This window comes from Ruditapes philippinarum, unplaced genomic scaffold, assembly GCF_026571515.1.
Source record: "Ruditapes philippinarum isolate M1 unplaced genomic scaffold, ASM2657151v2 ctg883_1_1_1_1, whole genome shotgun sequence".
Lineage (NCBI taxonomy): Eukaryota > Metazoa > Mollusca > Bivalvia > Venerida > Veneridae > Ruditapes > Ruditapes philippinarum.
Genome location: NW_026856024.1, coordinates 54,997 through 199,175, shown reverse-complemented (window position 1 = coordinate 199,175; position 144,179 = coordinate 54,997). Strand labels below are relative to the sequence as shown.

General features: G+C 31.8%; 1 protein-coding gene across 4 annotated transcripts; it reads right to left on the bottom strand.

Moving 5' to 3' along the window:
* Nucleotides 1–28,024: 28,024 nt before the first annotated feature.
* Nucleotides 28,025–109,884, bottom strand: LOC132745153 (fibroblast growth factor receptor 2-like). Of its 4 annotated transcripts, none has more exons than XM_060733975.1 (21): nt 109,774–109,884; nt 56,093–56,170; nt 54,635–54,715; nt 53,176–53,247; nt 52,966–53,037; nt 49,819–49,890; nt 48,951–49,022; nt 47,904–47,972; nt 46,324–46,392; nt 40,376–40,444; nt 38,845–38,919; nt 38,270–38,436; nt 37,300–37,427; nt 35,905–36,024; nt 35,368–35,524; nt 32,699–32,809; nt 31,646–31,845; nt 31,256–31,378; nt 30,726–30,934; nt 29,715–29,820; nt 28,025–29,462 (listed from the first exon to the last, which is right to left on the bottom strand). In XM_060733975.1, exons 2-21 carry the CDS (start codon nt 56,167–56,169, stop codon nt 29,388–29,390), a joined length of 2,124 nt encoding a protein of 707 aa, XP_060589958.1. In that variant the 5' UTR covers nt 56,170; nt 109,774–109,884; the 3' UTR covers nt 28,025–29,387. The 4 variants fall into 4 exon arrangements, with proteins under 4 accessions (XP_060589958.1, XP_060589955.1, XP_060589954.1 ...); XM_060733972.1 differs by lacking the exon at nt 109,774–109,884 and adding an exon at nt 96,349–96,487; XM_060733971.1 differs by lacking the exon at nt 109,774–109,884 and adding an exon at nt 78,492–78,609.
* Nucleotides 109,885–144,179: the final 34,295 nt, after the last annotated feature.

Here is a 144,179-nt window from a genome sequence, read left to right as displayed (position 1 = left end):
TGTATTGAATAAAAGAGAAATTCTTTGTTAGAAGTCTTTCGATAATCGACCACATTATGGAACTAATATAATTTTACTGTTGATTAATATTATGAAAATATTTCATTAGATATAACTTTATACCAAATGTCTATTTGTAATGTAAAATAAAGGAGTCCCTACATCAACAATTTAGAAAAAAAATGAATATTGACAAAGTTGGTGATCAAGTATTATGTTTAATTGTCATTTTTGACTTAACATGTATAGTTATCATCAATTTTGATAACAAATCCAAACATTATAAAACGTGAATTGTCGCTGTAATTGATGACATAAAAGATATTAAACATATATTTTATATAACAGAATATATTATTCAGTATAACAGACGACCAACTTCTTTATTTATCATGATCTATATAAAACGAACAGAAAAAACACCTCACGATTTAAATTTCAGAATAATATAAAGAAAATGTTTGTCTGAAAAATTAATTACTTTATCACTGATGAAGATTTAAAACTAGGCCATATAATGTAAAAACATATATCTAAATATATTCGACTTTGTTCACTCTAAATTAGTCACGCCCTACACTAGATCTCAATCTAGGTTGTTATATATTCAAATTTGGAAGGGAAGGTATATTGTATCATAGACAGAAAGTACTTTGCTACTTCAATAAAAATACATATGAAGTACTCAAGTACTTGAAAAGCATATATGAATATTCTTGTCCGTGATAAATCATCCGAATACTGCATTATCTTTCCGTTTACACCATCATGTACTTAAGTAAATCGTATGATATATCAAACGATCTGAAACACATTTTATCTTGTTAATCTTATTTGTTATGAAGAAATTTCTGACATTAAATATAATGGTTATTGCAGGGCAACTCTCTGAGTTCATTGAAGAAAACGTATGAATGTAACATTTTAATTCAATTGGCTTCATCAATCAAACCGAGAATATAATTAAACTAATGAAGCTTTTAACAAACTCTCTCACTACTTTATAAAATATCAGACCTTGCTTACTGGAGAAATACTATGTTCAAATGGAGATGTTAGGTTTCTTGTACGAATTAGAAATAATTGTTTTTCTTTAAGCGTTTTTAAATTGTGTGTTAAAAAATCTCGTTCCAAAGCCATTTTTTACAAGTTTTCGTCTAATTGAGTTAGTTGCAAAGAAAAACAGATTTAAACAAATTACTAGAGCAAAATCGAAAAAAAAAAAAAAAAAAAAAAAAAAAAACGAAATCCCCAACGAATGATCAAAACGCCAACATTGAATTTTTTCAGGCTTGAGTTGAGTGGGCTATTTCATGGCTGTCCACGCCCGCTAGCACAGGCTTGAACAAAGTTCAAATTTAAACATTAAAATGTAGAAACATTCAAAGATGTGTTTACATCATTGCATGATCAAATAATTAAAAGATACATTATAATATTTATTATACTATACCGTAAATAAGTTTTTCAAGAATATATATTGTTATAATTGTTCTGTTTGGTATTGCAAAATTGCAACATTATTGCCCAGAAAGATCACAAAAAGATGAATAAGGTGAACATAATTGTAACCATAGACTTAATAACAGAAAGGAAAGAACTCTACACGTGAAAAAAAGGAAGAGTTTTTGTGTAATATAGAAAAATGTATAGTTCGTTTCTGTCCGTGTTATCAAGCACACAATGTCATCTACTGGTAATTTCAATACTGTTTTTTTAATGTTTCTTACAGGCATACTCTAGTTCATAGCATGTATAATTCAATTAAATAACTTTTTACTAGTCTGTTAGAGTGATAAGCAGTTATCAATTGGATATTGAAAGGAACTCCTGCAGTCCTTAATTTCCTGGCTAGATGATTATGTCTAGTTCAGAGACATGTTCTACTGAATGCTTGTGTGGTATATGAACTTTGTTAAATTTGATGATTTTCTTTTTTAAAGTTCATCCAAGAAACTTATAAGATAAAACAAAATTTGAATTATAGTAACAATATGTTACCGTCCACAAATTGAATTTGAACGTAGTTTCAGTAAAGGTGTTTATTTCATAGCCAGCTGGAGGTAACAGGTTCTACCAATGCTACCAGAGCAGACCAAGATCAGACACCGTCTCATCAAGATCGGCACTGTCCGCTTTTTCCGTCCGTACATATTTGGAAATTTCCACTAAAATTCAAGACATTTAAGCAGGGCAAGGCAAAATTTAAAACAAACGATGAACTTAACCCTTGTCTAAAAATAGAGCATCGCCTTAGTTTATTATCGTTATGACGTGATTGAAGTAACCGAAGTTGCAAATGCCATACAAGATATTTCTTGATCGAGTTTAAAAATATTTTCACGGATTTTGTATAGGTGACAAAGTATTTTATAATGATGAAAATCAGTCATTAGTAAATATCATTGTATGCAAAACACGTCAATTAGATAATAAACTAAACTCATTTTATCAAATCTATTGTATGCTATTTGAATATGAACACAAACTGATTTTATCTTGTCTATATAATTAATTTCTGACATTATATAAAACACCGCCTTCTAAAATGATAAGAATACGATACCTTAAATCAAGGAAAATGTAAAATATATATTCCAAAGGAAAGATAATTAAAATCAAGACGTAACATAAATCTTAGATCAGGACTCATTTAATGTTCTTTACAATCTTATTCAACGACTTATTATACTTTCACTGTAACAAAACAATTAAACATATAATTATACACTATCTTGTCTTAAGGAAAACAACTCATACCTTAATTGGTCTTTCCATTGACTCTCCTTTTAGTTAAAAAAAGCATAGAGCACGTTGTTATGACCACCGGAATGAGACCAAATGTAGCCTGATCTATGAAAAGCTGAAATTATAAGAATAATACAGAGAGGATATTCAAGTTCTTTCTATAAATTCATGATTTATTTTCATCGAGTGGGATGAAAATAATTTTTTAATGATTGGCTGTAGTCACGAGTGAAATATGGTAATTTTCATGCCATTAGATGAAAATAAATCATGTATTTATAGAAAAAACTTGAATTTTCTGTTTATTATATACATTTTTCTCTTTTTTGACATTAAAATTTGAAAGACTTTCCTTTCAATTTTGTGTACTGGCAGAATTTAAAAGAAAGCAGTCCGGCAAGACACCAGTGAAAATACGGAAAATATGTTTCCCTGCAGTGAAAAATAAATTTTTACAGTGAAAATACGGAAAATGAAAATACGCATTTTATTTCATCAATGTTTCTCAATATTTCATTTATAAGTATATAATAAATGAGTATACTTGAATGTTAATGATTATCTGTATACTTTTGAATTTATATACTACGGATATACATAAGTATATCTAATAGGCTCATCTTATCGACAAAGCGTTCTTACGGTGACATAAACAGATATCCTTTGAAAAACACCAAAGTCTTTTTGAGAAAAAGCTAATTTCAGCTAGCCGTTTCTCTGGCGTCTCGACATGTTTTGAGAAGGTAACCTGCCATTACTTTAGCGTCCCTATGGCTTTCAAGCCTCGGACGCCCTGAAAAACACCAAGCCTCGGAGGTTCAAAATTGTCGCTGGGCTCCAAGTCCTTATGCGTTGATTGTGTCCTCAATGCCACCTGAAGCGTTCCAAACAGAAGCTATGGGAGACATTGTAAGTCATGGTATAATCATAGCGTCATTGGTCGCTCTTAGAACGTCTATAGACGTCAGTCCGGTCTGAAGATAATATATCTAGATAATAGATTACTATCTTTGTTATTATGAGAAAGTTCATAAAACGTGTGCACTTATTGCGGCAACTATTTAAGAAGAGAGTAGAACATCTTTGTATTATTTTAAACAACACAAAAAAGTGTTACATCTTTTATTTCAATTAAAAGTAAATACAGGCCCCCTGTTCACAAAGAAAGCATTATGTTGACCCTGACTTTTTTCCATTGCTTTATGAAACTTAAATTGATGTCATAAGTCTAGAATTATATGGTACAAGTACAAAATATAAAATATCGGCGTTTTGTTTAAGGACAGACTTACTTGATTTAAAACTTAGGAATGAATATATAAAGTAACAAAATTTCCTGGATCAAACGGGAAGCAAATTTGAGATCAATATTTTGATAAACTTTTGAACGAGCAAATATTTTAAAGTAATTAGATCCCCCACCCCAAATCTTTTAAGAAAATTCTTCCAGTAGTTGCTATTATGAAAACTAGCTCCAGACATGTCATTAACCTCGTCCCAAATTCACTTTATAACGCTTTACTGGAACCGCTTGATTTTAAGTCTAAATGAAATGGGAATTTATTGAGGTGCCCATGTATATTGGAGAAAAGTCGTGCCTTTTTGGTATAAGGAAAGTTCTTTATTTTGTATTATATGTTAATAAATAAGTGATTTGATATTGGCCCTGTTATTTGTCCGAGAGCAATCGTTGTCTGAATTATTGCTATTGAGTTTAAAGTTAAATGAAGAAAAGAAATGAATGTAAAGTGGAAATGTGTTATAAAATTTTTAATGAATGTTACCACAAATCGCTTTTAATATTCTAATGAAAAGAAGTTCTTTTTTTATGTTTTTTTTTAATGCTGAATGATACAAGTTTATAAGAAACATTCCCACTGGAAGCGTTTACTGATGTGCCTGAAAATAAAATGGCTAATTTTTATTGATGAACAGTGTAAGTTTTGTTTCAAATTATTTTAAAAAAAAAGGAAGTATTTCAAACTATCTTTATCTGTTGAAGAACATCACGACGTACAGATGTACACAACAACTTAACCATAATTAAAGCTACTTCACAGCTAAGGCTTTTAGATGATTAAAGATTTATCATTTGATAATTAAAATAAACGAAGCTATCAGAGCATTTGGTTTCATCTAGAATACAGGAAGCGGATCATCAGAATTTTGTGCTGTTATAAACCATATCAATTACTTAAAATATAGACGAGTATGTGCTTTAAATTGTCAGCTACTTATAGGGAGTTGTTGCATTTTTAAAACAATTGTAAATAATCACCTTTGTGTCAATGCAATGCTTGCTTTTCTAAATTAACGATTGTTTATATAAGATTATTTTTACACCACTCATTTATGTCCATTCTTATTTTTTTATCATCGACATTTCTACTAAATCTCTGTGATAGTCTGAACTGTTATTATAGTATCCAGTTTTCGGACAGTAACAATTCGCAGAATGTTGGAAGATTGAATCCTGACTATCAATGCAACATTTTTGAGCTTCCAAAAAGTGGAAATATAGAAAACGTTTATCAGAAGAAACGACATAGATTTTTCTTTGACGGTGTGTGAAAATGGATGTTAGGGTGTACAGCTATATTCTTATATAATCTATGAGCAGTACAGTTATTTTGTTTCCATAATATTATGGTAAATTGTTGAAAGAGATATTTTAACATACATTAAAATGATAAGCAAACATAATATGATGAATGGGGGGATCTATAGGCAATTTATTTACATAATGAGGTAATAATGATCAAATTTGACAATAGACAATTACAACCATAAAGGATTAGGGACCACATAAATATGGTCTAAAGAATGATACCATAAAGGATTAACTATTTTGGTCAAACTATACAATGGAAAAATATAATAAAATTATTGGTTCAAGTTCTGAATAAAAAAGTAGTAAAAAAAAAAAAAAAAAAAGATAGCCACGGTCAATATGTCATCAGCCGGTGAATATCACAACATATTCAATGGCACACTAGTCAATAATTGTATAATATCTGGTATTTTTTCTAAATTTTTTCTTTTTGTAAATACAGAAGCAGATACATAGCTTGATACACTTAAAGTATTGATACCGGGCAGTAAATTTAATGCTATTAAGACAATGCCATTATCAGTTTTTAGCAGAAGTAATGTAAACTTCTTATCCGCCTTTTAAAGCATTTCCGCCTTTTAAATGCTGTTGCTTGCATTTTAAGTGCCGTCGCCCGAAATGATCCGATTCCTTTTTTTCTAAATTAAGACGAAATGCTCTCATGTGTTATATTGAAAGAACACTGATTTTAAAAACAAATATTAAGTGAAAGTAAATATAAATGGCCTCTTATGAGCAAAGAAGAACTTTGTTTCAATTCTTTATCATCTTTATATTCTTCAGTTCAAGACGGTTTCAGACAATTTGACTTTGATGTAAAAAAGGAAGAGATACATATAAATCCTATCTCATCTTGTACTTACAAATCTTGCAGGTTATGTAATTACAGAACTTTCTATTGGACGCTCCTTAAAGTGTTATTTCTTATATATCTGTGGAAAACAATCAGCAAGTATGTTAGCAATAATTCATAAAACCTATAAATCATTAATGTAACTCATTAAAAATAAATCATATCACCCATTAAAATAATATAATTCATTACGAATAATTCATATATACCAACATATAGAAAATCAATTTCATAAAGTTAAGAAATAAGAAATGATTAATGTAACCCATTAATAATTAATACAATCCAAAAAAAAGTAAAAAACTTAATATTGTTAATTATACAGGGCTTAAATCTAGATTTATGCACATGGCTCAAACGTAGTCCCTAGCCTATTTTTTCTCTTCAAAGTGAATCTGACTGTTTTAAATTTAAAAGCTCTGTTGAAAAACAAATTTCTCACATACGAAAACGTTTCACTTATCAAAAATACTTTCGAATTTCTGACACATATATATTTACTAACTTATCAAAGATCATAAATATGTGTGCAATAGGTATTGTTCAATTGTCGTATCCCGTATTTCAACGACCTCAAACCTCATATTAACATTCAGCTAATTGCTTGTTTGACAAAATAATACAACTTGAAGAATATTGAAGACGCATTGGTGCATCTTCTCAATCATCCAAAACAAGTTTCTGCAACACTTCAACGCCTCAAATTAAAAGGAAAACAATAAAAACTAGATCAAGACACCATATAAACAATGCACCCTGAGTTTAACAGTAAGTCTTTTTTTTAATATTGTCTCATATACTGAAAAATGAAGCCCAATAGCATGTTCATGTATACTGCAAATCATAACACGCCACCTGGCGTCAACAACGGACATCCAATGCCAAACCTCTTAGTTAGTGCCAATTGTAGAAGCTTTGCATTTACCCTTAAACACTACTGGCACCTATACTTTTTGCCTATCCTAGAGTTCCTCAGAAATTGTTAATAAGGGATTATATACCTTTAAATATAATCTGCAAATGCACCCCCTATAAAAGAAGGGTGATAAGCAAAACCTAGCTAATTACAGTCCAATTTTTCTGTCATGCACATGTGTACCTTACAAACCTCTATTAACCGTGTCACATCACGGCTGTAATTAAAGCCGTGGTCACATTGATTCCTGACGCATTTTACAAACTTAATAAACGCATTCTATTACATCTCCGACATGGTTTTCGTGAAAAAGATCATTATTTTGTTACACAACATACAATGCTAGTAAACGATTTCCTTGTATAAATCAAGACATAAGCAGATCTTATCTGCTTGATAAATTTAGTAACGCTTTGGTCATAATCTACACTGGCGAATGCTTTTTACAGAAACGATGGGTACATAACAGCGACGACGAATCATAAGTCGCAGAAGCGCTAGATAAATATGGTTACCAATTCTTCACTGTCATTTGTAAGTAATGCTGGAAGCATTTGGTGTGACAGAAGTCCACCTTTGTACTTTTTCAACTTTTTACAAGTACACAGTGTAACACTTTTTTTAACAAACGGCTGAAATGTCTTAAAAATGGAATATGGATTGGTACAAGGTGTACAACTCATCTAAATGTTAAGTCATTCAAGGTCAAAGAGCACGGAATTTAATTATTATTAAAGTCCGTGCACAGAGGGATCATCCTATTCCAAAGGATTACTCTCTTCAGAAGCTATAGCATCCAACGTCTCATAAGACGAGCAAAAGAAGCTAGGTCTACTAAAAAGGCAAACTAATATTATGGTCTTCTTCACCGACATATTAAGGCCAACCTTTTAGATTATATTTTTAGACAAATAAAGCTTTGGACACAAAACTTAAGCGCAGAATAACTCTAGCTTAGACAAACTGATACAAGTTATTTTTCTTCCGAAGAACAATCTAGAGCTGTTACTGTTTACCCTTTTATAGGATCATATTGCCAACTCTTGACCAAATTAATATGGCTGATAGCCATATTGACCACAATTCACCGTAACCTATGTATATTAAACAGCTTGTAATTCTTACAACAGTATATGTTTCCAATATTTTTAAACGTTTTCTTCTCTCTTCAACTCATTTAATGGGATTGATGCACCAACTGTCTACTCTGATAGAAACTGTGAAAATCAATGTGACATGACGTAAAGCTTCTCCATATCCACGGAAATTATATCTAATATAATGTCTCTGTTTTATCTGTTTTAATTTGCATTAAAGTTACGAAATGACAGGTAATCAAATTTATGATGTGTTAATTGTTGTTATATATTAAATTGAAAATTAAGTCTCATATTTTATTTAAACATCTTTTTTATCTATGAGTAATTAAAATGTCAGCCAAATACGTTATTATGATCTTATTTGTTTTCCTCTATGAACAAGTGAAAATAAAATATCGTACGTTATTGTAATTGTAAATTTCCAACAGTACGTTTTTATATACCCCGTGTAAACCATTTCTCATGTATTTATGTTTTTGTTATTGCTATAAAATTCTAAAGTTTAAAGTGGAATAAAGTGTAATGTATTGTATTATCTTAAACCTTTTCTTTGCCGGAAATTTCTTAAATGTGTTTTAATGTAGCCAAAGTGTGCTTATATTGGTCAATATGCGGCTCTTCTACTAACCTTCTGTATTGCAAATTTTATAAACAGAACCACCAATGAGAGAAGTTGAATAAAGTTTTATGAAATTTAGATATTACCCGTTTTTATAATATACTGTAAACATAAATTTGCTGTTAACTAATCTAAGACTTCAATGATATATACCATAACATTCTGGCCAGTTTTTTCATGTCAAAAGTTAATCGTTTATGTCTAATTTTGAACATTTAAAGTTGTAAAATAATTTTCTTTTGATTTTATGATTTCAAAAACCGCATTGCACGCGATCGCTCCCAAAGGTGACTCACCCAAGTGTCCAACCTCTGTGTCAGGTGTTCACAGGGAAACATTGTTCTCCTTGACTTTATGTTGTTAAGGAATATTATATGAATTCGTAAAAAAAGAAAAAAAGAATCAAATCAAAGTTTGTTTCTTTTGATGACTGTTTACGGCAAATTGAATTTTTGAAATATTATAATCAATATTTGCCAATTAAGGAATGAATTGGCTAAATTATAATTTCTTTGAGAGGAAAAGGCGTTTTCCCAAAGTAATTATAACTTGCAATAACATGTCAAGGTGAGTGTTTGCTATAACTAACCATCAGTGTATGAAACACAAATAGGCAATAGTTCTGCGATGTTCATTTTAATTATACATTATCTTTCTTTCTTTCTTTCTTTCTTTCTTTCTTTCTTTCTTTATGGTTAGCGCGGAGGAAGGTAGTCTAGTACTGGTGTAAATCTTCAGGAACGATGGTTAGGAAACAACCCGCCTATATGACTGAAATACTGTTGGGAAAAGGCGTAAAATGAAACAAACAAACAAACAAACAAACAAACAAACAACTTATGGTTAAGTTGTTGTGTACATCTGTACGTCGTGATATTCTTCAACAGATAAAGACAGTTTGAAATACTTCCTTTTTTTAAATAATTTGAAACAAAACTGACATTGTTCATCAATCAAAATTAGCCATTTTATTTTCAGGCACATCAGTAAACGCTTCCGGTGGGATTGTTTCTTATAAACTTGTATCATTTAGCATGTAAGAACAACATGTGGTAACATTCATTTAGAAATTTATAACACATTTCCACTTAACATTCATTTCTATTCTTCTTTTAACTTTAAACTCAATAGCAATAAGTCAGGCAACGATTGCTCTCGCACAAATAACAGGGCCAATATCAAATCACTTATTTATTAACATATAATACAAAATAAAGAACTTTCCTTATACCAAAGGCACGACTTTTCTCCAATATACATGGGCACCTCAATCAATTCTCATCTCATTTAGACTTAATATCAAGCGGTTCCAGTAAAGCGTTATAAAGTGAATTTGGGACGAGGTTAATGACATGTCTGGAGCAAGTTTTCATAATAGCAACTACTGGAAGAATCTTTTTGTTGCATGATATTAAAGAGCTGGGAAAAAAAACGCTGTAAAAATGAAAATTACCCTTTGAGGAACCATTTTCAAACTAAACTCACGTGATAAAAATACGTTAAGGTTACAATTTTACATTAAAACAATGTTGTTTGTCAACTGAATCCATGTGATGGCTGTTTTAATTTTAAACAAAAAAATTTATGTTTTCCACAAACTTAAAATTAAGCTTCAGTGTAACTTACATCTGGCCTCGCTTTCATATAGATTTAATACTATTCAGTATAAAATGAAAAGTGGATTTGATATTGCATTTGTTCATGAAAATCTAATTACTTTAAAAGATTTGCTCGTTCTAAAGTTTATCAAAATATTGATCTCAAATTTGCTTCCCGTTTGATCCAGGAATTTTTGTTACTTTATATTTTCATTCCTAAGCTTTAAGTCTGTCCTTAAACAAATCGCCGATATGTTATATTTTGTACTTGTACCATATTATTATAGACTTTATCATCAATTTAAGTTTCATAAAGCAATGAAAATAAAATCAAGGTCAACCTGATCTTTTCTTTGTGAAGACGGTGCCTGAATTTACTTTTAATTAAAATAAAATATGTCAAACTTAGAAGTTTTGTTCAAAATAATACAAAGATGTTCTACTCTTTTCTTATATAGTAGCTGCAGTAAGTGCACACGTTGCATGAACTTTCTTAGAATAGCAAAGAAAGCAATCTATTATCTTGATGTACTATCTTTAGACCGGACTGACGTCTATAGACGATCCTATACTTAAGGACAATGAAAACGCACGCCCGCTCTATATGCATTTTATTACATGAAAACAAAACACTAACGACTCCATTTGATATATATCATATCTTCAATACAAAACGCAAACTTAACAACTGAAAATAATTCAAAATGTTTGAAATCAATTGTACACCAGTAAATCGAAGAACCTAAGGTGAAAATCCCAAAATCACACTTTTTCATCACAGAAATGCAGACTTAACAAAGGTAAAAAACAAAATGAAAGTCCAAAACAAAGTCACTCATAAATGTCTATTCGTAATGTCACCGTCGGGATCTTTAGAAACGACAATGTCCTCCATCAGCGTCTTTTACAGATGTACATCGTCGCCTCATATACCTTACGGTGCCTATAGTCTGTGGAATCTGACGACATTCGGTCTGTAGTGTAGTGCGAAAACGCTGGTGAAGTCGAGAAAATGTAGACCGTTGGACACTAAAACGGTTGGCGCTTTGTAAGACAGACAAGACTGAATCTGTCCTAAATCTACCCAGCGGTTATTTCTTTGAACCATTGCATAAAATTTGCTAGCAAGTCTTCAGTAGTGTATGAAATTGAGCACCTTTTATAGAGGAAAAGTGTGTATATGCATTTTCCATGTGAGCTTTTACGATTTCTAAAACTGACCATTGGCATAGTTTAATATTCATTTTCATAAAAAATTGTATTGCTTATTGTGATAAACATTTCTAGAAAGGTGTAAAAAAAGTTAATAATTAACAGTTTAAATAATAAATAATTCCATTTCATTAAGTAACAATAAATTGGTTTAATCTGTTTTTCTGTTATGATCTTAACACAATTAGCCAAAAGCGTTACTATTTATTTTTCGGGTAGTGTCTTTATTATGCAATAACTTCATTAAAATACAATCATTTTTCATAACTTTGGTATCTAAATGACCGAAATGCATTCGGTTTTATGAAACTGTGAAAAAATATTTAAAAGAAATATATTTTCCTTGTTAAAATGCAATTATCCCGACCGTGCGTTTTCATTGTCCTTAAGTATAGTTACACCATGACTCTCAATGTCTCCAACAGCGTCAGATTAGCACGCCTCATGTGGCAGTGAGGAAACAATCAACTCATAAGGACTTGGAGCATAGTGACAATTTTGAACCGCCGAGGCTTGGTGTATTTAGGGCGTCCGAGGCTTGAAAGCCATAAGGACGCGAAAGCATTGGCAGGTAACCTTCCCAAAACATGTCAAGACGCCAGAGAAACGGCTAGCTGAAATTAGCTTTTTGTCAAAAAAGACGTCAGACTTCCTATTACGGCTTTGGCGTTTTTCAAAGGATACCTGTTTAGGTCACCGTAAGAACGTTTTGTCGATAAGACGAGCCTATTAGATATACTCGTACATATTGTTTATCCGTAGTCAATTAAATTCAAAAGTATAGAGATAATATAACCATTAACATTCAAGTATACTCATTTATTATATACTTATAAATGAAATATTAAGAAATATTTGATGAAATAAAATGCAAAAATTAAAAAAAATTCAAAATGTAAAAATTTATTTTTCACTGCAGGGAAACATATTTTCCGTATTTTCACTGGTGTCTTGCCGGACTACTTTCTTTTAAATTCTGCCAGTACACAAAATTGAAGGGAAAGTCTTTCAAATTTTAATGTCAAAAAAGAGAAAAATGTATATAATAAACAGAAAATTCAAGTTTTTTCTATAAATACATGATTTATTTTCATCTTATGGCATGAAAATTACCATATTTCACTCGTGGCTACCGCCACTCATGAAATATTTATTTTCATACCACTCGATGAAAATAAATCATGTATTTATAGAAAAAAAACTTGAATATCATCTATGTATTCGTTTACTAGTAAATTGAATTAATATGTTTAAGATTAAAAAAAATATTCGAGCAAAATCGAAAAAAAAAACAAAAAAAAAAACGAAAACCCCAACGAATAATCAAAACGCCAACATAATTTTTGTTCAGGGTTGGGTTGAGTGGGGCATTTCATGGCTGTCCACGCCCGCTTGCACCGGGTTGAACAAAATTCAATATTTTAACATAAAAATGGTGAAAATTTTGAATTTAGAAATATTGCAAGATATGTTAACCTCATTGCATGATCAAATAATTAAAATATACATTATAATAATTATTATCACTTTACGGTAAATAGCTTTTTCAATGACCGAATATATATTGTTATAATTGTTCTGTTTGATATTGCATTATTACAACATTATTGCCCAGAAGATCACAGAAAGATGGATAAGGTGAACCAAATTGTAACCATAGACTTAATAACAGAAAGGAAAGGACTCTAGAGATACGGGGAAAGATTGTGTATAGAAATGAAGAGTTTTTTGTGATATATAGAAATATGAATCGTCGGCTTCTATCCGTGTCATCTACAAGTAATTTCAATATTGCTTTTATTTATTTTTTTTGTAAAATATGTCTTACAGGCATACTTTAGTTCATATCATATTTATTTGAATTAAATAACCTTTTACTAGTGTGTAATAGCGATAAGCAGTTATGAACTGGATATTGAAAGGAACTCCTGCAGTAAAGATAATAATATCTAGTTCAGAAACATATTCTACTGAATGTCTGTGTTGTATATGAACTCTGTTACATTTGATGATTTTCTTTATTAAAGTTCATCCAAATAATTAACAAGGTAAAACAAATTTTGAATTAAAGTAACAAGATGATACCGTTTACAAACTGAATATAAACGTATTTTCAGTAAAGGTGTTTAAGTCATAGTTAGCTACCAATGCAACCAGAGCAGACATTAGCCAGACACCGTCATGGGGTTTCCATAGCGTCCTTGGTCGCTCTAGGAACTTCAAAAGTCTGAGTAGGTCTGAAGATTGTATACTAGTATCAAAGAAAACATATTGCTATCTTTGCTATTCTAAGAAAGTTCATGCAACGTGTGCACTTACTGTGGCTACTACATAAGAAGAGAGTAGAACATTTTTGTATTAGTTTGAAAGAACAATTCTAAGTTTTACATCTTTTATTTCAATTTAAAGTAAATGCAGGCCCCGCGTTTACAAAGAAAAGATCAAGATGGCCCTGCTTTTATTTCCGTTGCTTTATGAAACTTTCATAGATAATATTAGTCTAGAATAATATGGTTCAAGTACAGAATATAAAATATTGGAGATTTGTTTAAGAACAAACTTACTTAAGTTTAAACTAAGAACTTTCTTTTAATAAGAAGCATTACTTTTGAACTCGGATCTTTTTTAGTCGGATAACTAAATGGGTGTAGTATATCCCTTTTTTACGATTCGTAAAACAATGTTATTACACTTTATATATCTAAAAGCTATCATTCTCGCGAATTGTTTCCGCAAAATGACGATACTCAACGTTCATAGAGAAACTAATTCACAAATATTGAAAAAATGACAAAAATATCAAAATTAACCTTTCAAATAAATAAATAAATAAACAAATAAATAGAAATAAACAAATGATATCAATAAATAGATGAATGAATGAATAATGAAGAGAAGTTAAGAAATAAGGGATACAAAATCTACCTGTGCTAACCAGTTCTGTGCATTTGCAATCAAGTTCGCTTACATCGAATAAGCTCATGTTGACGTTCTGGGGAGTGTCACAGAAAATATTCTCTTTTATATTACCCATCATTAGCGAAGATATAAGCCACCCTATCTTGCAACCATAATGCCTTGATTTATTTCCAGCTGTTCTAAAAGTTATAATGATTCGCGAATAACTCGCAATTCTATTCAAAAGAAGGGAACTCGTGTTTAAATAAAACATTTATATGCGATTGTCTTTATGTTTAAATACTAGTACTTCTTTTATGCATGCTACATCTTGTGAATTTCACGAGGAGATATTTTGAAAACCATTGTTTAGCTCATCGCCGTATCATGTACTTGGATTGGGCGATTATTCGTAATCTACTAAAAAGTATTATTTTTATGCTTATTGTAAGAGTATTATAATTTTCTTACTGTAAAAGTGTTATATCTAATATGATTTAACAAGTTATGTATTGAAAAGTTAACTGAGCTATCGCCCTTGAGTTTAAATTTTAAAGATGAATAGAAATGAATGCTAAGTGGAAATATGTAATAAGGTAAATGAATGTAACCACAAATCGCTTTATAATCGCAAATATTTAAATGAAAAGAAATTCTTTTTTTATGTTTTTCTTACATGCTGAATGCTACAATTTTATATTATAAGAGACAATCGCACTGGAAGCGTTGTTAAATTGTCTTCACTGATGTGCCTGAAAATGAAATGGCTAATTTTGATTGATAAACAAAATAAGTGTTGTAAAAAAGTAATTCAACCTGTCTATTTCTGTTCATGAATATCACGATGTACAAATGTACACTGCAGTTTTACTATGATAGAAACTACTAAACAGCTTTTAGATTATAAGGATTTATCGTTTGGTTTTAGATGATTAAAGATATATCGTTTGATAATTAAAATAACGAAGCTGTCAAAGCATTTGGTTTCATCTGAATACAGGAAGCGATTAAACAGAATTTCATGTTGTTATACACTATTTCAATTACTTTAAATGAGTATAGGAGCAAATTTATACAATAGACAAGTATGTGCTTATACATTGTTAGCTTCTTGCATTATAAAAACTATTATAAATAACCACCTTTGTGTCATTTTCGCAAATACAATGCTTACTTCTCTAGCTAACGACTGTTTAATATATTAGTTTGCTTTCTTGTCTTATATTTAACTTCACTCATTTATGTCTATTCTGATTCTGTAATTGTCATTTCTACTAAATCGCTGTGAGAAGTCTGAACTGTTAATAGCAAAATCCCCAGTTTTCAGACAGTAAAATTCGCAGAATGTTGGAATAAACAATCCTGACTATCGACGCCACATTTTTGAGTTTTGAAAAAGTCGAAATGAAGAAAGGTTTTAACCGAAGAAAAGGCATAGATTTTTATTCTATTTTCAGTGTGTGAAAAGGGATCGGAGGGTTATCTGAGGATTTTTTTTATATAATTTACAAGCAGTACAGTTATCTTGTTTCCACAATATTATGGTAGATTCTCGAAAGAGTTGTAATATTGAATGTCACTGCTATCTAAATCATATGAATATCGTTCGTTAACATAATAAACTGTCCAGTGTCAAAATATGTTGCAATTTAATGTAGCAAAGATTTTAATGTATTCTCCATTCGCTCTTTAAAAGGAAATATACCAACATTTTTCTTTCATACAAGTATTCTAGTACTTTTATCTTTTCAAAATACAATTATTTACGTTGTAGAAATATATATAGCTTTATACATTTAAAGTACTTACACAAGTGACGCTATTAAGACAATGCCATTATCACTTTTCAGGAGAAGTAAGCTTTTTATCAAATTGAATGCGTTTCTTAGTGAAGAAAACATTTCCGCCTTTTAAGTGCCGTCGCCTGAAATTCACTTGTTACTTTCTTCTAAATTATGAACAAATACAATTTTTGTTTCCAATTCTTTATTATATTTAATACGCTTTAGGTCAAGGCGGTTTCAGACAATTTGACTTTAAATAAAAAAAGAGAACAACAGATACATGTACATCACATCTTACAAAAATCTTGAAACATGGTGATCCCTCGGAAGCATTAATCACAACAAAATTACATAAGAATTGCAGACTCGGTTTGATTGAGTCTGTACATGAGGGATAATGAATAAGTGCGACATCCCTCACGCCCCCTAGCACCGGCTTGAGCGGTACTCAATTCTCAACACTTAATAGCGCTGGCATCAATGATCCTGAAGGACCAGAAAATTTCTTGCAGATAATGTAAATACAGAACAACCTGTTGGACGCTGGCTGAACTGTTATTTCTTATAATTATCTCTGTGGGAGACACACATTCAGTACGTTAGAAATAATTCACAAAAAACTATTAGAAATAACTCATATAATCAATTACAAATAACTAATACAACTCATTAGAAATAATTAATATAACCCATTATTCATATAATCAGTCAGAAATTATTCATATAACTCATTAGAAATGATTTATGTAACCCTTTAAAATAACTAATATGATCCATTAGAAATGATTTATATACCCATCAGAAACAATTCATATAATCAATCGATATAATTTACAAAACTTTTATATAATATCCAACTTGAAAATGATGAGAAGGTAAAAGATAAAAATGAAGAGCAATGGGAACTAGAACTATCGCTGAATGCGATTCATACCCCCACCAATGTCCTTGACAGAAGACGACTTGGAAAGGTGGTTAAGGGCACAAATACATATACATAAAAAGAAATTATCTCTGGTAAAAAAAGACTAATTGTACAGGTAATAGTATAAATACATTTTGTCAAATCATGTTCGAAACAGTAACAAATAACCTTTCATTTTCCCAATGTACTAAACATGACCTTAAGCTGGCACAAGGGTAAGATGGGTTCTGCACATTGCCCAGTTGGGGTGAACATTTGAGTAAAGTTGGAAGAAAATCCTTTCGTATAAGTACAGAATTTATAGAGCGGACACGACATATTGTCTAGTATTGATTGTATGTAAATTTAAAGACTTAAAAAGGGGCATAACTTTGTCAAAATGCACTACAGAGTTATGAAACTTGACCTGCATATCTTATCGGTGACACCTCATATATCTTTTAAGTTTCAAGCAAATACCTGTGCTAGTTTCAGAAATATTCAAGTACATGTTAAAATTTAGGAACATTTTCTAAGTCAAATTTTGACCTTCAAGTGTGACCTTGACCTTTAGCCGACACAAAGGTAACATGGATTATGCACATAACCTTGTTGATGTGAACATTTGAGCAAAGTTTGAAGAAAATTCTTCCATTAGTATAGGATTTATAGAGCGGACGCGGCATATTGTCTAATACATTGTATTTGATTGTATGTAAATTTGAAGACTTAAAAAGGAACATAAATTTGTTAAAATGCAATACATAGTTATGAAACTTGATCAGCATATCTTAGTTGTGACACTTCATATATATTTTAAGTTTCAAGCAAATACCTTTTCTAGTTTCAGAAATATTCAACTACATGTTAGAATTTAAGAATATTTTCTAAGTCAATGTTTGACCTTCAAGTGTGACCTTGACCTTAAGACGGCAAAAGGGTGACATAGGTTATGCACATTACCTTGTTGATGTGAACATTTGAGCCAATTTTGAAGAAAATCTTTCAATTAGTGTAGGACTTACAGAGCGGACACAACATAAGTCTAATGTTTGATTGTTTGATATTTGATCTTCAATTGTGACCTTGACCTAGAGCTGACACATGGACAACATAGGTTCTGCACATCCCCTTGTTGAAGTTAACATTTGAGCCAAGTTTGAAGAAAACCTTTCAATTAGTGTAGGACTTACAGAGCGGACACGACAAGCTGTCTAATATTTGATTGTTTGATATTTGACCTTCAATTGTGACCTTGACCTTGAGCTGACACATGGGCAACATGGGTTCTGCACATCCCCTTGTTGAGATGAACATTTGGGCCAAGTTTGAAGAAAATCCTTCAATTGGTATAGGATTTAGAGCGCGGACACGAAAATGGAGACGGACGGAAACACCGACCGACCGACTGACCAACCGACCGACGCGACAAGGCGAATCCATTATAGCCCCCCCACATTTTGTGTTGGGGGTATAAAAAGGTATAGATATAGAATTGAATTGGAATAAGATATATACTTTACCACTACAAAGTACTATAGATGTGGCGTTAAGAAATTTTCAGTATAAGTTTATCCATAGACTAACTGAAACAAACACTATGCTTTTCAAATATAATCTATGCAATTCGATTGTTTGTGATTTTTGCTGCAGTAGTTTAGAAACACTTCATCATCTATTTTGGGAATGTAATAATGTGCAAAATTTAGGGTCAAACTTGCATTCTTTTCTTTTGTCTGTCAATCTTCATTTTTCATACAGTAAAGAAACAGTGTTTTTTACGGAATGCCGTTAGGGCCATCGCCTATGAATGGTTTGATCTGAAACACGATACTCGAGAGTACGATGATGAAAATGCGAAATCACGAAACCACGATGCTGAAAACGCGACAGTACGATGATGAAAACACGACAGTACGATAACGAAAACGCGATAATACGACAGTACGATGATGATAATACAATTAACTATCGTGTTTTCATCATCGTACTTTTGCGTTTTCACCATCGAAATATCTTGATTTCGCGTTTTCATCATCGTACTGTCGTGTTTTCATCATCGTACTTTCGCGTTTTCACCATCGTACTATCGCGTTTTCATCGTCGTACTGTCGTGTTTTCATCATCGTACTATCGCGTTTTCACCATCGTACTGTCGTGTTTTCATCATCGTACTATCGCGTTTTCACCATCGTACTATCGCGTTTTCATCATCGTAGTTTCGTGATTTCGCGTTTTCACCATCGTACTATCGACTATCGCGTTTCAGGTCAACACATTCATAGGCGATGGCCCTAACGGCATTTCGGAATGCTGTTAGGGTCATCGCCTTTGAATTGTGTTATCTGAAACGCGATACTCGACAGTACGATGATGAAAACGCGAAATCACGAAACTACGATGGTGAAAACTCGACAGTACGATGGTGAAAACACGATAGTTTATCCCGTTTTCATCATCGTAGTATCGTACTGTCGCGTTTTTATCATCGTACTATCGCGTTTTCATTATCGTAATTTCGCGTTTTCACCATCGTAGTTTCGTGATTTCGCATTTTCACCATCGTACTATCGACTATCGCGTTTCCGATCAACACATTCATATGCGATGGCCCTAACGGCATTCCGTAGTTTTTGGAGAGCTTACAACCAATATAAATAGTAATGTAGTAAATTATATCATTATTCTAATGAAATATTACATTTTAAAAATGAAATACCAAACAAGTAAGCCCACTTTTGATATTTTTAAAAACTTTTTGCTGTTAAGGATACATATAGAAGAAGCATTTGCATTGTCAAATGATAAAGTTGAATCGTACAAACAAAAATGGAGTAAACTATCTAACACTTTAACTAACTGATGACAAAAACAATAATATTAAATTAAACCATGAAACGTAAAAAATGAATAAATGAAACTGATTCCCTTTTCTCCTTTTTTCCTTTCTTGTGTGTGCGTATGCGTGTGTTTTAGTGTAAGAATGTTAGGTTTATTCTCTTTCTTTCTTTATTTTTTGAAAATTTGTTTTTACATTAGTTTTCTTTGTAGAGTTTTTGTCGTATCAACCTTATATCATTTGTTGAAATAGGAAAATAGTATTTATTTGTTCGTTTGGTTATTTGCTTTTGAGTCTGTGATGTCTGCTTCTTGATTGTGATAAGTGAATGTTTGGTTAATGAATGTGTGTTTAAATGAGATGGATATGTTTATACTCGTATTTAGTTACAAATGCTGTATGTAAATGTGAATGATTGTATTTATATGTTTTTGAAATATGAAATATGAAAAAAATTACAAAACATGTTACATATAATACAATCATAATGTTTATGGTTTGTTATTTTGACTACTAAGTTTTCTATTTAATTTCTAGATAAAAAGTACGATCAAGACAAAAAGAAATAAGAAAAACTTGATATCGTTAGTTGTGCATGGTTAAAGTTTAGATTTATGCACATGGCTCAAATGTAGTTCAAATGCCTCATTTTTTGTATCTCGTATAAACAAATTAAACAAAGTGAATCTGATTGCTTTTAATTTAAGAGATCTGTTAAACAGCGAATTTTACACATTTGTCAAACATACTTTCAAATTTCTCACCAAACATACTTTCAAATTTCTCACACATTTTGTGAAAACACGTGCGAATAAATTTATTTAGTAAAAAATACAAATCTGTATCCAATAGGTTTTGTTCAAATATCGTATCCAGTATTGCAAAGACCTCAGACGAAAATTTCACATTCAGCTTATTGCTTGTTTGACAAAATAATACAACTTAAAGAAACTGAAATTAGAAACGGGTGTAATCTTCAAAAAACAATTTAAATTTTGACTACTGGAGAAAAATAGTGGTTCATGCCCATTTTTACCTGCCTATAATTCAGAACTATTGTCTGAAATAACTCTGGAAAGGGACGGAGTTTACATGCTCTACTATTTACTCTTACATTCTCCACTATTTACTCTTTTGTCATTCACCTTAACATAATTGGTGTAGAAATACTTGTACAAAGTCCTTTTCTTTCAGATAAGGTTTGCTGGGATCAAGGGCATTGAAGCATGAAATAAATTCATGTGCCCAAAGGAACCTTCATTTATCACATGACCTTTTATTTTAAATAATGCATGTAGTCACATGATTAAAATAATCTTATGATATCAAACTTTATCAAACTCGTATAAGAAAATGTTAGTTGAAAGTTTCCCGGACTCATTTCACTGACTGTTTTATTCTACATCTACACGCTGCTTTGAAATTGTTCCACATGACCATCCAATAAATACTGGACAATTGTGTGCGTTTGACCTTGTCGATGAAACATCAAGAGATAACATTTATATTCATGTACGAGCTGGTATTACAAAGCCAATTATTGTACACAAAGCTGAGAAAATACATTTGAAATGCATAATTTTATTCAAATAATCTATACGCCAAATGAGTTGATTTGCCACGTGTTTTGAAACGCTTTGATCACTAGTTTGTTTGTCCATATACTAGCACAAACTTTGTGATTTTCATCATGTGACTGTAAATAAAGTTAACCAAACAGCTGTTGATATGTCAGCTGAACTTAAATGCTTAAATACAATCAAATTTAAATGCAACTTTTAAATCTTTGAACTGGCTCTCTTAATAGTATGAAATGTATAAAAGAAAGTGAGCTTTGCACCTGTTTCTTTTCTAAGAATATGTTTCTTCTATTTGTTCGACTTGTATCATCGGAGCGGTTAGTGGTATAATAAAATCATGTTCGAAGAAGAGCGTATACAGGTCTCAGCTTGTCTGTTGATGTACCTGTGAAATCTTGTGAACGCTGCTCCTGACATGCAATGTCCATGATAAATTTCCATGAAAAAGATGTACATTTGATTTACACCTGCTGTTTGTTGTAATTTGTTGAGATATTCTTAAATAGATCTTTTTATGAAAATAGCTCAGTAATGATGGATGGATGTTATATTAATTTAAATGGACATGTTATCTAACCAATGAATATGTGTTGTGAATATGTGTTTAAGTTCCAAATGTCATGCTTACATCTTATGCTATAGATAAAAACAATAAATACACCAACACAAATAACCATCTTGTTAAAAGAAAACAATTTACTGCTACCTTCAACATAATATTCACCTCAATATTCTGCTTGAAAAACATAACGTACATTAAATGCTTTTAAGAGAAACTTGCTAGGGGGCGTGGACGGTACTTTGCACTTTCCAGTACCGCCTGCTTTTTAAATTTGTCTTTTGACGTCGTATCTGTGATATGCAGGCTTCATAACCTCTGATCCCCTTTCAAAATTCCATTTTAATTAGTTCCGCCCATTGTTTTCTCGTTTAGGGCACACGCTTTTTATTACTTGTTTTCATGGAATGGCACGGAAGTGTCACATTGAAGGTTCCATGATCATCGCCGTATGAAGACATCTGCGGATGTTACTAAATTCAGAATTTTACTATTTCATGTTTAAATGTTGAATTCTGCTTAAGCCGGTGCTAGGGGGCATGGACGGTAACTTGCACTTTCCAGTACCGTCCATGAACAGGCTCAATCAAACCGAGCCTGCAACATTTTCAATTTTGTCGTGTTGGGCTTTCTTTAGGGATTCTGTATTTATCTATTTTATGGTCACATCCGTGTTATTTGTGCCGTGTGGCGGCTGTTAAAAGTCTCCCCGTACATTTAATCAATGATGTTATATTTTCGATCCTTGAAGATCGTTCAGCACGACATTATTGTTGTGCTAGTGGTATTTTTAGTTTAAACTTTTCGGCATTTTCTAGTTGGGTGGTTCCAATATTCCTACTTGAATAATGTTGAATCACCCTTAGGATATGTTGCCTGCTTTTTAAATTTGTCTTTTGACGTCGTATCTGTGATATGCAGGCTTCATAACCTCTGATCCCCTTTCAAAATTCCATTTTAATTAGTTCCGCCCATTGTTTTCTCGTTTAGGGCACACGCTTTTTATTACTTGGGGACCATACGCCGCTTTTCATGGAATGGCACGGAAGTGTCACATTGAAGGTTCCATGATCATCGCCGTATGAAGACATCTGCGGATGTTTCTAAATTCAGAATTTTACTATTTCATGTTTAAATGTTGAATTCTGCTTAAGCCGGTGCTAGGGGGCGTTGACGGTAACTTGCACTTTCCAGTACCGTCCATGGACCGGCTCAATCAAACCGAGCCTGCAACATTTTCAATTTTGTCGTGTTGGGCTTTCTTTAGGGATTCTGTATTTATCTATTTTATGGTCACATCCGTGTTATTTGTGCCGTGTGGCGGCTGTTAAAAGTCTCCCCGTACATTTAATCAATTATGTTTTATTTTCGATCCTTGACGATCGTTCAGCACGACATTATTGTTGTACTAGTGATATTTTTAGTTTAAACTTTTCGGCATTTTCTAGTAGGGTGGTGCCAATATTCCTACTTGAATAATGTTGAATCACCCTTAGGATATGTTGCTTGCTTTTTAAATTTGTCTTTTGACGTCGTATCTGTGATATGCAGGCTTCATAACCTCTGATCCCCTTTCAAAATTCCATTTTAATTAGTTCCACCCATTGTTTTCTCGTTTAGGGCACACGCTTTTTATTACTTGGGGACCATACGCCGCTTTTCATGGAATGGCACGGAAGTGTCACATTGAAGGTTCCATGATCATCGCCGTATGAAGACATCTGCGGATGTTTCTAAATTCAAAATTTTACTATTTCATGTTTAAATGTTGAATTCTGCTTAAGCCGGTTCTAGGGGGCGTGGACGGTAACTTGCACTTTCCAGTACCGTCCATAAACCGGCTCAATCAAACCGAGCCTGCAACATTTTCAATTTTGTCGTGTTGGGCTTTCTTTAGGGATTCTGTATTTATCTATTTTATTCAATGCCATTACTAATAGTATTAAAAGTACATAACGAAGGATGGCTGATTTCTTATATTTTCACAGAGGAATGTCACAAATAATATTCTGTTGAACTCCATATTTCATACACATGATCGTGATTATAATGATGATACTTATGATTAAAGCATTGCTTTTGAAGATCATATGAGGAAATAAAAGAAAATTAGTTTTTTTATATATCATAACAGAATATATTCTTCAGCATCATGTCTTAAATGAAATGATAAAAATATATTTTTTTAAAAAGTTGATAAAAAATAAGAAAATAAAACCTTTGACTCAATATCAGACTGATATAAAATCTTAGTTACAGTAAGATGGTTTATCATTATGTTTATTGTAGATCAATCATTTCCTAAACTTGAACACAATCACTTTCAAGAAGACGCTCCTTTTTCTTTGCATGTTAATTCCTCGTCACGAATCGTTTTTAAATTACAAAGCTTTTGAAAGAAAATTAGCATGTTGTTTTTTTTATTACAGCATTGATTTAAGTTAGAAAGTAGAAGGCATGTTGTATCATCGGAAGTACCAATATACTTAAAAAGCATAATCAAATAAGTATTGTCTGTCAGTGATTAACACGAATACAGCATTTTATTTTATGCTTTTCAGTGGATTACTGATTTATCCGTGAAAATTATATTTGGTAATTTCACAGTGAAAATTATCAAAATATAATTTCACTCTTTTCAATGACGAAACTACTTTTTTAAGATTTTCCCCATGTGGTAACTCAATTTTATTTTTGCTGACAATTCTGACAATGTCAGGCTGTTTAAAGAAAAAGCAAAACTGAAATTGATAAATAACTTAAATGTCAAAAGTAATAAAAAGAAGAAAACTTACTTCTATTCATTCAAATTCATGAAATTCCAACCACCAAATTTCGTTTTTTTGTTTCATTTTGACAGTCTCAAAAATACATTCCTTCCCCATGCAAAACTGCTCTTGATGACATTTGGGCATATTAAAGTATCCTACGAGCAATAACTGCCCTATGCTTTATGAAAAATTGAAAGCATTGACAGCCATAACTCGAAGAATAAGTTAAATCAACCCAGCGTTCTTGAGCAGGTTTCCAAGTTTTCCATTTTCCTAGCTCCTTTTCTGAATGTTTTCACATCTGTCAACACTTATTTTTTGTCTGTTACAATCCTCAAATAGGTTTTCTTTCTTTTAAAAATGTGTATGACTAACAAATCCAAATTATATCCCTCTGAATCTTACACAATTATTTTCCTCCCATGAAATACACAACTTTAAAAAATGGCTGCCGCTTACAATTTACAAAGCCAGGTCTAATATAAATTCGCACTAAGTAACAGAAATATGGATGGATGGTTGGACTTTTTCTCCTACAAGAATTGTTTGTTTTTATTATCAAAACAAGCGATCATTCATATTTTTTCAATAAAATTAATAAATATCACCGTCATTTAATGTTGATTGGCGGACTTATTTTTCAGCTCAAGACTTCTTTTTTTTTAATGAGAAATTCCGAGTAAATGGGGCTCTCAATGGGGGAAACAGTTTTAATATTAACGTTAAAATTATGGAAATTTCGTTTTAACTTGTTTTTAAGCATAAAATAAAAAGAAAATTTGTCTGTTTGTTGTGTAAGATGTAATTTTATTTCATCTCGTGAACTTTAAAAACAGTATTCTCACTCGTGGCTTCGCCACTCGTGAGAATACTGTTTTTAAAGCCCACTCGATGAAATAAAATTTCATCTTACACACAAACAAACAAATATCCTCTATATCTTTCCATTAACGCCACAATACCCTTGAACAATTCAAACACGATATTATATTGTCGACCGAAAGTTGTTTTGAAAATTGTTTGACATATAATGTAACTAATGTATGTTGTTTTACATATAAAATCTCAATACTTTATAAACGTTCAATGACCTTGCTAATAACCGGAGAAGTACGACGTTCAAAGGGAGATTGTGGTTTCGTATGCAAAATTAAAAAAACATATCGTGTCTTTCTCCGCTTTAAGTGTTTCTTTTTTTTCCAAATTTGTTTAAAAAACTCGTTCTAAAGCCATTTCTATGCAAATGTTTTCAAATTCGAATTTCGATTTTCTACGACGATTCGTCTCTTTTAGGTAGAAGTTTGTTTTAAGTTGCAAAGAAAACATATTACGCAAATAGATTTACAAATTGTATTTATTCAAACTCATGAAACCCATTAAACCATTAGTGTAAACTAGTAGAAAAACCTCATTGCACGATGAAATAATTGAAAGATTTATTTTATTGAAGTGCAATAAGATATAAATGATAGTTTGTTAAAATGTGCTGTTTGATACATGTTTGTATTGTAAAATTGTTCTCTTTCCTCTGAGTGGAAGTCAAGTTAAATGTGACTACTTACATTCTTTTATAAATTTACAGGCCAAAGGCCCATTAAGTCTAAAATGGCATCAATGTAAGTTCTCAAAAGCTTTTTTTTGGGTACCTTTAGGCCTTTTCAAATGATTGGCATCAGACATTCTTTATTAAACATTATAAAACAGAGGTTTAACAGTTCTTCAGAAGTAAAACGTTTACATTTATATGATAAGCATGAAACTTTTCCTAAATCCATTATAAGATATTTAACAGATTTTTTCGTCGAGAGAAAAACGTTTTGACTGGAAGACCTAAAGGTACATTCAAGGACCTAAGTCAATCCATGAAAGACCAAAGACAAAAAATAGCAAGTACGTGCATGGTGCGTTGCATTTTCGAAATGTGGAATAAATTCATTTTAAAACTTTCAGACTTCGCTATGAACAGAACGGTTACATAATTTTTGTTGCCAAATTCTGCTTGTCGGCTTTGCCGGTTCACACCGACACTTTGAAATATTATATGGCGACTTTCCAGCTAAACTGTTAAAAAACATCTTAGATGCCCTAATGCATTACTTTATCAGAGTAGAACCGCCGACGGCCTATAAGCTAGCTAGATAGCTTTCTCACGCTAAAAGATCCCAACTGCACGGCAGCATTAGAATCCATAATGGTGAGGTTCAAGTGATTCGAAGTCAACAACAATAAGCAGTCAACCACGGACATCCTTACGTTGGCCATTCAAACTATATTGAATGCCTCCTTTACTTTCTTGATCTTTGTTCTGATGTTGCATTGTTTTTCCGTATAGGGAAACACAACCCCATCCCTTTTCTCAGGGTTATATTTTTATAAATCAAACTAGTTTGAATAATCTAAGTAAACTGATAGCTGGGAATAATTCTTACTGTATCGAACAATCCTGGTGGATGATTATCCAAACAATAGGGTTTCTTTTTTTTTGGTTAAGTTTTACGGCACAAAACTCAGTTCATGTCATATGGTGGGAAAATTATTCTGGCTACAAACTTAACGACGGCTCAAAACACCTTATCTGCTGGAGCTAAGAGATGCATAGACTCCAATAATCCGAACCCATTTATTCACCTCTTACGATCCTGCAGAGTTAAACGGTGGCTGCAATGCTGATACCTCAACCCGTAAAGGCAACCCTTCCGACACAAGGGTAAATAGGGTGTCAATGAAATAAGGTTTTCAACAAAGTGAAATTTTCAACACATATATAACTATACAGATGTTAGGTTTCTGAAACTTCAAACACGGGTTAACATTTGAAAAAGAGTGTGACAAGTGAAGATGCATAATCCTTTTGAGCAAGGATAAATCGTGATGAAAATATGTTTATAGGCGGACATAAGAACAGACAGCCGAACGAATCAATGAAGACGAACATTGGGCAATTTCAATAGCTCATTTAGTGTATATTCTATTCTGGTTAAGTAATGAACACCACACGGAGATAGGGAGAAAGAAAATACAAAACGTTACCCTTTAACATTTTCACGCACATTTAATAACAAAAATAATTCTATAATAATGTCTCGTTTTAAGTTATAAAATGTTATGACATAAATACATAATATTGAATATAATTGTTGTTTCTTTCGTAAATGTCCTTTATGTTCTCAAAATTGATTCATAAGAAGCATCTTCAAAAATTCTATCTCAGAATGTATGAGCCGCGCCATGACAAAACCAACATAATGGGTTTGCGACCAGCATGGATCCAGACCAGCCTGCGCCTCCGCGCAGTCTGATCAGGAACCATGCTCTTCGCTTACAAACCCTATAGCATGTAGAGAAACTCATAGCGACCAGCATGGATTCTGATCAGACTGCGCAATTGCGCAGGCTGGTCTGGATCCATGCTGGTCTCAAACCCATTATGATGGTTTTGTCGTGACGCGGCTAATTTGATATTCCTTAAATAATCTATAAATTTTATCATCAATTAGGCTGGTTTATGTTTGCTATAAGTTCAAAATCAAATACCCTATGAAGTCGCAAAAGTAATATATCTCATACAAAATACAGTTTGCGCTAACTGTTAACAGTTATGAAAAGTATCATTTATTATTTAATGTTCTTGATTTACAATAAAAAGGCACAATAAAAAATCAGTGTAATGTAACAATTTATATATAAATGCACATACTGACTTACTGGATGATACACTTCTTTCATTGTCCTTCATGTAAAGACTCAATTAAACTAAGTCAGCAATTTTCATTTAGTTTTGTTGTGATTAATGCTTCCGAGGGATCACACTTTCTCCAGATTCTTTACGGGAGCTGTTGGTGTGTTTGGGACTACATCTGCATGTAAAAGAACCTGGGTCGCCTTTTAAATGTGGCATTTATTGTATCATGCACTTCTCACACAAAAAAAACATGTAGACTGTGTCGTATTATGGGCTAGAGTACGCGGCAGTAAACATAACCGAAAGAAATAGAATTGATAAAATTATTTAATACATGCACAGATAAATCATGTACTCGAATAATACACCTTTTAGCTCCTATATATTTATAACAATCCATATAACCAATTAATGTTTAGATGTCATTGAAAAATATCATTGCAGACAAAATAATATTTCAAGGTAACATACCCATTATTTGCAATTACTTTAACAAATTAGGTGACACTTATGTTCATATCTAATGAAACATTTATTTTTGCACTTTTGTTGATATTATAATGTATGTATTGGATTGCATTTACAATTAAGTGAATATCCTTTCTTCAAAATCAAGTTGCCTCATTGAAAAAAAAAGTAAAAATGATAAATCCATTCCATCCAATTGATATTTTATTGTTCTTCTGCATTGAAATGGTAAATTGTTCCAATATTCAGTCTGGTGTTACGTCACCGTTCACCAGTGACACCTTCTGGCCTCCTTGGTCGAAAGAAATATCCATATATTGCTGAAAACATTCAAAGTCACAAAATATATACATACGAAACATAAGCAGAAATAATAAAATATCAAAAACGACCAATGAATGAATGAAAATGTGTATGTAGTGTAGTCAACAAATGGATTGCACCGGAGGTACCTAAACAGGACTACACGTATGGGAAATCTAATTAAAACATTTAGATTTGATTAAAATGGCAGATAAACAATTCATGAGAGCCAATTTTTGGCTTAAAATGTTATTGTTGTGTTTTGTTACCTTTTTTGAAAATGTCTGGACCAGCTTGTCTAACCTTTCAACAAGTGAAGTGAAATCTGTTCTATCCTCTGGAATGTGTTTCCAACAATCTTTCATTACAGAATAACTAAAAAAATAAACATAAACCTTTTATTGTGCATCTTATTGATATATATATGAACTTTAAACCAACTGTCCTGGTTACCTCCTGGCTAAAGTTTTTAGGAGTTGATCCTTAAATATTCAAAATCTAAAGACAGAATGAACATTGGTCATTCATGCCAAGATTTCGCCAGATCTAGGATTAGGGGTAAAAAAACAGAATCAGAATCTATTGAAGTGTATGATTATTGAAAAAAAACATGTTATAAATAGTTTGGGCGTTATTTTTCTCTTTTAAAATAATGAAACATAAAGGTAGACAATAAGAAGTTGAGAAAAGGAATGCAGAAATCTCAATGTAAGACAGGTTTCAGTCAAGAAAGAATGCGACATAAAATATCAATCAAAAGAGTAAAGTCGTGGAAATGATAGATTAGGCAAACAGGTTCCGCGTTCGTCCTTTTCTGTCATTTGCCTACCAAACAAAGAACACGTGTCTTTGTTTAGTGTGAAGTAATTCCTGATGTGAATAAGAACTATTTTTGAGTTATTAACCTTGTCATATATGATATGAATGTCCGTTATGAATGTATATTTTAAGTTTTAAATAAAAACTCATAAGTTATAAAGAAGATATGGTAAAAACAGAAAAACAGAAAAATATGGAATGTGTGTCAATTTAATCTTAATTAAGCAATGACCTTTTTTGTATCTACGAATATCCAAAACATATTTAGATATTTAAACCGACTTAAAACTTACATAGAAATGGGCATATGGGACCTGCATCATTAGTTAAACTAAAACAGGATTCTGAAAGGTTACATTGCATCTTAATAGCGACACTACGATCTAATATAAACAAAGAGATGAATGAATAAATGAAGGAATGAACGAATGGAATAACGATCGAATGGTGTTAAAACGTACATGCTGTCTGGACATAATGGCGGCTGAGGCATGATGTATTTTGATTTGTACATATTGATGAGCATATCTGGAGGAATGCCAGGGTACGGACTGCTGCCCAATGTCACTATTTCCCATAGTAGTACACCATATGACCAGACATCGCTTCTTGATGTAAATTTTCCATTGGATAATGTTTCAGGGCCCATCCATTTGTATGGTAGTCTTCCCTGTATGATTAGAAATTAGTTGGTTTTGAATAACAGTAAACATTCTTTCAAAATTTACTTTAGCCGCGCTACAAGATATTGGTTAAAACATGGTTCATGTGTTAATAAAATACTTGGTATTAAAAATGTGAGAATAGGTTTATGATTTAACAATTTGTACAGGATTTAATATGTCTCTTATTTGTCATGTCTTTGCTTTTTTGCATATTTTCTTCTTCGTTTTATTTTTTTTTCACTGTATTATTTTTTTTACTTCGTATTTTGCTTTTGTTTTTCTTTGTTGCATTGTCGCTTTCTTGCATATGTTTTAAAGAAGCAGACCTTTGAATTTTGATAATAGTAGCCGTTTTCGTAGACATCACGTGACAAACCAAAGTCTGATAATTTAGCGATATTTCCGGCAGCTAACAATATATTCCTGGCTGCAAGATCTCGATGTACCACCTGAAATCACGTTACAAAAAAACACTGCAATGAATTCTAGGAAATGTTTAGTTCGTGTAAGTTAATAACAAATGCAGATTAAAGTCAACTGTGTATTTATTATTCATCACTTTTATGTAAATGTTACAGATAATATCAAATATAAAACGTATTAGCCGTCCATAAAAATCACCAGTATCTTAATTTTTTGCTTTGCAAGCGTTCACACCAATAACAGCTTTAATGCAAAGATTTTTTTTCCTGGAATAATTAGTTAACGAAACTTACCTTCATATTCGAAAGGTATTCCATTCCCTTTGCAATATGCCACATGTAAACAAACAACCTTGGATGCCTGTTCATGAAATAAAATTTTTCTTCGGATGAGTCCATATTTCGGATAGTTCTATGATTAGATTTTTCAATTTCTTTTAGATGACCCAGCAAATCACCGTTTTCTGCTAATTCCATGACCATTATCAACGATCCTACAAAAAAAGTTACAAAAAATTATGCTGACAAAACATTATCACCGTGCATATCCAGAAATGCAGGATTGTGCAATTAACGTTAAAGTAACGCCGAATATGTGCAACGCTATTGCCAAAACGTATAATACAGTAAGTAAACAGGCCAAAATATTTTATCCTCGGTCCAAAAAAAAAGAATAAAGTGCATATCGCAACGACAATATACTTTCACCAGCATTACATTTTATTCAGGAATTTGTTCCTTTATTAGATCATTGGTGAGAAAGACAATCTGATTACCGTTTTGAAGGTGACTTTTGTGTTTCGTCAAGTAAATATGTACACTGAACACATTTAAAACTTTGTTTTCATATTCTATATAACTAAGACATTTGTCAAATTACAACTGTCGTATAACAATAATAGGAAACTGGCAAGATATGATTTAGCTACTTCAGTGCTTCATTCACGAATTCGGCGTTACCACGTAAAATGATCTCAATTACGTTTCATCTGCTAAATTAAATGTAATATGACACAAGTAGATTGGAAAATGTCTCAGGTACACCGAATATAAAAAAAATAATAAAGTAATATGTACGTTGTTGTATTTAAAGATATTAACGAAACTAAAAATCGCCATCAATACGCGTACGCTAGTCAGGTCGTCATTTTCATGAATGATCTGGAAAAAAATAACATTTTCATGGAAGTATAATGTCCAGCAACCGTATGAAAAAAGAAAAAATATCGAAATTGAATTCATCATTTGTTTGCATTTTTCGTGTTTATATATCAAATTTCAATTCGAAACTTAATAGAGATGTAATTTTTAAATTTGTTATGAATTAGATTATAAAGCTGTTGTTACCATCAAGTTTTCCTATTCCGAAAACTTGTATTATATTCGGATGCTTCCCAATATCAGTTAAATGTCGATATTCTGTGATAAGATTATCTGAATCATATGACGCTGCGTTGTCTGAAAAAGATTTGAAACGATTGAAAACATAAATACTGGGAAGGATTTAACATGAAATAAATATTAAAATATTTAATGACCCTTTGCCAACCTCATACCTCCTGGCAAGTGTAGCCGGTATCTCTCCAAGGCTCTGGTGATGACAGTGTGGTATACACCAAGCGCCGCACCAACCTGGCGGAAGGTGGCCCCTGCAGCATCATCTCTACAGACCTTCGTAAATCCACAGACACTTGAGGTGTAGAGCTCAAAACGCCTTTAAATTTTATTTCATTTCCAATATTTTCACATAATCCCTTTGTCTATCGACACAGAAGATATTATTCTCCACGATGATGGTCAATTTTAAACTTCAACATCAATATAAACAACGCAACAGGCAAAATAAACATCAAGATTATCGCCGTTTTACACCATTTACAAAACCTTCGAGAAATTCAAACAGGCTCCCCAGCTTTGTCGTATATAGACCGCGCCACGGATTTTTTCCGGCGAACATTTTTATCTTTTTCAAAACGGCTTATTTTAAGTTTTTTTTATGTATATATATGATCAGACATGTTCTGGGATTGACAAATATACATTTTATTTGGATTTTAAAGGCGTTTTGAGCTCCACACCCCAAGTGTCTGTTTCTCTCAAATGCCGTCTAATGTTAGCATTCGACATATCGAAGTGACAGATATAAGAAATGTAAGCCACTGAATGACAATAAACCGGTAATGTCGCCCGTATAACAATAGACATTTCATTGTACACCCCCATCAAAAGCATGAAAATATTGTGTTGCATGCTTTCCATGATACCTAGACGAGTTGTAACGGATTAGTCAACACGGATTCATATCAGGAAACTCTCTCAAAACATTGTTGAATCAGAATTTTCAAAAGTTGAAAAGAAATCTGTTTTATATTTGTGATAATATAAAAAATTAACTTATGGTGCTTAGCAATATATATATATTATTGAAACAAGTTATATACCGGGAGTTTTTAAACGTGAAGTGTAATGAGAGTAAAGCGATAAATCATGAAATCAGGAAGCGTATTAAAACATGAAATATATTTGGAGCGATGAAACATGATATATACTGGGAATTATTAAACATTTGATATTTCACGAGCGATAAAATATGATAATTATATACTGCGGTGACATAAAATATTCTGGGAGCGATAAAACACAGATATACCGGGAGCGTTAAAACATAATAATAAAAACATGTAATATACGGGAAGATATAAAACATAAGATATTTTAGAAAAATAAAACAAAAATGTCTAGAGTGATAATAAAGTAAAAACGTGTCTTTTTCTGTACGAAATCTGCTGTGGTCATAGTATTATTTCTACAATAGGTTTACCTCTTACATTTGGTTTGCTAGCTATTTCTAATCATGGTCATGCAACTACATAGTTAGGTTAAGAAGCAGGCGCTTGTTTTGGTTGAGTCTACTATGTTTTGTTTAGGGGGTGAGTTGTCATACACAAATTTACAATTTATATGCATTCATTTTTTTCCAATGATTGTTATTATCTTAAATGCTTCTGGGATTGTTGTTTTATCAATTCATTTGTAAATAAGATTGTTATATGTCTATTAACGGAATAATTTTAATGAACACGAAATTAGTTCACACCTTTATGTGTATTGATAACGTGACGGTTTAAGCCAATGAAAACACATCAATATTATTACAATCAGGCAGAGAAAAGGTTTGCAAAAAGTAAATCGATAATCTTTATGTAGCAAACAAACTTTGAATTGCAAGTATTTTTTCATATCTTTTCGGCAGGTTAAACTGTCCGAGGAGGGCCAGGCATTTTCGTATCGTAAAATGGCTGCCATTTACAGTATAGTGATTATCCCAAGCACCACCGCGACTTAGCGCGGGAATTATAGATATAGCTAACCTCGATAGAAACTACCTTTTTCATATTTTATTGTAATAAATATTTACAAAATGTGTCTTTCGGGTTTTTTTTATCAATATATAACCAATAATGATGTTAATATGAATAAATAATCATATCTCAAATCTGCGACTATGACTTACAATGAAATCCTACATTTAGTGTATTAAAAAGTTTTATAATTTCCTGTAATTTTATTCTGTGATTATGCTTCAAAGCAGTCAATTGACCGTTAATTTTCTTTTCATATTTTTTTTCCTTGAAATCATTTTTCTCATCTGAAGGCATGCAACTTTAATATGATGATACATTAATTACATTCCATGAAAATGTTTAAAGATATAAAATATCTCATGACATGTTTGTTCATTTTACATTACACCTATAATGCAGCAAGCATAAAAAGTCTTCACAAAAAGTAGTATGCAATCGTACCTATATTACATACGAAAGTATGTAATATTTTTCTTGTTTAATCAATCATTGACGTTCTGAATTTTGTAATAGACCACCTACAAAGAAATAAAAAACAACAACAACAAAACCACACCCCTAAAAAACAACAACAACATGAAAAACAAACAATAATAACAATCTTTGCTTAATTGGCTTAATATAAAATATAAAAAGAGTAAACACATTCACCTCTGATTCTTTTAATAGCTACTCTTTTCCATAATGAACTATTTGATTCTGCTGTTAGACCTTCAAACACGTCTCCAAATGCGCCACGACCAATTCGTTTACCTAGTCGTAATAACCCCGTGATATTCTTCTCGTGGAATTGTATTTTCTTTACATTCTGCAGAGTTTAAATTGTTAAATCAATGATTAATTTAAATTAATATATTCGAGTATTTTGAGTATTTTATCAACGATGAGTTTAACTTGATGATTTAGCTTAATTGGTATACAAAAATATCTTATCAACGATAATTAAAACACAATAATTTAGTTTGAGTATCTTTAAAACGATGAGTAAAAAGTTTAACTATTTCCAGTATGAGGATTTATACGGAATAATTATTATTACAAAATAACCCAGTTTTGAAGAATATATACTCAGTACGGCTGTCTGCAATCAAACGCGCATCTAATGTAAAGAAAATTCATTGAATCTTCTAGTTTTGTTTAGGTGATACACATGTCAACGAGAAAAAAATCTGGTCAATAAGAAAATACCTTTTTGTTGGGACTCTGACAATCTGTAGACATATACTGTGATTGGGATAGTGTTATTGTTGTAACGTCGGAACTGTCATTGTCCGATTGTGGTATATAATATTGCCCATTCACTATCATCTGCAATCATAGAAATTAAAAGGCTTGAACAAGTATAATTACAGACAGACTGAATCTATAGCCTTACTAACAGAAAGGACTCAGGAGAAACAGAGTAAGTAATCTTCTTGTGTATTTAAAGGAAGACTTTGTGGAAACATAAAATATGATGCATGGGCTTCTCTTAGTGTTATCTAGCCTTTTTAATGACACTTTGTCATCTACTAGTAATTTCAATATAGTTATGATTTAATTTTATATTTCTTACAGGCATATTTTAGATCAAAGCATGTATAATAATCTAACCTTTTGCTAGGCTGTAATGGCGATAAGCAGTTATAAATTGTACATTGAAAGGAACTTCTTTAGTCCTTAATTTCCTTGCGAGATAATTATATCTAGTTTCAGAGACATGTCTCTATTTTTGTTTAAATTCCGGAGACAGAATGTTTGGTTGCTATAGGAACTCTGTCACATTTGATAAATGATTTTCTTTGAACTAATAAGGACATCAATCTTTGAATTATAGTAACAAGATGATACGGTTTAAAAACAAACCCTGGAAACAGGGTCTACCAATGCAACCAGAGCAGACCAAGAACAGAAACAGACTCATCAAGATTGGCACTGGCCGCTTTTCAGTATATACATATTTAGAAATTTCCCTAAAATGTTAAATGTTATTGTCGTAATTGAAATTCGAGAAATTTAGCAGGGTAAGGGTTACTTTCAAAACAAACGATGAACTCAACCGCCAAAACAAAAAGACTCTCAAGTTGGGTTTATATATTATTTAGAATTTTAAATGTAGAATGTTAGTTGCGTAATTGATTAATTTCGGCTACGATGGCGAGTTTAAATATATATTAACGATTGCTGTATAGGTGACAAAATTATTTATAATGATTTTTTTCTTCAGTCATCAATTAATATCATTATGTGCAAAACACGTTAATAAGATAATAAAATAAACTCATTTGATCAAGTCAAATGTTTGCCAATCAACACAAAACAATAATACCTTGTTTATTAATTTAGTTTCTGACTTTATGTAAAAGCTGACATCTAAACAATGATAATACGAAACCTTAATGTAAAGAGAAAATAAATCATCAATGCCAAAGTAAAGATAATTAAACACAAAGCCGATCATAAATATTATATCAGTACTCAATTACTGTCGTTAACTGATATTTCATAAAAAAATGTATTTCGCGACTCATTAAACTTTCGCTGGAACAAAACAATTAAATAATATTTATACACTATCGAGATTTTTAGGAAAATATCTCATACCCTAATTGGTCTTTTCATTGACTTGCCCTTTTTGTTCCAAATACAAAGGTAAAAGAAAGTTGCACACGTTGTTATGACGACCAGAATGAGAACAACTGTAAGAACAATGTAGCCTGATCTATGTAAAGCTGAAATTATAAGAATAATACATTATAAGAGTATCCTTGAATGGTTATAGTAAAGTTATTTGTCATACTTTTGAACTTATTGACAACTGATTTATATCGTTTAGGCTCATCATACTGACAAAGTGTTCCTATGACGACCTAAACATATATCTTTTGGTATACGCCAAAAGTCGGAAAAGGAACCCTGACGTCTTTTTTTTGTCAGCTAGCCATACTAAGTTTTTCTGCTATGTTTCAAGTAAGTTTTATGCGGCGACTGTTGCGACCCTATGCTGTTCTAGCCTCCTCGGACGCCCTGAAAAAGCCGACCTTAGGTATGTTCCCTAGGGCGGCCAAAGATTCAATAGAAACACCATAGACGCATGCTTGGAGCGCACCAGATCGTCGATAGGACCAAATCAAAGCCTCAGGGACGACAACCTTTAAAATCAACACTAAATTAAATCGTGGAGAATACAAGAATTCCATGTATATCTGAGAAAAGTCATGCCTCTGATATTGGGAAAATTCATTATTTTCATAGGACATTTACAAGTTATTCAAGGCATCCAATTTTCAGCAATTTTCTAGCAAAATGTACTATGGATAAAGAAGCAAAACTGTGTAAATCGGATCCCAATTAGTCTGGAAAAACGGATGTAATTCATCCTTTTAACGATGCGTAGAACAATCTGAATTGTTTCCGTAATATGACGATACTCAATGGTCATAGAAACTGATAACATGATAAAAATCAATAAATCAATCAATCAACGAACAGATTAAAATCAATCAATCAATCAAATCAATCAAATCAATCAAACAATCAATAACTAGATCAACAATTGAGGGGTACAATCTACCTGTGTTAACCAATTCTGTGCAATCAAGTCCACCAACATCGAATAAGCTCATGTTCACGTACTGGGGAGTTTCGCAGAAAATTTCCTCTTTTGTATTACCCATCTTTACCCAAGATATAAGCCATTTTAGATTACAACCGCAATGCCATGGATTATTTCCAAGTGCTCTAGAATTAATCAAGATTCATAAATAATTCGTATTTCTAAACTTGTTTTTTTATCTTATAAGCAATTGTCTTTGTGTTTAAATTCTTGTTTTGTGTATGCTATATCTTGGCAACTAAAATAATCAATTTCACACGGAAATACATGTACTATGAAAAACTATAGTTTATTCACCGCCGTATCGTTCAATAGTGTACCATTTATTCGTGATCTATACAGATTGTTTCATGAAAATATTTTTAAGTGTTACATTTAATATGATTAAGTATTTAGAAAATGCATGAAGTATCGCCCTTGAGTCTGAAAGATGAAAAGAAATGAGTGCAAAGCGACAATATTAATGAGTGTTGTCTGAAATCGCTAAAACGTTATATTTGTGAACCTTTTTTAAAAAAAAATTTGTTTCTTACATGTTGAAGGATACATTTTCTATAAGGGGAGACAATTCCACTGGAAGCGTTGTTAAATTGTTCCAACTGATGTGCCTGGAAATAAAATGGCTAATTTTGATTGATGTACACTGTTTGAATTAATTGGAAAAACAGAAAGTATTTCAATATGTTTTTATCTGTTGAAGAACATAATGTTGTGAAGACGTTTACACGACATACACAGCAACCTAACGATGATAAAGCTGTTACACAGTCAGTTATTCCTTTTAGATAATTAAAGAAGCAAGCGCTTCAATGGAGTTTTGTGCTGTTATAAACGAATTCAATTACTTAAAATGAAAATAGAAGCGAATTTATAAACTTATTATGTGCGTAAAGATTGTAAGCTACATTAAAGGAGCCGTTGTATTTTTTTAGTTAGGTTATAGGTCGCAACAGCAAGTAAATGTTATATAGCGACTTTCCAGCGATACTGTGGAGGAAAACCTCATGTGCCCCTCCATATATCATTTTAGATATGAACGGGCACCTGAGTAGAACTACCGTCGTTTCATAAGCGAGCTGGATAGCACTCTTATATGAAAGAATCCAAAAGCCTAGTCGGGATTGAAACCCTCAGCTGTGAGGGACAAGTGGTAACGACTCTGCTATGGACGGCATTTTAAAACTATTGCAAATGAACGTCTTTGTGTTATTTTGGCAAATACAATGCTTGCATTTCTAAACTAATGACTGTTTGCATTTGATTGATTTCTTGTCAAATATTTTACTTCACTTATATATATCTTCAATAAAGTGCATGTAGCTTTATAGACATTTCTACTAAAGTCAATCTAAGTCTGCAGATTTATAAGCTTACTCTTGACCTATCGGACAATTAACTCCTAGCAGAGAGTTGAGAAATAAATTTTTATCTACATTAAAAAACCAAATTCTGACTATTGAAGTTAAGAAATCCATTACTTTAAACAATTGGAATGTAAAAATCTTTTAACTGAAATTTTCACTTTTTTCAATATGTGTAGATGGGTATTGGGAGAGGGGGAAGGGGAGGGGCTGATTAGAGTATAGAGGTCAAGTATTGCGTTTTATAATTGTTGTCATCTATACTGTACTCTAAAGTATTTTCACAAGTCAGAGTAAACATTAACGCTATTAAGACAGTGCCATTATCACCTTTATCACTTTTCAGCAGAAGATAAGTAAGCTTTTCATCAATGTGCTCCTAAGTGAATAAAAAATGTCCGCCTTTTAAGTGCTGTCGCCTGTATTTTAAGTGCCGTTGCGTTAAATTCATTGATTCCTTTCTTTAAATTGCAGACGAAATGCACTCGCGTTTTATTTTGACAAATATTTTGGCAAATGAACAACAACTTTATTTGTAAAGATTATTTAGAGAAAGTATGAACTCTTTTATACTCTTGTAAACATATAAAAAAATTTGTTTCAATTCTTTTTACAAATTTATATACTATGCTGATCAAAATGGTTTTAGATTTTTTTTTAAATTTTGATGAAAGAACAACAATACATCAGACCTTATACTTACAACTCTTGCAGATTATGTAAATACAGAACACCCCGTTGAACGCTGTCTAAACTGTTATTTCTAATATCTCTGTGAATGACAAATAGCCAGTACGTTAGAAACATTTCACATAACTCATTAGAAATAATTCATATAAACTATAAGAAATAATTAATATAACCCATCAAGAATAAATCATTTAACGCGCTGTTCATATAACATATTTGAAATAATTCATACAACTAAAAAGTAATAATTCATATAACATGTTAAAATAATACATAGTGTGTATGTTTTGCTATTTTGACTACTAAAATTTATATCTTATTTCTAATGTTATGATTGTGAAAATATTTAATAAGAATCTCATAACATATTATTTCCTGACTATTCAGACATCATATGGATCATATGATCATTATTTTATTCGCAGCATAATTCTCCTCAATTACTGGTGTGTAATTCACCGAATAGAGGTCCACTTCCAGGATTCCTACAATGCTATACAGTTCACACGTCTGTTTTAAAATCGTTTCATTTATCTAAGAGATTTGGTGTAGAGATACTTCTACAAAACTCTCTACTCTCGGATATTGTTTGCTGGGATTAAAGGGATTGAAAAATACAATTAATTTATGTGCCCAAAATAAGCTTTATTATAAAAAACGAACATTGATAAAAAATGTTGAACTATATTGAACGTAAAAGTAATTTTCCTGACGTCATTTGACAAGGGAATAGTGTGAGTCGAGTTAGAATTTTTAATATTACACACGTGTAATATAACATCGTTGTGGCGTCATTTTTGTCTTTAAAGTCCATAAGGAAATGTCGCATGGATGTGCGCGTAAACAAGTTGTGTAAACAAGTTTATTTTCGTTTATTTTAATGCGTTTAGTCACGTAATAAAACGAATCTCCCATTCGTTGCCATATGATATACATGTAAACCTCTCTTAAACTCACCCACAAAATGTTATACAGCACTTTCTTGGCCATTTTCAAAATATTACATAATTGTTTTGTGCTGTCGATATCAATAAAATTTAATGTAACGCGTGACCATCGAATACATTTCCATTCTGGACGAGTGTGTGTATTTCACCTTGTAACTTTATATTATAAAATCAATACATATAATGATTTATTCTTCTACAAGCTGGTATCACTAACAAAATCTGAGAAAATACATTTGAAATGCATACTTCTATAAAAAAATAATTTATACGTGAAATGAGTTGTTTTGATCTCTCATTTCACATGTTTTGAAACGCTTTGATCACTTGATTGCTTGTCCATATACTAGCACAAACTTTGTGATTATCATCAAGTTATTGTAAATAAAGTTAATGAAACAGCTGTTGATATGCCAGCTGATCTTAAATGCAACTTTTAAGTCTTTGAACCGGCTGGCTGAAAAGTATAAAAGTACGAACACTGTGCAGGTTATTTGTTGGACTTCTAGTTCTATCAATTGTATAATAAAATTTTGTTCGAAGAGGGTATACTCTAGTCAGCTTGTCTGTTGAATGGCCAGTCTGGACGCACATGTGAAATCTTGTGTATGTCCTGCCATCCTTTTGCTTGTATTTTGGTCCTATTCAGGCTAAGCCAATTATCGTTTTCTTTGCCTATCTTCTTGAGTGGCATGAAATGTGATACGTTTTCGTATTACACAATTTTCACATACATGTATATGCTCTCTTCTACTTTTTGACATGTGACATTTTCGTTTATATTGCAAGGGGATGAGTAGTGGTACAAAACACACTTTTGACATATTCGTACACATCTCTCTGACACACGTATGAAACATTTCGTAACTATTTAACACACATGTAAAGTATTTCGCGGTTGAACAGCTGTACACTTGCCATTTGATGTAATTTGTTACGCTATTCATAAATAGTACTAATGAATGTAAATAGTTAAGTACTGATAGGATAAACGTTGAATAATTATGTCTCCCCCACCTCGGGGGGAGACATATTGTTTTTGCCCTGTCCGTCCGTCCGTCAGTCAGTCCGTCCGTCCGTCAGTCCGTCCGTCCATTCTTCGTTTCCGGACGATAACTAGAGTTCCTTTTGACCTACAGCCCTCAAACTTCATAGGATGATTGGTCTTATAGAGCTGATGATCCCTAATGTTTTTGGGGTCAGTAGGTCAAAGGTCAAGGTCACACTGACCGTTGGTCAATTTCTCGTTTCCGGATGATAACTAGAGATCCTTTAGACCTACAGACCTCAAACTTCATAGGATGATTGGTCTTATTGAGCAGATGATCCCTATTGTTTTTGGGGTCAGTAGTTCAAAGGTCAAGGTCACAGTGACCGTTGGTCAATTTCTCGTTTCCGGATGATAACTAGAGTTCCTTTTGACCTACAGCCCTCAAACTTCATAGGATGATTGGTCTTATAGAGCAGATGATCCCTATTGTTTTTGGGGTCAGTAGGTCAAAGGTCAAGGTCACAGTGACCGTTGGTCAATTTCTCATTTCCGGATGATAACTAGAGTTCCTTTTGACCTACAACCCTCAAACTTCATAGGATGATTGGTCTTATTAATCAACCTTGTATATAAACCTCCGTCATTGCCGATTAACTTGTTCCTTCAAAAGCTTACCCTTGTCTTGGAAAATTCACCAACAGAAAACTGCATAGTTCTAGGAGACTTCAACATTGACCTCATTCAATATTTAGAACATCCATTGACCCACACTATGTTACGACATCGCTTTAAACAAATAATAAACAAGGCTACTACAGCACACAACACACTTATTGACCATATCTACCAGAGAGGCTTGATTGTGAAAACGAGTGGAGTCATCCCAACACACTACAGTTATCATGATTTTACATACATTGTAATTTGAGTTGTCTTTCAATAGTGTAAAAAAATCTGACAATATGAACGTTTGTTTCAAGTATCATCAAAATCCTTTAAAGGTTTGAAGAATTATGGAGCAGACACAATTTCATTTAATTTCATTTGTGAAACTATATATGATATGACCATCAAGTGCAATTTCGTTTGACGCCCGCCTGCCATACGCTGATTGAATAACCAGGATTTTCAAAATTGAATACCTGGTTAAAAACAAACAGTTTAGGAAGCATCTTCTCATACAACCTTAACAATAGAAACCATCCATAGACAGCCTTCATTGAAGTGACTACCGGGTATTTACATTATCTTATCTCCATTTCCATTCCTGTTTCCATTCACAGTTATTCTCAGCAGTGGGGGAGACATGCGCTTTTTTACAAAAGCATCCTCTAGTTTAAATAGAAGTGGTATTAAACCGATGGATATGAAGCAGTTGAAAGGTGTTTAAAGTCTTAAAAACACAGATAGCAATTAAAAGAAAATAAAAATGATTAATGATTGTCTTTCCATTTATTTTCTGCTTGAAGAAACCCAAAGATACATTAAATGCTTTTATGAGAAACTTCAAAAGTAAAACAGGTGGATCATTTGTTGGACAGTAACCTTAAGAAGAAAATGTTGTTTTTTTTCAAAATAGTAAGTCTTTCTTAATGAGAAATAGAAAAGGTCATATGGTGACTTTCCAGATTTTCTAGTGGAGGAAGACCTGAGGTGCCCCTACGTGCATTATTTCAGGCACGAGCGGGTACCCGAGTAGAACCGCCATTAGCTTCCTTACATAAAATATATAAAATTGTATAGACAAAAAACCTTAAATATTAATTGAAATTATTATTATGTTTTATGTGAGGTATCAATAAAGTATATGCAATTTAATCGTGGATTATAATTGTTAATTTTTAACGCATTGTTAGTTTTTATTAACTGCTCTCAACATTATATTCTGACCCTATGTTAATACTCTTTAATAGTTCGTATATTTAGATTGCTAGTTCAGGAATTTAAAGAAACGCTAGAAAGAAAAGAATGTAATTATAACATTACTTATAGTATTAAAAGTACATTGATTTCTCGAAAGATATATTATAAAAGAGCAATGTCACAAATACCATTTTGTTGAGCAGTATATGTCATACACATGTGGGATATATTTGAAAGTGAAAATGACATCTGTCTCATGTGATATTCGTCTTGTCGATAATGAATGTAAAAAACAATAACGGCTATGTCACAATATGATATCCTATATAATAAAAATTATCATCATCAACATTATCATCATCATCATCATTGCAATCTTTGTAATTATGCTTGTTGATCGTTACGTTGTCATGATGATAATGATGATGGTGGTGGTGACCATGTGACGATTGTTGTGATGATGCAGTCTTAAAGATGATCGTGAAGATGATGATAATATTGATGGTGATAATTTTTTATAATTGTGGTGTTGTTGATGATGGTTACACTTATGCTGATAATTTGTCTTATTGCCTGTGCTGCTCATTTGAAACATGATGCTTTTTTGCGCTAGTAGTCATGCGCTAATTGTGATGATGGTCAGTATGATGAACGTAGATAAATGCGATGATGATTATATCATACATGTTAATGATCGTGTGCTGCTTCTGGTGATGAAAATGACGAACACATTATCAGTCATATTATTATGTTAAAATAAGCTTTGTACATAAGATGTGCAATAAATGTCTGATTTTTTAAAAGAAAAAGTTTTCCTTTCACAACTGATGATAAATTAGATGGATGCATGCCAATTTAGTTTTTCTGTGTCTACAGATTTGTTTTTGTGTGCATATAAGAACTTAAACCACACGAAAACGTCAGATTTTATGTACCATATCACTTTGATACCCGCGTCATTATCACGCGCCTGATGCGTGCAATTTCGACCTGTAACACATACGGCGACACACATTCTATTGCTAAGCGCTCAATTGTAATTCACATGGAATGCAAGTAAATATGCATGGATATCATATATCACTTCAAATCAAATCAATTTCAGGCAAAATGAGAAGTGAATAAATACAAAAGACGTATATTTCTTAATGAGCGTCCGTCACGCCATGAACCTATAACAATATACTATGTTATTCAATAACTCCAGGAAAAGAACAGCGTCATTTAATCATCGGAACGACAATACGACACATCAACCGGTAAAAGCACTAGCTGGGGGAAATAACAGAATTTATTTTAGTTCGATAGTGTAGGAAGCTATAAGCTTATAGACACACTTTCAAATTCGTTCCTGGAACCAACCAGTACTGAGCAATGAGTGTAAAGTTTCTTGCTCAAGGAAACAATGACTTACCCCTGACGGGGTTTGAACCAATGCGGCTACCGATCATGAGATTACTAGTATGACGCGTTAACCACTCGGCCATGCCGCCACTTATATTAAATAATAAATATTATTTGCCGACTCCTATAAGATTTTAAGAGGAAGCTTTGCAAGAACCGTACTCATTGCTAAGTATTGAATGTAAAAGGGGAATGTTCCATTTTGTAAAACATTATTTCAGAAAGCTTAGATTTAAAGGCACAATATACCTTAAAATGCATAATTTTGCTTTTTCATTGTTATATTCAAAATCTTCTCGTTTAGTGTTCTGTAAAAGTTTCCCAAACGAAAAAAAAATTCATTGGCCGTAAACCTGACCCATTATTTGCTTCTTTTGCGTTTTGATAATTTGTACATACATGTTCTTTATCCATTTTTACAACATTATAAAATACATGTATGCCCTTTTTACAGAAGTAATAGTTTCTATTTCGGGCCTGTAACCATATTCCTGATGAATACCAATGGGTTGCAAGGATAATTTTGAATGCTTCTATAATTTCTAAAACGTCCCAAACTTTTTACAAATTCATCTTAGTTTTCAATAGCGCAATGTCAATTTATTTATAGAAATTGTCATCACATTTATTCAAATTTTGATTAAAATATACAACTTTCATACATGTAAAGAATGTATGAACGGATAACTTTACTAAAGAAACCGGAAACTGATATTTCGTGTAACCTTTTCAGGGTGTAATAAAAGCTATACATACAGATTAACAAGCTCCTTCAGCCGTTTAATGTTGGATGAAATTTCCCGTATTCTGTTGTTTGTAGCATGCCTAGATAAAAAAATGTCAGTATTTGATATCAATATTTTAAGCATTGAGAAAAAAAAGATTTATATCAATCAGTCAGTTATATATTATATGTTATTTTGGTTTTGGAGTGATATATGTGGATATATTACCTGTCAAGATTTTATCACCCGAGCCGTTATCTTGGCAGGTAATATATCCACATATATCACTCCAAAACCAAAATAATAATTTTATTACCCTTCCCCTGTCGAACTTAGACGATTTTAAAATAAATCATTGCTACTTCAAATGAAAAGTCGAAATAAGATTCCCTTTAGGGTACCACAACATGACGTCACTTAAATACATGACGTATATTCTTTCGAACGTAACGAATGTAAACAAGAGAAAAGGAGAAGTCTGTTGAACGCACTTTTTTGAAATTAATATCAAGCTTTCACAAGGTCATATTTGTTTCCAATTCTGATGAGAATATGTATCATTACTCTATTTTGGTAAATATTTATCATTTGACAGTTAAAAAGTGCTTGTAAATCGGAATTTACATCGTGTACGATCAAACCGTACGCGCATCGCCACAGCGCATGTTGTTTACAACGTGGGGTACTCAACGGGGAAATTTAGCGTGCAAATTACCTGTCTGGCTCGGTAATATCAATTTCTTTCGGTTGATTAATATCCAATCAAAATGCGGAAAAATTCTGGTAATAAAGGGTAATAAATATTTATATATGTATTTCAATATGATGGCTTAAATGACATTATGCCCTTCCAAGTGAAAATTGTGAGAGTACATATCTTTACATTTTGCCGCAATTGTGTTCAACTTGATATTTTATTTTACAAAAAGAAATAATCAATAATCCGCGTGACACATGAACTTTTCTAAAAAAATATGTTTTGGAATGAAGCAGTAACGTTCAAATTAAAATAAGATGGGGTAATCTTTTTATCATTTATAGTATTTTTTATATTTTATTCTTTACATTTTTTTTCAATATCAATTATTGGTCAATTACCATTATAATAGTCAATCACTTGAAATATATAACTAATTCAACTTTAACTGACAGCGAAACACGAGCAAAATGTCACTTTAAATGAAAGCTACATACAGGATACAATATGGTCAATTCATTGCCTAAAGGTATTAGTTATGTCACTGGCTTTTCCTCATGTAAAAAAATGTGTGGATACATAGTTTCCAAACCCTTGTTAGTTTTTCTATACAATATCCTATAGGTACCCACAAAATGGTGTTGCAAGCTTGAATAAATACAAGCTTCATTTGAAATCACTCTAGAACAATAAGAACAACTGACCTAAAATATAGAGGAAGAACGCAATTTTGCTGCTGTGCTGTTCGTGCAAAATGTTCAATACTTTATTGAACCCATTGAATGTAATCAACAGTAAAACGTAGGTGTCACCAAATAGGCTATGTCAAGTAAAAGTTCATATTTTTGCATCATTGAAAGCTACATTTAATATTATAAAGATAATTTGAGAAGTTACAAATTATTAAAACTCACATAAACTTTATTCTTGGTGGCGTAAAAGCAAAGTAAGGTATTTCCTTGAGGCGGTTATGGTCAAAGTATCTGTAAAATAAATGCAATATACAGCATTGTTTCTTACAGTCATAACAAAAAATTATAATTGACAAGATGTTTTATATTTCCTTTTAGATTTAAAGAACATCATTTTTAATTTATATCAACAATTAAATATTAAAAACAACAATTTAATATTAAAAACATTCGAAATAATAAAGTGTTCTCTAACAAAAAAATCATAGTTTCAGCATTTGAAGTGATAGATAGTGACAACATTACTAAAACTTCATGAGCACAAGTTTGAAAGAGTATATGATTTTTAATGTTCATAAATAATATGTCTAAGACAGCCTACACATATTTACTATAAATTAACTATAAAAAGAGTAAAACCCTGTAGGAAATGAAGATGTCTTTGTCTCTAAAAGTGCACTTCAGGATTAGAATTATATAAAACAAACTCGATGTACAGCTGAAATTACATGTTATATTGATTCAGTCTAACACAGCCTACACATATTAACTATAAATTAACTATAAAAAGTAAAACGATGTAGGAAATGAAGATGGTTTTTCTCTAATAATGCACTTCAGTACTAAAATTATATAAAACAAACTAGAAGAACAGCTGAAATTTCGTGTTATATTGATTCCGTCTAAGACAGCCTACACATATTGAGTATAAATTAACTATAAAAAGTAAAACGCTGTATGAAATGAAGATGTTTTTTTTTCTTCAAAAAAAGCACTTCAGTACTAAAGTTTTAATTATATACATTGTCAAATTAAATGTACAGCTGAAGTTTTTTGTTATATTGTTTCAGTTACAAATTTTTAACAATCTGAACACCAAACACTGTCGGGTCTTCTTCCTGATTCCAATCAGCAATGATGTCGTGTGAGGAACCATGGTGGTAACAGGGCTTAATATTGGACAAAACATAAAAAGTGAATTTATTACCCCGATGTCAATGAGTCATTAATAATTCTTAAAGTTGCTCAATTAAATATCTTTTTACTCACATGACTATGAGTGAAGGCACATTCCGGAAAGCATTCCTGGAAATATTGTTCAATTTGTTGTTCTGGAGGGAACTGAAAAAGAAATCACCATGCTGGTATTCTTAATGATTGACCTCCAGAGGTTTAAATTTAAAATTCAACTGCTATGGTTTAACTACTTTAATAGTGCTAATTTTGAGTTTGTTTATAAAAAAGGAAGCAGGAAACAAATAAAAACGTTAGTATTACAAATAAACATGCGTGCAAAATTCTCAAAAGTACGTCTGAAAAAAGTGAAAGAAATTTATAAAATATTTAATTGTTCAACATGATAGAATACTATTTGTCATCAATTTAATAAGTTGAATGAAATATTGTTTTGCATTTTACGATTATTTAAAAAACTAGTATTATTTTTTTCCAAAACAAATCTAGAATTAAAACAGTGTAACGATGAAACCCTTTTCATGAAAGACCTATTGTATAATTAAAAGTATACAAATGAATAGCCACTTATAATAATTATGTTTTTTTTGTCTTCTTTTAAGACACATCTATTCTTTTTTTAGGGTCACATGGCGACTAAATGCTTTACCTCTTCAGGAGGAAGACCTCAAGTGCCAATCTGTGCATAATTTCATGCATAAGCTCACTTATACCACCGACCTTTCTTAAACTATCTAGATTGCTTCGTTAAATGAACTTATTCAAACACCTAGGCTGGATTCGTTCTCACTTCGGTAAGGTTTCAGAGATTTGATGTCTGCAATCTTACCTTTTTGGCTTGAAGGCCCTTATTTCAAAAGCTATTTTTCAGAATACAGGATTTTGAAAAGGACATGAATTCAAACAAACTTATTTGAGAATTAATCAGATTTTTCGTACTTACATTTCATTTAGCTCCGGCAAGTTGATAAATGTATTAGGAAGGATTGTTTTAAGACGGTTGTTGGACAGGTTTCTAAAAGAAAAACATAAAATGCAATTATTTCTGAAATATAAAAATGTCAAGGATGTAAATGGAAACATTTATGGTTATATTTTGCGAGGCAAATTTTCCGAGGGAAAGGTATCATTATTAGGAGCAAAGAAGAACTTTTTACTAGTTTACTAGACCCTGTATTACTATATACCTTTATCTTTCATCTAGCCCAAGTTTTTGCAATATTCAACAAGCAATTATGTTAACACGTTGACAAAGCGCCGAACTAGATGTGGGCTTCAAATGACTGTCTTTGAACAAAGCTAGCTATAGTGTTGCAACATTTAATTGTCAGTCAATGTTGTATTTTTATATCTTCACGTACTATTTACATGAGAAAACACTTTTTTTTCAAATATTGATTGTTGATAAATTACTATATAAACATTTTAACGGGAATTCTACGTGACACTGCCAAAGGGTTCAATTATTTATTAAGATAACAATCTATTTTGATTAGGTTCCTAAAGCCGTTTAAATGACGTGTTCTCATGCGTGTGTTCCCAATGGGTACATTTGTATCTAGCTGATTATGAATATATATAGATACGATGTAATGCTAAGATATATACTGGATTACCGTAGTAATATCATTTCTTAATTTTGCAAATGACTTTTGGAATTATTTCTGACAACCGAGAACTTAACAAAGAAAGAAAGGGGACGGTGTCAATGGCAAACATACCGAAATGTTACAAACATGAATGTTGTTTTAACAATATCATTCATTAACAGAAAATGATGAAAAATCATAATATTAACCAAGATCGAGTTTTTCCATTTTAAAACATGGCCTTACACATAATTTTGAAGAAAATTGTTCATTTGCGCTTTTTTTTATTTCTTTCATTTACAGGAAATAATGAAAAATCTTGGAATTTACCAAAATCGAGTTTTTCCATGTCAAAACATGGCCTTATACATAATTTTGAAGAAAAATTGTCTTTTTGCGGCATTTTGTATTTCTTTCATTAACAATGATAAAATAACTTGGAAATAACCAAAATCTAGTTTACCATGTTAAAACATGGCCTTACACATCATTTTGAAGAAAAAAATGTTCTTTTGCGACATTTTTTATTTCTTTCATTTAATTGATATTGAAATCGCTGATAGAAAAAAAAATTCGTTAATTCGATAGATGCAAGGGAATACTTTTAAGATACAATAGAGGAGATTCTTAGTAGTTCTAAAGTAAAATATTCAATTTACAGGCAATTGTACACCAGAAATGCTTTTTTTCATTTCTCAAAAGAGTTTTATATTTGGCGTCCCATTATATTTTCTAAAAGGTTACGCATTGAATATGCCAATTACCTGGATCTTCTTTTGCTTTTGTAACTTTAAGAAATAAGTACAGTTATAATAATTTAATAAAAAAATTAAAGTAAAAAATAATACATTGTTTACATTTAGCTTTTTATTTTATGTTTCCGTATTTAGCGCTCTTTCTCTATGTGATAAGATTTTAACATGCCCTTAAAGCTACTATTTAAACGTTTAAAACTCATGTGTGCCCTTTTTAAAGAAGTAATACTCGGTCGTTTCGGAAAAATAACATGTCTTTAAACCTATCCAATTGTATTGTATTTAGTTATAACTTGGATAAAAGAGGGAGTTCTAGAAGATAAGAAACAATCAGTATTGATTTATAATGTGAAATTGTTTTGTTTACTTAACTGACTAAATAATCTTATAAACCATTCAATGGCTTTTTACAATACAAGATGTATTTGTGCCAGCTCAAATTATCGGTTTTTTCAACTTATTTCAATCAACTATAACCTTTAATTCCTCATAAATATTATACAAAACACAAAGCCGTTATGTGCTACTCGTTAGACATCGAAGTTACATTTATGCGATTCATTTCTTTTCTAAATTCATTTGATTGTCCAGTCAGTTTAGCAATATTGATATGACATCTAATTATCCAATTAAGCGTCTGGAAATATTATTTCCAAGATTTCTATGCCGCATGATATAGGTCTAGAGCAAAACATCCGTGTGCAAATTTTTATATCGTTCGTTCACTCCGTTTTTTTTTCTAGCAGAATAATGTTTCTATTGTGCGAAAATGACCAAAAATTAAAAGCGTTTAAATGCTCAAAGTGGCATATGAATCGCACAAAAATAGGCATTCGACACAATTCTAAGTATATTTCTTTATTATCTTTTGCATATTTTACTGTTTTAAGTGCCCAAGTTGATCTACGTATGCGCCACTTTCAAATAGGATGAGTTAGTCCTCAGTGGAGCTCCTTAAGTTACTAATTAAAAATTAAATAACAATATATGTAATCATGTCGTGAGTCATATGGAAATATACATACATACTTTATTATAAACATGTAATTATTACTTCAAAAATGTTGGTAGTTCAATTTTCGTAACATCAGTTAATTTGGATTATGAAAAGAAATTCAAGTTATGGTTGTCTTATATTTCTAGGCAGGGTTATTGTATTTTCATAAAATGTTCGTTCTTTGTTGGATATTTTTAATTCCCAGTGTTCACCCAGAGTTTTAAGCAGCATGCCTCGATATTCATGCTTATTTGCATGAACATTTTGACAATGTATCTAAAAGTTAATTATTGTGAAGTGAACCAAAAAAGAGTAAACATGTAAACATTGCACTTTCAATCCACGTAAACTACCAAAAAAAGAGAAGTCAAAATATGCAAAAATAGCCCTTACTTTGTAAGTTGTTTAGTAGTAATAAGACGATAAATATTGCAAAATCAGTCATTAAACATGTAAATTATTACCCGAATCTTAAATCTTTTAACTTTTCTTATAATCATTGTACATTTTTTTTCTCACTTTTATGCTTTCTTGAAATATGTTGGCTCATCCGGAGGCATTCAGCTTTAAGGCGAAACTATTTTACAACGACCAATATATTACAAATATGATAATGCTGACAAATACTCCAGCATTATTTTGTTTGCTTAAAAAACAAAAAAACAACAAAAAAACAACAAAAAACAATGGTTTTAAACTTTTAAAACTATTGTTGATTTTCTTTTTGATAAATAAATGCATATACTTACATACTTTGTAATGACGTCATATTACTGAAAGATTGCACATCGAGAACTGAAATCGTATTGCCTCTAAGATTACTGAAAGTAATTAAAGAATTTTTACTCATAACTGATATTAACAAATGCACTTATTTGGAAAAAAATAATTTCAATATGAATCACAAGAAATACGAATTAAACCACGTGACAGGCGGCATATTAAATAATTCTACTTACATATATCGGAGTCTCGGTAGATTGGATAAAACCCCTGTTGGAATCTCAGTTATATCACAGTTGTTAATTTCACTGAAAAAAATGAACAGTACATTCTCAGTTATTTATGATAGATAATCTAATTTATATAGATATGTAAACACAGTGTTTAAGCTCATGAATCAACGCCAATAACATAATGACGTCATTACTATAACCATTTTTGACTTTTTCGTTTACAGTAAAACTTAACTATGCTTTGTTTTTTCTAGTTTTGCCCCCATTAGTCCAACTTTCAGACTGTCCTGGATAGTTATTACCAATTTTCTCCGCAAGCGACCGAGTACTAATCGCACATGATTTCTAAATCAGCTGCTAAGACAAATTACCATTTGACTCAATGTCAGAGATAAGTTGTCATGGAAATTTTTTTGCACCTCCCGAGATTTAAACAAGGACCAAGGTTCAAACAAGTGACCCCGGCTCTGATCAAATAATCTGAAGAGCTCACTATTGAGCTAAGAGGGTGGACTATGAATAAAGGCACCGCTTGAAAAATGTATGAATATTTATGATTAATGACACATGAAAGGTAATTAACTTAAAACGTAGATGCATCATCGGGAAAGCAAATAATGACCTTTGAAAACACGTTTTCTAATGGATCTGGTCTTAAATTATTGTAAGGCTGTCTGGCCCACTAATCTTGATTATACTAACGGCGATAAATGATCTGACATCGAGCAAAGTACAACCTCATTAGAACAAATATATACTAGGTTTTTTCCTGCGACATATTTTCTTATGTGTTGGGATTAATTTGCGTGGAAATTTGATTTATACCATCTATTTTGAAGTTCATTTGTCGTAATTGAACGACTTCACCTACTTGTGCATGAAGCTTAATTGCAAATCCTTTTTTATTCTTACTTTTTCAAAAATTTATTGAATATTTTATATGCTACTACGATGTTTGTTTTTTAATCTCAAATCCTTGATACCGTAAATGGACTTGCCTATCTTTGAATATGGACTTAACCATTCATCATTTTTAGGGAAAAAATCGAAATATGAATTGACTGAAATGAACAGCACAGAGTATGATCAGACAAATCTGATGTGCTGGCTAGGCATTAACACCTTCAATAATTTGTACACGAATGAAATAAACAAACAACAACACATTTAAACGTGAATTTTGCATTTGGTCCTCTTTAAAATATCATAAATGATCGAAAACATATAAAAACACTGAATAGTAGATATCATTCAAATATAAACAACAAACTAAAATGAAAGCGTCACTTGCTGGACCTAATGTATTTTGATGGATGCATAGTTCTTTTGTAGTATAAATTTTAGCGTAAGATCTTGTTCGGCAGTCAGAAACACTTCATATAAGCGACATCCTCTTACTGCTTGTTCTGTCCTAATACCGTTACACAAATGGTATAATGTAAGTATATGAAATAAAACTTACAGATCGACAATGAACTTTCTGACGCGATCTGACAATGCATTGACTAGTCCCGACAATGTAAAATTGCTTTCACGAACAGATCTGAAAAACACGGAAACAAAAAAGTAAATTCGGTGTAGATTATAACGTGCAAAGAGCTCCAATCATTTACAGAATGACTAGCTAGACAATAAATTCTGAATATTCTCAGCGGCAGACAGTCGTTTTCGATCATTACGCTATGAATCAGACAGAATATATTGATATATATTAAACTAATGTCCCCTTTCTCCACTAGTCTTTTCTTTGATGTATTTACAAAGAACGCTTTCTTATCTAAATATTAAGTTATTCTTAAGCCGATACTATGGGGTGTGTGGACGGTATATTGCATTTACCACTGCCGTCTATGACACTTACATTAAGTAAGGTGCTGTAATGCATATATCTCTGTGTAATCCTAGTCTGTTGAATAGTTTAGTGGATGAAAATAAGAAATCCATCACAATGTATTTGTTACCAAAACAACATATATATAAGTCAATGTTTTAAGTTAAATCTATTGTTTTTTCAGATAAAATAGCAGGGATCTATCATTTGCTGAATCAGCTGTAGAATATATTACGGTTCGCTTTGATGAACATGAATTTCTTAATTGTTCTGTCATTAAATCGACAACAATCTGGCCAAAAGATTTAGAAATTTTGTAAATGATTATGTAAAACCACATAACGCAAGGTAGTTAGTTATATGATTACAGTGTTAAATGGACTGAATTATAAATTATTATCATCATTAAGGGTAAGCTCTAACCATTCACTATTTTTATGCCTTTAATGCAAAGTCAACAAAGAATAATAAACAAAATGAATATTATATTTATAAATATGAAGTAAATAAGCGAACGGTGAGAAAAAATATTGATCAGCTACTGTAACATTACAAATTGCTTAAGGCAATTTTATAAAACATAATCTGCATGTAGATGTTTCTGTAATATATAATAATATAAAAAAATAGATTTAATGCAAATTTAATGCGAATGCCTTGGCAAATGAACAAAAAAAAGAATTTTGTTAGCATTTGATCCAAGCAAAAATTAGTGTATTAAAATATGATGAATAAATGGGGTAGAACTAATGAGTTGGTAATGCATTAACATGCATAGATCTAATGCGACTATCAAACTATTACGGTATTCTAGATAAGAGTTTAGCTACAGTCTTATTCCCCCAGTTATTGACCATCGACTAGCCACTATCCAGGCTGCTCGAGGTTCTCTTCAACTAAACATTTTGTGAAAATAACAAATCCACCGTTTTTACCTATATCTTTTGGAATGATTTACCACAATAATATAATAATACATATACATCTCAATTATGTGAATTTAAAACAATAGTTTTGTATACACTGTATAATAGAAAGGAGATTTTAGCAGTAAAAAAAAAGAAAAAAAAAAAAAAAAAAAAAACTTACAGAATATAAACACGAGAGGTATTTTCCAGGCATGATGGTAAATATTTCAGGGACTCGTCATTAACTCCATGCAGCATCCTGTAAAAATGAAAACAAAGATTAAAACGATAAACAAAAAAAATTATTATCACATAATTGACAAAGTAAATAAAAAAGTAAATCAAAAGCGAATTTAAATAGGAAACAAACAATTAATTTTTTTTTACACAACAAGTTTTTGTATGCTGTATGTTGTAACACCAATATCAGTAGCAGGTGCAGCAGCTGCATTGTAGAAAAAATACGACAAAAATAGTAATAAAAACAAATTAATTAAAAATTGTCATTATTCATCATGTACAAGACCAATCATAGCGAGTCTGCAATTTTCATATAATTATGTTGTGGTCTATGCTACCGAGGGATCACTTTTCAACAATAATTTATTGTTACTAGTTCTCTGTTAAAATATCACATTAAACACATTTTGAGCGAAATTCAAATATTTGAAATATAAATGTTCATATTATATATATGTAAGCCAGCCCACATCGTATTTATATGGTGTAAATATGTGGATTGATGGATATATTTTCTTCTTCGTTATAGAAGTTGAAAATCTCTCGCTCAGAGCAAATGTTAAAACATATAGCTCCCGAGTGACATTTAATGACAGACATATTTTTTGATAACACAATGGTTTGAAGACCTTTTAGGTATAAAAAAATATTGTGGTCTTTATTTTGAAAGCTTTTGATTGTAAGCCGCTTTAGTTAAAACAGATTCTCGAGAGATTGGTAATTTTGAGCTATAAAAGCCGAATAACTAACTCTCATTTGCTGCTGCGCAGAAAACATATAGTTCGTAAATGTAACAAACAATTACCAATAATTAAAAGATTTTTTCATGTGTGCTAGGTCGTTATTTCATAATGCAAATTATAGTGCTTTTGATTACATTAAGGAGATTGTGAGAGTATTGTTGAAAATATTAACGTATGCATGTATGCATGCTCGATGTTACTGTGCTGAATTCTACGAACAATCGTGATTTTCGAGGTTACGTGATCGTAAAAAATGGCAGTGTTTTTTATTTTGTTTTAGGTTTTACTTATACAAATAAATCATGCCAATTATTTCTATGCATGTAACTTTATTTTAGAAATGTTTATCAAGAATCTGATGTGAAGAAGTGAGAATTTAGAATTCAGAAGTATCGCGCATGAATACATCCGCATACATTAGTTAATAACATATTATCAAGGCATCAAGGCTGGGTCAGGTGAGCGATCTTGGCCCTCTTGTTTTTAAAAGTATGTGTGTTTCCATTCTTCAATATTGTTATCGTGCGTCTTAAACATAAATAATTTTACTTTATTGTGCATCAACCTTATTACATTAAACAATTTTCTGTTTGTAACATGGTTGAACATGAATAAATACACAGATTTGAAAGTCAAATTATCAAAATGTTCTTTTGCTATACTTTTGTAATAAATAAATGAATTTACTTCATATTAAAATATAACATTCTCTAGGATACGTCCTTCTTGCATATAAAACTAAAATTGACATTGGCTTATTAATAACCTTTACATTGAAGTAATTTTTTGAATTTTCACTGATTTTTGCCATAAATGGCTGTAATTTTGTAATTGATACCTTCTAAAAAGTTGAACTGACATTGATCTTGAGCTTTAAATAACTTCATACTTGAACAAAACATCTTTTTCGACAAGACCATCTAACAGGTTGAACTGACCTTGAACATTCAATGACCTTGACCGTCAAAGTTATATTATTGTAATTTGCTTTAATTGTCATAACTTTTTCTGTACGGATTTGATTCATACTTAAACCAAACAAGACCAAACAAACACATAGAAAAAATAGATGTCAACTTGACCTTTAATTGACCGTCTAGGTAAAACCAATGAGTTTTCTCTTTTTTAGCATAAGTGGCCATTACTTTTTTATATAAAGATTAACTTCATATTTAGACAATGGTCCTGCAATATAAAACTTTCTTGTAAATCAAGCTCAAATTGATCTTAACTCATCCATGACCTTAAATTGAAGTTCAAAATTGAATTCTCACTGATTGTTGCTATAATTGTAAATAATTAATGAATAATCTTCATACTTGAGCAAAATAACCTTGCTGACAAGTCCTTCTAAAAGGATGAACTGACATGGCCTTTTAAATGACCTTGACCGTCATTAAAATTGTTGAATCTTGCTTCAGTTCTCGTAATTTTGTTATTTACGTACGGATTAAATTCATAAGAGAAAAGAACAACACTTTTGACCAGACGGACACTTTGAATACTTTTTATATGACATTGAGTTTTAAATGACCTTACCCGTCAAGGTCAATTATTAAATTTAGCTTATATATCTTTAAATTCGTCATTTATTTACGAAAATGAAACATTCTAGGACAAAACATAACACACTAGGACATCCTAATTACTAATGGTTTTGGGAAATCTCGAGTAGTTGTGGTTAAAGTCCAATTAGGACTTTAGCTTTGTATATATTTATTCATGCATTTCTGTTCAGTCATGTTTATTGCACTTATTTTGTTAGTCATTCTGTATAGTTTTTCTACGTTAACAACATCATTTTGGTCATTTCATTTTCATCTTTGCATAATATATTAGTATTTTTTATAGAAAACCTTGATAATCTTTGCATAATATATTAGAATTTTTATAGAAAACCTTGATAAATAATTTCCAATAAAAAATTCAAATTTGATCATTTTATTAATTATATATTATCTTTTCCTCGGTTAGTAATGCCAGACAAACAGCACAATTTCATGTGATATATACTTCCTAAATATCTATAAATTCATTGAAAAACTTTTAATACTCAACAATTGCCTATATGCTTTCAAATTCTCCCCGGCTTACTCATTTAAATATGCATAAGTATACTTATCGTATGCATTGTCCACTAGACAGCGGCAATATATTAAATTTAAATAAAATGCTTTTACTGATGCCTACCTGGTAAGGAAAGTAATTCCAATGCAAACAAGACTTACAAGACTTATAATGACATCTGTTTGTGTCACTACAGTAAAAAAACAATGAAATGAGATAAAAATATCAAAGCATGTACATTTTCTTTTTCACCTATAATGCTACTCATTTTCTACAAATATCAACAACTAATCATTGTTAGATATATTATAATGCTCATGTAAATAAGCCAAATCGACTTTATTTTTCAAAATGTCCGTAACATGTTTCGCGGCAAATGGTACATCATGTTATAACAAGAAAGGCATTGATGCAAAGCATCAAATGGCGTCCAAGCAAGAAATGCGGCAAGTGACGATAAACTAGTAGACATCTGATGACCAAATTTTATTTTAAACTTTTTAATGGTTAATTCGATTTTACCAGAATTGTACATGTATATCATAGATGATTGGGCGGACGAAAGACATTGTTCATCATGAACTTTGGTAGGCTTGCTAAAATTAAGAATAAGAAATAAATTTTCTTTGGAACATACAAAACATAGTAACAATGAACAAATTCTGTTTTTCATTATTGTTATTATATACAAACAGTACATACAAATAGTAACAAAAGAGAGAGACTAATATTGTAATATAACATGCATTGTTTTTCTATCAAATTAAGAAAATGGTTTCTTTTGATACCTTGGACTCAAGATACAGTTGCTATAATTTAAGTCTCAGATAAATACTGAAAGTAGAACACACACTAGGATGAAAACTTTAAGATGAATTTCAAAAAGACCAAATTCAGGATTTTTGTTACACGCGTTAACAAAAATAATGGTACATTTAAAATCATGAATAAGTTTGCATGGCATGTTGATATTTTGAAACATTATAGACGGAGAAGAAACTGTGACGTCACAAAGTTAAATGCAGTATCGGCGGAATTGTGTTCCCGCATGTTATCTTTGTCGTGGGATTTTGCGAGATTTGGTGCATCATGGGTAAAAGTAGCCGAAATACAGCCAAATTGAATTCAAGAAGGTACATCAACAAAAAAGACTAAGCATTTTCTACTTTTTTAAGACGCAATAGTTGTTTATTCTAAAACGTTCAAAACACACTTTTCCATACAAATATTTCTCCGATGAAAATCTATGTCGGCATACATATGTAAGCAATAATTCACGGATATGGCCGAAGGTTAACGAGAGCGCAAAAATCGGAGACAAGCGAGAAAACCCGATATTCACCAAAGCGGGTAAAGGATTGTGGATCTGAATATGACTATCGTCTACTTTCGGAGCTTCCTATTCGTTTTTATAGATCAGTGTTATTTATAAATAAAGAGCTATTGTTAATTTATTTATTGGGAGATCAATTTATTATTTTGTTGAATTGCACTGACCCACCAGTGTTCATACATTCTTATCAATAAACCCATAACACATCAGACAAAAGTTTCTGTGGTTAAAATGTATAAGTATTCGGTCAAACCAACATAAAACCGATTGCCTTCAAACAAAATAGAATCAACTTCTCATAGCAAAAATTCGGGAAATCAGGATCGATTTAAAGATGCATGAAGTGCAATCAGGGCCGTTAAAAGACAGGAGCTATTAATTCACTGGAAAGAACCTACGGAAAAGACAATTTCAAAATGGTGATACTATGATATAACAATTCGTAAAAATGGCCTTTTTTCGATAAATTTAAAAAAATGCAATTTATGGTTGAATATGTTTGCATTTCATTTCCAGAAAAACTCTCAAGTTCATTATTTATTGCCATAGCGGTTAATTAAACAATTTCTATAAATAGATTTTCACAATGTTAAGGTCATATCTATTTATAGCTTTGTTTCCCGGTCTCATTCATTAATATGACAAGCTGTGATCACCAAAGGGAAGACCAAAAGATAACTTTACATAATAGATATCGGAAGGAATAATCGCTTCCGAATTTATTTTTAGCTGTAAATCGAAGGGATTAATTTATAAAATTCGGAAACATTGACAAAAAAATAGAAAACACAAATAGCTCCGTGCCTGGCGGAGCGGAGCAGTAAAATTGGCAAATTGTGTAATATTGTTTTAATAACGGATTTAAAGCAATTTAGATGTTAAACAACTGAGGAAAGTAGCGCAGTAATGTAACATAAATGTAGCAAAATGTAAACAAGGTAGTATTTTGACTTCAGTACAAAATACTTATTCACTATAATTACAGCAATTGCCAAATAAGCAAAGAAAGCAAAAATAGTTTATCTTTATGGCAAATGAGTATTTTTTTAAAAATGTAACAAGGTAACAAAATAAAAAAAGTTTTGAAAAATAAAAATGAAAGCATTTTCGAGGCATGAATAGCCTTTAAAGAAAAAAACACTTATTCTAAGGCATACTATGCTTTGCTTTTAACATAAGGGACTCTCAGCTACTTAATGTCACTACCCTGACATTTATCTAAAAGAGACTGAAGGTAGTAATTCACACCACAAATAATTGTGTTAATGTAAGTCAAACTACTTAAGTTGTAGTTGTAAATCATTAATGACACAAATTAGAAAAAGTGACATTTCTAGTAATTAAAATGATTTGTAATGACTTTTTCGAATGTCATGTGTACTTGTGTTTTCTTAAAGATATAATAAAGTCAATATAAAATTAGTCTCAACTCTACCCTTAAATAAAACAACAACACAGTTTTGCATATCGAGAATTGATTATTGAGAAAACAACATGAAGAAGGCTAAAATACGCAAATTGTATGTATGTTACAATACTTAAATCATGATATATCAACAAATACATTAAATGTTACATTATATTTTATCAGTCGTTTGAAATTTAACAAACTTGATAAAATCCCAGACAATAACCGTATGCCGACAACCAAAGTTAACCACGAGCGAGCTGCGCAACCTTTCTGGAAGAATTACCTATAGGTTTGTGTTTAATAATACGTATTAACATTATAATCAGGCACATTTTTTACTGAAATGTCACATAATTTATACCTTTATCTACAGTAAAGATTATCGTGCTTCTATAAAGTATGTGAGAAATATGGAAAATGTGTGAAAAATACATTAGGGATATATTTATCAATACAAATTCATTAATATTTTCAAGTTATTCACTAACATTTAAAATCAATACAAATTCGTTATTAGCTTCAAGTTATTCACTAGCATTTAAAATTCCTATTGATTTGCTCATTTGAAAACAGTTCATTATTTTTCTTTGTGTCAATTTAGGTTTACAGGTGGAGGGGGTAAATTTACAATGATTTTTCCAGCCACAAAATGAAATCATTGTATTCTTAATATCCAGGATTGTTAATGCAGTTCATTCCTATCAACTGAAAAAAAAATAATGTTAAGGTTACTTTTTCTAGAATAGATAAAGTTTAAAACAGTCAGCAATTTATAACAGACATTTTTCTAAGAGTTAAAAGTATATAAAAAGTTACAATGTAATCATTTGTTTCTACGTGTCCCAAATAATAAATTTGATTGTATCCTCATATTTAGAAACACCTGACCTCGACTAATCATTTTACGTTGACATTGTTTTGAAGCCAAAGTGTATAGTTGTAATTCCGCCTAACCTAGATATTTAACAATTCAGAGTGCAAACCACACATCTAACTCCTCCCTAATATAATGCATTATTGAAATTAGGTACACTGGTTAGACGACAATTCAAGTTAGTACACATATACCAAAGTTAGAATAGCAGAAATTTGAAAAATACTACAATGTTATTGGACAAAAAATAATGTTGATCATTAATTATTGAAAAAAGGGTGTTGACGGTAGTTCGCGCTTGACAGTACCGTCAATGAATAGGCTATATCAAATTTTCAATTTTGAGCTTTCTTTAGGGATTCTTATCCTCTATTTGATTATTGACGGAAAACAAAAAGAAAGAAAAATCAAATGGATAAACAAAAGCAAACATCAACTCAACTTCATTTAACAAACACATTAAGTCTTTTAATCTTTTAATAGATTAGAGAATAAACAATTCGACTGTGAAATGAAATGTATTTTAAATCTTATTGGAAATGAATACATTCATTACGAGTATTTCTTTGATGGAATTCATTTTTGATTGATAACATCTCGTTCTTTTTCATTTTCATCTAGGCATGCAAGTGTCCATGCATGCGTACATGAACTTGTCTGGTATTAAATATTTAGATTTAATACTTCAATCGTTTATTTGAGCAAACTGAATAATTGGATAAAAAACTAAACTAATTATTTTAACAGCCTAGATGCAAGTTAATTTTAAGTGTGCAAATCATATTAAGCCATTTAATGAAAGAAAAAAACAACTAAAATACGTCTAAGTTCAAATTACAAAAGCAAAGATTTAAAAAATGAGATGCATTATTTTAACTAAAACTTATATTACATGACTCCTATCGTATATGTTAAAGTTTTGAACTTCTACTCCACTGTATTTCGCTTATATTGTACATATAACAATTAATGAAAATGACTACAAAAATGTATTGATTGCAAAAAAAACCCCATTAAATTAATGTCAACATACTGTCAAGTCACCGTTAAATTTCATTTCGAGAGCTTCATATGTTATTTTCCACACCCTTACTCTAACGATCTTCACCATTTCTTATGTTTGGATTCAGTTTAAACCGAGTCGAACGAAACGTCAAAGTTTCATCCCCTTTCTACCCATTGTAATGACCCGCATGTATATTTACTGCGTTTTTTTAATGCCGCTCTATTTTGTTGATTCATAACTTTCATTTTTTAAAACATTTGAATATATGCAATGCTTTACGATTTGGAAAGCCTTCCTTTCTTTCTTTGGATACCTACAACATCTGTTCGTAATAACTGATAAGATTACGATCTTTATCTCAGCATCCATATGTCTGTTTTACTAAGGTATTCTTAAGCTATCGGTTTTCTTGATCTTTAAAGGGTTCGATGTTAAACAAAGAACGACACCGCTGGCAATGTAGCTTAACTCTTAAGAGGAAATGGAAGACATTCTGAAACGCTTAAAATGAAAGATAAACCACAAACGGGAAACGTAAATCTTATAGAAATCTTTGCTGATTTATTTTAGCTTGTAAAGTTACAGTACTATAATTGTGTGAATTAACTGCTTCATAAATTAATGATTTACATCGTTTCTTTTGAAACACAGAACACAACATAGGGTAATTAGTATCAAGTGATCTGGAGATAATACGACAGAAAGGAAAAAAGTCAAATATTTAGTAAAAGTGTCATTAAGACAAGATAGAACAGACGTCATATGAAGTTCAAAAAACGCTCATACCAAAGAAGGTATTTAAAATGTAAAAAGATATCCATTCATGATGAATTATGTAGTACTGGCCATTAACAATGTTTACTATAGAAGTAGTCTTTACTCACTTAATGTTATTGCCGTGAAACAAAAATATTCGACAGAAGATTTTTGTTCCCAATATTATCTATCAATCAGTATCTATGTATTTTTATCATATATATGTTGTAAATGTTTATGGGCCGAAGGCCTAAAGACTTATCAATAAAATCTTGTAATCTTGAAATCTTGTCTGTTAGTGCTCACGTTTTTATTAAATAATTATTAATCCTATGTAACAAACTACAATTGGTTACTTTTATGTATTTAATATACGTTTAAAGGTGTTTCTGTCTACTTGAATTATTCTTATATTCTATAAAATATCATGAAATACTATCATTAAGACTGTAAATCCTTAATTTGAATTGGTGTATTGGATTTGTTCTCGGCATATCTGTTAGTCTGTTAGTACTCACGTCTTTATAAAAAAATTCAATGTTACAAACAAAATATGGTCATTTTTAACTATATAAAATGCGTTTAAAGACGTTTCTGACGGCATGAATCTTTCGTCTATTCTATTAAAATGTTTCATAAAATTATATCATTAAAAGTGTTAATTCTTAATTGGATTTGTTCTTTTTTTTAATTTGACTAAGTGCATTTGAAGTGTATTTTTTTTTATTATTAAAATAGGAAGATTGAGCTTCAAACAGAACAGAACAATGTTAGACAGCATTAGCCTGGCTATTTATTGATGGCAAAAGTTAGTTCCAGCACGGTAACGGTTATTATAAAAATGGTTTATAGTAACTGATTTTTCATCACTACATGCATAAAGACCCATACATGACATTGACTTAAACCTAAACATCCTTATCAACTTGTTATTTAGGAGTCCTGATGAAGCGACAAAGAAATTTATAATTATAAATGTAATTTTTCTTTACCATTCTAACACTGTTTATATGTTTGAACAATTTAGTATTATTGCCATTCTTAATAGATTTATAAAGAATTTACACATATAAACATAATCCGTGGTTGACTATATAGTGTATTATTAGCGTTTGTAGTTTTTAAATAATCATAAATATTTGTATAATCCCTAATAAAGCTACCACAAAGTTCTTTATGCAGTATTGTTTTTCCTGTAACAGTTTTAATTCAAATGCAATACAAAAGATATATTGTAAAATTATAAAGCAGTAGTATTTAATTATCGGTATTTGTTTTCTGCGGTGTGTCTTCATGACAAAAGGTACAAACACAGGTTGAGTACTATTTTAAGGCTAACAGATGTACTCAATTTTTCGCTGCAGGATCAATTCTGTTGACGAATTCATAAAAATTGGCACACGCGACATCAAGCAAATCAATTTTTATTCTTCAAAGGATAATAAGAAAGAAAAGGAATGGTGTCATTAAAAACAATATTGTATTTTAATCGTTTATGTCAAAATACTTTGTCAAATTAGCTGACTTATTAAAAAGTTAAACACATTTTGCCATTAAGGGTTTGCCTTTGAAATAAAAATTATTTATTCCCGTTGACGTATTGAAAAATAAATTAAGATAAAAATAATTTAAGCATGTTACTTATTTAAGATCACTAAAGTTATGTAGGCTTTTAATATTTAATTGTTTTTCCCCTGTCAATTGTATTCAAGTTAAACAGTTATTGAAAGGAAATGATATCGCAAATTTAAAGGACCGTAAAGCCCTAAAATGCTTTTATTTTCATATCTCAATGCTTTTTGGTGTCCTGTTAAAATCCCCCCCCACGAAAAAAGTTGGTACAGAAATAGTTATAAGTATATAAGTCGAAACAACATTCTGTTACCATTTGAGTACAATTATGACAAGTTATTTTACATGACACCCATTTTCTTCAGGTAACAAACCGTCACTTCAATGCAGTAACGTGTAACTCCTATTTAATTATATAAGGAGTTAACCCGTTACTGCACTAACCTATACCATTATTTAAACGTTGTTAACGTAAGTAATGCATGCCCTTTCTGAAGAAAGTGAATAAATCGGTACTGAGGCATAATGTGCCTTTAAAGCTATCGTGATATGTATACATTGTACATGTATATGAAAACGATATGGTAGTAAAAACCAATTACTTTTATTTAATCATTTACGTACATTGAGACCGTTAGCGTCAATAGGTTGATACATTGAAATAAAATGTCCATCTTACAAATATAATTTACATTCGTCTCATATAACATGCAATCCGCCTCAATGATATAGTTTGTTACAATACATTTTTTTCTGCATTTTTAAATCTTTGTTAAAGTATTCTCTTTGAAAGTGTTGTTATCATGGCAAATTACATCTTTTAAGTATATTAAACTATACTACACTTAAAACAGAAAGATATACAAAAGATTAATTTAAAAAATAAACTCGAAATTAATTAAAAATTGTATTTTTGTGCTATTTTTAAGAGTTACAACGCTTTTCAATTTTGGGTCATTTTTCACAATGAAAAGAATTATACTTGGAAGACGGAATAAGCGTAAGATTCTAAACACGCACACGAGGTTTTGGTCTCGACTTACATCAAATGAAGCTTTAATCTCAAAAATTATTTCCAGGCCCGTCATCTTGATAAACCTCATCGGAATCCCTTTGAATAATTGATGTGACATAACCTAGATCAAGGAGACTTATATAAATATATATTTTTTTAACGAAATAAGTCTTTAAAACAAGTCATCATAATCAATATATCTAAACTATCAATGCTTACAATGTAACCTTCACATTAAAAGATCAGATTAAATTGCAATTTGTATTTTAAAAAAGTCTGTTTTTTTTTCATTCCTATGCCCTATCAAAAGGGTTTTCATTGGCATATTCAGGTTGGTCACTACACATTTTGATAACAGTTTTGAATTTTATTGGACAAGTACAAAGCTGTCAGTCGTACATTGGACAAAGCATCTGGCATAATGTCTTCCTCATTTTACAATATTGATTTGATATAGATTTTTTGGATTCGGAAAATTAACTTGAGGCTTCAGGTATTGCTCGGACTCGGTAAATGAAAACGAGACTATATTGAGCACAATATGGATTTGATATGGATTGTTTGGACTCCAGAAAAGTAAACAAGCCTAAATTTATTTGATCTTTTCGAAGAATGATTTCTGTTGGAATATCATGTGACGCAAACACTGGATGTTTATTGGTTACAGTTGTGAACAAGAAAATAGATCAAAATCTGGAACATCCATAAACTACAAAACAGTAACTTCAGTTGTAATCGAATGTCTAAATTTATACGTCTTGATGTTTTTTTTCAAGTATTAAAGTAATGTATGATTGACAGCTTCAATTACAAATATGTTAAACTATGTAAAAATACAATTAAAAACATCATACAAGATAGGTTTGTTTTAACCTAAAGGTGTTTTTTTTTTCAATTACGAATTGCCTTGCCTTTATATTTCAATACTATCCTAATGCTCTGATATATTTATTCTTCTACATATTTATTATAAAATATATGAATTTTTAAATGTGCTTATAGACAGCTCACACTTTTAAGTTGTGTTATAGTCTGTGATTGAAAGTTAATTAAGTTAAACAGGTACAATCTGTTGCCACAAGCAGGCTTAATGTTGATTACAAAATCAGATCGTGATTCTGAACTATCGGATAATGAACTCATCTTTAAACATGTATTAAAATGTTTTGAAAGGTGAAGAAGCCAACATGCACTATCATAATAAAATATTTATAACCAATATATATAACATTCTCGTACTACAGGTTTCCAGTTTTCCGCAAAAATATCGGACAAAAAACTGTTTGAGGGACAAAATGCTTTGCAGAAGGTTTGTAAAATGTCACACAGTTTAATTGTAGTATCAGTCTCTTTTATCTGAATAATCATGAATATCTGATAATTATATGCCATTGCCTGTAACATATTTTGATCATATTTGCAGCAATTTTGTTGTTTTTCGATGTTCTGTCTGTGAATTTTGACATGTGCTTAATTTATGAATGGCAAAAATTCCTATCCCATAAAAATGTCCACCGGAATGAAACAATACGCTCGGGTGATCTAAACCGAAATAATGTATGTGAAATTTATTATGAATTCCTTGCTTATCTTCAATGTTCTAGATAAGTAAATTGGTATGATCTGATAAAGTTACATGTAAAACAAGTATTGTTCTAGAACAAACATTAATTATTTATAAATTATTGGAGTGACGTAAACACATCATTTTTTTCAGAACAGGAACTCCCCTTAGGTCCAGAAGCCTGAAACATAATATTTGAATTTCTAACATAGATCAGCACGGGCTCTTAAAGCAGAAAGACATGCAAAAGATAATGAAGAAATATACTAAGAAATTGTAAAATAATAGTTTTTGTGTTATTCTTAGCCCGATTTAAACCTTAAAAAACCGAGAAATAAATAAGGAGAAAGCGAATAATCTTAAATTCTGAAAACGAGTCATTGGTATAGACTTCCTATCATATGGATCATTAAACTAAAAAAATGCTTCAAGTCCATCGTGTCGAATTACCTAAGTGGAGTCCCTTTAAAGACCAGTCATACTCGTTTTCAATGCAAATTCTTAACCTGACAATGTTTAAATAACTTTATTATATGATCTAAATATAGCTTCAATCTCACTTGTCCAAACAGCAGTCAAAAGAACTTTTTTTTAGAATCATTTTCGATGGGTGTAGTATCATATTCACTGGCTCAATTAGACTTTCCCGGTCTAAAAATAGATTGAGACTCATATAAACTGACCATTTATCGTAGACTGTTAATTACGCCTGCTTATTAAAAGATAGTTGTTGCGTTTTATTCTTGGTTGTATATTTCTCGATATAAATATAATTACTTTACAATTATAGCTACAAGTCACACCTCAATGACAGGTATAAACTTGATTTACTTTTGTATGCGCAGCGTTCGGGCAGTTTTTGCACGCCTTACAAGAGCGTTTTTCTCCCCCCGCGCTTCAACGAAACAGGCAAACATTGTAAATGTATAAAGTTGTACTCTCTGTGATTATTTTTGAATTCTTATAGCCTATTCATATAATAACACAATTATTGACTAGTGTGCCATTCAATATGTCATTTGCCGGTGAATATCACATCTTATTCAATGGCACACTAGTCAATAATTGTATAATATTCTATGGGCGTCTATCTAAATTGAATTTATTTGTAATGATTGATTTATTTGTGTATTTTGAGACAGATACCAATTAGCTACAATGAATGGTCATAAAATTGCTTATACTGACTATGTTTCTATGTTTGCATCTAATCATGATTAGAATGTTGTTAAAATTAATTTCAAAATTTCGCCATTGTCATGCCTAATTGAACTGCTTAAGCCGGTGCTAGCGAGTGTCGATTTAACACATCTGTCCATTAACAAGGTCAAATGAACCTAGCCTGCGACTTTTTGAATTTTATCGTATTGAACGTTCTAAAAATTATTCATTTTTGACCATTTCAACAAAACTTGGATGCAATAGATAATTGGTGAAATTTAAATTGCAACTTAAGCAATATCTTCATCCATCCTAATTGAATTCTCAGCGTCATGTAAAAAATATTTGAAATTTACTATATTTAACTTTTGCCAAGAAAGAAGAAGAAAACGTTAAAATGCAAAAAAATGTTATTACATTGTCTTAGTATGACGAAATAGAATTATTGAGAAATTCTTCTTACTATTTACGAGATGAAATCAAACAATTATTTTACAATTCTTAAAAAATCGATCTAAATTGAACCGTTTTGTGCAAAGGAAATAATAGATAAAATAGCAAAATAAAAATAGCTACTTTTCTAATATTTTCACAAAACATGCAAAGTATTTCGGTGACTTAAATACATACATTGTATATCAATCATGTATTTGTTTTATTCTGAAGCTTTATTTAACACGAAAAGCGACATCCACGTCACACAGCCTAGAATTAATCTAATTCAAACTGAAATAAGGCTTACTTTTTATCTTGGTTCGTAAACAAATTTTCTAAACATGTAGAAAAAGGGTAGGGGAAGAAAATTAGAGCAACTCATTCAATGTCATATATATATATATATATATATATACACCTGAATATAACGTGTTTAATTTTTTTTTATCACATTAAATTAGTTCCTCTAATTTACTTCCCGTATATTTATATACGGGAAGAAAATATACAGGAAGTAATATGTTTTTTATCACATTGAATTAGTTCAAACACTGTTCAAAGGTTTAAATGATTAGACATTGTAAGAGAAACATACGTTGGCTTGAATAGTTGTGTGAAACAGTGCTTGCACTATGCAATGTTATATACATGCGCTAGTTGTTGAAATAACTTATATTATATTTTCAAGAATATAAAATAATATTATTTAAAATTCAGTGCGAAGTTTACAAATTTATATAGAAAACGAAAAAAGAAGACAGATTTACAGGAATAACAGGATTGAAACTTATTGCACAGGCCGAAGTAAATAAAGCAGATAATTTATCTAATTAGTTCCTAAGTTAAATTAAAAATTAAATAAATTCCTGTTTGGTGAACTACCAACACATATCAAAGATATCTGTCCCTACAAATACGTAAAATAATTAACAACTGTATAATTTTTATTAATTCAAAATATTGTAGGCACGTACTTACAATCTATCTTTAGGTCGGAAAAATCCTGATATGTTATTACAACCATCGGGTTGTGCAACAATAGTTCGGATCAGAAAAATAAAACACAATTTGACTGCTGCGACGCTAGTCATTCTCCTACAATAACATTAACAGTGAACACAGTGCCACCAATCTGGTCCTGTATTGTGTTTTATACCGGCGCTCGAATGTCTATCGAATGTTTATAATGAAAAGTCTAACCAAGCGATACATTATTGGAAATAGGGTTCTATATTTCTTGTATAGATTAAAATCTCTTTTGATTTTTTCAAAATTCTACTGTATTTTCTATACATCCTAATAAATATTTCTTATTCTAGGTTTTCAATTTGTGATTAACTGTGCTTCTTTTTAACTTAAAGTACAACTAGATTTATCAGTCAAAACGTCCTTGACAAGAACTAATTCAAATGTATATTTATCAATGGTAAGACTTTCTTGCAATGTTTTCACAAATATAGCTTTATCTCATTAACGAGCCAAAACCGTTTACTGCGTGCGTTCTATTTACATACATATATCACGTGTGTCGTTAATACGGCCAAAGCTGAAAACGGTTCTACAAATAAAGCATACACTTTTTTAGGATGTTTGTGAGTACATGCCAAGAATGAAATAAATGTCGCAACGTTTCTTTTTCAAAATATTAAATAATGCCCATATTTGTGATAGAAAAAAGCTACATGTACTATTCACTTAAATGTAGTAACCATATCATGAAATAACAAATGATCATTGTTTCTCACCAATCAGAGCTGTCTAAATGGATTAGAAAATGAACTAATTCATGAATTAGATTTTGATTCAAAAGATATCTTAAAAACGTGGATTAATGTACGAACGCCAGAATTTGTAAAAAAAATCCGGCATAAGGAAGACATCGGAGATTCAAATCACATCAAACATTAAAATCTGGAAAGAAAATGATCCGTCGGAAGCACTAAAAAATGTTTTTTTTTTGTCAAAATGTTACAACTTAAACATTTGCTATAAAATGTTTATGATTACGTTTAAGAATTGCAGAAAAGGACTCCTTAGAGGTTTTTTACATGACTGGACTTGACATATTTTTTCCGAGATTTGTGTATCAATTATATACGTTTGGACGTGCAAATTTTCAATTCAATACTTATCCGTTTTCAAAATTAACCAATTTTTATTATTCAAAATCACCCAAAAGATAAAACCGTAGCAACGTTAATATTTAAAACACGCTAAAATCACACAAAAAAATCGATATTCAATTTAATTCATTTTAATATCATACCTTGCGCCTTTTTTTACACAAACTATTTTTTAATGTCCTATTATAGTAAAGGTGACATAAAAAACCAAAATGAGCCGCGTCACGACAAAACCAACATAATGGGTTTGCGACCAGCATGGATCCAGACCAGCCTGCGCATCCGCGCAGTCTGATCAGGATCCATGTTGTTCGTTTACCAACCCTATTACAGGTAGAGAAACTGATAGCGAACAGCATGGATCCTGATCAGACTGCGCGGATGGTCTGGATCCATGCTGGTCGCAAACGCATTACGTTGGTTTTGTCGTGACGCGGCTCAAATTAATTACTAGTTTATTTGAAACAAATCAGTAACTGGGGCGGAATTGGTAAATCCTGTATTTGGGATGGATTTTCAACTCTCTGCTTTCTATTTTTCCTATAGATATGCTGTGCATGTGTTTTAAATATATATTGCATGTTGAATGCAATAAAATTATTTGAGTTTGAGTTTGAATTAGTTGATAATCGATTTCCATACTTCGTCTGTGAAAAGAAATCTTTCGGATTGATACATTAATTATAAGGTTATGAGAATCTATTTGATGGATTACATAATTGTTTGATAAGATCTCGTTCTTTACCTGAACGTCATATTCACTATATATAGCACGCATGTGTTCACCCACAGGGACATTTCTGGAATTTTATTTCAAACAGAAATTAATACTTCAATCGTTTATAAGAGCAAAGTGAATTATATAAGATAAAAATGAGACTAATTATTTTAACTGCCTAGATGCTCATAAGAAATAAGTTAATTTTAAGTATGCAAATCATATTAAATCATTAAGTAAATCATTTATCTGAAGAAAAATAAAACAAAAATAATCTTCTAAGCTCAAATTGCAAAAGCCGTAAAAATTCTTTTATTTTAACCAAAACTTAAATTACACTTCTTTTAATATAATTATGAGACATTTAAATACAGTACTGCTTTTCTGTTATATATCAAATGCAATACAGAAAGGTATATTGCAAAAAAAAAGACTGCAGTTATATTCATTTTTGCTGTTATTTGCATTTTCCGTGGTGCGTATACTTGACAAAATGTAAACGACAGGTGGAGTACTATTTCAATTTAACAAATGTACTCATATTTAGCTTCAGGATCAACCCTGTTGATAAATTCATTAAGATATATACGACTTTAAACAGAACAATTGTATACTTCAAAAGATAATGAGAAAGAAAATGAATGCTGTTATTAAAGACATAATTGTATTTTAATCTTTTATTATCAAATATTTTGTCGAATCAGCTGACTGATTAAAAAATTAAACAAACTTTGCAATAAAGTCGTTGCCCTTGTAATAAAAATGGAATATATTTTATACTTATTGATTTATAGAAACACTAAATTCAGATTTAAATTATATTAGCATATTTCTAATTTAAGATGTATCACTTATGTTTTTATTTTTTCAGTGTTTTTTTTTTTTGGTCAATTGTGGTCAAGTTTAACAGTTATTTAACGGATTTAATTTTGCAACTTTAAGATCGTAACGCCCTTAAATGCTTTTATTTTCATATCTCAGCTTTTTTAAATTTTTGTTGTCTTGTTAAAATCACACCCCCCCCCCAAAAAAAAAAAACAAATAAAAAAAGCCATTTATCTCTTGCATTCTGGAAGTAAGTACAGAAAAGTGATAAGTTTTATGTCAAAATACTACTTTGTTTACATTTTCCTACAATTATGACAAAATATTTTACATAACACCCCATTTTTTCAGGTAACAAACCGTCACTTCAAAGCAGTAATGTGTTAACTCCTTTTTAATTATTTAAGGAGTTAACCCGTTACTGCACTAAGGTGTCAAACATGCTCCTATACCATTATTTAACGTTGTTACGTAAGTTATGTGTGCCCTTTCTGAAGAAGGTGGAAAATCTATCTGAGGCATTTTGTGCCTCAAAAGCCTTCGTCATATGTATACATTGTATATGTATGTGAAAACGGTGACTTATATTTATGCAATTGGTAGTAAAACCAATTTGTGTAATTATTTTCGTACATAGGGACCGTTAGACTCCAAAGGCTGAAAATATTAGGTATCTCATAATAATGAAAAGCATTCGTCTCTTATTACATGGAATCCGCCTGAATGATATAAATTGTTACGAAACAGTAAGAAAGAATTTTTCTGTATTTATAAATCGCTGTTAAAGATTTCACTTTGACAGCGTTACAAGAAAAAGAACAACTTTTAGTTTGTTTTAGTTAATTTAGTTTGTCCTATAACATGATAGCGTATTGCCCTTTGTGACATTTAATTAAAATGGAAAGCCGTTTTTCAATTTCTGACAAATAAAATATGTAATATTCAACAAATGCCACATAAGTCTATACAAAATGTCATTTTACAAACAATACAATAATATCAAGTTAAACTAGATCGTATAAAGTTGTATGGTAGATTTTTTGTGCCTTTTAGGGGCGATAAGGGGAATGTTTAGGTCATATACAGAATAATTCAAGTAAATTTCCAAAAGGCCTAAAAGCATAAACTTTGAAGTTCAGACATAGATCTGCAGGGGCCCTTTAAATAGAAAGAGATGCAAAAGATTAATTTAAAAAATATACTCAAAAATTAATTGAAAATCGCATTTTTGTGGCATTCAGTTTATAGAGTTACAACTTTTTTCAATCTTGGATAATTTTTCACAATAAGTAGAATCACATTGTCAAGATGGAGTATGCGATTGATTTAAAATTTTGCACACGAGTTTTTGGTCTAGACCTACATGAAATGAAGCATTATTCTCAAAAAATTATTTCCAGTCCCGTCATCTTGACAAACCTCACACTGGAGTCACTTTAAATAATTGATTTGACATAAATAGATTAAGGAGTCTTATGAATAAATATTTTGAACGAAATAACTCTTGAAAACAGGTCATCATAATGCAAATATCTAAATTATCAATGCTTACAGTGTAACCATCATATAAAAAGATCAGAATAATTGCTATTTGTTTTTTCACAATGTCTGTTTTCCTTTCCTATGCGCTATAAATAGGATTTTCTTTGGTCATTACAAATTGTTGATTACAATATTGAACTACATTGGACGAGAACCAAACTGCCAGCCGTAGATTGGGCAAAGCATCAGGCATAATGACTTCTTCATTAATTTTTTAGTATAATTTTGATTTGATATTGATTTTATTATTTGGAAAATGAACTTGAGGCTTCACGTATTGCTCGGATTCGGTAATTTGAAAACGAGACTATATGGAGCACAATATGGATTTGATATGGATTGTTTGAACTTTAGAAAAGAAAACGAGGCTAAATTGATGTTTGGTACAAACATTGGAAATTTATTGGTTTATGTAATAGGGTGTGAACAATAAAATAAATCAAAATTTTAAACATCCATATACAAATCATTTATAACTTTAAAAAAAAGTAACATCAGTTGTTAACAAATATCAAAACAATACGTCTTGTATTCAAATATAAAAAATACATAGCATAGCCATGTATGCATTTATTTATATTGATAGTTGATTCTGACATTTTCTGTAACAGATAGTGTTATATATAAATGTGATCATTACATTTTCTAGGTATCTAATGATACAGATGTTGCTTCATCTATTTATATAGATTTTTTTTCTAAATCCAGTTTTCACTTTTTATAATTGACAATCTAAAAGTATGTAAAAATAAAATAAAATTAAAAGCATCATACAAGATAAGTTTTTTTTAAACCTTAAGATGGTTTTTTTCAATTACGAATTATCTTGCCTTCGTATTTCAATATTATCTTAAAGCTTTACATATTTATTCTTCTACACATTTATTATAAAATATGTGAATATTTAATGTGTTTATAAACTGATATCTTCCACTTTAAAGTTATGCTTTTTCTATAATTTGAAAGTAAATTAAGTAAAACAGATACTATCTATTGTCGCAAGCACGCTAATCGTAATTCTGAACTATCGGATAATGAACTAACATTAAAACATTGACACAATTGTATGTCTTTAAATGTTTTGAAATGTCAAGTAGCCAATATGTTTATGTTTCTTCTCGTAACACAGGTTTCCAGTTTGCCGAAAAGAGTATTGGATAAAAATTGTTAGAGGGACAATCTGCTATGCAAGAGGTTTGTAAAATGTCACACAGTTTAATTGTATTATCAGCCTCTTTTATCTGAATAATCATAAATATCTGATAATTATATGCCCGCGTTTGTTACATATTTCGATCGTAATTGCAGCAATTGTGTTGTTTTTACGATGTTCTGTCTGTGAATTTTGATATGTGCTTAATTTATGAATGACAAAATTCCTATCGTTATCTAGAGTTATAAACTAACGACAGAAATAGGTCGACATAAAAATGTTCACCGGAATGAAAGAATACGCTCGGATGGTCTAAACCGAAATAATGTATGTGAATTTGATCGTGAATTCCATGCTTATTTTCGATAATTTGATAAAGTTACTTTTAAAATAAGTATTGTTTTAGAAAAAAAATTATGACAAAATTATCAGATCGAAGGTCAAGAAGCTTGAAAACATTTAAATGTCTATCATAGATCAGCACGGGCACTTTAATATGCAAATGATAATGAAGAAATATACTCACAAAAAAGTAAAATAGTGTTTTTGTTATATTTTTTTATTATTCTTAGCCCGCTTTAAATAAAAAGCCTTATAACGGAGAAAGCGAATGATCTTAAATTGTGCAAACAAGTTATTGGTCTAGACCTGAATCATATGGATCATTATTCTAAAAGAAATACTTCAAGTCCGGCATGTCAAATTACCCCAGTGGAGTACCTTTAAAGACAGTCATAATCGTTTTCAATGTAAATTCTTAACCTAGTTATATTGTGCTTAAATTAAAATTCCATTTATTTGTAACGATTTATTTATGTGTGTTCATGTGTTTTGAAACAGATACAAACTAGCTACAATAAATGGTTATAAAAATCCTAATACTGGGTATATCAAATCATGAGTTGATTGTTGTAGATTTTTATTTTCAGTATTTCGCAATTATCGTGTCTACATGTTGAACTGCTTAAGCCGGTGCTAGCGAGCATGGGTTTACCACTTTTGCTTATTAACAAGCTCAATTAAATAAAGTCTGCGACTTTTTCAAATTTGTCGTATTGAGCGTTCTTAAATTTTTTCATTTTGGACCATTTCAACATAACTTAAATGCCATAGATAATTGGTGAAATTTAAAAAAAACATAGATAAATGGTGCAACTTAAACAATATCTTTATCCATCCGAATATGAATGTTTAGCGTTATGTAAAAAGATATTTGAAACTTACTATCTTTAATGTTTGACAAGTGGAAACGTAAATTTGCAAAAAAAAAAAATGTTATTACATTGTCTTAGTATGACGAAATAGAATTATTGAGATATACTTATTATTTAACAGATGAAATAAAACAATTATTTTACAATGCTTAAAAAGTGGAGCTGCTATACCGTTTGGAGTAAAAGAAATTAAAGGTAAAATAAGTAGCGTTAACGTAACACTGTCTCGAATAAACCTTATTTAAACTGAAATAAGGTTAACGTGTAAGACGTACTTTTTTCTCTTGGTTTGTAAACAAAAGTTCTTAACATGTGTTAAAGGTAAGGAAAGAAAAAAAGAGGAATTAATTCACTGCGTTAGAAAAGTATATTCAGCACGTGAAAGTCAGGAACATATCTATCAAACACTGTTTACAGGTTTAAATGATTTAGCATTGTTAAAGAGGAACATGTGTTGGCTTGAATAGTAGTGTGAAACAGTGCTTGCACTATGCAATGTTATTTCCAAACAGTCTTCAAAATGCGCTTGTTGTACACATTATTCCCATATTATAGTTTGAATAATATAAAAAATATTATCAAATATTTAGTGAGAAGTATACAAATTAAAATAGAAAACGGAATAATAACACGCATTTAAAGAAATAGTGTGTCTGAAAATTACAGCACGGGTTGAAGTAAAAAACTGGATTTACTCCAAAATTGTATCAAATATTAAATATATTAATGTTTGTTAAACAACCAACACATATCAAAGTAATATATAATAATACAAAACAATAACTGTATTATATATATTTGCCAACAATATTGTAAACATCAACTTACAGTCTATCTTTAGGTCGGAAAAATCCTGATATGTTATTGCAACCGTCGGGTTGTGCAACAATAGTTCCGATCAGAAAAATAAAACACAATTTGACTGCTGCGACGCTAGTCATAATGCTACAATAACATAAGCAGTGAACACAGTGCCACCAATATGCTGCGGTATTATGTTATATACGGGCGCTCGAATGTCTATCAAATAATTATAACGAAAAGTCTAACCAAGCGATACATTATTGGAAAAAAGGGTTCTATAGTATCTGTATCATACTGAAATCCCTTTTAATTTTTCGAAATTCCACTGTATTTTCTTTACATTACAAATACTTCTTATTCTAATATTTCATAATCCTTTTGTGATTAACTATGCTTCTTTTTTAACTAAAAGCACAACTAGACTTATGAGATAAAATTTTCTTGGCATGACTTACATTTGCCAATGACATGACTTTCTTCCAATGTTTATACAAATATAAATTGCTCTCGTTAACAAGCAAAAACCGTTTATTGTGTGCGTTCAATGTACGTACATAGGTCACGAGAATGATTTATAAACGGTGCTACATATATAAGAGATTTACAGCTTGTACGGCTAACGATAGCCGGAGACGAACAGCGGTTATAATATTCGGGGGTTATCTCAAAATATTTATCATTTAATTAAATACAGTAAGTGCTATAACTTTTTTATGGCAAGTAAGATAAGTACAAATGTTTATTTTTTCATACACTAGAAATTGGCATGTAACATATAATCTCTGCTATAGCGTGTTCAAGACAGTCACAGTATTTTACTATTCTGTTAGTTTTAGGCACTTCCTCCGCCGTTTACGGTGTATTTGAGCTGAAGTGTATGGTGTCATAATATGGGCATAAGTCGGATAAATTTTATCGACAAGTTCAGCGTGAAAATGGTTAATTAGTGCCGATCTGAGGTAACAGTAATACTACTGGGCATCGTTATAGTGACCAGGAAACCCACTTCGTATATATCTTATATTCGATGTCCCGAATAAAACTGTTCTTGTGTTTCATTCAAGCATATGGCTACTGATACCATAAGAAGTTCCATCAATTCCTATCACGGCTATTGAAATTCTGTTCCAGGTGCCTCTCATGAACTTATGAACCTGTGGCAAAACAACAAATATTTTAGACGTAGATAGAAAATCGGGATAAAATAGCATTGTCGCACCTGGCACTGATATGTTGAACAATGACGAAAACATCATATACTTCTGGTATGTTCGAAACCACATAAGCACAAAAAGAACTCTGTTTCTTGCAAGAAGTTTAAGAGGCTTGCATGATGGAATACGAATAGTTTCTAACAGATCTAAAAATGTCTCAGCAGTTCCACCGGTACATTGAAAGAGATAAAAGAAAACACAATTCTGCCACTTAAAATGTCTTTAACGATTAAAAAAAACAAAACTTATATTTAGTATCGGCTTAGGCGATGCACGAATGAGTTTTTAAATCGTGCAAATAAGTCCAAAGTAATTGGTGATGTCGGGGAAGCCTTGACCATAGCCGGTAAAATGTTACTTATTGCTTTGATTGGTTCATTGTCCATTGTTACCTAAAATAAGACACATGTATGCAGGGAATTTTTTAATATTCATTTTGATGTGACATGAAAAATTGTGTTAAAATCAGTTTAGCCATAATTCATAAACTACTATTATCTTTTTCTACCGTCATATTGCACAATTAAGTATTCTTATAAAGGGAAATTTCCCTCACCGAGTTCACATGGGCAATGCAACACTAATGTTTGTCGATATGTAAAATGGAAGGTGGAAAAAAAAGACACAACAAAACATTAAATCTGTAATTTTCACACTATAATTCATATTCTGCTTCCCTAATCGGTTTACGATTTTGCTTTTTATTATCTTGTTACATACAAATATGCGCATTAAAGTATTTTAATGTCCTGCTTTTAGTTTCGGTCATCTTGTACAGGAGTGGCATTAGATGCTATTGCGCACCATCTTTAGAATGTCGGGATCGACACGAGAGAACACGAGGCCAGTCAAGTAGCAGCTCGGTCACACCAGGATAATGAACCAGGAACAGCTGATTTAAGGGAAACATTGCTAATGGAGTAATGGATCATCACAAGAAAAAGACCTTACACCACCACGTACCAATAAACGGAGAAGAAGAACGAGGCCGCTTGCTGACATTATTTGGGAAAATCAATTATTTTACAACGATTTTATTAAAAGCAAAGTTCAAAAATTGCTTCACCAGTTTGATGTCGAGAAATATTCTGATGAATCAAATTAGATATTCAGAAAACGCATATGAACGGCTTTTTGTAATAGAAATAAATGCAATTATTATATTTGGCTTTGCCTTCTGTTTTCTTTTTTAAAAAAAAGAAATCGTTTTGAAATGGCCCCTTAAAAAAATTAGCCGTCTCCGTCCTCGTCTATCGGTATCGGCTGAAGCTAAAAATCTATATTAAAGCATACATACTTTAAAGATGTTTGTGAGTACAGGGTTGAAACATAATTGCAGTAACATTTCCTTTTCAAAATAGATAATTATGCCACTTATTTGTGATAGAAAAATAAACTATTCGCTGAATTGTAGTGAACCAACCATGAATTAACAAATAATGGTGGTTTTAAATCAATCAATGCTGTCTTAATTGGTTAGAAAAAAGTATTGTCGAATTTCCGTCGTGACAAACAATCAGTAGAACTTAAATCGAATATATCAGCTAAGCATGCAACGTGGTCGAAGGACGAGAAGTAGAGACAGACAGGCCTCTGATAGGGCCAGGCTACAATGAGAGAGACACCAGGAGGCGGCTAATTCACAGAATGCCGATAATTGCCGTGTCACAAGGGGACAGAAGAGAAGCGCCGAAGTTTTAGATGACGGCGACTTAAGACTCTTGTCCGATAAATCAGATGGGTCGAACATTATTGATTTTAAACAGAAAATCACTGATTCGGGCATTATTCCTACCAAAATTAGATCTTAAACTTCTAATGATAAGACGCGAAAAAAAATATTTCTGGTATTCCCCATGCTTGTCGACTTATTTCAAGGAAACAGTCTTTCCCCGCTCTAAGTTCATTTTGCGGTGATGACGTAGCCACATACGTGCCGTCCTCATTAAAAACAAACTCAAATATGTAGGGGAGAGTATGTAAATTTGTCTCTCCTTTTAAAAGGTGCTATAGAATTGTCGGAATTTTGTAAGGGTAGCATTTTTAAGATTTCTTCAGACGGTCATATTGACTGCACAGCAAGATTACAAGGAAATAATTACTCCATAAAAAATGGACAAACACTTTCATTATTTATGTTGGAAAAGACTGAAAACCAGATATATGCATAAACACGCTACACTATTTTCCGCTTCGTTCGGTATATGTTGCTTGCACAAGTTATAGCGAACTTGCAACTCGAAGCGGGCAGAATTTTTATGAAAATGCGTTGATACACGTCCCGGAAAACTATAGCTGAACTTTATTGTTGGTGAATAATTTTGTTATCGCCTCAGTGTTTCTAATATTAACGTCCTTGAAAGGCTTTTTAGTGGATTTGAGAGTATCAAATATTGGAACATTGTGTTCTTATTTTATCTCTTAATATATTGTACACGCGAAACACAGAGTATTTTTAGCAAAATAAAAGCAACAGTGAAATAGTTTTCTTTTTTGACGGTTTTTGCACGCGCTATTTGGGCGTACAGATTAGACAAAAGTGGACTAGACTGATTGTCTGCATTTACCTTTTGTATAAAACATTCAACTGATCTACAAACTCTTTTGGACTGTATTGCAATGGGTTGAACCATTCATCTGTGAATCCATATTTATTTCAAATAGAATGAACCGTAGTTGCCCAGGAGCTATAATCCATTTTCATGAAGACTTATTGATGAATAAAATGCAGTCTTTATGATATTATTATTTGAATGAAGAATATGTAACCAGAATCTTATTACTTGAACATATCTTCGAACATAAAAAGAGTATCGGCCTAACACCGAATAAACTTCTGCAGTGCAAGTACTGAGTTTTACGCGTAACAATGACTTGCAGAATTTCAAGTGAATCCTTTCTACATCCTTAAATTTGTAAAACCCCATATTGCACAAGAATACTTTAATATTGAGGCAACAAATGCATCAAAGATTTGGAGTGAAACGGAATTGGTCACATCATATTTGTTAAAATTAAGAAGTAAAACATTTTGGCCTTTCATAGCTTTTCCTATAGCATACTGATTATGACGTTGAAAAGACCACGTAAAATTAAAGACTACACCCAAATAGTTGAAGTTATCAACAGTCTCTTATAAAGTATAATCGTATGAACATTTTTCATTTTCTCTGATGCTTCCTCTCTTCCTGAAAACCATTGTTTTAGTTGTATCTGTGTTGACATCGAGGCCCCATTTATGACAATCAAGCTTTAAATTATTATGATTCGATTGCAACTCTTCACTTGACTTTCCAAATATGACTATATCGTTGGCAAACAGTAAAATAGTCATACATATATCATTAAAAGTGAAACCCTTATCGTTATTATTATCATCATTCCATAAGTATTGTTCTAGATCTTCCAGAAATAAAGCAAACAAAATCGGCGAATTATTTTGGCCCTTCCTAAGACCAATTGATATATCAAAAAAGTCTGACAAAGTATTACAGTGTTTAACACAGGAAGGCACCGAAGAGTACATATTTCTAAAAATCCTGATCAATTTACCATCAAGTCCAAGTTTAAAAAAGTTTATACCAAAGAGCGTTACGATAAATTGAATCCAAAGCTTTTTAATGTTTATAAAACAACAATAAAGATGTGAATTTTGGGATAGTATTCGTTCCACTAAAGAGTGCAAAACAAAAATTGCATTTACGATGCTTACACCTTAACGAAAACCGAATTGTGCGTCAGACTGTATATTGTTGTCACGGGTCAAATTTTCAACCCGTTTTGTTGATTCCTTTGTTAATAACTTACCAAAATAACTAATTAATGTTATACCTCTATCTTTATTCGGTAGCCTTTTATTTCCTTTTTATATAATGGTAGAATATAACCATAAGAACAAACTTTTAAGAAATGACCGGAATCAAATATAGTGTTAAAACAGTCCGTGATATGACCGATTAGTATGTCGGACGTCTCAATGAAAAACTCATTTAATAAATTATCGGCAGGACAAGATGCCTTATTTCTCTTAAGATCTTTAATTGCCATTAAAATTTCAAAAAACGTAAAAGGAGTATTCAGGCATTCAAAAGAAGGGTTATTTGTATTTAAGTATGTGTCAGAGATAAAACATTCTACATCTTCTATACGTGTAGATCTTATATCATTTTACATCAGAGATAAAACATTCTACATCTTCTATACGTGAAGATCTTATATCATTTTACAAACTAGAAACATACTCACGAAATTCTTCAGGTTTTACATCGTTTAAACTCTTTTCAAGTTTTGACTTAAAATGATTCCAAAATTGCTTTGGTTTAGATTTACGAAGTTCGCATAATTCACGCGACTTTTTAGTCTTAAACACTGTTTCTTTCTTGCGCATTCAAAGTTTATAAGAATGGTTATGCTCAAAAAATAATTGACTGTTATCTATTAATTGGTTTCCATTAAATGAATTAAGCGCTAAAATAGACAGTTTCTTTGATTCTACGCACTCGCGATTAAACCACTCTTTATTATATGATGGATAATGAATATTGCATGACATCTGCGAATGTTTAAAGTACGGTCCATAAACGAGGAAAAACCCTCAACTAAATTATCAATAGAAAGGCTCTCCGATGTACTGTTACTAAGTAAAAGTGCATTAAACTCGGGAAGCTTTGAAATGATATCACGTCTAAAGTTTATCCAGTGATCACCTGACCATTTATAAAATGTAGTACGAATTTTCATAATAATTTACATTTTGATTACTTATCGGAGACTGTATTAATCCGCTTAAAATCTTATCATTCAAAACCAAGTAGTCAATTGTACTACATGATCGTTGGTTAAAAATTGTGAACGAACGGGTATCACCAATTCTACCGTTAGCTATTCGCAATGATGTAGACTTACAAAAATCAAGCATGCGAAACCCCTGAGCATTGCATACATTATCTTCTGAGGCCCATCCTTGAGGAATATCAGGGTAATAAAAATCAAAATCTAGCTGATCATTACAAACATCAAAGGAAATAAAATCATTATAAATACCAACTCGTGAGTTCCAATCACCAGCAATCATAACTGTTCCTAGCATTTCAAAATATGATACATCATCAAATAAGAAATCAAATAAATCATTATTAATTATACCAGCAATAGGGGACTCGTCTGACTAAAGGTAAACTCCACACAAATAAATATCAGTATCAGGTGAAAAATAAGAGTATTCAATTTTTAGCCGAACAATTGTGTCATGAGTTTTTTGACAACATATATACCATTAGTGCAGCACGATGCATGTATGTCGTTCAGATGTCTGAAGGACTACGGCCTTTTTTTATTACATTACTGCACATCTAAACTCAAAACCATGTTATATTATAGCACAGTTCAAAATCAAGATATATTTCCTTGTTTTTCCACCATGAAATAATTTTTTTCAACTTACTTTATACACGATTCTAATCATACGAGTTTTAACAACTTGTTTGCTTAAGGTATTAGCACCCTAATGCATTACCTCCGCTTTGAAGAGTATTCAAATAGGCTAGAATTACTGTTAACTACATTGAAAATGAGGGCCATGATTCAATCCCCAGAAGGGTCAACTTTTTTTTTCTTTCTTTTTTTCTTTTAACATTATTTATGTATCTTTCATGTCCCATATGGAAAGAAAAAAAGTGTTTAATTTTGAATTTTGAATTTATATAGGTATTTATTGGCTAAATATGCTAAATCTAGTAATAAATATGGTACCTGATATTTTCAAAGTGTAATATAATCAAAACTAGACGGTAAAAGTATTTCATATTTTACAAGATCAACCAATATACTTTTTTAAAAATTTAGGGAAACTTTGAAAACAGGCACTCATTTGGGTAAATTTTAAGAAATTTTTTATTTAGGCTCCTAAGTAGAAAAATGGTCAGACATGAGGTAAAAATGGGTGGGGTAGGGTAACATTTTTATACAGATTTCATAAATTTTAGGAAGAAACCATAATTTTGCTTATGTGGATTGTTAGCTGAATGGTCCTATTTGTTTCTTACCAAAAATTCATGGGAAAACATTTTTCATTAGAATGTTATTGCTGATTATTTAAAGGTTCCTCATTTCTAAAATAGGGCCCTCATAACATCCTAGCTTGAGTTCAGAAAAGTGGCCATAACTTGATTTCCGTACGGTAAACTTTGTTTAAATTTTGCATACAGGTGTACTAGAAGGTATACATCTGACCTATGATGTCAATTCTTTAGTTCCTGATAGTGCCCATTAGGGTCCTAATACCTTAAGAGCATTATAGCCGTTTTACGAATTTTCCATAGAAACGGATGTTGCATTTCGTGCATGCGCTTTCTGCGTAGGGCAGTTGTTAATATCAAAGAATAATTAATATTGGTATTGAACAACTTCATAAACTGCTTGATGTAATGTGAAAGATTCACCATTAGTTTAGAATAGTTTATTTTGAGAAATAATCGTTATATGTGCACGAAAGTTTGCTAGTGCGTATTAAAGCACTGAACTCCTAACACGAAATTTATGGGCAATATTTCTCTATCTATTCTAATTTTCCAAAAAGGCATTCAAACTTGCGTTCAGAGGTACATGCATAAAGTTTCGTATTTGTCAAGAAAAGAGAACAGCACATGCCTATTTAAAGATCATATTTGTAAGGACAATCGTAACGATCTCCATCGTCCTTCATCACGGTGCATATCCATATCGGTACCCTCTTTGCGAAATCTGCTGAAACGGTACCCTCTTTGTACATGCACAGGTCATTCTCTGCTCAAAACAAACCAGCGATGGATAACAAGCCAGTAAAAAGTCATTGTAATAAGGAAAGGAGGTATGACACGTGGAAAAGATGTATACCACGGAACACTAGAATGTTTTATCTATGTGCTGATTTGTCATGTGCCCGTTTTTCATGTACTACAACTTCACAATAAGCTACAAAAAATCAACATGTCTTGCTTCGCCCATCACCTCGACATACTTTTCGGACTGGTATGAACCTGTGGCTTGATTATATATGCATCATACATATTAAGTATGTTCATTTACATATCATCTCCGGACAAATCGCAGTATATTGTCAAAAATAATTGTAAAATTCATAAAAACACCCTACTTTCGGTTTTGCAGCGGCACGGGCTACCTCTTATTCCGGATACTTTTCATTGGGGGTGGGGATTGGTAATCTAGTGACTAGTTGGCATCTCAGATGATTCAAGTTTTTGTAAATGTTGTCAGTAACAGTGACATACTAGTTTATTACTTCCTGCGCCTGGTCGCTTTCCGCCTCATTTATATAGGTCTTGGTCGGGGCCTCAGTAGAGAAACCTTCTTTGACTTGAGCGGTCCCTCCTCTTTTGGGTACCTCTACGTGGTGAGGAGGAGTAACATATGTCCGTTATGGGGGTGCGCTGCTGTGCGCCTGTATGACGGACATATGGCCAACACCCAGACTGCCTTTTTTGCCGGGGGCCCAGGCCCCGTAACCTAAAAAAGGGGGGGTTTTTTGGTATTGAAGGAAAAAACCCAAAGGGATCTCCAGTATTTCCAACACCACTGTTTTTGGGGCCTTTTGCTTTATTTTTAACGGGGGGGCCCAAAGGGTGAGCCCGGCTTTGGTCAATCGGCTGGTCATGCCTTGCCCTTGGATATATATTTCTTAAATACTTGAAAATTTCATTGAACTTACACGGTCCCGAAATGAATACAATTCAATGCACACAAATTATTTAAAATAAAAAAAAATCTGTGTTTAAATTTTTATTCCTACTTGTGTTTCTAGTATACCTTTAGTTCCTACTGAAACTGCTATGATGGGTGCCGTTATGTTAAAACAATATTTCATATATGCATTATAAGTACAGTATAACATATCCAAGAAGGCGGTGGCTAATGGGCTAATTGTGTAGGTTGTAAATATTTGCAATTTATGAGAGTATATCTCTCTGGTATCCTTGATGTGCGGAGACTGGATATCCGTCTCCATCGCACATCCCCATGTTGGAGTCCGAGGTGGCTGGGGAACCCGGGAGACGAATTTTAATATCTTTAATCATGGATATACAAACAAAAAAACGAAAATCGCAAGAAAATGATTCAAGTGGTAACATTTCATTTGATGGAATTTTTCCCCGTTTTCTAATAATCAAATCAAACAGCTCCAAATCACTTACTGAACTTAGCCCCTTCATTATAGAAAAACAACTTTCGGCTTTAATTGGAACACCTAAATCTGTCAAGAGACTCCGCAATGGAGGACTCTTTAATTAGACTTAGAGGCCGGAAAACCAATCAGATTTTATTCTGAAATGTACCAGCTTTTTTTAACATTGACCAAAACCTGCCAACCACACCAGTCTCTTAAACTCCAAAGCCCAAGGGGGCCGTCATTAAGATGTTTTGACCTTTGCTTTGGAATGCTGAAGCAATATTGCTGAAATTAAATCACAGCAAGGTGTCAAATCGTTCAAGCGCATTCCCAGTCAAAGAGATGGTAAACGACTGCCAAACGAATAGCCTTACTAACAATTCTCCCACAACCCATTCTCCCATCAATCGATTACCAGAGTAGGTTCCTTTACGTTCGCCGTTGGCGGTTTTTACATTCCAAAACCCAATGCCAATGTTACAAATGCTTCAAATTTGGGTTCACCATGATCAAAATTGCGTTAAAGGGCAAGACTATTTTGCCGCAGATGTAGCTCAAACCATGACAAAAATGAGACTTGTAACGTTCCTGTTAAATGTGCAAATTGTGGAGGAGAGCATTACGCCACCTCCCGGTCATACCCCTTGTGGTTAAAGGAAAAAGAAATTCTTCGTCAGAAGTATACGCAAAATATTTCCTTTCAAGATGCACGAAAGCTTGTTGAATCACAAGGACCAAAACAACTGTCGTATTCAGCTGCAGTTACAAAGTCTGTTAAGATGGTTGACTCTGCAGTACAGGTCAACTTATGTCAATGCCCCCCAATTAAGTTACCATTACCTACAAAGCATACAGCTTCACAAAGTAAGCAGTCTACCTCTGTGCAGACTCAGTCACCATTAAAGTCTTCTCCAAAGAAGCAAACCGCAAACATTCAAATAACATCTTCTGAGAAAGCTATTCAAAAACAATCGCCTAAAGAGCGAATTGTCATCACAGATCGGTTGAAAAAAGCAATGCGGAACCCGATCAACACAGAAAATCGGTTCGATCCACTTCACGACACCCAATTGATGGAGGATGAGGTTCTTTACCTCTCCCCTCCTCCAACTCCGAAATAGCAGAAGTCCAATAAAGTTTCCTAAATGATATAAAAATATTCTTTAAAATGGATAATAGAAGTCATTCTATCCTACAATGGAATTGCCGAGGTCTTAAGTCAAATTATAATGATCTACTTTTTACTATTATCAAAATTTTCTCCAAATGTATTATGTCTTCAGGAGACTATGTTATCTCCTAAAGATAATATCTCTATAAAATATTATACACTTTATAATTATATATGCACTAGTAACGCCAGAACATCAGGTGGTACAAGCATTGCTATCGCAAATTGCATTCCTCAAAAAGAATTAAAACTAAACACAAGATTACAAGCTTTAGCTGTGCAGGTGACCTTACATCGACCACTAACAATTTGTTCTTTATACCTTCCTCCAAATTTAACGGTAACAAGTGATGAACTTGAAAGTATTGTTCGGCAATTACCATCACCTTTCCTTTTATTAGGCGACTTTAATGCTCACAATCCTATGTGGGGTAGTACATCTACAAATAATAAGGGTAACATAACTGAAAAATTGATAGATAACTTTCAGCTTTGTTTATTAAACAATCGGTCACCTACATATTTACATCCAGCTACAGGTACGTTTTCTTGCATCGACCTCTCGATTGTCCACTCTGCTATATACTTGGACTTCGATTGGAAAGTTTTAGATGACCAGTACGGCAGTGATCATTATCCATTGTTACTTACATCAAATGACTCTATACCAGATGAAGGACGTCAAATTTTTAAATTTAAGAAAGCAGATTGGGATACATTTACTAGGCTCTGTTCTATTGATCTAACAAAAAATGAATTTGATTTCACCTCTGATGAATTAGCTGAAACTTTCTCTTCAGCATTACATACGATTGCTTGCAAAGTTATTCCATTAAAGAAAATAATAAAAGTAACAAAATCAAAAAACCATGGTTTAACGATGAATGTAAAAAAGCCATTCGTATACGTAAAGCTTCACTCAAAAAGTTTGAACATAGCCCTACAACAGAAAACCTTGAAAATTATAGAATATTTAGAGCCAAAGCTAGAAGATCAGTGCGTCAATCTAAACGCCAATCATGGCAATCTTATGTTTCAAATATTAATTCAAATACTCCTATTAGGAAAGTCTGGGATGCAGTACGAAAAATAAGTGGTAAGTATAAAAAGAGTCCAACTGTTCACTTAAAAAACTGGTGATGGCCAATATGCCAAAACAAAAACAGATATTGCAGAAAACTTTGGCTAAAACGTTTGAAAAGAACTCTTCTTCAAGCAATTATTCAAATACATTTTAACAACTTAAATGTAAAGCTGAGAAAGAGTATATTAATTTTACTTCAACAAACGACGATGACTATAATTCCCTTTTCTATTGATGACTTAATTTATTCAATCAAAACTGCAAAAAGATAGTGCTGCAGGCCCGGACGAAATTTACAACCAGTTTTCTTAAACATTTACCACCCCAATCCTTAGACTTGCTTCTTGCAATTTTTAACAAAATTTGGGTATCTGGTGAATTTTCCAACACTTGGAAGAATGCGTTGATTATTCCTATCCCTAAACCTGGAAAAGATTCAACTGACCCTACAAATTTATCGTCCAATTTCACTTACAAGTTGCCTCTGCAAAACATTCGAGAGAATGATAAATAATCGGTTAGTTTGGTATCTAGAAAATAATGGAATTATCACTAATTTTCAGTCAGGTTTTCGTAAACAGCGAAGTACAAACGATCATCTTGTACGACTTGAGACTTTTTATTAGAGAAGCCTTTGTAAATAAACAACACCTGGTATCAATTTTCTTTGATCTTGAGAAGGCTTACGACACTACTTGGAAATATGGTATCCTAAAAGATCTAAAAGGATGCTGGACTTAATGCAGACTTCCTCTTTTCATTTCTGGATTTTTAAAACGATAGGCACTTTAAAGTAAGACTTGGTTCAACTTTTTCTCAAGACCACCAACAAGAACAAGGTGTTTCTCAAGGAAGCATACTTTCTGTTACACTTTTTTGGCCTTAAAAATAAACAATATTGCTAGCGCTCTTACACCAGGCATAGATTGTTCTCTATATGTAGACGATTTTCTTATCTGCTATCGATCGAAAAGTATGAGAACAATTGAACGGCAACTTCAACAAAATTTAGATAAAATTCAGAAGTGGGCAATAGAAAATGGGTTTAAATTTTCAAAGTCAAAAACTCAATGTGTTCATTTCTGCCGATTGCGAAAACAACATAATGACCCTGAACTTTACATATCTGGTTCTAAAATTCCAGTAGTTGATCAAGCTAAGTTTCTAGGAATTATATTTGATAAAAAACTTTCTTTTATACCACATATTAAACATTTGAAAACTAAATGCCTAAAAGCTTTAAATTTACTTAAGGTTTTATCAAGTACAAATTGGGGATCAAATTCTTCAACATTACTGAAATTATACAGAAGTCTTATCCGATCAAAATTAGATTATGGTTCTGCAGTATATGGGTCTGCAAGAAAATCATATCTTCAAATGCGAGATACCATACATCACCAGGGTTTACGTTTAGCTTTAGGTGCGTTTCGCACTTCACCTGTAGAAAGTCTATATGCGGAAGCTGGGGAACCATCGCTTTATCTTCGTCGTAAAAAGCTATCACTTCAATATGCAACTAGAATTTCATCTAATAGGAAAAATCCAGCTAAAAATATTATTTTCAAACCAAGTTATACTGAAAAATAAATTTGTTAACAAACCAAAGGAAATTAAACCATTAGGCCTTCGTTTAAAAGATGATTTAGATAAACTTAAAATTAATCCAGACAGTATCCTTCAAAATGACGATGAGAATGTTCCACCTTGGACTTATAATTCCCCGGAAATAAATATTAACCTTTCAAATATAAAAAAGGCATCAAATTCACTTGAATATTTCAAAGAGAAGTTTCTAGCAATTAAGGAAGAACATGAAGATTTTTATACATATTTATACGGACGGTTCAAAAGAAGGTTGCAAAGTAGGTGCGGCTGTGTTTGAAAATAATTTTACATCTAGTATGAGGTTACCAGATAATGCATCAATTTTTACTGCTGAAACAAAAGCTATCGATTTAGCATTGTCATACATAGCACAGCATACCCACGATAAATTTGTGATATTTTCTGACTCGCTTTCTTTTTTAATATCCATTAAAAATAAAACAAACTGACAATATCATGGTAAAGAAACTTCTTTTACGATTTCATGATATACTAAAAACAAAATATGTTAAATTATATTGGATTCCAAGCCATGTAGGAATACGAGGAAATGAAAAAGTAGATGCTTTAGCTAAACAATCATTAAATTTTCAAAAAACTGACTTATTGTTACCTGCTTGTGATTTTAGACCGGCTATAAATAAACTCGTATCATCTGAATGGAAAGCAAATTGGGACAATGCCGTTTTTAATAAACTTCACGATATAAACCCATCTCTTGATATGTCACCATCTCTATCTCTGTCAAACCGCCGTGATCAAACAGTTCTTCTTCGGTGCCGAATTGGACACACTAAAATTACCCACTCTTATCTCCTCACAAATGACAATGCCCCTTTCTGTGTAGGTTGTAATGAAAATTTTACTGTCAAGCATTTTCTTCTTGAATGTCATGATTTTTCACAGGCCCGTAATAGATTTTATTCTGTAAATTCACTCAAAGAACTTTTTACTACAATTCCATCAAAAAACATAATTGATTATTTAAAAGAGATAAACTTGTATTCTAGGATCTAATTGGCTCATTTCTATTGTCATTTACAATGTTTGACATAATATTTTAAGCCTACTATAGCATTCGGCACGATATGGCAAGTTATGTGTTGACGTGCCGTAAAAATCCAAACAAACAAACAAAACAAACTTGAGAGGCCATTACAAGCCAACCTGATAGACAATTTCTTCATAGTCATCCGATAATGACGTATGTTTGTGATATCATAACTGTATCTTGATTGTACTGTCATTATAATTGTTGTTTATTGTGTTTGCAAATTCTGTGTTCATGCAATAAACTTAAAGGCACTGCAGGTGTTAGTCTTTATTTAGAATATAATTAAATAATTAGTTTTGACCGGGATTGAAATTGTATTTTCTGCCTTTGGGATGGATTTCTAACTCCCTTCCTTCAATTCTTGCTATAGATAAGCTGTACATGTGTTTAAAAATATATATTGCATGGTAAATGCAATAAAATTATCTGAGTTCAAGTTAATCGATTACAATACTTAGTCTATGAAAAGAAATATTTTTGATAAATAAATTTATGTTGAGGTTATTAGAATTCCTTAGATGGATTACATAATTTTTTGATACAAGAACACTTCTTGAATTTTAAAGTGGCATTATGCCCATCCAAGGGTATATAGTGAGTGTTCAGGTGAAGATCAAAAAAAGATTTCATTTTGCCATAAATCTTTGCAGTTTAATATTTAAATTCACATAAACAATAAATAATGCACAGATCCAAATGAAATTTCTGCAAAGATCCATTAGAATTTACGTAAAACACTTAGTTTATAAAAGAGTGGGGCAGTCTTTTTAAATTTAAGGCAGATTTATATTTTTATCCTAAACATTTTCTAATATCAACTGTTGGTCAAACACCATTTTGAAGTCAATCTTTTGAAATATTAAGTTAATTCAGCTCAACTTGACTATGAAAATATGAGCATAATCTCACTATAATATTAAAACAGAAATTAATAATTCAATCTTTTTTTGGAGCAATTTGAATAATATAAGATAAAAAGTAAAATTAATTATTTTTAATGCCTAGATGCTTAAAATAAATAAGATATTTCTAAGTGTGCAAATCATATTAAATCATTAAGTCCATCTGAAGAAAAATAAAAACAACAACAAAGTTCAGCTCAAATTGTAAAAGCCGTTATAAGATGTTTTATTTTAACCAAAACTTAATTCCAAGACCCCTGCCATCTATTCGTATATTTTTAAGATTTGAACTGCATACATCTTATTGTTTACATATAGCAATAAATGAATTTGAAAAACAAGAGCTGTCGGTAGGACAGCAACGCTCGACTATTCTTAGTGCTTGCTAGTAAAAAAAGCCTTGATAATGTGAACTTTTCTAAGTTAACAAAAGGGCAATTTTTTTTCTTTAAATCCATGTTAAAGTTATAGGCCTTGAAGAGAGTCCTATTATGCTCTCAAAGAAGAGTATAAAATTTCAACTTGTTTCAAAGCCAGATGTTAATAGAATATGAAAATATCTGAGGTGGTATGCAAACTCAAATGTATATTCTAAGTCGTAAAAGGGGCATAATTCTGTCAAAATCCTTGATACAGTTACCTCCTCCTGTCTACAGGTTGGGGTCATAATGGTAAACAATTGTGCAAAGTTTCAAAGAAATATATCAATGGACTTTGAAAATATTTGATGTATTTTAAAAACTTTAACATAAGTGGATACGCCGACGCTCGGATGACTACAATAGCTCTACTTATTCTTATCGAATAGTCGAGCTAAAAACAATCGATGATGTTGTAGGTATTCAGAGGAAAAAATGAAGTGAAATGTTGTCAAGTAAAATATAATAAAATTCAACATATAATATACAACATTTACTGTCATTGTTTATTTTAAACACATGTATCCGTATTTTTTGATTTACTGGGAGATTGAATTAAATAAAAAAATAGATAGATTAAAAAAATATGTTGAAGTTTTGTCAGTGCTTTTTTTCCAATTTTCAAAACAACCTGTGGCTTTTTGAAGGGGAAATTATAGTGAGATAAATCAGAAACCTCAAATCAGATTCCAACAACTGAGAATGGAAATTACCAACCCATTTGTATAAAATTTTCATTTTTAAATTAATTTTATCATGCATGGTACATCATAGAAGCTGTCTATAGAGACAGCTTTCTGTCTTCTAGCTGATATAAATCAAATGCTGTTATGTCATTGTTCTTGTAAGGAAGAGCACGAGGTATTTTAGGGGAAAATATTTGCTTTTTATTATTATTCTATTTTGAGCTAGGGGAAACAGCCTTTATTTGGCTGTAAAATGCAGCGAAAAAAGTCACTGCATGTTGATGTTTAATATGCTGCCGCTCCAACGAAAATATTGTTCAGGTATTCCAGTTCATTTTTTCTTTATATTCGAGAATCGGTACAAAGTTGGAGCTACATTGTAATCTTTGGAATGAAATAATAAAAACGGCATATTAATTGTGCTTGTCTGTTAGTGCTCACGTTATCTAAAATTATAAACTGACTATAGAGAAGTAGGTTGACATAAAAATGTTCAGAAATATGCAAAAGGTATTGAAGAAATATACTCGGACATTTTAAAAAAATATTTTTGTATTATACTTTACCCGATTTTAATAAAAAAGCCTTTAAAACGTTGAAAGAAAATCGGAGTGATCGAATGATGAAAAATTATGCAAACAAGTCATTGGTCTAGACCTACATCAAATCAATCACTAATCTCGAAAAAATAATTGAAGTCCTTCATGTCATATGACCCCAATGCTGTCCCTATTAACACTAGTTATAATCATTTTCAATGTAAATTCTTTACCTGACAATGTTTTAAAAAATTAATTATATTCGATGCGCGTTTAAATAGATTCCCTTTTTTGTTATGGTTAATTTGTGTGTATTTTGAAATAGATACAATTAGCTACAATAAATGGTCATAAAAATCCCTATACTGAGTAATACCTATGTTTGCATCAAATCATGATATGAATGTTCTTGAAATTATTTCCAAAATTTTACAATTATCGTGTCAAAATGACTTACTTTTTCTATCTTGGTTCGTAAACAAACGTTCTAAACATGTGTTAAAAGAGGAACGGAAAGAAAATTGGAGCAAATAATTCACTGTGATCAAAAAAAGAAAGCATATATAGCACTTAAAAGTCAGGAACATATATATCAAACACTGTCCACAGTTTTAAATGATAAGGCATTGTTAAAAAGAAACATACAGTGGCTTAAATAGAAGTGTGAAACAGCGCTAGCACAATGCAATGTCATTTCCGAAAATTCTTCATCATGCGATAGTTGTTTAAATGACTTATATTATAGTTTTAATAATATAAAAAATATGATAATAATAATAATGTGTGAGAAGTATACAAATTAATTTAAAAGAAAAACAGAAAAAGAATACACATTTACAGAAATAACGGGTTTGAAAGTTATTGCAAGGCCGAAGTTAAAAAAAACCGGAAAATAATTAGTTTAAAAGTTATATTGAATAAATTCCCGTTTGGTGGTATACCAACACGTCACAAAGTAATCATTTCGTACAAAAACGTATAATACTAAACAATAACTGTATTATTATTATTTGTGAAAAATATTGTAAACACTAACTTACAAATTATCTGCAGCTTGGACAAATCCTGATATGTTATTGCAATCATCATGTTGTGCAACAATAGTTCCAATCAGAAACATAAAACACAAGTTTACTGCTGCGACGCTAGTCATACTCCTACAATGACATTAACTGTGCGCACAATGCTACCAATCTGTTGCTGTATTATGCTTTATACCGGCGCTCCAATGTCTATCGGATGTTTATAACGAAAATTCTAACCAAGCCGTACATTATTGGAAATACAAAATAAAACAGGGTTCTATATCATTTGTATAGGTTAATTTAACTTATTTTCATTTTTCAAAAATCTACTTTATTTTCTTTATATAACACATATTTCTTTTTAATATATTTCATAATCCTTTTGTGATTAATCATGCTTCTATTTAACTAAAACATTACTAGCTTGTCAGTCAAAATTCCCTTGACAAGAGCTAATACAGATTTACATTTATCAATGACATGACTTTAAATGCTATCACATATAAATCGCCCACGTTAACAATCCAAAACTGTTTACTGTGTGTGTTCTATTTTGTCGTGTCCTTAGTATTTATAATTTCACACAATATGTTTCAACGACATAAGTATTTTATGTTTAATGAGAAAAAAAACCCGCAAAGATACCATCTGTGGCAGACCTCATTCTCCTTAAAGATTAAAACATACATTTATGATACAATCATAAACTGTTTTTATTGATTTTAACATCTTGTCTTTTTATGTTAAAATCATACAGTTTACATTAGTTACTTACCTTTATATAAATTGCACTTGTTTAAATAAACATTTTCGAGGTTCCATATCAAACAGAGCATTTTTATAATGCTTAAGGTATGGCAATTTATAACACACATGTATTTTGTAGTGGTATATTAGTTTAAATTACATATTAAATATTTTCAAATGTACAGGCGTACAATGTCCAGAATCATCACACTATATGCATCAGTGAACTATCGATTTATCGACAAGATGTCTGTTTTACCATGGATATCTATATAATAATGATGAGCGTCACCAAGAAAGTGTCACTAAACTGTAATTTCACAATGCAGTGCACTTTAATTACAGTTAACGCCAAAAATATCTTCGAATTGTTCCTTTTATCATTTGTTTTGAATGTGTCCTTATATCACTTTTTGTTGTTAACATTGTATTAAATGTAATTCAATAAAATTCTTTCATGAGATATGACCTTTAAATTTCAAAAGTATTTCTTAACCGTGATTGCAAAGTTGCGTTGGTTTTTGTACATAATGGGTCTGCTCTTTAACAGTATTATTACACTCAGAATAAAGAAATATTTTTTGAAAACAATAACCACTTAAATGTGCCAAAATAAAATTTTCCTAGCAGCCTCTTTAAAATAAAGAAGAACATCAAATGTTTGTGTTACACTTCCTGAATTACTTTATGAAAACACTCTTAAATCTTTCTAAATTCCATCGATTTTTGCAGAAATTCACATAATGAGTCTCGATTCTTTTAAACGATTATTTTTCTCTTCCAAGTTTTTTTCAGAAAAACATTACTCAAATGGAAAAGATTTTGGAAAATATAATAAAATCGTTTATACTCGCTTCACTATATATTTAAAACTAGGGTCTTGCTTTGATATCGTAAAGATTAGATTTGCGTTTTATGTATGTTATATGATTGTATAACAACGAAATCATCTTTCTATGGTGCCAAATACAACCAAACTTAACATTTCTGTAACGAAGCGCAAGAAAAAAAGACAAAAGAGAAATAAAATAGGATAGAAAGAAAAAGGACACGGACACAGTTTTTGCTAAATAGAAGTTAAAAATAAATGAAGTAGCATAAAATATTTGTACACAGTTACGTTTGTAGCCATATGGGCAAGACCAATCCAGCTTCCGTGGCGTTGCCAAGGTCCCAGACCCTGCTGGTAAAGCTCAAGCCCATCACTTTGCCGTACTTCGTATTTGTGCATGTAAGTCCCCTTTAAAAGGTTAGTTTAGACAGCTCATTATTGAAGGATGCCAAAAATGAGCCTTTGCAACAGATGCTTGCAGGTTGTTCTGCAGAGGAATACAACTAGAAAACTTTATAACTGTCAATGGACGTTGAATATTGTAGGAATCCGGTACTGTTTAGCGACCTTGGTTTGGGTTGGCCTGGATCTATCTCCACAAGTTGATAGATGATTTTGTAAAGCATAATGAGTTGGAGCTTTTGACGGCGTGTTTCCCAATTTAGATGATGTACCGGTATCATATCTGAGACGCTGCTGTTGTTATGGTACCCGTTTTAAGTGAAGCGTGGTGCTCTTTCCTGTACCATTTCTACTTTATGTATAAGGATTTTGTGATTTGAGTTCCAAACAGTGCAGCAGTATTCTAAGTTAGATCGTTAGATATGTAGGTTTTTTTTTTCTCTTTCGTTTCACAGCTTTTGTTTCTCAAATTAAGTTTTAAGAAGCCTAGCATGTTGTTAGCTGTTTTGGTGATCTTGTCAATGTGTTGTTTCCAGCCGAGGTTTGATTGTTAGTCCGCACCTAAGTATTTTCAGGAAAACGTTGGTCTCCGGAGAGAAGATTTTGCCCTGGTTACTCGCAGAACGCTGCATTTCTGAGGATGGAAGTCCTTGCATATTCCGGCTTATTCATAAGAAAGAATGTTGAAATCGTTAGAAAGACACTTAAAAAAAGTTAGTTGACACGACTTGGATTTGAACTTCAGACCTGTCACAATGTAAACGAGCGTGTTACCCCTGGGCCACGGAGATGTAAAATCAGTCTGAATAAAACCATATTCTTTATTCAGAATTTCAATTCATGGTTTGTAATTCTTATATATTTTTAGGTAAACCTGTTGTTGATAACTGATGTTAATGGTTTAGCTAAAATCTTCTCGACCAAACAGTCCGACATGTATATCAGTCAGATACGCGCAGAAGTCTTCGGTAATCGACAGCGCTAAAAAAGCATTTTGTTTACGTGGATTAAATGATCGGGTGCTTAACTTATGGTAGAAATTGATTATCGATCGAAGACTGCCCTTAATTCATCCCTGACCTAGATTTAACAGCCTAACTTTATTTTTCAGAAAGTCTAAATAACAAAATTAATGTTCATTTAGGGGCATTTAATTCCGATTACAATAATCCAAAGCTTTACGGATACTGGTAACAAAATAGTTTTACATCACTAGTTTTAAGCTGTTTTAAGAACTACTTGTCGTTAGGTTTGTCGGGAAGCGCTGTGCCTGAGATTAAATTTCAGCAATGTATATCAGAAAATTCAAAAATCAAGTGCCCTCCCGCAACGTTATTTTTTAACCTTCTTAAGTATTTTCTTTTGTTAATGCCAGTGTGGCCACTGGGAGTTATGAATTATTTTAAGAAAGGAAAAAAAGCAACGGATACACTAGATTTATGACAATGATGTTAAGCACGCCATGCAGGCGAATCGAGGTCACCATGGTCATGTTTCGGTTCAATTTAATAACATTTTCAAACTCATCTTTTAAATATAAAAATTTTCAATAAATAACAAGTTTGCCTCCATCAGAATGACTGTGCAGCAAATAATAGCCATATTCTTTTTTCAGGTTTCAAATGTTGAACCCACGACTACAAATAATTCGATTATGCTGATTATTGTAATATCCCTCGATCTCACTGAAATAATATTGCTGTTTTACACGCAAGAAAACCGTAATTTTTGTATAAACTTTATCTTTGTCAAATGTATGATTTATCTGCATTTGATATAAGTGACTATTAGTTTCTTCACAGGCACGATTGATAAGAACCTACTATTTGGACTACTGTTGTAGACTTTAGGAAATCATATAATCATTCCGAGTGTACATAGTGTCATTTAAGTTGCACATATTAAATACATCCACATATAAAAACAGTTGTAGTCATATTCACAGAATCCATTAATGCAGACATGAACATTACAAGTTTGTTTGAAAAATAAGCTTCGGGAAATAATATACTAGAAAGGAGATGTAATGCTTAGTGAGCACAATTTAAAATATCATACATCTAGAAGAATTATAATTCTACAATTTTTTATTCTATGATAAATTTCTTTTTTTTGGTCCAAAACAGTTCAATACAAAATTTGACAATTTCTGTTTGTCTTTACAATGTCCTGCTTAATATTCCATTCCTTTGTCGTAAAATAATCAATAATCACACTAGTATAATATATGCGAATATAATCTGTTGTGCGCCAGCACATTTCAGGCTCTTGTATATTCCCTTTTCCTCATCTTCTTTAATACGCTTTATACATCTTCTTCGTAAATGTTGATAAAGGCGGTTAAAACATTACGTTCTCACAGTCAGTGTTCTTTGCACATGTGTATGCGTGCATTATATAAGAGTTTAACGGTTTTTTTCGATTTTTATTTATTTTTGCTATTCTTTCTCTTTTTCGGTTAAGAAAAAGAAGAAAATTTCAGTTAATCAACGAAATTTAGTCCATTCAAATGAAGCGATGCATCAAATGCTACCAGGTATTAGTTTCTCCTTATTTTTTTCATGACCAGATTTTGATGATTATAGAATACCACCAAAGTTAAACACGTTCTATCTTTATGGGACATTAAGTTTTTCGAGTAATTAGTATCATGTCATTTGTAGACAATAAAATACAGCAGCGGAATGAATCATTGACCTTATGGCCGAACTAAATACCAGGAAGCGACAAGAAATATAAATAATTCAAAAGGAAAACAACAACTACAACAACAAAATATGACAATAATAACTCTTAAACTCCTATAAGTTAAATGTTTATGCTATATAAATCTAAAACAATATTTTTATGCTAAAATTCAAACTATTAGTATTTTGTCATAATCAATTTGTTACAGCCTGATATTTATTTTATAAAAATATTTTGCTGTATGTTCTGTTTTAACGCAGATTGTTAAAATTAAATTAGCTCGACATTAAAGTAATCTAATCGGCTTCCCTGAATGAATAAGCAGTAATTACTAACTTCTCTAAAAGTGACTGACTAATAGTCAAATCAGCTGTAATAGAAACCAAGACTCAAAGTAACAAAAAACAGAACAATGTCCCAAATAAAAAGCACAGTGTCTATTAAAATATATACATCATCAGAAAACAAAATCCAATGGAAATAAACGGCATACAAAGTATGTTTATACTGTTCGAACTTGTCTCTAAAACGTAGTAAAATGAAAAAATTATGAACAAAGTTGTAGGAATAGACTTATGATAAACTTAAGCCTTTGAATGCTCACCAATAATAATAAATTTTAAGATTTCAATTACATGTACTACATTTTTAATCTAAACTAGCCCCGAGTATAAATTAGTTTGCCGAGTGTTTTGATGTTCTATCACTTTTGTATCATAAGCAAAATAAAAACATGTTCCCTTTTGTCACAATATGAAACCCCGTGCATTTGAATATGAATTTCTATCGCTGTCCCTTTCCTGGTCGTCATAGTAAGTAAACAACAGTTAAAATGAACCGATCAACGTACATACTTTATTTTTTATCCCCAACAGACAGTGTCCTAACTGGAGTGCGGGTAACTAATAACTCAAGTAAACGCATTGTGCATGTATGAGTATACGATTTTGTTTGTTTGTGTTTTTGGATTTTTTACGGCACATCAACACATAACTGGCCATATCGTGCTGAATGCTATAATAAGTTTAAAATGTTCTGTAATGTTTTGTAAATGACAATAAAAATGAGTCAATTAGATCCTAGAGTACAAGTTTATCTCTTTCAAATAATCAATGTTTTTTGCTGGAATTGTATTAAAGAGTTCTTTGAGTGTGTTTACACCATAACGGGCCTGTGAAAAATCATGAAATTCAAGAAGAAAATGTTTGACAGTAAAATTTTTATTACAAGCTACACAGAAAGGGGGATTGTCATTCGTGAGGAGATAAGGGTGAGTAATTTTAATGTGTCCAATTCGGCATCGAAGAAGAACTGTTTGATCATGGCGGTTTGACATAGATAGAGATGGTGACACATCAAGCGTTCAGTTTAATATCCCCCGCCGATGGAATCGGGAGGGGGATATAGTTTTGGCGTTGTCCGTCCGTCCGAATTTCGTTTCCGGAGTAGTTCTCTGCAACTACTGGCTGGAATTCAACGAAACTTTATGGGAATCATCAATATCAAGAGGAGATGCGCATATCGTCGGCTTGTTCCGGTCCGACCCTTTAACTCAGAGTTATGGCCCTTGATTACTTATGTAGTATGTATATAGAGTAAAAATCGTTTCCGGAGTAGTTCTCTGCAACTACTGGCTGGAATTCAACGAAACTTTATGGAAATCATGAATATCAAGAGGAGATGCGCATATCGTCGGCTTGTTCCGGTCCGACCCTTTAACTCAGAGTTATGGCCCTTGATTAGTTATGTAGTATGTATATAGAGTAAAAGTCGTTTCCGGAATAGTTCTCTGCAACTACTGGCTGGAATTCAACGAAACTTTATTGGAATCATCAATACCAAGAGGAGATGCGCATATCGTCGGCTTGTTCCGGTCAGACACTTTAACTCAGAGTTATGGCCCTTGATTAGTTATGCAGTATGCATATGGAGTAAAAATCGTTTCCGCGCTACTTCTCTGCAACTACTGGCTGGTATTCAACGAAACTTAATGGGAACCTTCAATACCAAGAGGAGATGCGCATATCGTCTGCTTGTTCCGGTCAGACACTTTAACTCAGAGTTATGGCCCTTGATTAGTAATGCAATATGCATATGGAGTAAAATCGTTTCCGGAGTAGTTCTCTGCAACTACTGGCTGGAATTCAACGAAACTTTATGGGAATCATCAATATCAAGAGGAGATGCGCATATCGTCGGCTTGTTCCGGTCAGACCCTTTAACTCAGAGTTATGGCCCTTGATTAGTTATGTAGTATGTATATAGAGTAAAAATCGTTCCGCGCTACTTCTCTGCAACTAGTGGCTGGAATTCAACGAAACTTTATGGGAACCTTCAATACCAAGAGGAGGTGCGCATATTGTCGGCTTGTTCGGGTCAGACACTTTAACTCAGAGTTATGGCCCTTGATTAGTTATACAGTATGCATATGGAGTAAAAATCTTTTCCGCGCTACTTCTCTGCAACTACTGGCTGGAATTCAACGAAACTTTATGGGAACCTTCAATACCAAGAGGAGATGCGCACATCGTCGGCTTGTTCCGGTCAGACACTTTAACTCAGAGTTATGGCCCTTGATTAGTTATGCAGTATCCATAAAGAAAAATATTTGTTTCCTCGCTACTTCTCTGCTTCTACTGGCTGGAATTCAATGAAACTTTATGGGATACAAAGAGGGGATGTGCATAAAGTTCTCGGTCAGATACTTATAACTCAGATTTATGGCCCTTGATTAGTTATGTTGTATGCATACATCTCATAGGCATTTCCAGATTTTACTTTTTAACACAAAATCATGGCTCTGTTATTGCCCTGAATATTTATCAAGTTCAAAGAATATTACTGTTTATGCCATGATTAATATATAAATAAAGCCTTATGTCTTCAGTTTTTGTGTTAATAATAACCAGTACTCGGCGGGGGATATAAATTCAACGAATTTACTTGTTAAAAGCGGCATTGTCCCAATTTGCTTTTCATTCAGATGTTGTGAGTTTATGTATAGCCGGTCTAAAATCACAAGCAGGCAACAATAAGTCAGTTTGTTGAAAATTTAATAATTGTTTAGCTAAAGCATCTACTTTTTAATTTCCTCGTATACCTACCTACATGACTTGGAAACCAATATAATTTAACAGATTTTAACTGTTTTAAGTACATCATGAAATCGTAAAAGAAGTTTCTGAATCATAATATTCTCAGATGTTTTATTTTTAATGGATATTTAAACAGAAAGCGAGTCAGCAGATATCACAAATTTATCATGGGTATGCTGTACTTTGTATGACAATGCTAAATCTATAGCTTTTGCTTCTGCGGCAAAAAATGCTTTGGTAACCTCACACTTGATGTAAAATTATTTCCAAACACAGCTGCACCTTCTTTGCAACCTTCTTTTGAACCGTCCGTTTAAATATGTATAGAATCTTCATGTTCTTCCTTAATTTCTAGAAACTTCTCTTTAAAAATGTTCATGTGAATTTGATGACTTTTTTTAATTTGAAAGGTTAATATTAATTTTCGAGGAATTAAAAGTCAAAGGTGGAACATCCTCCCCGTCATTTTGAAGGATACTGTCTGGATTAGCTTTAAGTTTATCTTAATCATCTTTTAAACGAAGGCCTAATGGAAGCACAACATGGGTGTGTCGGGGGGCCGCGTCCTGTGAACGTTGCCTTTGCCTTGTTGATCTTTATTCTTGTTTTTTTTCTAATGGTTTAATTTCCTTTGGTTTGTTCACAAATTGTTCAGTAAAACTTGGATTGAAAATAATATTTTTAGCCGGGTTTTAGCTATTAGATAAAATTCTGGTTGCATATTGAAGTGATACCTTTTTCGACTTTCTACAGGTGAGGTGCGAAAAGCACATACAGTTAATCGTATACCTTGGTTATGTATGGTATCTAGCATTTGAAGGTATGATTTTCTTGCAGACCCATATACTACAGAACCATTATCTTATTTTGATCGGATAAGACTTCTGTATATTTTCAGTAATGTGGAAGAATTTGATCCCCAATTTGTATTTGATAAACCTTAAGTAAATTTAAAGCTTATAGGCATTTAATTTTCAAATGTTTAATATGTATAAAAGAAGGTTTTTTATCAAATAAAATTCCTAAAATCTTAGTTTCATCAACTACTGGAATTTAAATGTCCCTAAACTATGATACAAGCGATGCGTCGCACAGATGCCGTTTGCTTGAATAGAAATTTACAAACATCTTTCTTTCAATTCTGAGACTTTCGTTCAATTCATTTAAGGACAATAATACATATTCTGTTGATTATAGACATGATAATATAGCTTCATTTATAACATGACCCACGGTGCAGGAGTGTTGTAAACCCATTCATTATTTTACGTATTAAATGGGTCAGTAATACACTAGTGTAATAAATATGCTAATGAGCCGAATCACTATCACTACGCGCTGTCAAAAAACATAAACAAATATGGCGTCGAATGTCATTTCTGTCAACTATCAGGTTCGAATCGACGGTCACGGCCTTGGAATCGTCACTGAGATAGTTTACCGCGGGTTCACCACGAGCTACATGGTCAGGCTAGTTGACAGTATCTTTGAAGTTGAACTTGAAAGAGAGAGATTGACGATTGTGCCTACCGACGAGATGAACGCTATGTCCGAACAGACTCCACGGCCAAGGTCCAAATTAAATATTGTCTCTGACTCTGATATATGTTGACGCCTTTTACCACGAGCAAAGTAATAAAAACACTCTCATAAAAACAGTTAATGATTTGAAAATTCTGAAATCTTTCTTTGAAGAACCTGAGATAAACGAAAATCGTGAAATTTATGAAATTCCAGAAATGAATTGATTGTCCTCATTACTTTGCCGGTTTTTAGTCGGTGTCAGAAAGCAAAATGGAGAAGAGTATGAGCCTTCAGTCCTGCGTCGAATGATATCTAGTTTTGATCGGCAGTTACGTCGAAAGAGTTATGAACAAACTATTGCTTTGGGCCCTGGATTTGCTAAAGTTCGAGAGACACTGTCTATGAAACAACGACAGCTTAAAAAAGATGGGAGGGGTAACTTGCCAAAAAAAAGTGAACCGCTGTCTGACAAAGATATAGACCATTTATGGAACTCAGACCAACTTGGCACAAGAACACCGGACACTATACTTCAAACACTTTGGCTGTACAATACCATACATTTTGGACTTAGAAGTTGTCAAGAACACCGTGATATGTGCTGGGGAGATGTTTCATTAATGGCCGATGATAACGGACATGAATACTTGCAATTTTCGGAGAGACAAACCAAAACAAGGTCCGGTGCAAATCCGAGAGATGTGAGGGTAATAAAACCTAAGATGTGGGCAAATGTTGTAAATCGTGATCGATGCCCGATTGCCGTTTACAAATTGTACGCTGAAAAACGTCCAATGAATTATTCTGAATTTTACCATCCATTTAATATTGCAACTACAACTATCCACTTACCTTCACCCCGTGACACCTGGTTTAAAAGAAATCCAGTCGGAATCAACAAACTAGGATCAATGATGAAGAAAATGGTCCAGCATTCTGGTTTAAATTCAAGTAAACGCCTTACTAATCACAGTGCACGAAAATACCTTGTTCAAAAATTGAACGACAGTAACATTCCTCCTAACCAAATTATGCAAAAATCCGGTCATAAGAATATAGCATCCATCAACAATTATAGTCACATAAATCAGAATCAGCACAGACAAATATTCGACATCCTTCATTCCAATGTAAAAGAAAACAATCCAGCGAATCCCATTTCAAATCCGTGTTCAAATTCTGCACAGTTAAACCATAACACAGCACATGTCAACACCGATTCAAGGTCCAATCTTCATGTATCCGGTGGGTTTCAGAGTATTTTCAGCGCTCCCATACATGGTGGAACATTTCATGTGCATGTTCATCAAAATGACTCCAAATTAAATCAAAATTCAGGCCACAAACGTGCACGATACATAGACAGCGATAGTGATTAAATTCGAGTTCATATGCAAGATGCCGGTTATCAAACTTTACACACATGAACAGTGACGTCATGAGTAAGATGGTGACAATGTGATATTTTTACAAATGAATGATATTAAGTCTTGTTATTGCTATAAAATATGAAAAACAAGATCAACAAGGAAAGGCGGCGTTCAATGAACGCAACCCCCATATGACCCAGCAACAAGAACCAATGGCATAAAAACATGTTATGAATTTGACGAAATGAATGTGATGTTATATGTCAGTAAGCACAATAGTTTTTCCTTAAAAAAACTGTTTTAACTAGTACTACTTTTTTAGCGCATGAGGGTCAGAAACCGTATAACAACTTCGACCCATTTCTCCTTATATAGAAAAAAGGCACAGCAATTTATTTTCTTCGTTTATCAGGGCGCTTTTTCTGGTCATGTCATAAATAGAATCTTAATTTCGTGTTTATGTTGTATTGAATTTATTAAACTCGTTATATGAAAACGATAAAAACGAGGCAGAGCCTCGTTTTTATCGTTTTCAGATGACTCCTTTAATAAATTCAATACAACATAAACACTCATTCAAGATCCTCTATATATTCAATAGGAATGTGTCAAATGCCAGAGACATGTCATCAGTAAAAGATATTATTAAACAAACATTTTCATATTTCAGCAAAACAACATCTATATGTTTTATTATGCCAATTGTACACAATTTTCTTGTTATGCAATTCATATTTGTATAAAATTACGTTCTTTTATGTTTGGTTCATGAATAATTTATTTTGATACTAGGCTATTCGAATAAAGTAATTACATTGTTGGAAGTAGAAGGCCCGAGGCTTATATAAAAAAATTCAATTTCAAGCTCCAGCGGTGTGCTTAAAACCTTCATATATGTTAGGTCTTCAACATTACATTTTCCACATGATAAAAAGAATTGCCTCCGGAAAGCGAGTTTGAGAAAAATGTTTACAATATATTGATCTTACAAACACACATCTTCAGAACTTTCCCAATAAAAGGCATTTGTTAAAAGAGTTTCCACATGAAAAAAAAATAAATAAATAAAAAAAACTAACCCCAACAAAATTACAACAACAAAAGAAAACAAGTAAACAGCAGTATGTTACTGTCTTAACTTGTATAAAGTTCGAACTCTATAGTTCTATAGATTTGCGTAAAACGTCACGCATCATTCATCATCATTTCAGAAATAAAATCATGAATTTCTGATATAACAGATAAGCTTCATTAGCTTCTCTTAAAACATATAATTTGATCATCATGGCAATAATTTTAGACATAAGTCGTTATTCTGATGAAAGACTTTCCTGTGTTCATGCAGACATATTCATTATTTAAAATACAAACGCATATTTGTTGATAGATATCGTGTAGCATGTTTTGTATTCCCTTTGCATCAATTCAGTTAATGTTTTACAATAATTTTGTCATTTGTCAAAATAATTTTAACCTGCACAAACAATATGCATGGTCGACCTGCATCATGCCTTAAGACTATCACACTTAAAGGACTACATGATTAATTAAAGTTTTAAGGTCTACAATGGACACATTTTCCATATATACATGTTTTAAATTTTAATTATTTGAAATATTGATAAAAAACACTTAAACTTTCTCTCATGAACCACGGCACAGGAGTGTAATTAAGCCATTTAATAATAGAAAAAAACGATATTACACCCTATAATATTGTAATAACACTTTGACGTGACGTCATTTGCGTGACGCCATCAAATACTCTTTTTATCAATTTACCGCTCTTATTTTAGATATGTGATAAATATAATATTATATTCGTGTAGATTCAATACTAAATTTATTGAACTCGTTGAATAAAACAATATTATGCTATACATGTATTTGTTATATTAGATAAGATATTTCACACTTGACAACAACATACATAATTTTAAAACTTGTTTCGTTTTTATTTTTTCTATTTTATTGTTATATGTGCTACTAAATACTACCAACGAAATTACGCTAGTGTGAATAACAATAAAATTATTGTTAATCGGTCATTTTGACAAATTATGAAATAAATGTATACGCATATCAGCACGGAAAAATAACTAGAAAAACAGTTGATAAATTAGGCGATTAATTTATATTATCTCCAATAAATCACTGTAAGTAATGATATAGCAAAAAAGAAAAGAAAAGAAAAGAAGACTATTCGAAACTGACACTTTTTCATACAAATTTAACCCTTTCACTGCCATAGGGACGGCTTAAGCCGTCCCTGTTATTTTCGGCGTATATGCCCTATGGACGGCTTTAGCCGTTTCTATAATAATAATAGTAATAATAATAAATTAATAATAATAATAATAAAAATAATAATAAATGTAAAGAAAATTATACAATCGACAATAATTACATGTATTATTATACTAACATATTTGGAAACATATAAAGATTATAATACTAATAACAAATAATAATAATTATATTAATTAATAATATAGTAATTTCTTAGAAAACCCTCTGGCAAATAGATGAACAATAAAACAATAACCCTCTGGCAGCGAAAGGGTTAAGAATCCTACTTGTTATACTATTTACATGTATCTATTTTCTTTCCTATTTCTATTTTTTTTAATAAAAACCAAACAAAAAAACAACAAAAAATATTCAAATGTTTTTCTACTGTAAAGTGAAAAAAGGAAAATGTCCATCAAAAATGTTTTGGTGTACAATACAAAATGCAAATGTATTTTAACTCGAATTAATTAATGATTTAAAACAAACTTACAATCTGTCAGCGGCCTGAAACAATCCGGATATATTTGCACAACCATTTATATGATTTATACTATTTCCGATAAATATTAGGAAACTCAAGCAAACGACGATGACAGAACCCATTTTACTAACACGGTGTAATTGAATGCTGATACCACTTATGGTTATATAGCCGGATTGAGATGTCAATCGATCGTCAAACCAATAACAAGTGAGAAAATAAATAGTCGTTATTTCAATTTCAGATTATTAGTTCTTATTATTTATTTAACATTATAATTTAAATGCGTCTCAACGAATGATATAATAGTTTTAATAGTATTAAAATGATCTGATTAATAGTTCAGAAAACCATTAAATAAAGTCAGCTCTCGCCGATGATTTGGATTTTGTTTGTTGTCGACGGTTGTTTTGTTTTAATCTATAACAACCCTGAAAAGCGAAAATGATTAGCATATACAAAGTCTGTGTGTGTACCCTGTTCTTTTTGCGACGGACGTGCCCTCAGGCGCGTTCAGAGCTATCTCATCTACACATGGAATTTCGACGTCTACAATAAAAAAAGTGTCCCGAACCGAATAACATCTAACAAATAGTGCACGATTTGATCATATAAAGCACACCCATTATGTCGAAATATGCGAAAAGCGTTTATGTTCCAGTTTGATTGCAAAGACCGTTAGTTATCTGACTTATAAGATAAACAAATGAATATCATATAAACGAGAAAATATCGTAATAATTGCACTACTTTGAACTAATTTGTCCAATCCGATTTACAGCCAAACACGGTTTAATGAATAAAAGTCGTAAGCAGAAAAAGTAGAACGACAAGTTATATAGAAAATAGTAATAGTACATTTTAATATAGAGCAAAAATGTTAGTAAAAACATTAGGATGTAACTTTTATGTGAAAAATATGTGCCAAAATATCTTTTTGTGGTGACTGAAATAATTTTCTAAATAACGATTCCTCCGCTTAGAAGCACTATTTTTATCAATGATATTGTACAGACACGTCACTCCTCAGACATTTTAACTTTGGCCATTTTGCAGACACTTAACCCTCAGACAGTTCACTCATCTTTTTAAGAAATTTGATTGAGACTCATTTTCAATTTTTATTTTCTGTTGAACGATAATTAATGTTAGAAACGATAAAAATATTCAATATTGAGGGGTGGCTGTGGGGGATTAAGTGTCTTTTCCCCATTAATCTGACCTAGTTTATCGACGATCAGATCAAGCATCAAACTGCAGTATTTTCATGTAAAATGTGTTTAGATATTAATTTAATTTTTAATGTAAATTATACTAAAGCAACTAAAAGTAGTGTTTACTGTGTAGAAAGAAGTACGTACTACGGTAAATGTAACGACTTTACTTTCGGAAAACCTAGCTAAACACCGGATTCCGGCACATTACGGATTTAGCTGTGGGAAATTTACACTAATCGATGAACATAACACAATAACATGATATTTCTATTTTTCTATTATTACTTTACCGTTTAAGGTGAAAATAATTGATGTGTTTGAAAATTATCAATATTTCTTTTATATCTATTGCAAATTTTTCAAAAAATATATTGTTTATAATGAAAATCAATAAAATAAAAATAGTCGTAGTAGTGGCATCTTCTATTATAAATAGAGTTATTTCTAGGTTTTCGAATAAGTGAATATATTAATGTAAACAGTAGAGATTGGCGAAACAATATAAATTCTGAAAAAAAAACATGAAAGAGAACAATTATCCAGGCAGTAAGACAAAACAGTCGTTGTACATTTTCCTGAAAATTGGTTTCAAAGACTGTTCTTTTTTCACGGGTGGCACACTTCTTTATAACACGCATAAACCATTTATTCAGAGAACTATTATTTATTAACTATAGAAATACGACCCATACAAATTATTAAAACATTGAAATCGAATATTGTTTATTTTTTTTATTATTTTAAACCGTAGACTGATATTAAAAAGAAACTTTATTAGCGAAAGAAAAGAATCGACATAAGTATGTTTTCTCCAGCATCATGAAGTAAGTCATACTGGACCTCGATCTATATTCTAGACAAATACGATACGTACAAGTTTGTAACCAAGATATTAAAGTACGGTTCAGTTATAAGACTAAGATATGTCTCAAATTGAACATTTTTATGGAAAATTAAAATTGAATTGGCCAATTTATTTATGATATTTTTCCATATTAAATAGGCTTATGTGATAATATCAGGCACGGATACACGGCAGGGAGCTAAAGGACTGAAGCTCCCTTCCCAGACACCCTGGCCTGAATTGTTTACTTTTAAAAAAGACAAAGCGCATTGAGAGTAAATTATGATATAAATCTAAGTCCTTTTTTATTTGAACCTGGACCCCAACTGAGTTTCCTGTCCATTTTACAATTAGTCGAGACTAAATTCTATGGCTTAGAATAAATACATAAATGCAGACACTAATTAGTTCTCTTGGTCTGTGAAGATGCAGTTAAGCGCCTAGATAATACTGAATAAAGAGCAACTTATTCGTAGTACATCTAAATACATTTACTTTTGAACTATAAATAGCCCCCTATTGAATATTGAATGTGATGATGATTTTTTCGTATATATATTCAGCATTTTTTTTCAATACTGAAGCGCAAGTGATGTAAATTTAAATTATTTTAATCTTAAAGCACGCTTTTTAGGGTTAATGTAAAGCATATCTTACCCTCTGGAAAATTCATTAAAAATCATAGCTTTCCCATACATGTAGATTAAGTTTTTTTCTTCCAGTTTTGCAGAAAAATCATTTTTGTGAAAAATATGTAGACACTTCAGTTTCAAAATGTGCAAATAAAATGCACCAAAAGCCATAAGGTAACATATGAATTTCATTATTTTCCTGGGAGAACCGCCAGACCCTCCCTCATCAAAAGGGGGAGTTTGGTCATTTCAAACATACCCCCGCCCACCTGCCCCTACGAATTCTTATGGCCCGGCCCTAAAATAACAGAGTAAGTCTATTCGAATGATATTCTTTCCCTTCACAAATCTTGACCTATTTCATACTATGCATAATATGTGTGCACTGTTATAAATGCCCTGACTCTTGAGGAAATTACTTCCTTATTGATTTTCTGTGTTACCAAACACGGAACAAATAAAATTTAAAATATTGCATGGTCTCATGTCACTTGTATATGAAAAAAGACTGGAGCCTGATGGAAACATTAGCTCAACTGTACTTCTATTTTTCTCATTTTGGTGTCATGAGTGTCCGCGTTGGCATACCACTTTGGTTACAGGTTTTTGGGTAACGTTCAGCTTATTAAGCATAGAACTTTATAAAGAATTAAACTATTTACTTGTAACTTCACAAATATTTTTGAGGTCGTCCGTAATAAAATTTGTAAAGCCAAAAACTCTGGACTAGCATAGTCTTTTGACAGATCATATTGACAATTTTGAAACAAATTAATCTTGCTTATTTCTTTCTATTTTATTGTATATGTTTTCAGGATTATAAATGGAGGTTACTCTCTGAACCCATCATTTTAACATAGTAATAGTCATTTTTTAAGGTAAGAAAAATCTTAATTTAAAACTTTGCAAGAAAATCAATCTTTAGGACAACAAATATATACTTGTGGTATTCATTTAAACATATAACATCAGTTTTCAAAAGAAAACAGAAGATATTCATATGAAACCTTTACATGTCTTTCGTCATAATAAGTTTCTATCCAAACTCCATAAAACTCAGGCATAGAATTTTGCTGCGCTTTGTAAATAATAAAAAAAAAACCTTAATCCTTTTTTGACAGCATTTATGCAATTCCCTTTTCATATCCGTCGCACCCAGTGCTTTCAGCACTTTGATTTTATTTGGTGTCCTGCTTGGCTTGTCGGTGGTCTTGTGTGGGGGTTGCGTTCCTTGAACGCCGCTTTTCCCTGATGACCTTGTTTTTCATATTTTGTAAGCCGTCTACTAACAGACTCTTTATTGTTTGCTGACTATACCAAAATTTTCATCTCTATCTCTCTAAAATTTAAAATTGTCAGATCCCCAAACTCCAAAAAAAAGGAAACTTGAGATATCTATTTAACAGTTGAAGAATAAAAGCTTTTCACTTTAAGATGTATTTTACATCCGATGTGGTCCCTCATAACATAAGCCTTGAACTGACTTATTATTTCTATGTTGTATTGCATAACTATTTTTTATACGAAGAAAACTAAATTTAATTTCACATATGAGCATCTTTGATTATCGTTATATGACATATTAGTTTTAAATTAATCAAAGTGATCTTTCTATTAATGCTCTATATGAATCAAATTTAAAATAAGATACATTTCCTAGTATATAGATCAAAAACAACTTACGCGGAACCTAAATATCTACCGTGTCCCAAACAGACATTTAAATCTATTACATGCTTTCAGATTTTCTGAAGTGAAAAAATATTTGTAACAATAATCAAGTTTGTGTCCTATAAAACCCCTTACTCTTTTTAAGCATGATCTATGCATTTGATAACCACTCATAGATCGAGAATTTTTGTCTTTTGAATGAACATCTTAAGCAAGTCTTAACCTTCCCATGTTAGAAATTGAATTTACATAACAAATTGTCATTTCTGGTGCATGTTTAAGAGCAAATTTCCAAATACATGTTTTACCGGAAAATATCAAATAAGGGTGTAAATTACTATAACTTCTGTGGAGTTTTCACTTGATTAAGATAAGAAAAAATGCTGTTTAGATTTAAATCATTCTTGTGATATTGATTTAAACAAGTTGTCAATGTATACGTTACTTTTTGTGAATGACATTCTTTTATTTACGACTAAAACTGACATCTGGCAATTCCAACTTGATAATATCTATCAATAATCTAAGGTATAGACATTTAGATAAATACCAATGAAAAAATAGTTGTTTGTACATTCAGAAATTTCGGGCGCTTTAAATATGTTTTATAAATCTTTTTCGGGGTTCGATCACAGTCTTCTAATGAAGCGGTATCAGATGGATTAAGTCGTTTCCATTTGTCAGTCATCACATAGTTTTGAAATGGAAGTAAGGCGATACACCAAATCTTGTACAAAATATTCTTATCTAAATTGTATTTATTTGAATGAGTAATTCGTTGTTACAATACCTTTATTTGTTCATAAAAGTGGTTAATTGAGATGCAACGTTTTCTGTGCCATAATGACAACAAATCTTGTTCAATATTAAAAGTAACATCATACATTCTATAACATTAACTTTTAAGGCCTTTTGAAGCTTGTAAATGAAACAAGATATAAGGCTCTTTGTGAAATTATATTTTCTTACTTTAATAGTGTTTGCTATATATAACAGACAGAAGATATTTATAAAAGCCTCAATTAAAAGGAAAACATGTTTGCAAACATTGACGCCTATATAAGAATTTTACATTGGCAATAAGGATACTTAAATATATATTCATTCTGAGCTTTTTTGAATTTCCGAAAAACCAGGAGGTATTGGTATAATTTTGCATAATATTAATCAAAATATATACTTATTTAAAGGAAAATTTATTGGAAATAATAATAATGCCTTTTTTTCTTTCCATTTCACCAACCGACCGATCAATAAACATTGTATAAGGTCTATGTATTCTAACAATTGTCGCCGATGCATCAAATCATTAATATTATTATAACATGTGAAATATTTAAAATATATGTACATAAGATCTGCGACACAAAAAAACATCGACATGTAGTTCTACATATACATAAATTGAGGTGAATGATGCCCATTGTTAACGTAGACAATATGGTTTACATTTTGAAATGTTTATTTTCCAGATTAATTAACAGCCATTAGTAACCCTTCTAAATGTCAATAGAACATCATTTGTAACAACAGGCAAGCTATAAAATCAAACTGTTTACTGCTGAAAATAATGTAAAACAAATCTGGAGAACGGGATATTCTAATCCATTACATTTTGTCTTTAAACGGGATACATTCATTTCTGGACAATAAATGACACAATGTCACGTCGTGACCTATTTCTTATTAGTCGCCGGTAGAAACCGGCGGCTATATTTGTAACAGTTTAATATTATATCTATGGTAGGAGAAGGCCTTAAAATCTGAATATAAAAGCAAATCAATTACTGAACAATTATGGACCACAATTATGTTTCATAATCTTAAAAAATCAAAAATAAAGTACCGTTGCTAAATGAAATGAAATATACAAATATTGACATCTTAAAAAGCAACATTACAATTTTCATAAAATGAATTAATAACGTATCCCTATGGACCAGTCATTGAATTTAGGGATACTTTTACTTTTTTTCTAAGTGTCAAGCGTTGCTATTTTATGATTGATAAATCATGAATGATATTTGAAACGACACATTTAAATTATTTGGTTGTTTACATCTTATGAGACCTGTTATATTTAATAATTTTGTCTAATTATAAACAGATTCTCCCTGTTCTATTGTAAGAATCACGTGACTACACGTTGTATGTTAGTGTTATAGAATCTATTAATAGTAACAGATTGCTGATAAGATATACAAGTTACTTGTGATTAGTTGGTTAGATGTAATGTATAAATAATAACAAAGTTATCTTTCATTAATCAGTTTCATATTTTATAGTATTAGAAAGGTCTGTATACAATGTACTCATAATTTGCACATCAAAGAATTAAATAAGTTTTCAAAACCTTTTTATTTTTTCTTGGTAAAGGGTGAATTAGATACATAATAAAGAAAACTAATAAAATATCTTTTTGTTAATATTTTATCGAACTGAAAGGCAAGTAAACGTTTACTATATCGTATGTAATGACAAGAATATTGATTTCAACTAAATAATTAAATTTTTGATAGCGCAGAAAAAAATACGCAGATACCACTTTTACGGTAGTATGACTAGTATCGCATTGTTTCATGCAATAATTAAAACATATATATTTTCAAATATTATATGGCCGTTGATTATTTGGTGTATCGGATTCTGAACTATACAAAACGGATTTCGATGTCTGGTAGAACGGTATATGTATAAGATAGAATTACAAGTAGAATTACAAGAATATCACTCGCATTACAAAATTATCAAAATTATGAAATAAAAAATGCTAGAAATGAAACACGATTTATCAACTTATGTTTCATATAGTTAACAGAAATAATAAAAAAGGTAGTTTTATGAAAACTGCAAAAGGAATTTTCAAAGATTCGAACTTGACCTACTAGGTCACAACTTCGCCCTACTTACCGCCTGTACGCCATCGAGCAATATTAATTGATCTTATATCGAGATCTATACTATCAATAAAATCTTTAGCATAAATCATAATAAGTTACATAAACTAACGAAACACCTCCCGGAAATTAATGAGTCTCAGGTCAATATTGCCAGACAATACTTGCTTATTTAATAATCATAGCAGTTCCTTGAAAATATTGCTAAGCAAGTTTGCTTTACATATGATGTTTTATTGTGAATAAACAATTACACAACATATTGTTCCTCTTTTCTTTATACTTGAACTGATATTTTCTTATATTTATAATAATACAGTCATTTTCTTTCCGGCGACTTGATGCTTTAGCATCAAAATCTCTACTTGTTCCTTTTAATGTTATAAAGTATATTGTACACAGCTAAAAGAACTTTTCATCCTATTTGATCTTTCACATAACGAATTGAATGTACATTTGTACCTTGGGCCAACCTTTTTTATAAAATGTTTTACGGGACCGCTGACCGTATTTTTAGAGAAAATCAAATAAAAATAAAAGTTCATTTAGGAACTTTAATTTCATTTTTCCCGCCGATCTCTCTCACCCACTTCTGTCAAAATTAAAAGTTACTCGGTATTAGTACACATTTTTCACTTTAGTTGTTAACGATACTTAACTGTAGAACCTTGCGGTAAAGCAAAGGAACTGACAAAAGTTAGGCCCTTTGATGTTTACAAGCATGTAACAAAGGGCGTAACAAAAGGGAAGGGCAATAACTTTACAAGCTTGTAATAAATTAACCCGTGTGAATATCACGCGACACCGGGTCACAGAAGTTCGCATTTTTCAAAACTTGTTTTCAACGTCAATACAACTATGGTAATTTGAGTAATAAATATTAGAGCATTTTATCACACATGATAGCCTGCAAAGCTGTTAGAACGCACGACTGGTAATTAACATCCATTGCATAAGTTGATTTGATTTATCTTCGCTGTCAGAACAGTTGTAAAAAATTAAATGGGCACGGGATCAAAGCCGTTGATCGACTAAGGTGTCAAAATGAAATATTACTCGATTTATCACGGACCATGAGAAAACTTCGACACATTACAATTTAGACTCGTGTATAGGTTTTTATAAAGAAATACAAGGGGAAAATCTGGACTTATATTTTACTTCGACATATCGAGAAAATTGAGTAGTCAAAATTCGACTCATATGAGTTCTACTTGCATTGTAGATTTATTGTTAGTATATGATAGTGAACAATTTTTATCATGAATCTCAATGAAAACAATTGATTAATTTATAATACAAAAATAATAAATTCCTGAAAGTTGTTTGGTGGACAAATTTTTGTTGTTGTTGTTTCTTCTTGAAATACAATGCCTGGTGAGTTTATAATTGAACACAGTCATCTATAACATTTATTAAGTTTATATTAAATCATGACAGGAGGTAATGTGTATTTTTAGAATTTTTTTACTATATCAATAATGACTATTCAGTATTGAGAAAATGGGCCTTTATCAATATATATAAGATACTGAGCATAAGTCCTCTTTGGCATTTCTGTAAAAATTGCCTAATATAAATTCTTTGCAGAAAACCCTGATTTTGTAACAATGTATGCCATTTGATTGTCTATATACTGTAAATGGCTTTCATTTTTAAATGGCTTTCATTTTACTTCATTTGAAATATGAATAATTATCAGAAATTACAAAATTTTGCACATACAGAACTTACTCTCTTAAAGATAATTTGTAGTGGTTGATCCAATTTACCTTGCGAAACTTGACAATATTATGTTGTCTGTGATTGGTTTTAGTTTTTGACCTCAAATCACTCTTCCTGTTGGGTTGTGGATAAGAATCCTATCGGGGGGGGGGGGGGGGGGGAGGAACTTAATTTGATTCCTTGAGGAAACTATCAGTTAGCTTATAATAGGTTGGTGACTCTACCTGGTTACAAGCTTGTGTCAGTGAAGCCCGATAGTGGAAATACAACCTTGTTTGGATACTCTTGAAATGAAGTGACTTAACAATTAATTTAGAGTTGTGTGGCATGTTTGCCCTAAATGCGAAAAGACAAAACTAATAAAAACTACATCAGCATTAAATATTTACTAAAAACAAAAGCAAAAGTGACTTTAAACATTTTTTTTCAATCATTTTGTTTAAAAACCATGTAAAAAATACTTCAAAACCATAAAATCATTGATTTTATGGACAAAAAATCTGTTTTTGATTGTTAAAAAAATTGTTTGAAAATAAAATTTTTTAACCTCTTTTGTCATTTTATTTTTATTTTGTGGTCGACTGATAAAAAACTTGATTTTTATTTTTATTTATCCCCCCGACCCAATTTCTTTTAAAAATATCCCGTCAAACATTTAATAAAAAAATGTTGGCCTTGTTTAGAATAATTCACTAGTATATGATGTCTGTTATTGGAAAAGTTCTTGTATGAAGCCAAAAATGTATGAAGCCAAGAGACATTTGCAAATGTTTTGATATAAATAGCATATAATGACAAAATAAATCACATTGTTGTGGGCTGTATTTCTTTCCTTTGCAAAAACAGTTTATAAGTTGCCGCCAGTCTAATATTTTTTATTGATTGTATATCTATTGACAGATTTGTTCTTCATATGACGAATAAAATATGTTTAAACCAAGTAAGACTTGAATCGTTTATTTTGCATCGACCAATTGTATGAATAACAAAATTACTCTTTTCATGATCTCACATTAACATACACAATTAACCATGTCTGCGACATTCAGCTATTTATTTTCTTTTAATTATCATTGTATTTAAGGGTGTCCTATTTCAAAATATTTCTAGAAATTTTTCTTCTTACACATTTATTTTTTATAACTTATATAGGCTGTCATTTCACTCGAATAAATCGTGATGAGCTAGCAAAGAACATTGCCCTACAAGATATTAAGGATTGTGGGATTGATCGTTGACAAGGTATTGCCATAATGTGTCGGAATAATTGTTTTTGGAATAAGAACAATTTAACGTCTCTCGTTTAGTCTATTATTTAAATCTTTAGCACTGTATTAATATAGCTCTGTAATAATCACCGAAAGAACGCCAATAACATGACCTAATTTCAACACCTTTGGCAAGTACTTGTGTGAAAGAATTTTGTCCAGTAGAGAAAATCTTTCAATTTTTGAAAAGGTAATGGCTCATAAAAGTAAATTCATAAAAGTAAATATCTAAAGGAATTGTGTATCACAGTAAAGCAAGTTTGCAGCAAGTAGAGAAGCAGTCAATTGTAAATCAACAGTGTCTTTAAACCGTATAGGAACAGTCCATAAAATCACTTCACATATTTATAAAACAGCAAAATTGGACCCCGCCTTAAATTGATCAAAAGCCATATAAAAAATATACCACCATGCAAATTTGTCTATGTAAAAGACATAGAATGGTAATTAGTGCGATGTCCTTCAGCTTTATTTATTGTATGTTTAAGTTTGGTTAAGTTGATGCTTACAAATACAATTACATGAAAACATTTACTTGCAGCTCAATATATATATATATCTGAAGTATTGAAATTAATTTTGTTATGAGAAAGAGGAAAATGAATATTGTTATGAGAAAGAGAAAAAAGGAATGATGTAAGTAATGTATGGACATAAAACTATAATTACCATGTAAACTATAATTATACTGTCACGCAGTGCTTTTAGAGCATGATCAAAATGTCTAAGTAAAGAACATCTGAACATGAATATAAACAATGGAAAATACAAATAGGAAAAGCACAACACTCTGCATAACAATTTTCTTGGTTATGCAAGGATAAACAAGAGCTGTCGGTAGGACAGCATGCTCGACTATTCTAAGTGTTTGATATTAAAAGAGCCTTGATAATGTAACGTTTTCTAAATTAACAAAAGGGCCAAATTTTTCTTTAAATCCATGTTACGGCTATAGGTCTTCGGGAGAGTCCTATTATGCTCTCAAAGAAGTGCAGAGTTATCCAACTTGTCAATCTGATGTACATTGTTACTATAAATAAGTATTGTAAGTTTCAATTGAATATCTCATGCAATGATTGAGATATTTGAATTTACAAAAAACTTTAACCAACGCAGACGCCGACGCGGACGCCGGGGCGACTACAATAGCTCTCATATTCTTCGAATAGTCGAGCTAAAAAGGGTAATACTCAGTAGTGTTAAGGTCTTTCCTTACGACAGGTACTTTCCGAACGTTGTGTAGTCGTCAAGTAGCTGGGATAATCGTATATGGCCTTTAATTGTTGCTGTTCCTTTATATACTTGCATATTTCAGAGTGAGGTTTCAGTTAGAAACAAATTATGAAATAGATGAATACAGAATCCCTAAAGCGAGTCCATAACTGTAAAACTGGAAACGTTGCTCGGTTTGATTAAGCCTGTTTATGAACGACAGAGGTAAATCTAACCTACTGTCCTTCTGCCACATTGTACAAGCTGGATTCAATCTAAATCTATAAATGGAAATGGTGAAATTGTGAATTAAGAATCTTCCACAGAAGTGTTCGTACGGCGGTAATCATAGAGCTTTCAATGTGACATGATAGCATGCTGCCATGAAGTGCATGGTCCCTAAGCCCCAAGAGAAAAAAATGCGTGTCTTTGAACCATAGCCATGAATAAACATGATGAAATAAGAAATATAATAATTCAAAAGTTCTGCCGATTTGATGTTATGACAAAATTAAAGTTATATTATGTTCATTTACTGTAAAATAATTATTATTCGTGGGGCACGAATTTTCGTGGGAAGGTCTATTCACGAATTTAAGATCCGACGAAATTTAATAAGTATTTCATTGTCAGATTTAGCTGAATTGGCTTTATTTCAAAAGTATAATTAGTGGCTGACCAACAGTTAATATTAGAATATGTTTGGGATAAAATATAAGCTGGCTTAAATATAAAAACACAGTCCCACTCTTTTTATAAATTGAACGTTACAGGTAATTTCCGATGATTATGATTAGGCCACATACATTATTTATCCGTTCATGCAAAGAAAATTTCAGTCTTTTCTTGACTAAAGACGTTACAAATACAAAACTAAACTAATTAATGCAATACCAGACGAGTAGTTTATTTAGGTAGCAGCCGGGTAACATCATACATTTATACATGTAAAAGTGAAACATTAAGAAACGAGATCTAAAAGTAAAAGATTTATGAATACATTTCTTAATTACAATACAAATATAACTGATAAAATGTCATCTTTATACATGTACATGTATATCTACTTGTTTTGATATTGCAAATGAAAATACCATATACCTGCGAAAAACATTTCAACGTATTTACCTAAACTTCCGTACAATTTATTGAAACTTGTATCCAAAATTTAGCATAAAGATTGAATGACGAACCGACTCGCCCAGGTAAAAAACAGAGGTAAAAACATTTTTTAAATGAAAATATCTCTGAAAACCCTGTGCCCATTTGTCAATGTCGGATCGTAAGAATGTCGGGCCTCATTCCTTGCAGGTGTATGGTAAAGCCTCATAAATGTAGCATTTTATATACAAATTATATTGTGCGTTACTCTTGCTTTAATATTTTTAACAAGGAAAACGTTTATGAAGTAAAATACAATTTTTCATTTTCTTTTTTAACTAGTGCCTGATTAAAAGCCTGCTAAAATGTATGTATTGTAAGAAAAAGCTTACTGAAAGTATGTGAGAAAAAAAAATTCAGGGAAAAATCTACTTTTAATATTACACCACGATTAAAATAATGTAAAATTGAAAGTGTACTTTGTTAGAAATCGTCTGGGTAGAAGTGAATAAAAATCTTTACACTCCGTATTTATAACCCTGATATAGATAGCCTACTCGAAAAAACAAGATAATCTCGTGCACAACTGACCATTTCCTCCAATACCGTAAACTATGTACGTTTCGAGAAGACAAATATTTCACGCTATACTACGAAACGCGTGAAATTAATAGTCTTTTCTTGACTAAAGACGTTACGAATACAAAGCTAAACTAATTAATGCAATACCAGACGAGTAGTTTAGAAATACGAAAAGAGCGAGCTGGAAAATGGAAAGTGCTTTACAAATGCAATGATTTTGTGACTAACAATCTTTTTTCTTAAGAATCACCAATGTATCCGTCTTTACTATTTTCACCCTTCCATCGACCGTGCTTTTTCCAGCAACGATCATTTATACCAGCATTTGCGGCTGCAGTAGCACCACCCGCTCGAAGTGAATGAATACCTATGTTTAAATCTTGAACAACTTCTTTTAAACGCAAAATAAGACATTCTCTTGCTCGCGTGTAACTTAGTGGCTTATCTTTGAAAATAAGTCTACAAATGTTTTTTGACTGATAACATGGCTTAAATAAAAATGTATCATCTGTAATAGATAAACCTGCAACTCGCATATAACGTTGTAACATTGTATATGGACAAGCTACATACTCGCCTTTAGAAATAACAATACGGTCTCCATGGCGATATTGGTCAGTTTTACTTTTTTTATACGAATAGAAATATGTGAATCATGAAAAATAACATCATTTCACCTAAGGCTACTTAATTCATCAAACCTTAAAAACATGCAAACGCTATTAGAATCATAGCTAAATCACGTAACACAAGAATATCGTCACTTTGAATGTATTTATCACACATTATTAAATTGTCTGTTGTCACAATATCCTTCCTTGTCTTAGGTTTTGTCAACAATCTTTTTGAAGCTTCAAGCAAATTTTTCACAAACAAATTATCAGTAGGATCGTGTAAATTTCTCAAAGAATAAGCCCACTTTAAACTATAAACAACATTTGAAACAATAGAACTGGATGGTTGTTTGTCAATTAATTCTGTAAGATACATGGCAAAATGAATTGGCTCAGTGGGTATTGCTACCCCGCCCTTAGAAGTAATAAAATTCTCCCACTTTTTTAAATACGAATAATACTTTGATACTGTGCTGTCACTCTTCGACTTAACCAACAGTAAAGACATCTTAGACGACAGTTCATTGAAACTTCCATGACGCAACCCACTTTCATGTACTTCTGCATCTATACACCTCCTCAAATTCAGGCCTGCAAAAATATAAAATATCAATGTACTACACGAATCTGACAGCAATTAAACCGAATCCTAAATTTCTGCCGTCAAAAATGCCATTTTTTCCCCCGACCTCTGTTTGTCAGCTTTCCTGGAGAAAAAATAAAATGCTCAAAAACACTTCCGTTTGTCACTCCTCTTTCAGGGAAGAGAATAGGCCAAAATGGCGCCGACTTCCATATTGGGACTACAAGTGTGCATGTATATTGATCTGCAAATATTTTATCTAAACAATTGACAACTAATCTAGGTGGCGGTACAAGCCAAAAGTTTTCATTGACCCATTTATGTTCTAATGCATTAATGCCGGAAGTCCCTGGGCACCAGTACTTTGAGAAAAACTTATTACATTGTGTGTTGTAATTGCATGCAAACAAATCAAATGTATGAGGACCCCATTTTTTATCTAGTGTCTCAAACACGTGACTTTCAACGGACCAATTGTCACTATCAGTACATCTACTATAAAAATCTGCTTCCTTGTTATCATCTCTTGGAACCCATTTCGGTACTATATTTATACTGTGTTGCGAGCATGTATCGTGCACGTTAACCGCAATGTCGTGCAAATACTGCTTTTTACTACCATATTTCAAAATTGAAACTACATTTTTGTTGTTAGTATTTACACTAACATCTTGCCCTTCCAGGCTTTTAAATGAAGTATTTATAACTCTTGTGTAAGCCTCTAGCGCTCTCCATGTTGAACTCATACCCGTTTCGGATTCAGACCAACAACCTATCACATGACTAGTTTCATCGCCTGCAATAAAACCTGCAAAGCCAGCTCCACTGGCATCACAAAATATGACATTTTCAATATTTTTCACTTTGGCACTTCCAGCCTCTTTTAGAACAAATTTGTTTAATATTTTCAAATTTTCTTTCCAAAATAAAATTTCATCAAATGCTCTTGCACTAATCATAACCGGGGCCTCCCAACTTGTCCGACTTACCACAAAGTCATATAACGACCTGGTTCGTAATCGTACTTTCTGACCCACAGCAGTCATCATGGAAATCAACTGACCAACTAAACTGGCTACCATACGTACAGGAAATATTGTCTTCCCTTGACCAATTTCGTCAATGAATTTTTGCAACAAGAGTTCTGTACTAGATATGCGTTCGCCGGTTACTTTTAAATAACCGTTAAGAGTATCCCAAACATAACCTAACCATACTAGCCTTTGACATGGAATCCAATGGCATTTATCTTCTGCGAGTATGAAACCAAAATTTAATAAATCATTGTGCACATAATCTGACAATTTTATAGCACTTTCATACTTACTATCACCTGCAAAACCATCGTCTAAGAAAAGAATGATTCTGTATCCAAGGTAACGCCATTTAGTAACTAAAACTCTGAATACCTTCGTGAAAATGAAACCTGCAGTCGCAATTCCGAAAGGAAGCACGTTAAAAACGTAAAAATGAAGCACATTATTTACTTCCCATGAAAACCCCAAATAAGTTCTGTGTTCAGGAGAGATCATTATATGATGATATGCACTTCTTATATCAAAGGAAAAAATGTAATCTCCCTTTTCAAACATATTTTTTGCCACAGACTGGTCTTCAAAGCAACACTTGTACTTAAAAAGTTCTAAATTAATGTGACGACAATCTAAGACTAAACGTGCCTTACCAGATTTTCCATAAGCTACTGTAAGGGGATTTACAATATAAGGCTGCTCTTTCACCTCAGAAATACAACCTTTTTGTAGTAATGACTTAATTTCTTGACTTACAAATGAAGAATTATCCCTTGCTGATTTGTTGTTTAACAAGAAAACTGAATCTGGAATATTTCTGAAAGGTAATTTATACCCATTTTCTACTATTTGTAATACGTACTTATTTGCTCCAGCTTCTTTCCAGTGATTTATACAAGATTTTAACTTGCCAACTGGCGTACTAATTTTTGAACTATTTTCGCATTCAGCGTTTTGCGTAGATAAATATAACAAATAGTAACTTATCTTAGAATTTGACTGTACATCCTTGTTCATAAACCCTCCGTCGTTTTGCAAACCAGCCCTGCAGTCGTTCCGCCAATGACCGGGACGTCCACACCGGAAGCACGTGTCAGGTTTACGGCCAGCAGATACGTTCGTCTGGGTATTTCTCGCTTTCCTCTCCTGTCTGAGCTAACGCTCAGCGTCTCTCTGGGACCTGTAAATCTTTTTCTCGTCATCTTCATTTTCGGCCAGAGGATGGGCCTCATATTCCATTACTACACGCCAACCAGCGTCATTGAATCAGCAAGACGTATTAACTTCTGGCGGTGATTTAAAATGTCAATACCTTGAGAGACTTTTCCATAGCAGACGACATGGCCTCACTTTGTTGAGATCTTGCGGCCTCTTGAAGATGCAAGTCTGCTTCCTTCATTTTGTCGAGAACACGTGCGTTTACTTTATGTTGTTCCTCGTTGCCTTTCTTACGAAACGTGAAAGTATCTTGTCTCTGTACACTGTGTTGTAGTCTCGTTATCTGCTCTTGAGTAAAAACCCTCTGAGACTGTTCAAAATCTTCAAGCTTTTGAGTAATAAGTCTCTCCATACTTGACAATAAATCGTTTTGTTCTTCCATGGCTGCACTGCACACGCTCAAAATTGAAAGTGTACTTTGTTAGAAATCGTCTGGGTAGAAGTGAATAAAAATCTTTACACTCCGTATTTATAACCCTGATATAGATAGCCTACTCGAAAAAACACGATAATCTCGTGCACAACTGACCATTACCTCCAATATCGTAAACTATGTACGTTTCGAGAAGACAAATATTTCACGCTATACTACGAAACGCGTGAAATTAATAAACTTGAAAGAAAGTATGACAAACTGTAATCTTATTTTGTATCTTATCTGTTCACTCACTATATCTATACCATTATAGGATAGACATATTGTTACTTTAACTCATGCGCATGTAACTGAAAATGTGTAAAATAAGTGTGCACATTATTTTCAACAAAGGTACGAGGGATGTTCAAAATGTTTTCCTTTTTCTATCTGGGGACTTTAAATTTCAAGTTAGCTCAAAAGTGTTCATTGCATGCCTGTGGCTGGAAATGCAAAGTTTCAGTTGATGTATCAACTTCTTGAAGGCGTCACGGTAAGCTGATTTGGGCACAATAATAAGGTACTGATGAATGGCAGATCCAAGTGCCTGTCGGGACTTGTATGTCCGCCCAGCAAGGAAGGATTTCAATTTCGGAAACAAAAAGAAATCACATTGGGTAAGGTATGTAGAATACGGGGGTGGGGCAAAACAGTTACTTTTTCTTTTTTCTAAAACGCCGAATCAATTGCGTAGGTATAAGCGGGAGTGTTGTCATTTAGAAGACGGATATGCTTAAAACCAGTGACAGGGCGTGGTTTCTTATAATACTTTTTCAGTTTCTTAAGTACTACGTCTTTGTAGTACTTCCCAGTGATACTTTTGCCCTTTTTCACCGGCACTTTTATTGAGACTCCTTCACCAGAGAAGAAAATTGCATACAAAACTTTTTTGCGCTCAAAGACCGTTTTGGCAATTATTGGGCGTTTGTTGTGATTAATGGCCAAGATTTTGTTGCTAACTTTTCTGACGGGCTCAAAATAAAGGACCCAAGTTTCATCACCTGTGACAACATTGGCAAACTGTTTTTTGTCATATTTTGGAAACATTTGAAGCAGCTTTTTGGCCACCTTAACCCGTTGACTCTTTTGCTCTTCGGTCAACAGATGTGGCACCCATCTAGCATAAGTCTTCCTAACTTTAAATGTTCACCAAAATAAAGTGGTCCGTTGATAGTGATATGCATACCTTTCGTGCAATATCACGCACTGTAAATCTGGCATCTTCTTCAATTATATCCTTTATTTTGGAAACGATTCCGTTACTTGATGCAAATTTTGGCCTACCTGATTTTGGTGCATTTTTGATGCATTCTACACCAGACTCAAATTTTTTTTTCCATCGCCTAACTGTGTCATAAGAAACACAGGAAGGCCCATAAGCAGTAGAGAGTTCAGTCAACAACTGCTTCAAAGAGCAACCCAGTTTTGAGCGAGCTTTGATGTAAATTATGATAAACAAGATCGACAAGGAAAGGCGGCGTTCAATAAACGCAGCCCCCACCCGACCCAGCAACAAGAGTCATCGGCAAGGAGCCCAGGAGGACCCCGAAGAAAAACAGGACAGGGCATAAGGTACAGCACGGGCAGGCAAATAATTAGTAAATGATTAGGAACTAAAAGAAAACAAATAAATGATTTAATATTAGGCCCATAAAGTCCAAAGGCACTGGGGAAGGGGACATGAGACACGGGGAAGGGGGGGAATAAATAAAATAAATAAAAAACAGGGATAAAGGGGAAGATACTTACCGTAGACGAGAAACAACAAGAGACACAAGCAAAACTGTCACGAAAACAGTATAAATCAACATAGACATACATCTGATGTACACAGAGGGGCGCCGCCTTGGAACGGTCAGTAGCAGAATAATGAGTTTAAACCGGTTAATGGTGCACCAAACTTCGCTCTTAGCCCCACTATGTTCCTATAAACAAGACAGTGTAAATGAAATGAATCCCCGCCAAGTGAAATTCTAACAGTTGCTATGGTTACAAAAGGTTAAATAAGTAAAACACCAAAATGATCATGTAGAAACATATAAAAGTAAACCCAATGACAATAACAAAAGTACTCGATGTCTTAAAGGAAGACAGAGCAACAAGAAAATCACCTACAAGGGCCCGACGAAGCAAGACAGAAGACAAACATTAAGGCAATTCAGTCCCAAAGGGCTTTAAGAACTGTCCATCATATAGTCAGATGTAATCAAAAGAGGAAAGCGTAGTGTCCAACTGTAAATGGGTTGAACACTAAGCATGCGGTATGTCTTAAAATAGTAGGGTCATAACCCCTTTTAATAAAACGTTTAATAATTTTAGTAAACACAACAGAAAAATTACAATGACCCAAAATCTTACGAAGTTTGTAAACAACATCCCCGTAAAAATCAGGCTGGCTTATCCCTTGTCGCAGAAGTGTTTTTAGATCACTATTGAATTTTGAAATTAAATCAAAGTTACGATTGTAAAATTTTCTTAAATATTTACGTAATTTATAATAGCGGTAGCCCTGTTTTAGTAGCTTACCGGTAACGAAAATGTTTCGTTCGTTAAAATCCTTTACGTTGCTACAAGCTCTAGCGAATCTAATTAATTGAGCTATATAAACCCCGAAAGATGTTGCATGCGGTACGTCTCCATCCAAATGAGGATAATTTACTATACTAAAATCAAAGTCTTCTCTTTTATCATAGATTTTCGTGTGAATCGAATTGTTTTTAATAGTGATATGAAGATCCAAAAATGATGAAGTTAAATTTCAAACATTCGTTTTATTAGGTTGTAGCTCCGTAGGATAAATATTAGAAACCATTTGATCAAAAAAAGAATTATCTAAATTAAAAATATCATCAAGGTATCTGGACGTGTTATTAAATGCTGATATAACACCTTGTTGTGTATTTTCAGAGAGACTCAACATAAAATCTCTTTCATAGCAATACAAAAACAAATCGGCGACCAGGGGTGCACAATTAGCACCCATGGGAATTCCTATGATTTGTTTGAATAGGGTATTACCAAACCTGACATAAATATTGTCTAAAAGAAAAGAGAGTGCTTTACAAACTTCGTCACAGGTCCACATAGTATATTGTTTAACAATACAGTTTATAAAGAAGGCTTTTTGAGAGTTACATGCAAGAAATGTAACTTTTCCCGTGCAAAGGTTTTCTGAATAAGGGAAATTAGTTTATCATTAATGAAATTGTGTGGCAGTGTAGTATAAAGGGTATAAAAATCGTATGTACTGACAGTTGAAGCCTGATAGTTCTTAATTTTTAATTTATCCAGAATTTCACCAGAATTCTTAATGGACCAAAATAGATGTTTGCCTGTATTTTCGTATACTTTATCACAGTATCTAATTACATGTGTTTTAATGGCAGTCAAACAGGACGTCAATAAAATAGAAAGTTTAATTGTTGTGCTAGATGTAACATTAGCAATGAATCTGGCTTTGTAAGGTTTTTTATGCAATTAAGGAATCCAATACATAATAGGAAGTTTTAGTTCTTTTTCATCGATTCGGACTTTTAGACTGGAAATATTAGTGACACGATTGTCAACAATGTCTTTTTCAGAAGCAGTAGTTTTAGAATACGCATTAGTACTATTAAGTTCCTTATGTAAAACGTTAATGTAATGGATACGTCATACAATTATGATATTATTAACCGCCTTATCCGCTGGTACCAAAACAAATTTTGAGTGTAAAGCTAGAATATCCTTTTTCAGATGTCTTAATAAGCCCGTATTTCATATTTTTTGTTGACGCTTCTACCAACTATTTATTACTGCGTGTATTTAAATGGCAAATTGTATGTCTTACACATAGTTTAACATGTACATTTAAACACCGTTGTGTAGGTGTTCAATTACCCTATACAGATATGTATTGGTTTTTATCGTGTCCCACGTGGATCACGAGATAGAGGACAATAAGCAATTCTTTTCGAACAGCCCTCGTAACTGATAGAATTAACAGTAAAATCTTCATTGTACTTAAAAACATCTACCCGATTGTGAGGTAAAGTAACATTACAAATCTTAAAATTCATTAAAAAGGCAGGACAATGATTGCAAAACGCACCTCCACAATATCCAATAACAACGGTACCCAAATTGGCACCAAAAGGGCAAACAAAGGGCAATTTTAAAACCTTGAAGGTGAAACCATTTTTGTATACATTCATACGAGCAAATACCCGAACAATGCACACCATTTTGTTCATGCAAACATGTATGTTCCAAAGGTTTATACAAACCGTATTAGCATAATGTATTTAACTATAAAGATCAGAAAATGTTTTAAAATTCCTACTGATGGAAGTAAGAAAACAAGAAGTCCGAACAAGAAACTATACAACTCAAATAATGTTTCAATATATCAATGAAGTATGATCAGTTTTAATGAAATAAAAGTACAAAGCTCCAAATAGTCCGTACAAAGCACACTTCATCAGAGTGCCTTGTTTACGTTGTTTAAAATGTAAATTAAATTTATAACGAAACCGATCTTATTTGACACATTTAGTAGCATGACAAAACGAACATAAGACGAACTAATTTTTTTCTTTTTTTTATCATAATTGTAGGTGATGTTTATTGTTTAGTCAGTACTTATAGACATAGTCAGAGGAGATACATAGAACATCTCCGAAGTTTGAACGTCGTCAACAATTACGCAAATCTTCTATTCTCAAGTTGATTGTTTTCAAGCGTTCTGCTAGACATAATAAACAGAAAATTATGAGAAAATATGTGAATAAGGAAAGAATATTTCATCAATCTTGCTACTTTAGGGCTTTATGTCTAACACCTTTGTTTCTCAAGACAATTTACTTATGATAATGTTTCCTGTGTATACAAGATATAAACGTACAAAGATAAAAAACATTTGTTTGTTTTAGGTATGATGATGCACTCAGAAATAATGGAGATTTGAGAAAAGGACAGCATATTAAAAAATCGTGTTATACAAATAGAAAAGTGTATCGTATATAGCTATTATCAATGGGACGACTTGCGTACTTTCAGTCTGGACGAGCGAACGACTGAATATCTCGACATAGCCAAGATGGTCGTACACAATTCAGTTATCTGTATGTTTGGCCTATGATTCCAATATTTTGTAAAAGTACATAAAAAGACAACACATTAAAATAGTGAAAGAACCACAACAAAAAAGAACAACAATAATAAATGAAGAAGACAAAAAAGGAAAAAAAAAACAACAACAAAAAAAAAAAAAACAAAACAAAAAAAACAAGAGGGCCATGATGACCCTGAGGTCGCTCACCTGTATATACGCCCCTGGAGCGGGGCCAGATTAAACCCAAGGGCTTTTATTTGAACAAACTTGAAAGACAACCATTAGAATATGTTTCATGATGTTAAGATTTTACGACACACATATAATGAAAAACAGTGATCTCCTCTCTGTTACTCCCCCTCCCGGCAGGGCCAATCTTAACCCAAGGGCTTTTATTTGAACAAGCTTAATAGACACCCATAAGAAGATGTTTCATGCTAAACATCCAAGCCCTAGCTCATTGGGTTTTTTAAAAGAAGATTTTTTAATTTTTTACTATACACATATAGTTAAAAACAATGACACCCCTGGGGCGGGGCCAATTTTGACCACAGGGCTATTATTTGAACAAACTTTGTAGACACTCACTAGAAGATGTTTCATGCTTAATATTTAAACTCTAGCTATTTGGGTTTTTTTTCAAAGAAGATTTTTAAGAATTTTTGCTATACACATATAGGGAAAATCAATGACCCCCGGGGCGGGGCCAATTTTGACCCAAGGGATTTTATTTGAACAAACTTGGTAGATACCTATTAGAACATGTTTCATGCTAAATATCTTAGGCTTAGCTCTTTGAGTTCTAAAAAAGAAGATTTTTTAAGTTTTTATTATATGAATTTAGGGAAAATCAATGACCCCCTGGGGCGGGGCCAATTTTGACCACAGGGCTTTTATTTGAACAAACCTGGTAGACACTCACTAGAAGATGTTTCATGCCAAATATCTTACCTCTAGCTCTTAGAGTTTTTTAAAAGAAGATATTTAAAGTTTTTTCATTCGGTTGCCATGGCAACCAGAGTTCTGCATGGAATTAAATTCTTTGAACAATTTTTAAAAGTGACCACCAAAGGAACATTCCTGTGAAGTGGTTTATGAGGAGATGTCATTTAAAGTAAAAGTTTACGGACGGACGGACGGACGCCGGACGGAAAGCGATCACAAAAGTTCATCCTGTCACTTTGTGACGGGCGAGCTTAAAAAAAAAATTAAAAAAAAATTACACAAACAAATCAAATTGAATTGTAACTATGAATTAACAACTACAAATTAACATTTGCAATGGGAGACAGATGGAGAACATCATATCATTTTCATCACTTAATTTTTTTCAGTCCAAGAAAGGGCTACCCCTCCTTATTCCAATTGCCGTCCAGAAGTTTAAATATGTGAATCGCCTGTTGCCGCACTCCAAAACAGATGTTGAAAACAATTTAAGTGAATTGAATAAAATTATAGAACGTCAGATATTTCCCTTTGTTACCAAAAACATTGAAAATTGGCGAAAGTACGACAGAATCATGCATTTCGAAACTACTCGAGTTCATTTCTTTTAAATTTGATATTCAAGTATATTTTAAGGATGGCCAATTTATTTGTGGTGCTTCAATAAAATCTTATGTTTTACATCATTTCCACATAAAAGTTTTGTTTCTTTTGTCTAAAGGAGATAAAGTGTGGAATAATTCTTTTGCGATATCACATGTTCATAAACAACTCATCAATTACATTTGCTATAAATATGTAAACTATTCGAGTATTTTTATTCATATCAACATATTATTAATGCAAACACCATTTAGTGTCAGTGTTACAATAAACGATACGACGGTTCGGAAAGAATATTACCATTAATTATCGAGTAAGACAAGACAGGACAGAACAAATACCACGTGTCACTTAAATTTTTCTTCCTCACAATATATGAAACAAACTATAAACTGCTTTATTGTGAATTTTCAACTTGTATTTGATATCACTTTTCAATTTTTTTTCCATAATGACACATTCATCAAGTAACTTTTATAGATCAGCATAAAAGCTTTCTTGCAACTAAATATAATTATTTTCTTTATAATCATTCATCAAATTGCAAATGAGACATTGATGTGACATCATCCTCCTTTGCCCTTAGTTTTTATTTATTTTATTTACCCCCCCCCCCTGCCCCGGGTCTCCTGTCCCCTTCCCTTGTGCCCTTTTACTTTATTGGCCTATAATTCAATCATTTATATGTTTTCTGTAAGTTCCTTATCGGTTACTAATCGTTTATTCCTGTGTATGATTATCGTGGTTAGTCTGCCCATTCTCTGCCTTGTGCCCTGACCTGTTTTTGTTTGGGGTCCTCCTGGACTCCTTGCCAATGGCTCTTGTTACTGAAGTCGGGTGGGGGTTGCGTTCATTGAACAACGCCTTTCCTTGTTGATCTTGTTTATCATATTGTAATTAATGAAAGTAAAGAAATAAAATGGAATCGTCTGAATCAATTGCTATCAGAATTTTTATGTGTTTAGTCCTAATATAAGAAAGAAAGGAAAGATATTCTTCTGCTCAATTAACACTCTACATCTAGTTACTCAATTAATGATCCAGAAATAAACACGATGATTGATTGACTAATTAAATAATATATTCTACACACAACCTATGTCTTCAAAAACAAGCTGTTTGAATCGATTATATTTCGTGTCCTTGCGAACCCTTCTAACAGGATATTATGTAGATAGTTTTTGGATACTTAATGCGCATGCGGACTTGTTTTTGTACTTGATGTTAATCATTTGGTTAATCCATGATTTCGAAATGATAAACGTATAATCACCCTTAAGTATCTGATCTGCTTTATATAAATTTTATCTATTAACTACATTATACAGATTTTTTAATCCCTGATCCCTTTTCAAAATTCGATAATTCAACGATTATTTTCTCGTCATTTTGGGCACGCGCGTCCTTTTATTCTTCTTTCTTAGGAATTTGTGAAATAGTACGATGAGGTCCAATTGACAGTTTTATCATATCTACTGTATCCAACATCTGAAAGGCAATGTGCACAGGACACAGCCCCCGACACATCCAAGCAAGGCACCCAAAAGGCACCAAACCAAAATTCCGGAAACAAAGTGATCCCTCGGAAGCATTAATCACAACAAAATAACATTAGAATTGCAGACTCGGTTGCAAAACCGGGAGTGGACATAAGGGCGGCAAAAGAAAAGGGGCAAGTAATGTGTAAAATAATTGAAACGGGTTCAAATGTCAAAATTAAAGCGAGCTTTTGTTGTGTTGGATTAGTTTCACCATCATAAGTCTATGCTTAGTGTTAATGGTAAGTCTATTTCTAAAAGTAGTAAGTTTTTTGTTTTGGACAGAAAACCCACACTTACACCCAGCAGTGTGGACACTTGAAGCAAATGCTAGCTTAGAGAGAATGGTCAGATTAGGAAATTCTGGATGATATTTAACTATCAAAGCCCAAAGTAATACATTTTTTACTAGTTGCCATTCTTGCATGGTTTTCTCAGTCTATAAGCATTTGAGTTTTTTTCAGTTTCCCAACATCCTTTCAACCAGGATAAAGTTTGTGGTGATCCAGAATTCAGAGCTTTGATTAATGTGAAGATATTTTGGAGACAATAATGATAAAGATATCATGCTAAACACACTAAAATTAACCAAAACATCCTCTCCACCAAATCTGTATACAGTTGGCATGTCACTGTAAAATTCCAACCTGTTTTATTACTTTATAACCTCTGTGCCCCTTTAAAATTCCTTTTTGTTTAGTTCTTTTTTAGGTACACGCTTTCTTTTACCTGGGGATCATACGCCGCTTTTCGTGGAATGGCACGAAAGGGTCATATTGAAGATTCTATGGTAACAGCTGTATGTATTTAAGCACGAAAGGGTCATATTGAAGATTCATGGTAACCGCCGTATGTTTTTATATTTATGCGGATGTTTTTATATTCAAATGTCACGATTGTTATGTTAAAATGTTGAATTCTGCTTAAGCAGGCACATGGGCGGTAGGCTGCACTTGACAGTACCGGCTCAGTCAAATCGGGCCTGCAACATTTTCAATTTAGCGTTCTGGACATTCTTTAGTTTTTCCGATTTTCTCTTTTTTAACTTTATCAAGAGTTTATAGATTTACTTTTTAGTGTTATTGTTTGATTTATAATGTATAAAAACACAAAGAAAATAACATAATTATTTTACCTTAAACTTTGAATAAAACTCTCAAAGTTAAAAAATCTGGAGACAAAGTGATCCCTCGGAAGCATTAATGACAACAAAACTACAAGAGAATTGCAGACTCGGTTTGATTGAGTCTTTACTCAACCTGACTGATGTTGTCTATCATAATATGATAGCAAATTGATGAGCCAAGTTTTCAGATTGATATTAAATCTTGTAAGATGATGACCCTAATACAGTGAATTGTCTGTTCTGTTGATAGTTACTTCAGATAATGTGAATCCTAGCCTTTAACTTTTCTAGGTCTGCTTGGCACAAAGTCAACTTCACTAAAAATAAAAATGTCTATCCTTCTAAATTCAGCATCTGAGCTCTAAATTTATATTTTTGACTTCATTTCCACTTAAAATGAATTTGGAAGTTTGGCCTTCCATATTTGGAAAACATATCATTTGAATGAAATATTCTTTTTAAAAAGTTAATTAAATTATATTATATAGATTATTATTTTTGAAATATTGACCAAGTCCATCTGCATCACCATTACAAGAGCTATGTCGAAACGATAGCATCCACCATAAGACAGGTGATTGATAGGAACTTGCCTGTGGTAATCTTGAGTAGTGAATTGTTTTGAATTAAAAAAATTTGCATCTTTATATCAATGAATCCGTTCATTTCATTTTTTAATCTTTAAATCATAAATATTTATAAAGTTTAAAAAAACAAGAGGGCCATGATGACCCTGGATTGCTCACCTGACCAATCAACCGCATCCAAGCAATGTCTTAGACAAGCATCCTGGCCAAGTTTGATGAAAATTGAGTCAAAAATGTGTGTGTGTTAAAGAGGTTTTCACATATTTGGGCAATGTGACCTAATTTTTGACCAGAGACGACCCATATTCAAACTTGACCTAGAAATCATCAAAACAACCTTCCTGACAAAGAACTAGGTTCACTAACCATGGATTTTTGGTTTATTTATAGATTCAACCCTTAAACTGTTCAAAGCATATAAATTTATAGGCATATGTTTACATTTAGTATGATTTATGTTCTATGGAAATACCCCTATTTCCAGCTTAATTAGGAAAATTCACGTATTTTTGGTGTTTAAAACGAAAATTAAAGTATCAACACAGTCCAACCCCAACAAAATCATTACACAATTGTTTTGTTATGTATCAAAGGCTTTAAGTATATCAATATTATGTTGGGGCTTGCCTGTGCTCTATTCAAAAATTAGATTTTTACCCAATATCTTAACGTCATTTTCATTAAATGCATGGAGCATGTATACTGCACTCAACATTATTAATTTTTGTTCTTAGTTGTTAAAATATGATTCATAACATATATTTTAATAAATGTTTGCAGGAAAATCATTTCTAGTAAATTAAAGGCACTTTCACTTAAGTTTTGGAGTTCGACAGGTTTCCACTGTAACGATTGTTAACAAAACCCTGAAAGGTTAAAAGAATTATATAATTCTGTTTATGCCTTAAATATTTCATTCTTTGAATTAGCAAGGTGTTGTTATGTAATGTTTTATTGATTCATTGAAAGAAGTAATGCTGTCCAAGCTTATTTATTGCTGAATACATGATCTGGGTCCGTTTTTTTCGCCCTCACAAACAACAACAACAACAAAACAACTGTGGTCGTTTAAACACCGCGATTAAGAGGTTTTCATGTCTTTAAAATAATTCAATTTACTTTGTGAAAATAAAATTATTGAAAGTCTCAGAACAATTTATAGATGCTATATGTAGAGTATTTAAACTCTATAATTCCACATCGTCTGCATTGATGTATATGTAAAACTACTTGTTAACCCATTACGCGATATATACGCCTATAAAAGCCTTTTTCACCACCCATTTTATTGTCTCAAATGGTAAAAAAATGCCTTATTTAAGCCCCCAACACATGTTTTTGTTTGAGAAATGGTGCTAAAAAAGTAACCACTTTTTCGGCGCGGCCCCCAACCAAAAGATACATCAAGGGGTTGCCAGAAGGGGGATGTACTCCCTTCTGTTTTGGGGGTTTGTATGGGGGTGGCAATCCCCCTTATCGCCAAGAAAATTTTGGACATGTGAGAGGCTTAAAATGACCCCAGATCGATCATAAGGTAACGTGTAACCAATGCTGAAAAGCATTTGACTCTATCTCAATCCATTGAGAAGTTGAAGCACTTTGAAATCAATTTTGATGGAAAAAATCAACGCAAAATATTGATTTTTTTTTTGCAAATTTGAGATGTCCCCTCGTTGCCATGGTAGCAGGCAATTTAAGCCCGAACATGTTGTTGCAATGGTCCAGTTAGAATATGTACTAAGTTTGATTAGTATTGAAGCAGTTTTTATAGTATTATATTAATTTGAACTTGTAACGGGAGACTTTTCAATGAAAACAGCAATTTGTCACAAAATGCTCATGAAGTAATGGGTTAAATGATGTTATGTCATGTCCGAATGTTGCATTGGCTCAGTGGTAGCATGGGAGCCTCTCACCCAGGAGATTTGAGTTCTAACCCTTCTCATGAACTCTTTTTTCTTCTTTTTTTTTCATTTTCCTTTTCATTATAAATAAAATAGATGGTGCTTTTCAGTAAATATTATGTTATTTCATTAATTAATTAAGTTTTACAGATTTTTAGCATTTCAAGTCAGTGCTATCTCATAGTTAAAAAGGTATTTAATTTTTTTTAGATATTTTATTGCTTAATAGTTCAGCAAGAAATTATAAATCTTATTAATTTAGTATTATTCTCATTAAAAAATATTCACAAGAAATTGCCAAAGTAGGAAATACGGACGGAATGTCTTCAGTTTTAATCAGATTGCCGAGTGTTTTGATGTTCTTTCTCTTTTGTATCATAGTCAAAAATAAAAATACGTTCCCTGTTGTCACAATATGAAACTCAAGAGAAAAGTAACAAATCAACGAGCATCTGAATATGATATTTCTGTCTATTTCTTTTTCTCTGCCGTCACAATAAGTAAACCCCAGCGAAAATGAGCCAATCAATGGGCCTGCTCTGGAGTGCGGGTAACTAATACCTGCACTCCAGTTAACGCACGGTGCATGTATATGTATACGATTAAACTCGGACACATTTTCAACAGAAAGGTCCCCAAACTATGATACAATTTTAACTAAACTATAATTTTGTTTACAATATATAAGAAATATATTGCTATCTTTATGAGTTTAATTAAGTCAACCACACAAATTTATTAGTCTTGTATGAAAAATTGTCGTCATATTTGTGATTTAATTGAATTAGACAAGTGCTCTAATTAAGACGCCATAATGTCGTCATACAAACCAGAGCTACCTAATAAATGTCTTTTTTGAAAATGTAACACATTGTACTATACATCTTTAGGTTTTTATCAATATCTAAGATGGGGCAATTTTTTTGGTGCTTAGTAAACCTTGCTCTTTTTAAAATATTCGGACAACTAGGGACTTATATTCATAAAAAAATAAACATAAAACACGGATTATGTGAGCATTTGATTCTATCACATTATTTACTTCAATTTGTACATTGTCAATATGCTTTTATATTTTTAGATCTTTCTGTTACATATATTGTTTACAGAATAAACTGCACTGGCAATTCTTTCAATCATACTTTGTTGTGTGTTATTTTGTAAATAAGATAACAACTTATACTTATCGCTTATTCTATTATTTATTTCTAATCCCAAAGAGATTTCAGACAAAAATTTTTGCTCACAAAAAGTTAAATTTTAAATCCTTTAGCCAATTCAGGTAAATGGACGTTAGCTTGAGAAAACGACGGCGGCAAACTTATTTTCTGGCAAATGTACCACGTGAGCAGATTGTTTGTGTTATAAAGTACTGTTAAAGCAACAGCAAAATATTCATAGTCACGTAATACACTAGTACAAATAGTTAGAAGAGCTTTTATTGGCTTATGTGAGAAATGTAAATTGTAACAAAGTGATGGGTAATAATATACACGGAATGGCATTTAGACACGCAGACTTCTTAAAAAATACTAAAAAGAGGATATGACCACCTCTTTAATTCAATAACAATACCATTATTATTTAGATTTCTTTGCATACAAAATACTCATAAACAAGGAAAAAAACAATTATATACTAAAAGCTTTATAAGATAGGATAATAGGATAATAATATTTGTTCCGATGTTTTTGTATTTTTAAATATTGTAAATTATACAAATTATTATTAACTAAAATTTTATTGTCCCTTGAGCCATCATTATTAAATACGAGTATATATGTATTTACAAACAATACTTTATATAATGATTTAAAAAGGAATTCTTTGCTTTGTTAAATCTTAATTTATTTTGACATTTTTGTCCAGTGAGAATTTTTTTAACTGTCACATAATATACATTGTTTGATTATCTTTTTATTTGCGATTAATTAATTTACTTTGGATTTTGAGACAGATATACTTGTTTTACCAAGGCTGAGATCAACTGTTACAGCACCTACAAATGAAATGGCATTCTTTCAATTTATGTTCATTTTTATTCATTAATATTTTAATTTTAAAAAGACACATTTAAATTATTTTTTTTCCTGTCAAATGGTGATTAAATTAACTGCGATATTGTCTTACACATACAAATATTTGTCTAAATTTTACAGAGATATATCTTAAATATCAATTTTGATTTCATAGCTCTCGGATCTCTATTCAGAAATTAGATGTGTTTATAATTGCGAACATGAAGTGTTGTGGGATAGCTGTAGAAATATTACGACATCCCAATGTTGAAACGTTTTCTTCCCCAAAATCCCAAGAGAACAGACTCAGTATATAACTTACGCAAATATATTACATAGATTTAAATATTTCCTCATATGATTGCACGAAAATAAAATTGAACTTCTTTCAATGTAAGCAAAATGTGTTGAATCTAAATAATGATAAAACAAAACTGGAAAAGCTTTTTTTAATTTTTGGATCACATCTATACAAATACATCAAAGTATTTACAAATTTATATAGTTGATGCAATGTAACAATATTTAAGTAGTCAAGAATTTCGGTAAATATTTGTATATAGCTTTTCCTGTTGGAGCGACTCAAAATGTTAAGTTTCCTATATCAATTATACTTTCTAATTATACCTGCATATTGTATTTAACGTGATGTAGATAGTGTGTAAATTAATATATAAATATATAAACTGTACTGCAACTATATTTACATACCCATCCTTATTCTTAATGTGATACATGTTCTGTGTGTGTGTGTGTGTCCGTGTGTGCGTGCGTGTGTTTGTTTTCTTATTTTACACACTGTTTACAATATATCTATATATGCCACTGTCATGTGATTATAGATTTGTGTTATATGTTATAGCGAAAAACTTGTAAAGGTTTTTAGTTAATTAAGTATCCATCCATCCATCATTTTCTTCAAAGATTATGTCTGCGTCATACAGTTTTTTAACACATACATTACAATTCATCGATCAATATGACTAGATATGATAAGAATATGGCTTAGTAATGACATTGACAAAATGACTCGTAAGGTTTTTCTTAAGTATTTATGTTTTTTTTATTTTCACGGTCGGTGTTGTTTGTGTCATGTGTAGGTCGTTAATAGACATTCAATGAACAATTCTTCATATGCATTTTCTTTATCCTTGAGCCATCATTATAAAATACGAGTATTTTTGAAACATCACAAATTATGATTTAAAATGTAATTCTTTGCATGGTTTTATATTAATTCATTTTGACATTTTGTCTAGAGAGAATTTTATCTTTCTAACTGTCACATCATAGAAATTGTTTCATAATAATCTTTTTATTTGCGATTAAAGAACTTCATTTGAATTTTGAGACAGATACGTATATCATAAATGTCTATAAGCTGTATACAATGAAATACATCATCTTTTATTGATTTTGTAGGATATTTATCTATATTATCTTTTTGAATTTCTGCTATCCCACTTGCACAGGGAATTATTTCATGAACTTGTTTTCCATGGCTCCAGAATGAGTTTGTTTCCATCATCTAGGGTATAGATCCAAGTAATAGTTTAAAAAATGGAGAACATCACATTTTTTTTGTGAGAAAGATTATCACTTTGACATGCTGGATGACGCATTGTAATCAATGAACTCTCGGTGTTTCAAGTACACACTAAGATTAGGATTGTGTTTTACAATGCTGACTATATTGTCGTTGCAGAAAATTTGCCTGTGGAATGATAATATAACACAATAGTGTCATTGCAATAAAAATGTTTAATCTTTAATCTTTATGAAAACTTTACAACGTGAAAACTTAGTGTTATGTCTTGTTTATTTGTTCGTTGAATACACGCCTTTCACTATTTTAATGAAACCTCTTTTGTTATACATAAACTTAAACATCTTTTGACAATACTGAACCTTTCGTGTGTATGAATGATGTCACGCATATTACCTTTCAGTTTGCACATTAAATTCAGAAACATACTTGTTTGAGACGTTTGACTCCTATGAATACACCTGCGGAAGATTGTACAATACCTGCATTTTATCTCCAAATGTTAAATCGGGTTTAGGTTTGTGCTATAGGTCTGGACAATACTGCCATACACATACAGGTAAATTAAACAAATTCAAACTATCACACTATAACACTTGCATTTTATTGAAAAAGGGATCTGATATTTTACAATTATCTTAATCTACCACATCAAGAATACGATCAGCAGGGTAATTGTGTTTGTGTAAACAAAGTACATAATACATTTCTTAAATTGATTCTAAAGGCCCATTGTCAATCGTATATGAACATACGAGCATATATAAGACATTGATTGAACGTCATTGGTTCTTCGTTATGTCAGTTTTTACGTACATGGTCAAAGAAATATAAAGAACAGCTCCCAACAAGAAATGATGAAAAATGAAAGTAACTATAAATTAACAACTACATTTTTGCAATGACTGACAGAGAGACGGATTGGTAGAAAGATAGATAGAGAACAACATTTTCATCACTTAATTTTGTCAGTTTAAGAAAGGGGCTACCCATCCTTAATTCAATTGCTATACAGAAGTTTAAATACTGTATGTGAAGCGCCTGCTCCTGCAATCCAAAATTATATGCTGAAAATAATTTGATTCAATGGAATAAAATTGTATAACGTCAGATGTTTTTCCTTTGCTACCAAAACATGAAAAATTGGGGGCATTTTACCCGGGAAATATCTGGATAACTATTAAATATTCAAATTATATTTTAAGGATGGCCAATTTCTTCTGTTTATTTTATTTGTGGTGCTTCGATAAATTTTTTTTTTGTTTTACATCCCACAATGACACTTTTATCAAGTAAATTTGATGAATACTCATAAAATGTTCTTGCAACTGAGTTCAATTATTTTCTTTATAATAAGTGTCAAAGTGCAAAGGAGACTAGATATTGCAATTTATTAAAGTAAAATAAATCATTTGAAGAAATTGTTATAAGAATTGTAAGTGTTTATTTTTTATGCTGCAGAATTAATTTGTTACAATTTTAAAAAAAGACTAGACAACATTTTTTCTGAGAAAGATTGTCATTTTTATACGCTTGATAAATAAAGCGTCGTTATAAATGAACTCTCGGTGTTTAAAATACTCACTAAAATTTGGATTGTGTTTGACAATGTTGACTTTAATGTCTTTGTGGTAAACTTGCATGTGAAATGATTATATAACAGATTCAATATCTTTAATTGTACAATACCAGACCTGTATTTTATCTCCAAATGTTGAATCTGGCTTCGGCCTGTGACGATACTATCATACTATAACAAGTAAAATCAAACCATTCCAAACCATTTCGAATATACAACATTTACATTTCAGCCGTTTTTCAAGAACTCTGATATCTAATCTTGCTATTTAAATGAAAATGTTTGAAACTACACATATCTATAAATTAACTGCATCATGAAACATTATTATTAGCTCCATTTTTTGAAGTAAAGGTGGAGGTTTTGTCAGGTACAAACAATTCAGCGTCAACATGGTTAAGTTTTTGTCTATTGTCTTTAACTTCAGTACTAATAATGCAATGATATAAAAAAAACTTCATGTATGG

Excerpts from the sequence above, each read along its gene's own strand:
- LOC132745153 (XM_060733972.1), bottom strand. The coding sequence starts at position 96,461 with ATGACTAGCGTCGCAGCAGTAAACTTGTGTTTTATGTTTCTGATTGGA. Across the intron at positions 56,171-96,348 it reads GTCCAAGCTGCAGATAATTT|GATGCTGCATGGAGTTAATG; the intron begins GTAAGTTAGTGT and ends TCATTTTTACAG. Across the intron at positions 38,920-40,375 it reads TTACATAATCTGCAAGAGTT|GCACATCAGTTGGAACAATT; the intron begins GTAAGTATAAGG and ends TTTTATTTCCAG.